General features: G+C 46.9%; 4 protein-coding genes and 3 long non-coding RNA genes across 13 annotated transcripts; 3 read left to right on the top strand and 4 right to left on the bottom strand.

Annotated features, from left to right (window-relative positions):
- Positions 1–7,224: 7,224 nt before the first annotated feature.
- LOC101977114 (olfactory receptor 10H2) lies at positions 7,225–8,334 on the bottom strand. Its single transcript, XM_005333048.3, has one exon. The coding sequence runs from the start codon at positions 8,332–8,334 to the stop codon at positions 7,384–7,386; it is 951 nt and encodes a 316-aa protein (XP_005333105.2). The 3' UTR covers positions 7,225–7,383.
- A 21,991-nt stretch (positions 8,335–30,325) lies between these two features.
- On the bottom strand, positions 30,326–43,423 carry LOC101975902 (cytochrome P450 4F3). 3 transcript variants are annotated; one of them, XM_078037710.1, is made up of 13 exons: positions 43,282–43,423; positions 42,721–42,919; positions 40,298–40,442; positions 37,539–37,592; positions 37,321–37,448; positions 35,436–35,557; positions 34,381–34,651; positions 33,232–33,298; positions 32,906–33,035; positions 31,352–31,485; positions 31,203–31,267; positions 30,975–31,057; positions 30,326–30,589 (listed from the first exon to the last, which is right to left on the bottom strand). In XM_078037710.1, exons 2-13 carry the CDS (start codon positions 42,916–42,918, stop codon positions 30,415–30,417), a joined length of 1,572 nt encoding a protein of 523 aa, XP_077893836.1. In that variant the 5' UTR covers position 42,919; positions 43,282–43,423; the 3' UTR covers positions 30,326–30,414. The 3 variants fall into 3 exon arrangements, with proteins under 3 accessions (XP_077893836.1, XP_077893837.1, XP_077893838.1); XM_078037711.1 differs by lacking the exon at positions 40,298–40,442 and adding an exon at positions 38,649–38,793; XM_078037712.1 differs by lacking the exons at positions 40,298–40,442; positions 43,282–43,423 and having other exon boundaries at positions 42,721–42,913.
- A 55-nt stretch (positions 43,424–43,478) lies between these two features.
- On the top strand, positions 43,479–46,142 carry LOC144374974 (uncharacterized). The gene is made up of 2 exons (XR_013434194.1): positions 43,479–43,967; positions 45,038–46,142. It is a non-coding gene; the product is annotated as an uncharacterized LOC144374974 (long non-coding RNA).
- Positions 46,143–56,676: 10,534 nt separating this feature from the next.
- Positions 56,677–64,028, top strand: LOC144374973 (uncharacterized). Its single transcript, XR_013434193.1, has 2 exons — positions 56,677–56,730; positions 63,549–64,028. It is a non-coding gene; the product is annotated as an uncharacterized LOC144374973 (long non-coding RNA).
- A 1,657-nt stretch (positions 64,029–65,685) lies between these two features.
- Positions 65,686–82,800, bottom strand: LOC120891600 (cytochrome P450 4F3-like). 5 transcript variants are annotated; one of them, XM_078037708.1, is made up of 14 exons: positions 82,673–82,800; positions 82,027–82,225; positions 78,089–78,233; positions 76,696–76,749; positions 76,478–76,605; positions 74,751–74,872; positions 73,797–74,067; positions 73,429–73,495; positions 73,142–73,271; positions 67,103–67,236; positions 66,939–67,003; positions 66,701–66,783; positions 66,044–66,346; positions 65,686–65,943 (listed from the first exon to the last, which is right to left on the bottom strand). In XM_078037708.1, exons 2-13 carry the CDS (start codon positions 82,222–82,224, stop codon positions 66,169–66,171), a joined length of 1,575 nt encoding a protein of 524 aa, XP_077893834.1. In that variant the 5' UTR covers position 82,225; positions 82,673–82,800; the 3' UTR covers positions 65,686–65,943; positions 66,044–66,168. The 5 variants fall into 5 exon arrangements, with proteins under 5 accessions (XP_077893834.1, XP_077893829.1, XP_077893830.1 ...); XM_078037703.1 differs by having other exon boundaries at positions 82,599–82,754; XM_078037704.1 differs by having other exon boundaries at positions 66,110–66,346; positions 82,599–82,754.
- Positions 82,801–85,207: 2,407 nt separating this feature from the next.
- On the top strand, positions 85,208–93,954 carry LOC144374972 (uncharacterized). Its single transcript, XR_013434192.1, has 2 exons — positions 85,208–85,894; positions 93,141–93,954. It is a non-coding gene; the product is annotated as an uncharacterized LOC144374972 (long non-coding RNA).
- Cyp4f22 (cytochrome P450 family 4 subfamily F member 22) lies at positions 86,292–107,376 on the bottom strand. The gene is made up of 12 exons (XM_005333049.4): positions 107,147–107,376; positions 102,137–102,281; positions 96,902–96,955; positions 96,651–96,778; positions 96,357–96,481; positions 95,147–95,414; positions 92,860–92,926; positions 92,601–92,730; positions 90,904–91,037; positions 89,924–89,988; positions 89,645–89,727; positions 86,292–89,152 (listed from the first exon to the last, which is right to left on the bottom strand). Exons 1-12 carry the CDS (start codon positions 107,366–107,368, stop codon positions 88,975–88,977), a joined length of 1,599 nt encoding a protein of 532 aa, XP_005333106.1. The 5' UTR covers positions 107,369–107,376; the 3' UTR covers positions 86,292–88,974.
- Between the last annotated feature and the right edge of the window lie 319 nt (positions 107,377–107,695).

Genomic DNA, 107,695 nt, shown 5'->3' with positions numbered 1-107,695 from the left:
TCAGGCTAGATGTGTTGCTTAGTGTGCTTGCCTTCCATGTGCAAAGTCCTGGGCCTCACGTCTAGCACTGTGAAAGAGAAAAGGTTTGAGGAGGGGCAGAAGAAGAGAGAATCATCTGCCTCTAGTGATCCTGTATCATTTTCCTCTTAATATTTTTGTCCCAAGTTTAACCAAGAATAACTAAAATCTTGGAAAGCAAAAGTGCTCTAAAAGAGGATTACTATATTGTATCTTCCTTCATTCCAGGTCCCAGGTTCATCTCTGGAGAAATGAGACTGCTTTTGTGTGTTAATAAAATACACACAGCTCAAGGACGGAGGCTAGTCAGCTCACCAGGAAAGTCCATGGAGTGGAACTTCCTAGCTGTTTAACTTAGTTGTTTTTAATTGACAAAGAAAGTTGGAAATTGGAGCCTACTCTCTAGACTCTAAGGATGGAGCTAATCCCCAGTGACATATGATTTAATCAATCATGCCTACAGAATGAAATTTGCATAAAACTCCTAAATGCTGGGACGTGGAGACCCTCACCTCTGTGTTGGTGAACACATAGAGATGCTGGAAAATTTGACACCCCCAAATAGAACTTAGAAGTTCCACATATCCCCTTCTCCCATACTTGCCCTACGCACCTCTCTCATTTAGCTATTCCTGGGTCGTATCTTTTATTATGCATTGATAATAGTAACGGAAGTGTTTTTTGGGGTCCTATGGATCATTCTAGCAAATTATAAGCACAAAGTGAGGAAGAGATTGTGGGAACCTGACTTTGTAGCCAAGATGGACAGAAGTGCGGGTTCTCTGAGCACCCAATTTTTCTGACACATTTCTCAAGAGTGCCCCACTTTTGGGACTGAGCTCTTAAACCTGTGGTTCGTTGAATAAGGACTGTAGAGAATGTGGGGTCTGAGTTTACAGATGATTCTCCACGAGTGAGCATTGGCTAGGAGAAGCTACCAAGTGACATCTTTATGGAACGGCGACCCTGCAGGGCAGCAAGGTAGAGAAGCCTTCATAGTGAGCATTACTTCAACTAGTGTTTGCCTGGAAGGCTCGATTTACAGATACATGTACCTATACTGATTCATAGGTAGTAGCTATCCATCCAGCAGATGACTTGGAAGGAGCCAGATTTTAGGACTGATAACAAAGAGCTATTGCACTAAGAATGTGAAAACAATTTGCTCCCAGTGAAGGATCACTGCAGAAGTGCTCTCAATAATCAAGTGGCAATAGACCCCTTATCTGGTTATCAGTAGGTCTCATCTCAGTGTAAGGGTAAAAAAAAAAAAAGATTAAGTTTTCCCTGTTGTCTAAGAGAAAGGAACATTACCCCCCTCTGCTTTTTCTTAGAACTTATATCTGTAAATTCTTCCTCTGTCCTTCAATATATACATGAATCTTTTAACAAGCTAATAAGCCTCTTGCCAGCATTAGAACTCAGGAATGTTTTTCTTAAGACTCTGGGAGCCACTTGTTTGAAATGTAAACATTCAAAGAAGATAGGGCCCTATCTTCCACGAGAGGTTAGCTTAAGTGCTTTCTTTGTCTTAACTATAACTGTTGCTTGTTGTGGAGAGTCAGTGTTTAAAGGCAACTAACCAAAACAGATGGCCACCCTAATTACCAGGTAAATTTAGGATGAAAGAATGTTAAACAATTCATGCTCTCAAGTCCTTTCCCATGAAGACAAGTTCTGGTCTGTCTTGAGAACATGTAGTAATGGATTATATCTGCCGATTTTATTTAAAAGACAGAGTATCTTTTTGTCTTTTCCCTGCTGAGCCACACAGGGATGACATCAGGAATGGAGCACAAGATGGGTGATCCCTCACCAAGGCTGGTCTGGATGCTGCCATTGCCAAATGCTTGACCAACTAATTAGACCAGTGCCGATCCCGGAATACAACAACCTTGGTGCAAGGTTGATTGTTTGGATGCCTACTACCATAGAAGGGGCTTGGAATTTAAATGTGTCCTGAATATGGATTGATCTTTCCTACCAACCAAGAATCATGTTAGTTAGCTTTCCAGGACTATGACCAAATAGCTGAGATGAACAATTTCTAAGGAGGAAAGCTTTATTTTGGCTCACAGTTTCAGAAGTTTCTGTCCATGGACTGTTGGTGGCATAGTACATCATGGCAGGAGAGCAAAAAAGAGGAGACCTGTTTATTTCATGATGGTCAGGTAGAAGAAAGAAAGAGAGAGGAGGAAGGAAGGAAAGAAGGAAGGAGAGAAGGGAGGGAGGGAGGGAGGAAGAAGCTGGAATCTCAAAATCCCCTTAAAGGCACCCCTACCCCAGTGACCTAACTTCCTTCCACTGTGCGTCACCACCCAAAGGTGCCACATTTCCCAATAGAGCCATTGCCTGGGGAACAAACCATCAAAACATGAACCTTTGGGGGACATTTAAGATTCAAATTATACCATATTATATCAATTAGTTATAGTCTTTTAAGAGTTCTGTACCCCTGAGATTCTATACATAGTCTTTTAAGAGTTTTATACCCCTGAGATTCACTTACTTCACCATGTACTCTATCCAGAAAACAGTGAAATGGCACCTGCAAAATTCAATATGACTTATTTTTCTAGCTCTATGGTGAGTTAGATATGTGGGTCATGCCTCCCACTGTGAAAAGCTATAAAGAATAAGAAAATATAAAACTCATGTTCTTGTAAATATTGACGACTTGGGAAGAAAATAAAATGTTCTCAGGCTAGAATTTGGATAGAGACAGGAGCTCAGGAGTTAAACTGAGTCAGCTTTAACCAGGAATGAGCTGATGCAAATGAGCCTACATTTCAGTTTCCAAGGTCTGTAGAGTACAGGAAATGAACAAACCCTGATACAGACAGATTGGAAAGTGTCGGTAGAGATCTTCCTCCTCATAAAGCAAGGAATCATCAATGCAAGAGCACTAGGAGCAAGGAATTCTGCTATAAGGGGAATTCAAAGAAAAATGATGATCAAGTTTCTGCACTGAGTTGAGGGAAGAATTACTTCTAGAGAGAATTTGGAACTATAAATGCAGGTTTCCAGAAGGAAATAATGGTTTCTTGAGCACCCAAAAATCTGAAAGTAATTTAAGTTATCTCAGATTCATCCTGTCCTTCAGGGAGACTGGCTGAAGCACAAACAAATCTCTCGGAGAAATCCATCTTTAAATCAGATCTCAAATATCATAATGAACAGGGAAAAGTTTAAAACTCTTCTCTAACACAAGGTGCCCACTTTTATTCAACATAGTACTCAAAGTCCTAGCTAGAGCAATTGTACAAAAGAAACAAAGTCACCCAAATAGAAAAGGAGGTAATCAATTTTCCCTAATTGTAGACAACATGATGTTATGTATAGAAAAACCTAAAATCTCCACCCAAAAGTCAGATCTGTTCAATAAATTCAGGAAAGTTGCAGGATACAAAATGAATATGCAAAAATCAGTAGCCTTTTTGTATGCCAATAGTAAATTATTTGAAAAGAAGTTTTAAAATCTTTATTTGCAATAGCTAATGAAAAAGTACCTAGAACTAGTAGCCACGCATGCAAAATATCTCTATAATGAAAACCATAGAACACTGATGAAAGAAATTGAAGAGGACACAAAAAACAGAAAAATATTCTCTGTGTTTATGGATTCAAAGAATTAATATTGTTAAATTGTCCATACTGTCCAAAGAAATATACAGACTCAATGCATTTTCTATCAAAGTGCCAATGACATTCTTCACAGAAATAGAAAAACATTCCTAAAATTCATACAGAATTAAAAAAAAATTCTCAAATAACTAAAGCAATCCTGAATACAAAGAAGAAAAGTGGAAGAATTACAATACCAGATTTTAAAATATACTACAAAGTTATGGAAACCAAAAAAAGCATGTTACTGACATAAAAAAAAACTTCATTGATAACCCAGAAATAAGTCCACATATTTATAGCCAACTTATTTTTGCAAAGGTGCCAAACTAGGGAAAAGACAGTCTCTTCGATAAATGGTGCTGGGGAAATTGATATCCATAAGCATAATAATTAAACCAGATTGCTCACCATATACATAAATCAACACATGGATTAGAGACTTAATGTAAGATCAGAAACTATGAAACTCTAGAAGAAAACATAGGGGACTACTTCTGGACATTGGCTTGGGCAAAGATTTTTTAAAAATAAGACCTCAAAAGGCAATAAAAGCAAGGAGGTAAATGGCATTATCTACACATCAAAGATATAATCAACAGAGTAAAGACAATCTTCAGAAAGGAAGGAATATTTGAAAACTGTTCATCCATCAAGGGATTAATATCTAGAAAAACTTAAGGAACTCAAACAACTTAAGAAAAAGTTTTGATCAATTCCCAAACTACAGATAATAGGAGCAATTAGTTCCAAAGTTCTAAAGTCTACAATAATATCTTATACGTTTCAACATAACTAGAGGAGAATTTGAAGATTTCCAACAAATAGAAATGATGGTATTTGAAGAGACGAAGTGCTTTTACCATGATTTGTCCATGTCTAATCTGTTTATGTCTGAACATAAATTTAAATTTCCACAGGATTTTTATGTACATTTGTTGTAGGGACAAACGAGACAAGGCACTGAGGACAGCAAGAAACAGTTTTATTTGGCTGCAGCCAGGTTCAGAGGGCACAGCTTTTGCTGTAATCAATCAATCCCCTGAACCCCGAGTTCAGGGAGTTTCAGAGTTTTATACTCAGCATGTAAGGGGAGGGGCTCAGAAGTTCACAGTCTGCAGAAGTTCACAGAAAAGCAGCTTTTTCTTTCACTGTTCTAGGCAAGTTAACCCTTCAAGGACAACACCCGAGAAGGGGAGAGCCTCTTCTCCCCTTTCTTTCCTCCCCCTGCCAGCTGTTACCATGGAGCCCATTTGTAACTTATCTTAAAAATGTAGACATCTCTGTGAAGCCCAGCTCAGGGTCAGAGGCCTTGTTTGCACATTTCTTCAAAGTATTATACTGGATACCTTTGTGAAAAACTATTAAGGGGGTGTCCAGCACCTGGAGTGCTGGTATCTTCCTGGCCAGTGGCCAAGTAAAACAGGGCGACATGAAAATAGGAAGTTTATCTACATTGGACTCTTTTGCTGACAGTCCTAAAATCAGCCATGGTGAAGAGGGCTTTTCTGTGGAGAAAGGGGATGCCACTTCACATTCAGTCCAGAATCACATGCAAAACAATGTCAATTTAAAAGTTTTAAAAAAGAAAATCTCTGTCTTTCCTCTACCACCTACTCCTCATAGCCAATGCTCAAAGCAGAAACAAATCTTTCTTATGACTCAATCTCTTTCAAAGTCAGTAAGCAATTATATATGCCAAGCTGTTTCATCTGGCACAATTATCTTTCTTTTCCTTCATAGGTCTTTAGCAATAAAGAGATGGTTTATGAAAAAACTAGACATAGTATACTGCTCCATATACAATATGTATTCAGAGAGTGGCTTTTTTGACATTTGTCATACAGCAGCAGGGATAACAACCTAATATTCAGCAATAAAGTTTTGTTTCCTATTTCAATATGAATAATGTATAGTCTGAGTATATGTGTGTGATGATTTCCACATTCTTTGAAAAATTATATAATCATAGGCATGCATCACAGATGGCAGTTTACAGACATAGTCAGTTTCAAGGAGATTGAGACAATATTGAGTATTGCTAAAATTAAGATTAGCCCCCAACCCCATATCAAATACAAAATCTACCTCAAAATGGATCAAAGATCTCTGGGTAAGAGGTAAAACTATAAAAATCCTATTAGATGACTTTAGGTGTTCATGACGTTAGATTAAGCAATGGTTTCTTATATATGGCACCAAAAGCACAGACAACCAAAAAAAAAAATTGACCAGTTGATATTATCAAAATCAAAATCCTTTGGGCTGAAAAAAAAAACCCAAAACAAAAGAAAAAAGACAACCCACAGAATGTGATCAAATATTTGAAAATCAGATACATCTGATAACAGACTTATTAACTAGAAAATACAAACATTCTTATAATTCAACAGAAAGAAAAAATCCTATTAAAGATGGTTAAGTAGAAAAAGAAAAATATTCCCTTAAAAAGATATAGAAATGGTGCAAAAGCACATGATAAGATGCACAACATCCTTATTCATTAGGGAAATGCTAATCAAAATTACAGTGAGATACTGCTTCACACCTGATAAGATGGCTGATGAAAAAGAGAGATAACCAACAAGAAATGGCAGGATTGTAAAGAAATTGGAACCCTAGGGCATTGCTAGTGGTAATGTGAAATGGTGCAGACTTTGGGATGTAGTCTAGCAGTTTCTAAGTTAAACATAGAGATGCCATTTGGTCCAGTATTTCTACCCCTAAGTATATATTCAAGAAAAGTGAAACCATATATTCAAAAAAAAAAAAAACCTTATACATAATCATGTGTAGAAGCATTATTAAAAAGAGCAAAAAAATAGAAATGCTGAAATATCCATCAATGATGAATGGATAAACAGAGTGTATTATATCCGAACAATGGAAGATCATTTGATTAAAGGGAATGAAGACTGACACATGCTACAACATGGGAGAACTTCGGAAATATTATGCTCGGTAAAATAATCCAGTTGAAAAGACCGATTTCATTTATGAGTCAATTCATTGTAAATATCTGGGATGAACAAACTGAAAGTAGATTCGTGGCTGCCTGGGGCTGAGGGAAAAGGGGTTAGGAGAAATGGGGAGTGACTGCTAATGATGTGAGTTTCTTTTTTGAGTGGTGATGAATATTTTCTAAAATCATTTGTGGTACAGATTGCCTAATTCCAAATGTACTAAAACCATTGAAATATGCACTTTAGGACTGGGGATGTGGCTCAAGCGGTAGTGCGCTCGCCTGGCATGCGTGCGGCCCGGGTTCGATCCTCAGCATCACCTACCAACAAAGATGTTGTGTCCGCTGAGAACTAAAGAATAATTTTTTTTAAAAAAGAAAGAAATATGCACTTTAATGGATAAACTGTATGGAATTTGAATGATATCCTGATAAATCTTTCACGTCTCAATAAAAGCAAAACTAATATAAGAACTCATAAAGATGAAGAAAAGTTTTAAATATTTATTGAGCAACACCTATGTGATATACACAATTCTTTACAGCAGTCTTAAAAAGTACATATATATTATTATTGTTGTGTGTGTGTGTGTGTGTGTGTGTGTGTATGTGTGTGTGTGTGGTGCTGGGGTTGAACCCAGGGCCTTGTGCATGTGAGGCAAGCACTCTACCAACTGAGCTACATCCCCAGCCCCAAGGTACGTCTTATTAACTCCATTTATAGATAAGGGCATGATCCTCTTTGTACTGAATTCTCCCAACACTTCCACACTGGCTACTCAGGTGCTTGAGGAATAAAATTTCCTGAGGAAGGTCTTCTTCATGGCGTTCTTCAGCTCCTTGTTCCTTAAGCTAAAGATGATGGGGCTGAGAAAGGGTGTGAGGACCGTGTAGGTGGTGGCCATGAGGGTGTCGCCTTCCTGAGAGTGGGGGCCCTTGGGCTTGAGGTAGATGACAGAGGCAAAGCCGTAGTGCACGATGACCACAATAAGGTGGGAGGCACAGGTGGAGAAGGCCTTGTGCCGCCCCTCTGCAGATGGTATCCTCAGGATGGCAGCCACGATGAAGGCGTAGGAGAGGAGGATGAGGAGGAAGCAGCCCAGCAGGGCCGTGATGCACACCAGGCCCACACCAAGGGCAGTAGTTGGTACGTTATTCCCACAGGCCAGCTTCAACAGGGGTGGCACGTGGCATAAGAAATGCTGGATCTCATTGGGTCCACAGAAAGTGAGGTGGAAAATAGATGTTGTCACCACCAGCCCCACCGCCAAGCCACCAGCCCAGGACCAGGCCACCAGGCAGGCACAACCACGGGGGCTCATGAGCACGTTGTAGCGCAGCGGGTGGCAGATGGCCACGTAGCGGTCATAGCCCATGACGGTGAGCAGCAAGGAGTGGGTGAAGCCAAATGTGAAGGAGAAGAACATCTGGCTGGCACAGGCGACAAAGGCGATGGAGCGGTGGGCGGACAGCAGGTCAGCCAGCATGCGGGGGATGATGGCCAAGGTGTAGAGGATCTCGGAGATGGAGAGGGCGCACAGGAAGAGGTACATGGGGGTGTGGAGGCTGCGCTCGCCCCAGATGGTGGCCATGATGAGCAGGTTGCCCAGCAGCGTGAAGAGGTACATGAGCAGGAAGAGCAGGAAGAAGACAGGCAGAAGCTGCTGCGGGAAGGTGGAGAAGCCGATGAGGATGAACTCAGACGCCCAGGTGTAGTTTAGCCCCGGCATTGTGGTTGCACCTGGGGGAGGGGAGAGGGAAGAAAAACCCGTGGATAGGAGCACAGGGTCTCTAACGGGTCCTACCTGGGGAGAATTCCTGAAGAGGGTAATTCACCCATGCAAGCCAGTTAGTCATCATTTTTTAAATGTGTTGAGGCTTAAGTACGATTATACATCTTGCCAGGGGCAGTGGGGCACACCTGTAATCCCAGCAGCTCCGGAGGCTGAGACAGGAGGATCTTGAGTTCAAAGCCAGCCTCAGCAATTTAGCGAGGCCCTAAGCAACTCAGTGAGACTCTGTCTCTAAATCAAATACAAAATAGAGCTGGGGATGTGGCACAGTGGTCAAGTGCCCCTGAGTTCAATCTCCCGTACTGTCCTCGCAAAAAAAGATCATACATACATTGCTTGTACAGGTCCTAGTAAGGATTCAACACATAAGAACTGCTACTGATAATAATCATTATACTATTATTACTATGTTAGCCTCGTACACTCCTATCCCACCATGCATTTCTTTGTTCCAGTTTCTCTACCCTTCCCCCCATCATTATGAGTACAAATCCCACAAGGGTTAAGACAAAGTCACTCTCTAATTGCCACCATTAGTTGGAAGTCATCTCTTCCCTGTGTCACAGAAAGGATGTAGGGTCTGTTTAATTCTCGACACCACTGCGTACTAGCTGTGAGACTTGGGACAGGTTGCTTCCCCTCTCTGAGACTCATTGCTCACCTGGAAAATGAACCAGTAGTCTTTATCTCAGAGCCATTACTTAAATTGATGCTTAAATGAGTTGATGCACATGAAGCATTTAGCTGTCATCACTGTCGTTTGGTCTAACTTGTGAGTTGCCCAAAAGGATGGCATCACCACGGAGTCATGTTGTCTGGCCCCAGCGGAGCCCTCTATCTCCAGGCACTTGCCAATATTATTCTCTGAGTCTCCGCCCCTCTCCTTAACCCCTAATTCCTGAACTTCCCATCCTCAGCCTCCTGCTTAGTGCAGAAACAAAACAAGGCTCAGTGATGGGTTCTCTTAAGATAGGTGGGTTCTCAGGAAGAGAGGAAAAAGAAACGCTTGGTGGATGGAGACTCCCATCAATGAGCATGACTAGCTTGTCCTTCTAGTTAGATGAACAAAATCTCCAGCATATCCTTATAACAGGTCAACTAGAATAAAAACACAGTCAATTTAAATGTCAACAGATTTAAAGACGTACACAATGTGCCCACAATTGATTTATGGATAGATTGCTTAACCAAAAAAAAAAAACATTCTGAACCCCAAATATCAAATGATTATCATGGGATTTGATCTTCAAAGAAACTTGCCTGAGTATCTGCATGTTGCTTCCCAGAAAATCAGAGACCTCAATCTTCTGTATCACTCATCTTCTCTGAGAAGAAAGGGGCACCCACACTCTGCCTTTGGGGTATGTACATTTTACTGTCTTTAAACAATAAATCTTTGCTTGTACCTTGCTTTTGATGTATCCTGGGATTCTTTTCAGCTAAGGAAGTCAAGAACAAGCCCAGGCTGAATTGAGGTCCCACTGCTCACCCCTCAAGGGGTGGGGGGGCTCCTTGGACCCTGTTCAATGGCACTCCATCTCCTTCCCTGAGCAGCAACAAGTAATATCTGTTCTCAGTGAGGGAAGTTCTCCATCCCTGCACCTACTCTAACAGGATCCCTTCTCTCTGCTATGGCTCCTCTCCTTCTCTCTTTTCTCCAGGCTGCAAACAGACTTGATGCAAAATACAAAATTTATTTTTAAAATGCAAAATGGATCGACACGTGGATAGACAAAAAGCAATCCACTCATACAATGGAATATCATGCAGCACTATGAAGGAGTGGAGCATGATCTGTGCTACAATGTGGAGGACCCTTGAAAATATGATAATAAGGGAAAGAAATCAGACACAAAAATTCCACGGAGTAATGTGACTCTATTTATTTGAGATGTCCAGAATAGATAAATCAGCAGGGAAAGAAAGCAGATTTGTGATTGGCAGGGAATGAGGGCAGGGTAGAATAGGGAGTGACTGACAGTGGGTATGAGTTGTGAAAGTGCCTTGGAACTAAATAGAGGGGGGTTGTCCAATACTGTGGATGTACTAACTGCCAAAGAATTGTAGGCTTCGTATGAGTGAGTGTGTATCTGTGTGTGTGTGTGGCACTGGGGATTGGACCCAGGCCACTGAGCTACAGAATCTTGCAAAGTTACCTGGGCTGACTTTCACTGAGGCAGAATCCTGCAAAGTTACCTGGGCTGACCTCCATCCTCCTGCCTCAATCTCACAAGTCACTGAGATTACAGGTGTCCCAAGTCACTGAGATTATAGGTGTGTGCCACCCTATTCAGCTGAATTTTTACATTTAAAAATGCTTAGTAATTAATTTTATGTTCAATGATTTTCACCTGAATTTTTAAAATGAACTACATACTGCAACAAGATGAACCCTGAAAACATACTCACTGAAAGAATCCAGACAAAAAGGATCTGATTCTTAATATGAAAAGTCCAGAACAGACAAGTTCATAGAGACAGAGAGAGTCCACATTACCAGAGCCTGGTCCATGGGGAAGGAGAAGTGGGGGCTACTGGTATCTTCTGGGGTGATGAAAATATTTTAGAACTAGAGAGAGGTGATGATTGCACATTGCGAATGTTTTAGATGCCACTGAATTTGTGCACTTGGAAATGGTGAATTCTATGTTGTGTGAATTTTACATCAAAATATTTAAAAGCAAAATGGGCCTCCCTCAGCCCTCCTCTACTTCTGACTCTCCTCTGTGTTCACTGTCCAGCCTGTCCACAGCAAGGAAGAAGGGTCTCAAGGTGCTGCCCGCAAGTCCAGGGCTAAGGGACGGGTACCCACTGCTCTAACTGGGCTTAGCCTTCCTTCTCCTGCTCAGGGCAGCCTGAGCCTCAACCTGGCGCGTTTGAGAGCAGTGCGGGAGGCTCCGCTGGAAAGCTCTCCCTGGGTGGGCAGCCTCCTGTCTCTGCAGATTGGGTCACGGTGCCAGAGATCTCATACCCACCTCTCTACATACCTGCCTCCAACTTCCCACTATCACTTGAGCAGGTGCTGTAGGCTCCGTTACTTAAACCAAACATGCACAAAGTGTGTGCGAGCCCACAAGCTGTGTTCAGACCCGAGTTTTTACACAGATGTCTAGATCCCGCCCGTGGAGGTGGATGCACAATTGCAGAGTCCATACGCCTGCACCCTGGGGTGGAACACTAATATGCACACTCACAGTATGGCACAGCAGAAGCATGCGGGCGATGGGCGAGCGCCGGTCGGTGTCCCTCACTCGCAAATTTCGCCCTACGACCTGCGTGGACAAGTGCACAGTGATCGTGGGCGCAGGACTCTGGGATGAGGACCCTCCCCGCCGGGCCCTGCTCGCCTGGAGCCTCCTTCGTCTGCCTTTAGGTCCAAGATCCTCCTCCCACCCCAACACTCCGTTCACCCTCAGCCCTTTCCCGGATCCCTCGCTTCAGTCACCTCCCCCAGAAGACAGCCTGGGAGGTGGGGGACACCAGGCTGCCCGCGCCCCGCACTGCAAGCCTGGAAAGGGGACTGGGCGGGGCGAGAAGCTGTGTCCTCGCTTTATCCCTGTGGTCTCTAGCGCCGCCTTCCAAAAGAATCTTAGGGGATCCCAGGACGGGATGCCCCCGCCCCCCCCCCCACCGCCCCCGGGGCGGACCTGAGGACCCAGGAGACGGGCGGGCGGGACCTCAGACTTCCCTGGGACTGGTTCACGGCTGCACACGCGGTCCTCTGTGCTCAGCTCTGAGTCTGGTTTTCCTGAGGCCCCAGATGGGACTGTTAGGCCAAAGGATGGGAGTGACAAAGTGCCCAAGTCGGGACAGGATTGAAATAGGTCCTGGGGCAGAGAAGGAATTTTAAAATGAGGCCTGGACCTGCCCCTTGTCCTCCAACCCCGGGATTCCTTCCCTCCCTGGGAAGGACTAGAGTGTGCAAACCCTCTCCCGCAGGAGGCCCAAACTTCCAAACGGCTTCCTTTGACTTTCCCTGGCTCCATGGTTCTGGATCAGGAACCAGGCAAGGGCCCGCCTCGGTCAGGAAGTCCAGGGTTGGACTACTCATAAAGGTGGCAGGGACTTGGCTGAGCCAGGCCTGTGGGAAGCACCAGTGGCCAGAGCAGGACTCTCAGGTGCCGTGCAGTGCAGGGCAGGACTGGAGAGGAGAGGAGGACACAGCGCCAGGCCTGATCCTGTAACCGGGAAGCTTGGGTGGGATTTCTTTGGCTTCCGGGCTTGTCTGGTTCTTGGACCAAAACGGAGCTCAAGTGTTCAGCGCACTGACTGAGCCTGCTGGTTGCTGTGTAAGGGGATGTGGACACTTCTAACCTGGAAGGCAGCATGGGACCTGCATTTGATTGTTAGTTTTGTCATAGGAAATAACCACAAACTACTGTAAAACAATTGAATTCATCCCTGTTCTGGGGCCCAAAATCCCAAACCAAGGTGCTGGCTTCTCTCTGGGGTCTCGGAGAAGGAATGACTCCCAGGCTTGTCCCCTGGCTTCTGTCAGCAACCTTTGGCAGCTTCTTGCTCTGTGGACAGATGGCTCAACATCTGTCTCTGTGTTCATACTGCATTCCTCCCTGTCTCTTGTCCCCTTATGGGCCCACCCTCAACCCAGGAGAGTTTCATCTCAAGATCTCTACTAAGAACATCCACAAAGCCTGCATTTACAAAGGAGGTCATATTCTGAGGTTCCAGATGGACATGAGTTTCCTGGAGGACCCTACACAGCCCACCAGAGCCCCCTTCCTAGTCTCCTTGCTTCATCTCTCACCCCAGGAAACCGCTGAGCAAACCAGAATACAATCTTCCTCTGCTTAGAACCCGTCATGGCTCCCGCATGCCCAGACACTTCACTGCAGTCCACAAGTTACCGTCTGCTCCTTCTTAACCTCTCTGTTTTTCTCTCTAGACTCTCTTCTCCAGTTCCAGCAACCCCCAACTTTTAACCTCTAGTCTAAAATGAGTCTAGAGCATTTTTAAGTCCTTGTATGGGCCAGGCTTTCTCTCACTTCGACCCCTGTGCCTCCGCTGTTCCCTGCTCCCAAGTGCCTCTGTCGACTGGTCTCAGGTTGCATGTCACGTCCTCCAGGAAGTCTTCCAAGATTGCCCCACTCTGCCTGGGTCAGTTGCCCCTCTGCCTCCTAGTACCCTTAGAAGTCCCCTGTCTCACAGTGTTGTCATTGCCTGGTTATGAGTCCCTAGCTCCCACTCAACTGTTGCATGCTGGTATCTGGGAGAGCATCTTCCTGGGTCCATTTTGAGTTTCCGATCCCTGGAATGGTCTCTGTGTATAGGAAATATTCAGTAAGAATATAATGTGGGCATGATGCTGTGAGAGCCCATGGGTCAGGAGGATGAACGGGGAGGTGGCCCTTGTGCCGAATTTTATTTTATTTTTTAAATTTGGAGACAGGATCTGCTAAGTTGCTTGGGACCCCACTTAGTTGCTGAGGCTGGCCTTGAACTTGCTATCCTCCTGTCTCAGCCTCCTGTGTCACTGGGATTACAGGCGTGCACCACTACGCCTCCTTGTGCTGAATTTTAAAGAATGAACAAGAGGTACTGAGCATCCAGTACCAGGGAGGGTGTCCCAGGCATGCAACAGAAAAAACAGTAGAACTGGCATGAACAAAAGCATAGAGAAGCACCCAGAATGGACTTGGGTAGGCTGGGGAGTCAGCTGGGGCCAGTCCGTGAAGGGCTGATAGGCAGCTTACAATAATCACTCAGGGACTGTGAAGGGGAGGACAGATGATGATGAGTTGGGAGTAAAAGACAGGAAGGGTCTGGAGACTGCCACCTCGGGAGGGCAATGCCAGCAGGAGCTGAGGACCCAGCAAACAGTTTTCTCTCAGTTCCATCCTCCCAGGAGAGCAGAATACTCAGAATTTGCAGGAATTAGACTGGGTCCCCAGATATTCTTTCCTAAGCCAGGAAAGGACATCAGAGGGACAATCAGCCAAGAGATGGAGCCAGGACATAGGAAAAGGAACACAGTGCACAACTGCACTGGGTTTGATTCAGTGGATGAACAGTATGTTTAAGTCATCTCACTCTCTGCACGTGCATCAGCCCCTACTGTGCACAGGACCTGTGTCCAGGATAAAGACAGAAGGTGGATCAGACCCCATCTGTCGCTCAAGAAAAACCCCACCTCCTTCCCTTCACTGCACTCTACCCTTGATTTAGGGAGAGAAAAGCCCTCTTTGTTTAATCTGATGCCAAATAGGAGAAATCTGGCAGATGTTCTTTAATGGTTTTGGTAATTTAATTGTGAATGGATTCTTTTTATGTATCCTCTTACCTGCAGGGGCTCCAGAGAAGGAAAGGGGGCGATGACTACCCCAGGACTCTGACATCTTTATTACCGTTATCTTGCAGTATCTGGACAACGTATGATTAATAGCCCTTCCTTGTCAAGAGGTAGAACTGAGTCCTAATCATCTTTCATCTCATAGCCCAAGCTCCATAAGTATTTATAGAATAAATTTCCACCAGATCACTGGAATGTGGACTCAGTCTGAAGCACCCTTCCATGCCTAGGTCAATGTCTTGCTCAAATGGTCTCCTCTTTCTGAGATCAGCATCGACTTGGCAATAAACAGAAGCAGGAAACCTCATGCTTGATCTGGTCCTTGATGGTGGGGAGAAGACAGGGTGGCCCCACTAGCTGCTTCCTGTGGCAGAGATGACTCCCCTGGAACCTCAAGCCTGTGCATGAGACATCTCCCACCCAGAGGAGGCCCAGCCCCAGCTGTCACCCATTCAACAGACGTGTCTGGAACATCTGGGCACGTCCCTGAGCCGGGAGCTGGAGCCCCACATTGGCCAGGGCAGACACGGAACCTGCTCTTGTGGACTTTATAGTGGAGGGAGAAGGTGAAGGGGGAGTAACTGAATTCCACACAAGAGAGTGGGAGGAGGAACGCAGTGACACAAACGCTGGACAACCTCTCCCTCAGAGAGAAGGGCAGGCTGGTGGGGAAGGGCTTCATGGAGGAGGTAGCATTTCAGCGGACACATTCTTCTCCAGGGCTGGAGGGAGAAGAAAGGCTGGGCCAGGTAGAGGGGAGCGCATGTGCATAGGACCTGATAGGAAGATGATTACCCACCCAAGGAAAAAGAAAAGATGACAGACAGGATGCGCGGGAAGTGAGGAGCAGGGAGGAGCTCAAGATGCCGGAAAGGACAAACAGGGGTTCCAATACAAAGGACCTTCCCCGTAATCCTGATAGTCCACACAGATGACATTCACCTACATGGAGGATACTGCTTATGAAACACGCGACTGTATGTGGGTTCAGTGATGTCAACCACACCTCAAAAATGCATTTCAGATAAATTGGAGCACAGTTGCCCACAATTTAGAGGGATTTTGCAACCCACAGACTCCCCGTAGGTTGTAATGACAGAGTCATTTGCTTGTTTACTCAGCAAGTGTGTACTGAGCACCTCCACAGTGCCAGGCAGTGGGAACTCCCAGCTCAGCAGGCCCAGAGGGGTCCTACCCTCAAGGGCTACCCATCTAGAAGGCAAAGAGGGTACCTGTAGCCCTACCTAAAGTAAGTGAAGCTTGAAGCTATAAAGGAAGAGTTCTTGTGTGGATTGCGTGATAATGCTCAGCACCAAGAACTCACAAGTTTGTCCTGAGTTGATTTGAGCCTGATCTCATAGACTTACAAATCTTTCTGACTTCCTGTTGATAAACTCCATCTGATTTTCACTGATATGACTTACTGTCTTCATGGTTTTCAGAGACTGGCTGAAATACTAATTGCTTTGGTGATAAATGTTTACCAAAAGGCAATGCTTGGCTCTCCTGTTTGTTATTGTCTTAGCATGATTCCTGCCCTATGTATGCCATGTCCAGTCACCTGCCACCTGCCACTGTAGGTTTCTGGACTGCTCTGATGCTGAGTGCCCTTAACTGTCCCCATCCCTCCTGGAGAGAACAAGGACTTTGGGTTGCTCCCCCCCATCTTTGTCCTCTTTCAGCAGGAAGCAGCTTGATGTCACCCCCCATTTTCCCACAGAAGTGGAATATAAAAATTGACAGTGGGGAAATGTGACCGTGTCCCCTTTGTGCTTTGAATGTGGCTCTTGCTGCTCTGCCACTGCAACTTATTTGTAAAACGGACATGTTTCTTTCTTTTCCTCTCTCCTGTCTCCTCCTTATTCTCTCCCCACCCCTGATCTCGGGGGAAACAGGATTACTTTTGTTCCCCTTCCTAGGCAGCTACCTGTCCCTGAGTACATACCCACCACAGGAATGAAGTCATCCAGACTTTGGGGATGGTACCAGAAGGTCTCAGAAACGACTATCTCCCCAATTAACAAGTGAGTTCCAACTCCAACCGAGATCCCATGGAATGTGGCCTTTGAAACACCTCTTTAAAAGCCCCCTGTTCCTGCTGATGGGCAGAATCACAACCTCTCGGACAGTAGTATCCTCTGTTTCTCCTTAACTAATAAAGCAATAAACCTTCTTTTTTCCTTTTTCTCAAAAAAAAATAGTATGTGTTAGAGAAGTAATTTATACAACAGGGTGAGCATTTTGATGGGGGAGGTAACAGAGGATGTAGAAGCTTTGGTGGCCCCCCAGCCCTGGAGGCCACTTCCCTCTGTGCTGTTAGCATGGGGCCACACAGCTTTGCATGCTGAGGGGTTAAAGTTTGTTCTGTGGCATTGGGTTGTTTGAAGCTCTGGGACTTTTGTGTCTTGAGGGAAAAGAGGGCCACCGCTAATTTTTATCTACATGTCTTGTTAATCGGAAAACCATCTGGGGACGCTCCCTCCACGGTGGACTGCTAATGTCGCCACATTAGCTCTGAGCTGCTTCAAAACTTTTCTGCCTGCAGCTCTGTGTATGATAATTAGGGGATTTTTAATTTACACAAGTAAAGGGAGATGTGAATTGCATGTCAACTTTTAATAAGTCCCCAGGTGTCACTTAATATCCCATGGCGTGTTCACTGTCAAAACTTGGAATTGGTTTCTGGGGATTGATAAGGTCCCAGCTGGGTGAGTTGTGAGGTGGATGTTCCACTGGGCTTTTTAATGTAAGGCAAGGCGCTAACCTTGTTCATCTCTCATGTGCCCTCAAGGAAGGATGCCCAGGGGCTTGGACCAATGGGCACTGAGAGCTGAACATGGGAGGGTCAGAAAACTTCTACTAATTGCCTGGTACGCCTGGTATGACACCATGGCATCACTTCAATAGAATTCTCTGGTGACGTTTTTGTTTTCTGGAAGAGACCAGCTGGTTACCAATGTGAACTATTTCTCCTCTCCTTACAGGCAGATTAATAGGCATGCGGAAACTTGTATAGTAGAGTGGATGGGTTGGTGTCTTGAGGCACTGAATCCCACTGGAGAGACGCAGGCTAAAATCCTGTGACTTTGGTGAAGTACCTTTACCTCTCCAGGCCTCCTACTGCAAAAAGGGAGTCTAATAATAATAGTCCCTGCCTCACCATGTGGTGCAGGTGAACTTGCAGGCACTTAGGAAATACTCCATGAATGCCAGGTAGTATTATCTCAGTCCTGGAGGGTGTTTGCCAACCAGCAGCTTCTTTTACCATCCTCCATGCATGCCTTTCATTGAACCTCATGGAGCGGTTTCTATGCTTCCTGCTCTGGGAATTCAAGCACAGAGCGAGCAGGATGAGGTTCCCTGTCCTCCTAGTGTGAAGCGAACTATAGGGAGAAAATAGTCCACAAGCATATGAGTAAGTGAACAGAAGAGTTACACTTATGTATCAGTGTGTGTTGTGGTTGGATATGGTTTGTCCCCACAAAGGTCCATGTCTCCGGTGAGGCAGTATTAAGAGATGGTGGGACCTTTAACAGGTGAGAACTAGTGGAAGGTGGTTAGGTCAATGGGGGCATAGCTCTCAGAAGGGATTAATGCTGGTTTCACAGACTGAGTTATTCCTCAGGAGACAAAGTTGTAGAAGAGCAAGCCTGGACCTCGAATCCCTCTCAGTCCTTGTTTCTCGCCATGTGATCACTCCTTCTTGCGTGTTCTGCTATGATGTCATCCAAAAAGTTATGATGCAGCCAAGGGGCCACCCAAACAGATGGGGCCACCTAATCTTCCAACCCCCCAAACTTTAAGTTGAATAAACCTTCATTCTCTACAAGAATTCAACTTATAGTTTGCTTATTTTGTTACAAGAAAACTAAGCTGGGCGCGGTGGTGCACGCCTGTAACCCCAGCGGCTTGGAAGGCTGAGACAGGAGGATCACGAGTTCAAAGCCAGCCTCAGCAACTTATTGAGGCACTAAGCCCCCAGTGAGACCCTGTCTCTAAATAAAATACAAAATAGGCTGGGGATGTGGCTCAGGGGTTGAGAACCCCTGAGTTCAATTCCTAATGCCCCCCCCCCCAAAAAGACCACATTTTAAAGGAAATAAAAACAGTGTTGTGATTTTAAAATCAGGAAAACAATATTGGAAATGGTGGGCACAAAAGGCTTCTCTGAGAAAGTGACAATGTAGAACTAAAGAAAGAGGGAGCCATAACCCCAGTTGCTCAAGAGTCAGAGGCAGGAGGATTGTAGATTTCTTGCCGAGTGTTTGCAAGTCCCAGGTACTTTCCCACAGCTCAGCATCAGTAATTATCAACCTTTGTTTGCTTTTTTGTTTGCAGTACTGAGGATTGAACCTAGGGCCTCACACATGCCAGGCAAGTGCTCCTTCACTAAGCTACACCCCCAGCCCCATTTAGTCTATTTCGTTTCATTTATAACCTCTTCCCGCTATTTGCTTTTATAATCAATGGCGCTCTTTAACTCTACCTGTAATGGCCTAGGTACTTTACCTGTATATCTATAACATAGAATATCTTCTTTTAAGTTTATAACCCCATTTCAAGCACTATGTAACTTACCCTATATTTACTTAAGGAGATATACTGAATTTTGTAAGACTTTCTGTTTTTAGATTTTTTATACATTATATATATATATAATATATTTATAATGTATATATATTTTATACATTATATATATATATATATATTACTTATTTATTTTATGTGGTGCTAAGGATCAAACCCATTTTCTTTATCCATTCATCTCTTGACAGGCATCTCGGTTGGTTCCTTAACTTGCTATTGCTTTAAACATTGATGTGTCTATATCTCTAGGGTATGCTGACTTTAGGTCTTTTGGATAAATACCAAGGAACAGAGTAATTGGTTCATATGTCAGATGGATTGCTAACTTTTTGATTTCCATCCTGCTTTCTGATTTCCAAGATACCCAGGGTTCTCCAATAGGTCTTCCAGAACCTGTATGACAGAGTAAATCGGGCCTCCTAAGCATTGGAGAGGAAGCCTTGTGATGGATCTCAAGAGTAAAGGGTTCCAGCCATAATCGTTTGAAATCCCAAGTCTGATTGTCCCAACAATCCTTCCATAGCTGAGGTGTTTTTGATTCTCTCTTGGTCTCTTCAAACATTTTTTTTGTGTGTGTCTTGTAGAACATCTTATAATTTTTTTATGATAGCCAAAAATGTCATACTGGGTAAAAGGAACTGCTTCAAACAAGCTGTTAGTCATTGGTGGTGAGCAGGACTGTTCCACGGCCCCATGACTAGATCTCATGTGATCCCAGTGAGAGATCCCGTTCCTCTGGAGTCCGACAAACACATGTGTTATTCAGTTTCTCCAACCCTCCCCCTGCTCACTCTCTCTCTCTCTTTCTAAAATACATACATGCACGCGCGCGCGCACACACACACACACACACACACACACACACCCCACATGGAACAGGATGGCTAAAACTGACTAGAGTTGGGTATTTTCATTCTCCCAGGTCATTAAGTTCTGATAAAACCCCAGTTGCTAGATAAAAATAAGAAAGGAAAAGAAGGGAATCCCCTGAAAATAGAAGGGACATCAGTAGAATAGACCAGGGGGATTGAGGGGAAGCGGGAGGGAGGGGAAAAGGGAGGAATGGGGGAATAAAACTGACCCAGCCCTACGACATACATGAGTATACCACAGTGAAGCTCGCCTTCATGTATATCTATAATGCACTAATTTTTTTAAAAAAATTATGAATAAATAGAAGAAAGACTGGGAGAATAGCCAGAGAAGAGAGGAGAGGAGAGGAAGGGGAAGTACTGGGGTTGCGATGGAGCAAATTAAATTCCATGCTTCTATAATTGGGTCAAAATGAGCCCCAATATTATGTAAAACGATCATGCACTAATTTTTTTTTTCAAAACCCAGCAGGTTAGGCTGCAGTTGAGCAGTTCCCGGAGCTCAGACTTGTAGGAAGAGCAGGATGCACGGGCATCCCTCTAAATGGCTCCTCTTCCCCCCCTCAGCCAGAAGCACACCCTTCCCATTTACAGTCCTGTGACAACCTGGTACACAAAAGAGGTGGCTGATAACTGGATCTGCCAGAATTTTAACTCTGCTCCTGTCCACACCGAGCTTCCAGCATTCTCCAATTACAGTGGACATGTCCTGCCCTTGGCCCTGGCATTTAAGAGTTTGTCACCCAGGGGACTTTCATCCCAGTAAATGGCGACTTTCTTGATTTGCCTGTTTATCTTTTCGAGAGTGGAGGCAGCAATATGTCCCGTGACCTGTGACCTCTTACAAATCTAAAATGTTTGCCTTTTCAGCTTATTCACATTTTTATTTATTGTTAGGCTCGTACCCACTCTTACCTTCTTTCATGCCAGACCAGAAACTGCAAGTCCAGAATCAATTCATTTTGTTATTATTAGTTAGTTAATATTGCATTAAATTAATTACTATTACTATTAATTAACCACCCTGCCCAAAGTTAGTAAAGTCTTAAAACGTCATGATACCCAGTGAGTACTCAAATATTGTTGTTTCCTCAAACACAACATTTCTCATCAAAATCCAAACAAGAACCAAACATTAATTCAGTTGTTTCATAGGACAATTTTACTCTGTAATAGTCACACACACACAATCTTGTTTATACCATTTATTTTCTGAACAAACTGTGTTATTTTTATCCTGTGAGAAGTTCTCTAAGTCATATGTGCTTGCTGTCTTACCCCAGTATCATTTTATGTGTCTCTGCAGAATTTAAGAAGAAAAGACAGGCACAGGAGGACTGGTGCTGAGGGAGACTTCTTTCCTGGAGAGAAGCTGGGGGTGGTTAATGAGATTGCACCCCAGGATAAACTGAGGATAGAGGGGAAAGCAGCTCAGCAGATCTGTGGCTTCTTACAGATCCAATGTCGGGTGAAAAGTTCAATGCCATAATAACTGGATCAGTGACCAGATGTTTCATGTATGCCAGTAATGGAGATCAGAAAGTGCTTCATTCCAGTTGCTGTGAAAATACATCCAAGTATCAGTCAAGTCCTGTGATCACAGAGCACAGCTCAGGCACAATAAGCCTTTCCCACTGACTTCTCCCTGCCAGGATCCCAGGTGAAGTTCTTCTCCCACCTCCTGGGGCACTGGTGACATCCAAGGGAAGAAAACCTTCATGGTGTAGATTATACGAAAGCTTCTTCATCTTGGAACTATTGATATTTGCTGCACATCAGACCACATAAACCACATCCCTATCTCTACCCAGTAGAGGCAAATACCTGTCATATGCAGGTATGACAACCAAGATATTTTGCATACAATACAATACATCCATGAAGGTCAAACACTTTCACTTGAGTACCCCAGTTTTCTAACAATCACCTACTGAAAACTCTTGCATGTATGTGATGCAAATGAATGAGTGAACAGATACCTCAGGAACTCTGGGGCCAGAGTTTCAGGAAATCATTTCTTTGCATGATTGACATTTTATAAGAACACAATTTGTCATATGAGAGCCCCTACTCTATTTCCTAAATGTTTTAGAAATGTTTAGAATGTGTGTGTGTGTGTGTGTGTGTGTGTGTGTGTGTGTGTGTAAGTTCATTGAACACCCGAAGCATATAAATCCCTGTAGGAGTTACTGGAAACAGATGAGCTGAACGCACTGGGAACTGCCTGGAGCTAAGGGTTCTGAACCCCCAAAGAGACTCACTTGAAGGTGGAGACTGAGCCATCTTTGTTAGACCAGGCAGCAAGAAAAGACCACTGATTCCAATTAAAATCAAATTAAAGCAAGCTTATCATTTCCACCGGCCGGGCTGCCCCTCCCTCCCAAAACCACGGGAACAAAACAGCCCACAGCTTTCTTGCAGCCCAGCTTTATAGCCCAGAAAGTCACATAAAGGGGCGGGGGTTACAGATAATAAAACTCTGACAAGCATAGCACAAAGGCTAGTTTACATTTTTGCTGGCCCTGACATCAGAATTTATGAAGGTCATTAGAGCCTCAGAGAGGGTTGTTATCTGGCCAGGGAAGGCCAAGATTTGTGAGGCGTCACTAAAGTTTCAGAGAGGGTTGCTATCTGGTCAGAGAGCCAGGCATGGGTGAGTTCAAGGCACGGGCAGGCATTCCAAGCAGGTTCAGAATTTGCAGTAATTTATAGTAAAACTGAAATTATCTTTTCCTGGCTTTGTGGAGAGATGGCTCCCAATTTTAAGAGATAATCAGGTTGGGTCTATCACTGGCACATTGCAAAAAAGCACATTGCCTTTGCGTATGTCCATTCCCTGGCTAGACTACCCAAAGATAGGATACGGAAATAGGGAGTGGATCAAAGTGGAAACTAACCTCGCCTGTGAGTCGGGTTGCATAAAACGCTCCTCACGCTGTCATCTGCTGCAGAAGCTACCTCTGTGAACCATGCTAAAAAGAACAATCTCCTTCCCCCAGCTCTCTTCCCACAACCCACCCCTGCCTCTGGCTTCCTTACCATTCCTGGCCTGCAGAGCCTCCACTTGCCGGAACATTCCTCCCCACATGGCGTCTCTTTTGTGTCCACCATTGGCCAGTCTCTGTGAGACGAACAGACCCAGGTTAAAGGTGATCGTACTGGAGGGGTAAAGGAGTGGCAGGTGGGAGGGCAGCACTCCGTTTCACTCATCACTCACATTTGGTGTCTAGTTGCTTCAGCTCATCTCTCACCTGGTTTAGAAAGAGCAAGACTGGATGGGAGAGGAAAGAAAGGATGTGCTCTAGAGCTTTAGGTGACTCGTCCCTTCATTTCCCACCACTAACCTCCTGCGGGCGAGGCTCAGGAAGACCATTTTCTTCTACGATGCTCATGCTCAGGATTGGAGGAGTGGCTGAGTGGGAAACTGCTTGCCTAGAGTGCACAAGGCCCCACGTTTGACAGCAACAACAATAAAACAAAACACACGCTCCCAGAGAAACAGTCCAGCCATGCCTTCCTACTCCACCTCCACCGCAGCTCCTGGGGCCCCTGTCCACACACTACAGACTCAGGGCCTGTTTCTTTCCCATCGCCCATTACTAATGGCCTGGTCACCTCACCTCTGACCAGGTCCACCCCAAGGATAATGACCAACAGAAGCAGGGTCAGGACCATTGCCAGGCAGACAAGCTTCCAAGGCTCATCCTGGAGCAGTGGGGATCCTGCTTTGCCGTGGGGCATGGGGCAGGGCTCAGCGTATGCATGCTCAGTCAGTGCTGGGAGGTCAAGGCCTCCAAACCATGGAAGGAGCAGGAATCAGTTATACATTCAGAAAAGTGCTGGGATAGTCTGGATGGACAAAATGACTCCTACCCAAGCCCCTTGACTCATCTGGTTCCCCGGGAGTGCAAATGGGTTTTTCTTCCATTGGCATAAAGTCCTGTTCAGCCTCCAACCCACAGTACCTCCCTTCAGCCATGGCTGCAGCTCACTCTCCTCTGCTGGGCTCACAGCCCTCGGGGTTATTACTGGAGACACACCCATCCTGGAGGACTTCATCCTCTCTGGGTGAGTCTGAATCACTCATTGCTAGAGTGATTAGACAGAGTGATCATGAGATTATGGGGATCCTGAGTTTCCCCCTCCTTCTTGATAGTCAATCATTAAAGGGTACACTGGACATCTGGATGGACAAATGACTCCTGCCTAAGCCCCTTGATTCATCTGGCTCCCTGGGCGTGCACGTAGGTTTTTCTTCCATTGGCATAAGGTCCTGTTCAGCCTCAATCCACAGTGCCTCCCTTCAGCCACGGCTGCAGCTCACTCTCCTCTGCTGCGCTCACAGCCCTTGGGTGTTGTCTGGAGACACACCCGTCCTGTGATAGGGAATGTCCACTATCAGATGTTTCCTCCCTGGCTCTGCAAGGCCCCAGGATCTCTAGATACGTTATCACAGTTCACGTCTTGGGGAGATGACACATTGTCTAGGGGAGGCCTTTTTGCTCCAAGTTTCTGCCGCACATTCCATTGCCCTCCACACTGGTACATTTGTAGCTTCCCTAGAGTAAGTTTGGAGATCGCTGATGCCTTTTCCCTTTAGGTTTCCTGTTACATTGGTTCGTAAAGAGCTTGTACATGTGAGAGAGGAAGCGGCTGTAACAAGTTAGGAGCCACTTCTACAATTTTTTTTTTCTCAGAAGATGTGGCCAAAGTCATTTGGATCCATTTCTTTACCATTTCAAAAATTAATATAGAGGGCTGAGGTTGGGGCTCAGTGGTAGATCTCTTGCTCAGCATGTGCCAGGCCCTGGATTCCATCCCCAGCTCTCAAGAAAACTGTAGGATACCAAGTAACCTGTAGAAGTGAGCTCAGGGGCATGAAGAACCTCTTGAGGATCACACCCCTTGTCAGGAAAATTTCATGTTTTGTATCATTTTTCAGTTTCTTTCCTTTCTGGCTGTAATCCTGTCTTTTTCTCATCTGCTTTTTAGCATTTTGACTAGGATGGGCCAAAGGCTCTGTGTGCACGATTATGTCCCCATCCATTGGAGATTATGCCTTGTGTTAACCCAGGGAAATTTGTAACTGATGAGATCTCCAGAAATGTGGTGGCTCCATCTTGAGGCCCTTTAATCACCACCTGGGTCACCTCCTGCAGCTAGGAGAAACCACCCAAGAGACCATGTGTCTGGTCGTCTCAGGATCCTGGCCATAATTTCCTTCTGTGGTTGTCACAGGTGAGGACTTCAGGATTTCGGCTCATAGCAGAGCAAGAGAGACGGTCTCCTGACACTGGTAGGATGCTAAGAAGATACCAAATTTCCCTCTGCACCATGACTACCACCTCCACTCAATAGCTAGGAGACTCATGTGGCTGGTCCTAGCTAGAGTCATGGGGCAGTACAGTGGTGTGTGCCCTCCCCTGAATCTCCTATACCACCCAAGGGGAAGGCTTCACCTGCTGGCAGGTCCATCCATGTCATGATCAGGGGACAGTCCAGAGCAGGATCAACCAGCCATAGTTTTGGAGACAGGAGAAAGACACCCCGGTGTCTGCAGTTACTGAGCTCACTGAAGACCTACTATGTGCCTAGGAACATTGGGCAGCGTAGAGCAGGTATGCTGGTTGGCACCGCATTTGCTTACACAGTCACTGACCTTGATTAATTCCTTTAGGTATATTAAGTCCCCCCTCCACTTAATGAATGGGGAATAAGGCTGAAGAATATTTAAGTGACTTGCCCAAATTCATGTGGCTGGTGGAGGCAGGGAGCCTGGGTTTGTGTTATGTGCCATTAACCACTCTATGAAACTTTTTGTCTGTAAATTCACCACTTTTGCCATTTTCAAGTGCAGAATTCAATGGCACTGGCACACGCACAATATCATGCAAACTTCACCACCATCTAGTTCCAGGATATTTTCATCATCCCAGGAGGAAAATCTGACCAGTTAGCAGTCACATCTCATTCCTACCTCTGCACCAGCCCCAGCAACCACTCATCAGCTCTCTTTCCCTTTAGATTGGCCTCTTCCAAATATTTCAAATAAGTAAATCATGTCACATGTGACCATTGGTGTCTGACTTCTTGCACACAGTATAATGTGTTCAAGATTCATCCGTGTTGTAACATATGTCATACTTCATTCCTCTTTGTGGCTGAGAGTATTCCATTGCATAGATACACAATGTCTGCTCATTCATTGACTAATGGGTATTTGTGTTGTTTTCACCTTTTGAGATTGTGAAGGGGGCAGCTATGAACATTTATGCACAAGTACCTGTTCCTACACATGTTTTAAATTCTGCCCAGTTTAAACCTAGAAATAGGATTGCTGGGTCATGTGGTAATTCTGTTTCCCACTTGATGAACCTCCAAACTTTTTTCCACAGAAGCTGCACCATTTTGCATTTCTGTCGGGAATGTAGGAGGGTTCCAGTTTCTCCACATCCTCATAAGGCTTGTTACTTTCCCCGTCTTAGATTCTAGCCATCCTTGTGGGGAGTAAAGTGGCATTTTAAGGTTTCCATTAGCATCTCCCTAATGACTAATGATGTGGAGGACCTTTTCATGGGCTTCATGGCCAGTACAGAGCATCTTTAACAGAAGCTTACATGTAAATGTAATACCTTTAGACATAAAGATTAATTTTCACATGTAAAACATTTCTTATAATTTAAAATTGGGATTATGGATGACAGCATATTACCAGTGATTATTGAGATATGTGGGTATTGTAGAATTTTATTTTTTACATTTTCTTCTATGGATACATATCATTTTGTAATAAGAAAATAACTTGCAAGATAAATAAAGAGAAAAATAGGGCTGGGGATGTGGCTCAAGCGATAGCGCGCTTGCCTGGCATGCCTGCGGCCCGGGTTAGATCCTCAGCACCACATACCAACAACCAAAGATGTTGTGTCCGCCGAGAACTAAAAAATAAATATTAAAAAAAAAGAGAAAAATAAAGGTGACTTTCCTTTAATACTGCATTTATTTATTTATGTATTTTGGTCTCACTTGGCCATCGATGTTCCTCTCTAATTTTACAGCCAGTAGTCCTCCCATCCTCCCAGTCTGTGGCCTCCTGTGTTTAGCGGGAGACACCTACAGGCAGAGAGGAGCCAGGGCTGGGGAAGCTACTGTCCGTGGTGCTGAAGTGGACACCCCCTTACCCCCACCCTCAGCCCCCACCATTCTACCCATAACCTCACTCCTTTGTCTTCTCACTGTATTCAAAACCCCTGCAACTTCCACTACCTGCAACATCTAAGGGAGAAGGGATTTCTGGTTGTGCATCTTCAAATTTTAAGTTCTCATTGGAGCCAGTAGCAGACCAGATCAAAGTTTCTCAGACATAATTGTGGATATTTAGAAACTACTGAATGTTCCAGTGGTTTCCTCCAACATCAGGTTGCCATGTTTTCCAAAACTCAAACATCTCTTTGGGGTTAGGAAGTTACCTCAGGGGTAGAGCACTTCCCTAGCATGTGCAAAGTCTTGGGTTCTATCCCAAGTACCATAAAGAAATAAATATAGAAATGTAAACATATTTCTTTTATGATTTTTAAAACATTTAAGCTTTAAAGTCATGATGCAAAAATAAAGAAAGGAAAAAAATTGGACTCGATGTACTGCAAATGCTTGGAAGATATTGGCTCAGTTATATTGTACATGCAGACTTGTAAATCTTCAAAAGAGAACAAAAGGGAGTACGATTAAGTAGTAAAGGAAGGAAGCCTTAGTGAGATAAATGATTTCCCCCAAGCCAAACAGCTAGTAAGTAGCAGACTAGGATTCTATTCTTGATAGGACAACCCCAAGAGGAAAGAAATTATCTTAGTCCGTCTGGGATGCCATAGCAAAGTAAATATCTTAGGCTGGAGAATTCATAAACAGTAAAAATGACTAGTCACAGTTCTGGAGGCTGGAAAGAACAAGGTGCTAACAGTTTTGGTGTTTGGAGAAGGCCTGCTCATCATAGATGGAACTTCTGTGTGTTTCCTTGCATGTTGGAAGGGTAAAGAAATCTCCCACTGAGCTCATTCAAAAGAGAGAACTATACCCATTCATAAAGGATTATGACATAATCACCTTCCAAAATTCCCACCTCTTCATGCCACAACACTGGACTTCAACTTATGAATCTGGGGTGGGGGGAGTACAGATCACAAACAATCAGACCCGAGCATGGACTCAGGGTCATCTGCCCAGATTGACTCTAGCTATCTATCCCTTGTTCCTGAAAGCAGACCTTGTCCTCATGGTCTGAGATGGGGCTCCAGTTACATCATCGATATTGCAAGCAGCAGGAAGGATGAAGGTGGAAGATGGGGACAGACTGTCCTAGTTTTCTGTTAGCGAAAGCTACCAGAATTATCACAAAACCTTTGACTTTTCCATACGTGACAGGACAGTCACTTAATCAAACCAGCTTCAAGAAAAGGGTTCAAATATAATCTATATATTCCAGAATGCCATGCATCTTAGCAAAACATTGATGATTCTAAGAGGGCAAAGATGGATATCAGGATAAACAATCCACAGTCCCTGACCGGTCCACCCCAGACACTACCAAAATATCCACTGTACACTCGCCTTCCTAAACACAGGAACACAATCATAAAATCTCCAAAGGCTACAAACACAAAGTTCATCTGTCCTCTCCACTTTGCTCTCTTTTGCAGAACTTTCCCACAGATAATCTTTTGATGATAAAAACCCATATAATAAACATGTTGAGCCAGCTCTGGGTCACTGTTCTCAACTAGAGGTCAGTGTCTCACCTGATCCCAGCTTTCTCTCTTAATGTTTGTGTGTCTTTATCAATACCCCATGGCCCCTTGCTGGTTTCTGGAGTTTGGCCATGCAGGTCACGGCAAATGATCATCCCAATATTTCCCAAAATTGGTTAATCACAAGATCATGCCAACTTAAAATCTCACTGTAAGCTAGCTGCTTCCATTAATTGCAGACCAAGTTTGGATTAAGTTCCCCACTGCTTTAAAACAACTTTTAAAGCTGGATGCTTTTCCAGTTCCATAGGTGAATAAGTGATGTGAAAAGACAGAAAGGAATCGCAAAACTGGCTGGGGTTTAGTTCACACGAAATGGCTTTCCTAACATGCATGAGACCCAGGGTTCCATTTCCAGCAAGGGGGAAAAAAAAGCAGGCATTATTCTGATGAAAGCAGAAAGTTATAAATGAAATGAACATGAAGTAGACTTTTGTTCTCAAGTCAGGAAAATGGGAAGCTCATGAGGAGATGAAAAGAATCAAAACCCACGAGTGAAACAAGAGGGGTTGAAATCTCCAAGATCCTCTTCACAGAAGTGGGACCTCAGGGGACGTCTCTAGGTAGGGAGTAAACTGAATTGAAGGAGACCTCACGTATGATTGCAGAGTGAATTAAACTGCCATAATGACCTTGGATACCACAGGCTTTGATCTTCCTTTCACATAATCTACAGAACGCTGCTCTCTTCACATTGTGCAAGTATTCAAACACGACAGCCACTATCAAGGTAAAGATAACCAGCCAATAAAAAGTGCCCCAATAAAAAGTTTTTGAAAAATCAGCAAAAATAACAGGCAATAAAAATACAGTGACTCCAATGATCAGACACAATATAAAACAACCGTGCTTAGCCATGCTGAGCTCGGAGCTCGGGCCCATGCCTGGTGCCCGGCTTTCCAGAGGATGAAGCAAGATTTGCGCTGGAGCCCAGGAGTTAGACATTGCTCTACATAGATTCTGTCTCTAAAAGTAAGAAAAGCAGAAGATGGTGGGAAGGAGCAGGAGCAAAGAAAACACAACTGAGTTTGCTATTTTTAATAAACCTAGTAATTTAGTAGCCACTGCAACAGTGAAAAAAATCCCATGATGAGAAAATGCAGGCTACATTAGGAGAGGCGAACAGAGGTAAGGATGGTAAATATTTAGTGTTCTGAGCGTTTGTGACTCAGAGGCTCAACCCTGCCCTTACTGTAGGTCCACCTTCTGCTCCAACACCTCCCAAGACTCCCACCATGTGCTCAGGGGCTGTGAGGCCAGCCAGAGCCAGCGAGGGTCGGGCCTCGCCTCCCGCACCTAGGCCACCACTTTGGTTGCCCGACGTCCCCCGCGCCCGCTGCTGACGCTCGGTGAGACTCAAACGCAGGTGAAACCGTTTTATTGCAGGTATCTGCACAGGTAGCTTGGGGGATCTGCACGGAGGGGTCCCCGGACCCGCCTCGGTGGGTCACTACGCGCCGGCGCTCAGCGGCTCCACGCGCAGCCAGAGCCCGCCCTCGGCGCGCAGGATCAGCTCGGGCTTCCTGCGCGGCTCGGTGTCGTCTGGCAGGACGCGGAAGCGCAGCAGCGTCAGCGCCAGCACCACCTTCATCTCGCTCATGGCGAACGTCTGCCCGATGCAGTTCCTGCGGGCGGGGTGGGGACTTTTACTGCGCCAGGGACCCCCTTCCGACCCTGAACAGCCTGAAGGGCAGCAGGGGGGCTGACGTGTCTGGACCGCTGTGGGTGTCCCTGTCCCCAGAGCCTGTCCCAACACCCCCCCCACACACACACAACTCAGCCTAGAAGCTGGGGTGGGAAGGCTCTGAGCACACGGTGGACCCCATTTTGGACCGACCGCTTTGGGGACACACCCAACAGCCACTCTCCTAACCTCGACACACAAACTACAAGAGCGACAGGAAAGACACCAGCAACTGACCATCCGCAACTTCCCCCCTTTCTGCACTACCATCCCCAGAGTCCCGATGCCATCACCCCACCCCCATCTCAGACTCCCGCTTTCCTTACCTAGGTCCCGCGGAGAAAGGAATAAAAGCTAGAGGTGACCTGTCCTTGGCGTTTTCTGGGTCAAAGCGGAAGGGGTCATAGACCTGGAGGGGAGGTCCACCAAGACACAGTTGCTGGGTGGGGTCTGCCAGCACACCCAGGGAGAGACAGAGGTGCGTGTGGTGGGGTCAAAACGCCACTCCACCCCTGCAGTGGGCAAGAATGGGAAGAGGGAAAGGCAGGCAGTACCTCAGGGTTCGGCCACACAGTTGGGTTGTGATGAGTCCCGAAAATACTGATGAGGCAGGTGACTCCTGTGGGAGAGAAGGGACAAGGTCCAACTGCCTGATGGAGCCCTTTTCCTGCACAGGAGCCTCCGCCCCCTGCCTTGTGGGTACCTTTGGGGATGACCCGGCCGTCGGGGAGCACAACGTCCTGGGTGCAGCAGCGGGAGATGACTGTAACTGGGGGGTGCAACCGCAGACTCTCCTTGATGCACATGGTCAGGAAGGGCAACTGGGCCAGGTCGTCCCTAAAACCACCACCACCCCCAAATTATCCAGAGAGCAAAACAGAGTTTGCCGGCCTCTGGGTGAAAACTTTTCTCCTTCTCATAAAATAAGCCCCAGATGGATCAAGTATTTGAGAATTGGAAAAGCAATTAGGAAAGGACTGGAGAAGCTGTAACTAGGTATCTTTAGAAGTTTTTCTTCAAACACAGCATCCAAAAAAAAAAAAAAACACTTTAAAGAAGTCAACAGTTTGCATGAAAATAAGTGTTCTTGATACTATAGAAAAGAATAAAAATACAAACAAGTAAAAGACAAAATACACACATTTAATTGTGTATGGGGGGTATCAATTTTGTTTTATTATTATTATTATTGTTGTTGTTGTTGTTGTTTTGTTTCAAGACAAGGTCTGGACCCCAAACCTTGATCCTCCACCTCAGCCTCCCCCGTAGCTGGGATTACAGGTGTGCACTAGTAAACCCAGCTCACTGTACCCACTACAGCTCTTCTTCATCTCCCTCTGTCTCTCAGTCCCCCCTTCTCTCTTTCTCTGTACTCTCTTTCTCTCTCTTCCTTTCCACCGTCTTCCTTTTCCATCTGAGCCTTTCCTCTTCACACACAAACCTTCACCTCTCTTCTCCCCTCCCCCTTCTGTTTTACTCCTCCTCCCTCTGCACCGCCCATTTTGGTAAAGACTTGCTTCTTGACCTAGAGCACTCTTCCTCAGATGAAAAAGAAAATTCTTCTGCTAATCATTGGGGGGCTCAGTTAAAACCATTATTTTACCTCTAGCCTTGTTTCTCTTCCTCTCAACCCCATTCCTACCCTTGTATGCTTGTTACAGTCATGGTGGGATCATTTGCCCACCAATCTGAGAGCTCGTGGAAGGAGATCCGGGGACTGTTTCCTTCTCAGGTCTCTAGAGCACAGAGCAGGGCTGAGCACAGAATGGGGGATGGGAAGACAGTGTGGGCCTGTTTTCTGAATGAAGGCTGCACCCATGAAGCATGCAGGTGCTCTGGGTACAATAGATGACTTTTACTTCCAGGTATCTCCTATGAATCCTTGGATTGGACAGGAAGTTAAGAATTAGGTACAAGAGAAGAACAAACTTTTAGGAGATGAAGATCCTTAAAAAAAAAGTGCTATTTGAAAGAAAACAGAGGAAGTGCAGGGGAAGTCTATTTCCTGACCATGGCTGACAGTCCTGTTCTACCCTCACAGATTGTCACAGTGTCACTGAATCTCCCATAAGTTCAGATCATTTGTCCCCAAATCCTGCAAATGCACCCTTGCTAGTCAGGTTTGGTACTAGGCCCTGCCTCTGAATTGGGTCCTATTCCCACAAAGCAATAATGAAATCACAAGCATCTTACCCTTCCCCATCTGGGAGCAGGGCCCATGAGAGGGGCTCAGGGTGGGCCCTGAGGACTCACTCACCACTCAATCTCTTTAGGATCACGGTCCTTCAGCAGGTCTTGCACCTCCTTCCGGCAGCGCTCCTGGTATTCCGGGTGCTTTGCCAGGTTGTACAGGGCCCAGGAGAGACCACTGGCCGTGGTGTCATGGCCTGAGGGGCAGTCAGGCAGCCTTGGGCCTCTGGGCTGCTTCAGCACCAGAGGGTGGACAGCGCCCAAGCATTGAGGTCCCAGGAAGGATAGGAAAGAGGAGAATGGACAGAATGCAGTGATCCAGGGTCCACCCAGCCCATCGCTGGGGTGGAGAGACCCTCCACCCCCTCTGTAGTCCTGCACGGGGGCCCTCACCCTCAAACATGAAGGTGTCAGCTTCTGCTCTTATATCCTCATCTGACAACTCTTTTCCATCTTCATCCTGGAGAGAAGACAGGACATCCCACACCCCAAATTACACCAGGTCTGCAGGATCTTCAGTGTGACTGACTCAATTTCAACAGATCTGACTTTCAGGGGCTGGGGCTGGGGCTCAGCGGTACAGTGCTAGCCTAGCACATGTGTAGGCGCTGGGTTCAATCCTCAGCACCACATGAAAATAAATAAATAAAATAAAGGTATTGTGTTTGACTACAACTAAAATACTTTAAAAAAAAAAAAGATCTGTCTTCCATCCAGAAACCCAAGCCACATGCACCCCTAGACCTCTCTGTTGGTCACCATCACCTGAATCCCCACCACACAGTCATCCTGCTGGGGTTCCTTGCCTCCTAGTTTGTCCCTAGCAGGAGGAATAAATGATCCATGAATATTTTCATATTCTGTATAATTTCTGTATAATAAGGAGTTTCTGAGAAAAGGTTACTTACTGGAACTTGGGTTAGAGGATTATTAAATGGCAATTTACCTTGGACATTAAGCATTATTCCAAATACATTTGCTCATACTCTCAAGTGAGAATCTTACCTTATGTCCCCAGAGGGATTTGGTTCTCAGGCCAATAGACTTTACCTTTCCACTGAAGATAACTTGTTTATTCTCCAGAACAAAGTTTGGTTCCCCTCCCTCTCCCCCTGCCAGAAGAGCAATTGTGCCACCTGTCCTATATAAGCTTCAAAACTCAAGATTTGAAGCTTCAAAACAGATTAAAATCTTGCATCACCTGGGGAAGGAAGAGTTGGGAATTGGGAACCATTGCTACAATCCTACTCAGGTTGCCTTTACTGTAATAACTGGATTTTGTATGTCACTTAGTCACTTATGGAATTGATCAAAGTGCTTGGTGCATTTGTCAACATAGGTATAGACACAGATATAAATGTAATATACAAACTTCTTAACTTGCAAACAGATTAAATTATCAGGCCCTTCACAGTTTCAGACTATGGAGTCCCCTGCTGGCGCATCCAAGAGTTATCTCTAAGATCTATTTAGCTCTGGCTTGCTCCTCCCTTCTCAGATACCTCCTAAGGCTTCTTAGTGTCCTCCTGTTGAGAAGCTCACCTTGGTCAGCAGGAGCACATCAATGAAGTCCAAAGTTTTGGACTCAGCCTTGGCCTTGAGGAAGTCACTAATACCGTGATCAGGGAGGGTGCGGCGCCGCTCCTGGATGACAGCATCTGTGAAGTCATGCACCAGGCGGCAGGCCTTACGGAAGCGCTGCCCACTGGGGCTGAGAAGGTACAGGAAGTCCATGTGCATGAGGAGTTGCTCGTTCCTTTTGACCACGAGGGCACTGAGCTCCAAAATGGCAGCAATATATTCACTGGGCTTCCTGCAGGATGAGGACATAAAAGGAGGCAACAGCTCCACATATCTGATGCCCAAGGAGGACTTCTCACCAGCGGCTGGGAGCTACCTCCCATGAGGAAAGTGAGTATCCAGAAACACATGGCCTCTCAGATACACAGTGGATATAGGCCATCAGGTTGACTTTCCTTTGTCTCTTCTCTCTCTGCAACCCATCTCTGTGACCCACCTCCATGCCCAAGCAACCCAGAGCACAGGCTGGACATCAAGCTCCTCTCCTTTGTTTAGTATCCAGTCCTGTCCTCTTTCCTGCCTGATACTGTCCACAGCTCACACATCATTCTCTTCTAACTGGTCCTAGAAGCAGCCCCTGCCCTAGCTTCCTTGCATCCCATGTCAACTCCAGGTACTGTCTGCATGAGAAGTCCCACAGAGTTCAGCTCTGATCATGCCCATCATGAGCTCAAACACCTTCATTGGTTCCCTGAAAACCTCCTGATAAAATTCACACTCCTTTGCCTGACTTTCAATCTCCTTAAGATCAACCCACTCCTGCCACTTGATCCTCTTCCACGGAGTCTCCTTCTTGCCTGTTGTACACACTCTGCTCATCTGAGCCCCCTTACCTTTACTCAAACAATTCCACTTACTTGGAGGAACTAATTTCTCTCTCCCCTTCCCTGTCCTTCAGTGCCAGGTCTGACCCACAGCCTCCTGGAAGCCTCCTCTGGCCCCTACACATAGCCCCCCCCCCCACGGACTCACTTGAGTCCCTGGCCTAGGTTCCAAGACCTTAGGAAAGGACTCACTCTTGACAATTGCTGTCGAAGCTGAAGACGCATTTCTGCAGACTGTCCAAGGTCATGAGGCTGATGTGCTCAAACATGTCCAGACGGGCGCTGCCCTCTGAGATCAGTTGCCGCCACTTGGCCTGGCCAGGAAAAAGAACAGGGCTGGGGCTTGGCCTTGGCTCCCAGAGCCCCTGCCCAACTACTCCTACCAGGATGGACTCCCCAGAGCCAGCTCATGGTCTTCGGTCTAAGGCACCCAAACCCAGGGAGGATCACGTTCAGTAGGAGCAGAAGCTGTTCCTACTGAGAAATGAATGCCCAAGGCTGGCAATCAGTCCACGTCCCAGCTCTGCCTCTGTGCACCTTTAATCACTTGTTTGCTTCTCCTAAGTTCCACATGTCAAATCTTCAGCAACAGTTAACCTGATCTGCTTCAAAGGCTGATTATAGGAGATTAAAAACCCTGCTTCACCATTCATGCTCACTTACTAGCTAGGTGATCCTGAGCAAACTCCCTAATTTCTTTCACACACTCAGAATGATTATTTGTCATGGGCAAAATAACCTGTGCTATTCATAGTTGTGGAAAATAAATTGGACAATATGTATTAAGCAATTGGCAAGTGGTATAATTTCTGGTATACATCAAGTCTTCAGGGTTAGCTTTCCTTGTCTTCATAGAGATATATTGATTTTAAAAATATTTTTTAAAAATCTCTTATATTGGGAGAAGGAATCATGCATAGGTCCTGAATGCAAGGTTCCTAGCCTGGACCATTTCTCAAAGGTAAGTTTGTAGAAAATAACCCCAAAGGAAGATGGAATGACTCCTCTGGGTGAGATTCAGGCTAGTTTCTGTTTGCTATTAAAGCAGATTCCCTAAATCTAGTGTAATGGGATATACCAATGAGCAGGCACCTAAGGAAGCCAGCCTTGTCACCACCATGGGATTCGGTGGCTTGCAGCAAAGATTAAAGCAACAAGAAGCACAGGTTGCTTGGTGAGTCATGAGTAATCAACTACCCTTTGCCACTGATCCAGGAATCTCATGTCTTCTGGAAGAATCCAAGCTAACTTATTAACTTACAAGTAAGAAAAATCCTAAGCACTTCACAGAAACCTCACCTCCAACATTACTCTATTTCCCAAGTCCACATCTTTTGCAGTGGGATGTTTCAGCAAGAAAAGAAGGAGAATCTATTTTACTCCCCATCTGATTATGTGATAGAATTCTGACTTTGGCCAATACAATGTGACTAAAATGAGGTCATAAGCTCAATGAAGCCTATACTTCAAGAGACACTGCAGCCTCCTCTCACACCCATGGAACCCTATCTCTGCCTTGGATCCCCAGATTATCTTCTGAAGGGACAGAATCACGCAGAAGAGTACAGTTGTCCGAGATGAGGACATTCTACATCAGTCAACCCCCAAACATGTGAGGGAATCTTCCCAGGGTCATCAGAGTTGCCTGCCTGACCCTCAGCTGATCATACACCTTGAGTGATTCCATCCGCATCCGGAAGAACCAGCCTACTGACCTATACCCTTGTTAGCAACTCTAAACCTCATTGATTTTCAACCAATGGGTTCAGAAATGACTTGTTACACAACAACAAATCCTTCAGCACTGTGGCTTTGCAGACCTTCTGTGAGAGAAGCTTGGAAACTAACCCCTTCTGAGCACCTACCATGCACCAGGGACATAACTCCACTATATTACTTAGGACAACTTTTAAGTACAGATTTTTATTCCCATTTTACTAATGTGGAAACCGAGGCACAGAGAGAAAGACCAATCGGTCTCAAAGTGGTTCATCAGAGCCAGATCTGTAGACCGGCTCTGTCTGTGACCCTTCTCCCACCCAGGTTCAACTTTGGACACTAGGTTCAAGAGACTCACATGCATGACATTCGTACTGTCATTGAAAATCTTCATATAGGGCTTCAGGATGTTGAAATGGAAGGCAGGTGTCAGCAGGCGACGATGGTGGTTCCATTTGTCACCAGAACTCAGCAAGAGCCCATCCCCTGGTAGGGCAGCCATGGGCAGTGGGCAAGGGTACCACCTCACCCTGGCACCCAGGGTTCCCCTAAGTCCTGTCATCTGCAGTTACTTACCCAGCCAGGGCTTCAGGAAGCTGTAGAAGATCACATCCTTCAGTGCAACCGCAGCTGACGTGAACAAGAACAATTAGGGCCATGGAGAGGGGTAACAGGGGGGGGGGCTGTGGGAGGAGGTGGAGGCTCCCAGGCAGGGCTTGCACTTCCCCCCTCTAAGACCAGCATAGCAGGAAGGATTCCAGGGGAGAGGAAATAGGGAAGAGGGAGGAGGCTAGAGGGGACCAGGCCAGGCTGCAGCAGCAGAGCCACAAAATAGCTACACACGGCACAAGACAGACCAGCACACCTGGGCGTGAGTCCTACAAGCTCCAACATGTTCTACAACATTCTAGCACAGCACAACACTCCACAGAGCTTATAGGAAACCCTGTCCACCCAGCACCATTTGACATCTCCTGACATAGACCCGAGACATGTGACAGGGACATTTGTTATGTCCTGACATGGGCAAAACATACATGACCTGCCAAGACATGATACAACATCCTCTGACATGAACCAGAGAAGGTCTAACGTGACATCTATGCCCCACAGACAGACTGCAGACAAGATTGAAATACGGTCCTATTCCTATCCCAGATATGGCCCAGATGTGACCCAACTGAGTCTGAGACCTGACCTGGATAATAAGACTTGTTTTAGACAACACTCAAATTAGGTCTCAGTCTCTTCTCCAAGGGACTCTGGGACCCAGACTCCAGACAAACCACACACATGGCCCAGATGAGGCCAGCAGAAAGAAAAAGATAATCCACAACAGAAACACAGACAAAACCACCCGGACTCTGACATGCCCCAAATGTCCTTGGCCACAACAGAGCCCCAGGCAGGACCATCACCAATGTAACCAGGCATACATTAGCCAGCTGTAACCAGGATCCGGGAGTAAATGTACATTGGCAAGTTGTGACCATTCAGCAGATGCCACACAGACATGCTCCAGACATGAGCAGACATGACCAGAGGTCAGACAGGTGGGGGTCCAGGTGAGACAGAGGCAGGAGCATCGCTGCCGCAGCCCCTCCAGCTTGCACTAGGGTCCCCGAACAGCTTGAGGCAGCACAGAGACCTTGGCAGCAGGCCAGCTGGGGTCATGCCAGTGTCTACCTGGAGCAAAGAGCACCGGCTTGATGCAGGTGGGGTGGAAGATGCGGACCACTGGGTTCCAGGGCCCCACCCACCAGCAGCACACATCCCCAAAGGTGCTCGCCAGACTCTGCGTGTACAGCAGACCTTCTTCTGAGCCCTGGATCTGGAGAACAAACAGAACCGGATGCACACTCCCCTGGGCTACCAGAGAAGGACCTACAGCACTAGACCAGGTCAGGGAGTGCAGGGAATTCCACTCAGCGGGTCATCATCCTCCATGCTGAGCCCTGCCTGGGCTCTCTGCCCGCATCCTCTGCACACAACAGTCTGGATCCCTCAGCTACAGTCACAGAAATACTCCTTCCCCTCTTGCATCCCAAACACTACACACCTGGGTCATCTTCCGTTCAGTTTCCCAGGTAGGCACTGAGGCTCTGAATGAGGAAGTCACATACACGCTCACGGCCCTCCAGATAGTGAGTCACATGCCTGTGACCAGAGTCTGAATCCATATCCTGAGTGCTTAACCGCTAACCGGCTTTGTGCTCCCCCAAACAATCACACTGGGGGTCCCATGCCTGCCAAGACTTGGGCAATCAGAGTTGCAGTGATTAAATGGGAAATCTGCCCTCCGATTCAGGCCAGGACAATTGAAGTCAATAATGGGTCATTGATGGGAATGCTGGGGGAATGAAGAGCTCTTTCATGGAAGTGAACTTTGGGGGCTCTTCATTCAAGCCCTGCCTTGAACGGAAAGTGGTGCCAAGAGAGCAGACAGATCTCTCTGGACATTATTTGAGAGCTGGATCTAACTGTGCCTGAAGATCAGCCTCCCTGGACTTTACCCTAAACAGATTCCCTCTCTGACTTAGAGCACACCGTAGTGAGTCTCCACCATGCACAACTGAAAGAGACTTCAGCAGCCAGAGAGTCAGGGACCTGCCCCGATCACCAAGCACTTTGGTATCAGAGCTACTGCTCTTTCCCCTGCTCAACTTGGTCTGGCCAAGAATGGGAAGGGCAGGGGGCAGGGGGAATGAACCAGGCTGGGGTGGGGTCTCCTAAGAAAGACTCCTAGGGCCTGGAGCAGCAGGGCAGGGAAAATGCAGGGGACCAGCCACAAGAAGGAATCCACCCACCAGAGTTGGGTATCGTGGAAATAGCAGCCACGCTCCTCCTCCAGCCACAAGCCCTCCTCGTGGCTCTGGGTCTGCAGAAGGGCAAGGCTGGGGCCAGGAGTGGCAGAGGGGCTTGGGCGCATCCCCTGCCCTGCTCTGGTAGCTCCTCCTCCAGGAGGGCTCCAGCTGCCCTGGCAGAGACCCTGCTGTCCACCAGCTGCCACAATCTGTCTCCCTCCAGCCCATACAAAATGTTGGGGTTATTGGTCCAGATCCATTTCCTTGAACTAGGGGATCCCTCCAGGAAAGAGCCCTGGATTAAGGCCTCTTGGGACTCTGGAGGCACTGAGAACACTAGGGTGGAGGGGTGGCCACAGTGGAAGAAAAAGACAGTGAGATGGGGTCTGCGGAGCCCATGAAAGAGAGAGGAAGAGGCGGAGAGGAAGAGGGAAGAGGGGGCTGGGGCGAGGCAGGGGCCCACGGAGGCCTGCAGGTGGAGGGCACTCAGATGTGACATAGCGCCCACCACCAAGAGCTCTGCATGGGTACCTGAGGCACTGAGGACAGATCGGACGATGTTGGGGTGGCACAGAGTGACGATGGGAATGATGGGGCCCAGCCATGTCATAAAGCCCTGAGGATAGGTGCCCACCAGCTTCGACACTTCCTTCAAGCCCTGCTCTGTGGGTTGGATCTGAAAACAAGGCAGCGGTGGTCACCTCCTGACGCGGTTGATGTCAAGTGTCAGCTTGTCAGATGTCCCCTGAAACATGATTTCTGGGTGTGTCTGTTGGGTCATTTCCAGGAGAGAGTGGTGTCTGCGTTGGTAGACTGAAGACGCACCCTCCCCAGTGTGGTCCACTGAGGGTCCAGAGAGGACGTGCAGGCAGAGAAAGGACAGGTCCAATCTCTCTTTGGAGCTGAGAACTCTTTCCTGCCCCTGGACATCAGAACTTCAGTTCTCAAACCTTTGGACTCGGAACTTAATACCAGCAATCTCCACCCAAGGTTTTTATGCCCTTAGGCTCAGACTGAACTAATGACACCACAAGATTCCCTGGTTCTCCAGCATTGATGGTGTACAGTGAGACTTCTTGGACTCCATAATATATGAACCAGTTCCCCTAATAATTCCCTCTTCTCTCTCTCTCTCTCTCTCTCTCTCTCTCTGTCTCTCTCTCTCTCTCTCTCTCTCTCTATATATATATATATATATATATATACACACATATGTGTGTGTGTCTGTATGTACACCACACACGCATACGTACATACACACATATCTTACATACATATGTACACAGATATATGTCTTTGTTTAGGTTTGCATAATGTCTCTATATGTGTGTGTACGTATATATATGCATGTCTGTATGTGTAGTACAATCATGTGTATAGTAGTCCCTTAAGATTGCAGTTGTAGCTGTTGGGTGTGGTAGTTTACACCTGTAAACCCAGTGACTCAGGAGGCTGGATTAGGAGAATCTTGTGTTCAAGTTCAGCTTCAGGAACTTAGTGAGGCCCTAAGCAACTGAGCAAGACCCTGTCTCTAAATAAAATATAAAAAGGGGGCTGGGGATATGGCTCAGTGGTTAAGCACCCCTGGGTTCAATCCTTGGTACAAAAAAAAAAAAAAATTACAGTGTAGCTGAAGAATTTGAAGAATGGCTATGACCCAGCACTTTGACTGATTTTTTTCTGTGTTTGAATACTTTTAGATACATAAATACTTAGTATTGTGCTCCACTTGCCTACAGCTTTCAGAAAGGCAACAGGCTGCCCTGGCATAAACCTAGGAACAACAGGCGACACCACGTAACCTAGGTGTGTGCACGGCTGCACCGTCTAGGTATGTGAGGCCACCCCCTGGTGTAGGCAGAGGACAAAATCGCCTGGTGACGAATTACTCAGTAGGGTTCCCATGATTAAGTGATGAAGGACTTTGTATGTGTGCATGTGTGTGTGTGTGTGTGTGTGTGTGTCCGTGCCCCTTCGTTCTCTTTCTCTGGAGAACCCTGACTAATAAACCATCCCAAGAGCCACAATAGGGGCTTCCTACGGCCTCTGCAGGTGGTTTGCCTTCTGCAGTGAACACATGTCCCCATTTTGTAAGGATGGAGGGAATCTCTGCTGCTCCTGTCCCATCCCTCTCAAGACCCTATCCGAGTCCCAACAGTGCATCCCAGGGCAGACAGAGAAGTCAGGTGACCTCCATCTCTCCATCAGGACTCTCCCACCCATGAGCACCTGCTGCCACCCACATGCTGGCAGACCGTCCTGTGCCTGCTCTCACTAAACCTGTGCCCTTTACCAGGGAAGCGGCCAGAGCACAGCTACCCAATGTGGAGGGCAGATCTAAGGTCAAGGTTTAGAGTAAAGGGTGGGGTCGAGGAAGGCTTCTGAAAAGGGAAGTGGCGGCCAACTTCAATCTGGGTTGGGCAACAGGGCCCACGGGTTCATCTTAGGGGAGAAGAGAGATAAGAGGAAGGCGCCCCAGGAGGGAGAAGGGGGAGGCAACCCAGACCCATCTCCTGGCTGAGCTGGTCCACGGGAAGCGATTGCTCATTTCCGTGAACATCCCGAAGCCCATAGACGGGCAGACAGAAAGAAATGGTTCAGGTAGGAGCAGACCCTGGTCAGCACCCTGTGGAGGACTCAAGTCCAGCAGCAGAGAATACAGGAACACCAGGGGGTCCTCACTCCACGTAGCCCACCCTGGGAGCCCCTCAGGGATGCACCAACGTGGCAAAGACAGGCCAGAAATGAATCCCAAAGCAGACTAGGCCACGGGAACAAGGAGGTTAAGAGGGGCTTGGCCCATCTCGGGGTGAACACACCCCAGAGCACCTGCCTTCCTTGTCCTCTGCTGTCCGAGACCTTAGCCCACCCGACCCAGCTCCCCGAGCCCCATTCCTGACCCCTCAGCAGCCCATACACCCCAACAGCCCAACCCAGCCTGCTGCCACACTCACCATGCCCACGTGACCCAAGAGCCAATTCCGTTTGGGGGGCTGCGGGAAACATTGGAGGCGACGAGAGTTTTCATAAAAGGCATAGATCCAGGTCAGGCTGCGGGCCAGGAGCCAGGAGGCCCCCACCAGCAGCAGGAGGATCCAAGGAGAGGCTTCCGTGGGCCCCAGTCCCAGCCAGGACAGGCCCAGCTGTGGCATTCTGCAGGGAAGATGGGACAGAGGGTGAGCTGCGGAGGGTCACTGGACGGGGACAGTGTTGTGAAAAGGGCAGGGAGGGCTCAGAGAGGGGAGCAAGACCGAGGGCAACCCACGGAAAGCATCAGGGAGAGCAGAGACGAAGATGGAGGAGGAAGAGGAGAAATTGGAGATGGGAGGAGAACAATGAAGAGAGACTGATTGGAGTCCAGACCTTCCTGAGTCATAGACAAGTTTCCGGGGACTGTTACCCGGAAACCACCAGTTTCCCAGGCTGGCTGCCTCCCTGGAGCTGCCCCAGCCCTGGGCAACATCCTTCCCATATCAGGTAAAGAGCCTCCAGTCCCACCAAATCTAGTCTGGCACCTTCTGTCAGGAGCAGCTTGTCCCCAACAGGCTCTTCTCCTCTCCTCTGGGACTTCTCTGTCCCTGGTTGATGACCTGGAGGAATCTGCGGGAGGCTGAGCTGGGCTGGCCTGGACCAGCCAATCCCAGCAGGCCTGTCTGGGCAGGCAGCCAAGAGTGGGGGTGGAGCCAACTAGGTGCAAAGGGGAACCCTTCCGTAGTCACGGGCACGGGCACGGGCACTACGTCCTCAGGACTTGGCATCTCCTACCTGGGGTAGAAAACATGTTGCGGGGGTGAGAAAAGGTGCCTGAGTGATAAAGTTTACAGCCCCCTCTGCTCTTTCAAAGCCAGGGTGCAGTAGGGAGAAGGATGGATTTATGAGTTCAGGAGAGCAGGGCCAGGCCAGGCCTCCCCCCAGAAGATCTCCAGACCTCCTCTCCAAGCATGGACTGCGGGAACATCACCCACCTTTGCTCAGTGAAAAATGAGGAGGCTCAGAGATGGAGACCTGTGGTGACCAGCTGCATAGCCTGGCAAAAGTTCAAGTCCTGCTTCCAGCCAGCCCAAGGCCTGGAGTGAGACATGACTTCTAGGAGCAGCAACAAAGAATCCAGCCCTGCCGGGTATTACCTGGATCAGATTCCAGGGATAAGGAAACCAGCTGAAAGAGCTCACCTGGGGCTGGGCTCATTTGGAGCAGGAAGGTGAGAGAAGAGAAGGGCTAAGAGGGGACCTCAGGAAATGAGGCCCAGGCCAGGGGGGGCAGAGCCAGGAGACCCTGGGTGAAGACCCTGTCCTACCTCGTCCTGCCTCTCATTGTGGGTAGTGCTAGCCCTCCTGGGCTCCGTCTTTAAAGCATGGCTAATGTGTGCATATTCTACACACAGGGTGTCCCATTTGTGCCGCATGCTCAGCTGCATCCAATGGCCAAGGTTTCCTGCTAACCTCTCTTCAGTATCTAAGAACCCAGACCCTGAAGCCCAATCCCTCTGCCAGGCTGATTCACCTCCATTAATTGAGAACAATGCCCTTTTATTAATTGGGACATTTATACATGGTGGAAGCTCAGACCCTATGGTGGCCCCAGAAGAGAAACACCTTGAGACACTTGAATCGCCACCTGTCCCCTCCTCCTGCACTCAGGTCTGGGGCTCCCCTCCTGGGCCTCTGTGTCCTGTCCAGGATTGCCCTGCAGGGTGGTCTCAGGTGGTGGGGGGCTTCAGGGATTGAGCTTCTCGGAAGGAATGTGGGAGAGAGAGATGATCTCCTGACACTGGCAGGATGTTAGGGAGACCCCCAAACCTCCCTTTGTACCCCCACTCAGTGGCTGTCTGCTCCTAGAGCCCCCAGTTTGGTAGTGTGTGCCCTCTCCAGAGTCCCCTACACCACCCAAGGGAAAGACTTCACCTGTCGGCAGGTCCATCTGTGTCAAGGCCAGGGGACAGTCCAGCTAGATCCACAGCCCTAGTCCTGGAGACAGGATAAAGATGCCCCATGACTGCAGTTGATGACGCACTGTGTGCCTGGGAGTATCAGGCAGCCTAGAGCAGGCTGCTGGCCACCGCCACCTTTGCCTGCACGTCACAGGCCTTGATTGAGTCCTTTAGGTATAGTAAGCGCTCCCCCACTTTATGAATGGGAATCAGGCTGAAAGAAATTTAGATGACTCACCCAAAGTCACACTGCTGGTGGAGTCAGGGGGCCTGGCTTCGTACTGTGTGCCACTAACCACTAGACCGCACTGCTTTTTGTCTGTGCCCCACACTCCCAACAGAAACAGCCAGCAGGTGCAGCACAGCAGACTCCAGGCATGCAGGTTCAGGCCCTGGGCCGACAAACTGACCGGTGAAAACTCCGGAGCAACCTGGAGGTAGCTCCTGCGCCCTGTACTTCCACAAGGATCCATAGCTGTGAGTCCCAGAGTTATCAGTTGACTCAATTCTCGTTCAGACATATGGGCCCACAGAAGGCACTTCCTGAGGATAACCCCAAGCCGCCTGTGGAGAAATCCACACATACACAACGGCAGTACACTCCACAAAGGGGCTTACAGAGGAGCATGCCACAGATGCCAGCCACCAACCAGTGTGTCCAGACACAAGGCTCTGACCTCAGACCTGTGCACTCCAGAGGGCAACGACCCTGTGCTCTCCTCCCCTCGGCTACCAAACACCACATCAAACAGACTGCAACGCCTCTGCCTTAGACTGCCGCACCATGCACTCCCCAAAATGTACACAGAGAGCCCACACTGGGTTGGACAGAACTGAAAACGCGGAGCTTTTCTTCAGGAGGGTGCACGAGACTCTACCCCTAACGGGGAATAGCCAGGCTGCTAAGTCACAGACAATCAGAGACCATCTCCTCTGACCCAGCAGAAAGCTAATAGGCACCCAGACACAGTGAAGGTCAGAGACAGCCTCCTAGGATCGTGTTGGAGGTGAGCAGGGGTGATCACTACCTCCACGCCCAGGGAACCCGAGGTACAGCTGAAGGCTGGTGGACAGCTTCTAAAGGTCCCCGTCCTAATGAAATCCGAATCAGGAAGTCTCCATAAGAAATGTCTCCACCTTGGATTATTCTAAATAGCTCTTCATTTTTTTTTTTTTATACCAGGGATTGAACCCAATGGTACTGAGCACTGAGCCACATCCTCAACCTTTTCTATGTTTTTTATTTAGAGACAGAGTTTTGCTGAGTTGCTTAGGGCAACTAAGAAGCAAGTGGCTGAGGTTATCTTTGAACTTGTGACCCTCCTGCCTTGGTCTCCCTAGTAGCTGGGAATACAGGCATGCACCACTGTGCCCGACTCTAATGTCAATTTTAATTTTACATGTTACTTTTCATTTTGCATCAGTAAATGTTCCTTTATTATTCAATATTGCACCCTGGTTTGGCTGAGTCTCAGGCCCTAGAAAGAGGTTGTGGGGTTCTGGCACTTGAAAGAAAAAGCCAGGTGCAGCTGGGATAAGAGACCTACTTTATTTGGAGGTGGCAGCAGCGCTTCCTCTTACCCCCAAGTCTCTCCATAAGTCTTTTTTATATGCAGGCCAACCAAAGAAGGCACAGTGCCAACAGGTCACACAGTGAGCCCATGCTCACAAACAGATGTTTATGACTTTGAGTACATATGCCGAATCATTTTATGACCTTGATGACATACTAAAAATATAGCTCACCAGAAGTCTCAGTGAGGGATCCTAACTATAGCCATCTTGGACCTTCCTTACAACCCTCAACCCATTAGATTCTATTTCTCCTGTTGTTTTAAAGCATTAACCAGAGTCACTCTCTTTATCTTCGTTTTCCTAGCTCAGGTGTATACCTGCCCCTCTTAGTCTCTCTTTCCTTCTTGCATTACCTACTCCTGCCTTAAATCCCCTCATTTTTTCTTCTTGCCTTGGTTTGTATTATTCTTTTCTTTTTATTTTTAAAAAATATTTTTTTAGTTATAGGTGGAGACAATATCTCTTTCATTTTGATGTGGTGCTGAGGATCGAACCTAGTGCCTCATGAATGCTAGACGAGTGCTCTACCTCTGAGCCACAACCCCAGCCCTCTTTTTCTTTTTTTACTTGCTCAATTTTTCTCTCCTCCCATTTTCAGCCCCTGTAATAATAATAATTTTATGATCTTTAATAACTATTTCAAGCAGTACTGCAATTTTATATCCAGATTAGGGGAACTGTGGAATACATTTTCAACCAGTTTTCTCCCTAAGGTTTATTGGTACATGACTTTGCTCTGAGTGATTGGTTAATAGGGCTTAGTATCTTCTCTCCAAGTGGCACTGATTCTGGGGACAGCAGAGGGTACACACTGAGTGGGAGTATCGATACCTGCATATTCACCCAACCTGGGGAACTGAAAAGAAAGAAGCTCACTAAATCGTCCCTTGCATTAGACTAGAAGAATAATCATCCCAGCAGATGGGTAGACATACAAAAAATATTAAAAAAACTACCTGCAAAAGCCCACCACACTTGAACACCTGATCCATTGACATAATAGTGGAGGAAATGTTGGAGGAAAAATTTAGAGAGTTCCTGGTTCAATGAGCTAAAAGAAGATGGAAGGAATAAACTTAGAGAGAAAATACAGGAAGAGAAAGATCATTTCAATAAAGAGGGATTCTGAAAAAGAACCAAACAAAAATCCTGGAAATGACTCAATAAATGAAATTTTTAAAACAGTTGAAATTATCATCAATAGATTAGAGCACAAAGAATAAGAATTCTTAGACCTTGAAGACAAAGTATATAGTCTTTATTTTTTTTAAGAGAGAGTGAGAGAGAGGGGGGACAGAGAGAGAGAGAGAATTTTAATATTTATTTATTTTTCTTAGCTCTCGGCGGACACAACATCTTCGTTTGTATGTGGTGCTGAGGATCGAACCCAGGCCGCATGCACGCTACCACTTGAGCCACATCCCCAGCCCCAGTATATAGTCTTTAAAAGAAAGCTGACAATAAAGGAAAGATGTTAAGAGACCATGCATGTCCAAAAGTTTTAAAAAATTGCAGTAACATTAAGAGACCAAATCTAAGAATCACTGGTGTCAACAAAGGCACCAAAATCCAAACTAAAGGAATGCACAATCTTTTCAATGACATATTATCAGAAAATTTCCAAGTCTTAGTAATGAAGTAGAAATCTAAAATACAAGGTGCAAACAGGCAAGATGTAAAAGACACAGTGTAATGAAAATGCCTAATACACAGAATAAGAATAGAATTTTAAAAGCCATGAGAGAAAACTAGGAGATCATATTTAGAGGAAGGTCAATTAAGATTTCAACTGATTCTTAGCAAGAAGAGTGAAGCAGGAGGCATCATAATACCAGACCTTAAACTATACTACAGAAGGACATGGTGTTGTCACCAAAATGGACATGTAGACCAGTGGTACAGAATAGAAGACACAGAGATAAACCCACATAAATACAGTTGTCTTATACTAGACAAAGGTGCCAAAAACATATAATGGAGAAAATATAGCCTCTTCAACAAATGGTGCTGGGAGAACTGGAAATCCATAAGCAGCAAAATGAAAATAAACCCCTATCTGTCCCTATGCACAGAATTCAACTCAAAGTGTATCAAGGACCTAGGAATTAGTCCAGAGATCCTGCACCTAAAAGAGGAAAAAGTAAACCCAAATCTTCATCATATTGGATTAGGCCCTGACTTTCTTAACAAGACTCCTAAAGCACAAGAAAAAAAATCAAGAATTAATAAATGGGATGGTCTCAAACTAAAAAGCTTCTTCTCAGCAAAAGAAACAATCAATGAGGTGAACAGAGAGCCTATATTTCTGGGAGCAGATTTTTGCCACACACATGTCAGATAGAGCACTAATCTCTAGGATATATAAAGAATTCAAAAAACTTAACACCAAAAAACAACTCAATCAACAAATGGGCTAAGAAGCTGAACAGACACTTCTCAGGAGGAGATATACATTCGATCAACAAATATATGAAAAAAATGTTCAACATCTCTGATAATTAGAAAAAGGCAAATCAAAACTACCCTAAGATTTCAGCGCACGGCAGTCAGAATGGCAGTGATCAAGAATACAGACAACAATAAATGTTGGTGAGGATGTGGGGGGAAGGGCACTCTCATACACTGCTGGGGGGACTGCAAATTGGGGCAACCACTCTGAAAAGCCTCAGAAAACTTGAAATGGAGCCACCATTTGACCCAGCTATCCCACTCCTTGGTCTACATCCAAAGGACTTAAAATCAGCACACTATAGTAACACAGCCACATAAATGTTCATAGCAGCTCAATTCACAATAGCTAAACTGTGGAAGCAACCTAGAGGCCCTTCAATAGATGAATGGATAAATACACAATGGACTATTACTCACAATTAAAAGAGAATAAAACTATGGCACTTGCAGATAAATTGATGGAGTGGAGCATATCATGCTAAGAGAAGTAAGCCAATCCCCAAAAAACTAAAGGCCAAATGTTCTCTCTGATAAGTGGATGTTGAACCATAACAGAAACGAGGGAGACATGGGAAAAAGGGAGGAACTTTGATTGGGCAAAGGGGAGGGAGGGCAGGGAGGTAGCATGGGGCAGGAAAGATGGTGGAATGAAATGGACATCATTACCCTAGGTACGTGTTTGACTGCACATATGGTGTGACACCACATCATGTACAACCATAGATATGTAAAGTTGTGTTATAATTGTGTACAATGAATCAAAATGCATTCTGATATCATATATACCTAATTAAAATCAATCAATCAATTTTTATTTTTATTTTATTTTATTTTTTTATCAATCAATTTTTTAAAAAAGATTTCAACTGATTTCTCAGTTTTAACCCTAAAAGTCATAAGAGCTTGAGATAATATACACCAAGCCCTGAAAGAAAACAGATGCCAACCAAGATTACAATATCTTGGACAAGCAAAGCTGTCCTTCAGAATTAAAAATAAAAGCCTTTCATGATAAGCAGAAACTACAAGAATTCATAACCACTAAGCTTGTACTACAAAAAATAAAATATTTATGCAGAAGAAATGAAAATTAAAAGTCAGAGCCTGCAGAGGGGTGAATCTCACTAGAAGAACAGTCAAAGGTGAATAAATTCTGAATTATCATTAGAAATAAACTGAAATGGCAAGAAATAAAAATCATCTCTCTATAATAACCCTAAATGTAAGTGGTCTAAACTCTGCAATCAAAAGACATAGATTGGGGCTCGAGTTGTAGCTCAGTGGTTGAACACTTGCTTCGCATGCGTGAGGTACTGGGTTGGATCTTCAGCACCACATACAAAAATAAATAAATAAAATAAAGATTTAAAAAAAGACATAGATTGGCAGAATGGATTAAAAAATAAGAGCCAACAAAATGTTGCTTATAAGAGTCTCATCTCACAGTCAAAGACATTCATGGGCTGCAAGTGAATTAATGGGAAGAGATATACCATGCAAATTAAGACCAAAAGCAAGCAGGACTAGCTATCAAAGTAGATTTCAAGTCAAAATTAATCAAAAGAAACAAAGAAGGTAATTTAATACTGGTTAAGGAAATCATTGAACAACAAGATATAATTTTTGGAATGTTTTTGCCCCAAATATCAGTGCACCTATGTACATAAAACAAACTTTTCTCAATATAAAGAATCCAAGTGAACACAATACAATATTTCTGGGTGATTTCAACAAACCTCTGTTACCACTACACAGGCCATCCAGACAGACTCTTCAGAACTAAAAAATATTATTATTCAAATGGACCTAACAGATACATATAGAATATTTTATTTGCCAACAACTGAATTCACTTCCTTCTCAGTGGCACATGGAACTTTCTTTGAAATAGATCATATTTTCGGGCACAAGGTGGTCTTAGGAAATACGAAAAAGAGAGATAATTTCTTGCACCTATCAGATCACAATGGAATGACATTAGAAATGACAAGTTTTTTTTTAAAAAAAGAAACAATGTTTAACACCTGGAGATTAATAATACACTTTTGCATGAGAAATGGATCATAGACAAAATTGGAGAGAGATTAAAAAATTCTTGGAAACAAATGAAAATATAGATATAACATATCAAAATCTCTGGTACAGTATGAAGGCAGTTCTAACATCAGAAAAATAAAGATATCAAATAAATAATCTAATGTTACACCTCAAGGCCCTATAAAAAGAAGAAAGTTCTAGTTCCAAAGTTAGTGGAAGACAGGAAATAATAAAGATCAGAGTGAAATTAATGAAATTGAAAATAAAACAATTCAAAAGTTTCATTCAACAAAGAGTTAATTCTTTCAAAATAAAACTAAGATTGCTAAACCCTTAGTCAAACTAACCAAAAGAGAGAAAAAGAGAAGTTCCAAATCAACAAAATGAGAGATGAAAGGGGAGAAGTACCACAAACACTTCAGAAATCCAGAGGATCATTTTGAAAATTTATATTCCAATAAAATGGAATATCTAGCATATATTGATAAATTTTGAGACACATGATATGCTCAAATTGAACCATGAGGTTATGGAAAACCAACATCAAGCAAGGAATTTCAGGCAGAAATTAAAAGTCTTCCAACAAAGAAAAACCCAGGACCAAATGAATTTTTAGTCACGTTCTACCAGATCTTTAAAGAACAACTAACACCAGTCCTTTTCAATCTACTCTGTGAAATAGAAGGGGAGGGAACACTCCAAAATGCATTCTATAAAACCAGTATCATCGTGATACCAAAACCAGACAAAGACATATTAAGGAAAGAAATCTTCAGACCAATATCCCCGATGAACATAGATGCAAAAATTCTCCATAAAATATTGACAAACCACATAAAAAAGTACTTTAGGAAGATAGTATATCATTATCAAGTGAGTTTCCTTCCAGTAATGCAAGGTTGTTGAACATACAAAAATCAATAAGTGTAATGCACCACCTAAATAGAGTTAAGGACAAGAATCAGATGATCGTCTAAATAAATGGAGAAGAAGCATTAGATAAAATCCAGCACCTATTCATGTTAAAAATGTTGGAGAAACTAGGGTTAGAGGGAACTTACCTCACATTGCAAAGACTGTATGTGAAAAACCCAAGATCAACGTCATGCTGAATGGAGAAAAAAACCAAAAACATTTCCTCTGAAATCAAGAACAAGATAAGGATGTCTACTTTCACCACTTCTATTCAAACATAGTTCTTGAAACTAGAGCAATCAGGCAAGAAAAGGAAATTAAAAGGACACAAACAGAAAAAGAAATCAAAATTCTCTTTTTTTTTTTGCTGATGTCATGATCCTATATCTACAAGACCCAAAACACTCCCCCCAAAGACTTCTAGAGCTGATAAATTCAGCAAAGAAGCAGGATGCAATACCAACGTGCATAAATCAATCACTTGCTTAATCTCCAATAATATCTGCTGAGAAGGAAATCTATCCCATTTATGCTAACCTCAAAATATACTTGGAAATTAATCTAATTTTGCTAAGTGGCTGAGGCAAGACAGCATTTTTAACAAATGGTTCTGGGAAAACTGGTTGTTTCTATGTAGAAGAATGAGACTAGATTCTTGCCCTGCACAAAAGTCAACTCAAAAATGGGTCAGAAACCTAGGAATTAGACCAGAAACTGTGCAACTCATAGAAGAAAATGTAGGGTCAGTGCTCCAACATGAAGTCACAGGCAATGAGTTTTTCAGTAGGAATCCTAAAGCTTGGAAGAAAATGCTAAGAGTTAATAAATGGGATGACATCAAGTTAAACAACTTTTGCACTGAAGAGGAAACAGTAATATGAAAGAGAACCCACAGGATGAGAGAAAATCTTGGGTAGCTACCCCTCTGATAGAAGATTAATATGTAGATTATATAAAGAACTCAAAAAGCATGAAGAAGCCAAATAATTCAATTAGTAGATGGGCAAATGAACTAAACACACACTCCTCAAAAGAAGGAATTACAAATGGCCAAAAAATATATGAAAAACCTTCAACATATTTAGTGGAAGGAAAATATAAATCAAAACTACACTGAGGTTTCCTCTCATTCCAGTTAGAAAGTCAGCCTTCAAGAACACAAAAAATAATAATAATAAATGCTGGAGATGATATGGAGAAAAAAGGACATTTTTACACTGCTGATGGGATTGTAAATGAGTATAACCACTATGGAAATCAGTACAAAGTTTCATCAAAATACTAGACATGAAACCACCACGTGACCAGCTACACCACTCCTTTGCATACCCATGTTTATAGCAGCACAATTCACAATAGCCCAACTATGGTCCAGCCCAAATGTCCACTGGTAGATGAATGGATAAAGAAATGTGGCATATAAGCAAAATGGAGTTTTATTCAGCCATAAAGAAGAATGAGATTATGATTTTTTTTTCAGGAAAATGGATGAAACTTGAGATGATGTTAAGCAAAACAAGCCAAAATCAGAAGGTCAAGGGTTGTCTCTCATATGTGGAAAGAAACATGGAGGAGTCTCCTGAACACTGAAGGGAGATCAGTCAAGTGAAGGAGAGAGACCATGGGGGTTAGGAGGGAGAGGGAAAGGGGAAATACTGGGGAAAGATGGACAAATTGTATTGTCATATTCATGTATGTACAAATATGCAAAATAATTTGTCAAAATTATGTACAATTACGATGCACCGATAAAAAATATGGGGAAAAAAATAGAAGCAACCATTGAGCAGAAACCTGAATGCCACGGAGAAGGGGTCTGTGTATCAGGGCCACGTCAGGAGTGGAAGAGCCGAGCACCAGCTGGGACAAACAAATGGCCTAAAAAAAAAACGTAGCCATTCTTGCTTCCTTCCTCAGCCCTGCTGAGACAGAGATGTGGGGCAAGTTCCCCCAAGGGTCTGTGGGGAGCGGAACCAGCCGTGCCCAGGTGGTGAGGAAATCTGGCCCCATGTTCAAGCGGAAGCAGTTGTTGCTGTGTCTTACTCACCAAAACAAAGTTCATGAAAGACTCCACGGGCCCCTGCAGACTCATCCAGGACAGGTCCATGAGTGGGGCCCGTGAGTGTCTTGGCAGAGGGGCCAGGAGAGCAAATGAGCCAGTTTGAGGGTTTTTTTTTTAATATATTTTTATTTGTAGTTGGACACAAGACCTTTATTTATTTGTTTTTCTGTGGTGCTGAGGATGGAACCCAGAGCCTCACATGTGCTACGCAGGCGCTCTACCACTGAGCCCCAGCCCCAGCCCTGGTTTGGGGGGGTTTTAAAGGAGCAAATAAACTTCAGACAGAGAAGGATCCACAGGACTCAGGGTGGTCAATTCCACCCTCTCCTGGATGAGTGCCAGCTCTAGAGCTGGCCGGACTCACTCCAGCCCTAGAACGGGGGAACTCCTGCTGGTCCACAGGCCGACCAAGAGCAGGGAAAGAAGTTTCTTTCATCCAAAACCAAAGGAGGGGACTACCGTGGAGTCTGCAGGGGAGAGACAGAAGTTTGTTCCTCATCAGGGGATCTGCTTAGCCAGCAGGCAGGGGGACCCACCCAAGGCAGAGGCGCTGAGTGACCTCTGCAGGGCCACTGTGTAGGTGACAGGCTTCAACAGACAGGAGCTGCTGTCCACCTGCCTGGAGACGGGGTGTTGTCAGTGGGGACATCTGCAGGTGGGCAGAGGCGCGGGGGTGTGATAGTCTGGGTCTGCCTCTTGCCTCCAAATCTCATGTTGGGGTCTCACCCCATTTGGGGGATATCACAGGATAGAAACCTAATACTACTACAGTGTTTAGAAGTAGGTCTTTTCAGAGGTGACTAGGTTTAGATAAGGTCACCAGGATGAAGGCTCCATAGTTGAATCCTAATACTTTGTAAGAAAAGGCAGAGAGCCCAGAGGATTTATCTATCTATCTATCTATCTATCTATCTATCTATCTATCATAGATATCTATCTAGATATCTATCTAGATATCTATCTAGATATCTATCGGAGCTGGGGATTGAACCCAGGGCCTTATGCATGCAAGGCAGGCATTCTACCAACTAAGCTATATCCCCAGCCCCCAGAGGATTGATAACATATGCACACATGTACTGTTTCTTGACATGGGATACATGTGTAGCACAGGGACTCTGCTAGCAAGAAGGCCATCACCAGATGTACTCCCTTGACCTTGGACCAGAACTGAGTATCAAAATAAACCTCTTTTCTTTATAACTTAGCCAGTCTCTGATATAACACTGTTAGTAACAGAAAATGGACTAAGATGGAGAATGACATCACCCTCTGCCCTCCGCTTTCCAACCAGCTACCCTTTTGGCCAGTCACTCCCACTGACTCCAGGAATGACTGTCCCCGAGGGGTTAACTGATGCTGCCCCCAGGTTGCTATGCTGTACCTCATGGTTTCCTTTGACCCTGCCCACACCCTTGTGCAGGGCCCCTCCTTAATCCACCTTGTTTAGCCCACTTGAGGTCCCTGCCAGGGCCTGACGGCTACTTCACCCAAAGGTAAGGGACTCCTCAAGAGACCAGCTATGTGGGTGTAGAAGCTTGTATGTTCACAGAAACACTGAAAAGTCACACCCAGCTGTTGGGATGGGAAGGAGGAGTGGAAAGATTGAATGTGCCTTGCAAACACCGGGACTTACCAATTATTTCCTTTTCTTATATGAAGCCTTTTAAATTATAAGTACTTATTCATATAATTATAAACTGTGTTTTTGCCTGTCCTGCAGCAGCACCCCTCACAGTGTCTTGTGAGGAGCCAGAGAGCATCGTGGTTAAGAACAAGGTGTCAAGGGACCAACAGCTTTGTCCACACCAGGACCAGCTGTGTGACTTGGAGCATGTCTCTGTACTATTCCATGACTCTGTTTTTCCTCCTTAAATCTAGGGATAATGACAAGGTGTTGTAAACATTAAATAAGTTAAAACAAGTGTAAAGAGTCAACAACAATGCCCCCCGATAAGCGATCGGCACCAAGCTGGTTGCCATTATTACTGTTCTGATAGAAGATGGGCACCAGCTACAATCCTGGGGTCCCTCCAGCACCCAAAACAGAAAATTGATGGCTATAAAAATCCCCCATTCATCTCTGTTTTCAGGATTTTAGGAAAGCAGTGAGCACCTAGCTTGGGGTCAGAAAGCCCAGGTCAAAGTTGGCCTATGCCACTTACCAGTTGTGTGGCCTTGTGCAAGTGACTTCCTGTCTCTGAGCCTCTCGTTCTTCCTGGTTAAAAAGAGCATAAGAATAGGTCTAAGAGGGTTGCAGGAGTCAGTCAATATAGGTCTTATTTGGGGTTCCCCAGAAGCAGGTCCTGACACAAAGGTTCAAATGCAAATACTTTATTCAGAGGTGACCTCAAGACAGGAATTCAACTGCGCGTTGTCTCTTTGGGCAGTGATCCCGGGAGGTGGGATGGAAAGGGAAGGGAGCATTTCCACTGTGGATGGCAGGGCACAGTCCTGCTGGGAAGCTCCAGGAGGCAGACAGCCCCTGAGTGACCCCCCAGAGTGAGGGAGCGGAGCCCTTTACCCACCATATCCACCCACCAGTACTCAGGGTGCTTCAAGGGCAGTGCATCTCCAGAATGTCCTGCCTGCTCTTCAAGGGTCAGGCCTGGGGACAGGCAGGGCTCTGTCAGCAGTTTCCAGCCATGATCACAGCCTGGTGTGAACAGACACCGTTGCTCACACACTCACCTATGTACACACACTCAAACACCAACAGTGTGTAAACACATAGAGGCACACAAACATGCACACCCCACATGTGCACATTAATTGTGTGCACCCTCACATACACTCATGTGCACACCAATGCATGTTTTTGCACAGTTGCACAAATACACAGCCACACATGCACTTGCACACAGTCACAGGCACACATGGTCTCACATTCTCACACACTTAGAGCACGTTGTCCCCAAATGGCCCAGCAGAGGGAGCCTCCTCACGTTCAGAGGAGGAAGAGGCCTAAGCAGCCCGTGACAAGACCAGGCCTGGGTGAGTTTGGGGGATTACAGGGGCAGGTGTGCCAGAGTCTCAGAGACCCACTTACCACCCTTCATCACTCCATTCACTGACCTGCGTGGTCCTTGGTGGAACCTCCAAGACTCCTGTTGGGCTGGGAAAGGAAATTCTTTTTTTTTTTTTTTTGTACTGGGGATTAAACCGGGGACACTTTACTAACAAGAGACATCCAGCCTTTTTTATATTTTATTTTGAGACAGGGTCTCACCAAGTTGCTTAGGGCCTCACTAAGTTGCTGAGGCTGGCCTTGAACCTACGGTCCTCCCTTCTCAGCCTCCCCAGCTGCTGAGATTACAGGCAGAAAAAGAGACATTTAAATGCCAAATGTAGATGACACTTTGAAGGAGTTGGCTACATTGTGAAGCAGAAAAATAGAGTATTGGCTGTTGGGAAAGTGAGGACCAGGGAAGGAGTGTGTGGAGTGTGTGTGTGTGTGTGTGTGTGTGTGTGTGTGTGTGTGAGAGAGAGAGAGAGAGAGAGAGAGAGAGAGAGAGAGAGATTGATTTTGAGGAACTGCCGTTACTTCAACTCTAATAAGAAAGATATCTGGTCAAAATACAAAAATCAATTCTGTTTCTATTTCTATATTCCAGGGGTCAAACCACTAAGGTCTGTGGACAAAATCTTTGGCCCCTTTTTGTGTAGCCTATGAGCTAAGAATAGTTTTTAAATTTTAAATGGGTTAGAAGAGAAAGAGGAGGGGTAGAAAGAGGAGAAGCCGGATGGGGACATGTAAGGCCTAAAATATTTACTATGTGGTCCTTTAAAGAAAAGAAGTTAGCCAAGTCCTGCCATGAATAACAAATGGAATACAAATAGTTTAAACTATCATTTTTTAAAAACACCAGAAAAAGTGTACTAACACAGGTGTAAATCTAACAAAAACCCACAGGATATTTATGGTGAAAACTTTGATACAGTGATGAAAGAAATCCAAAAAGATCCAAATAAATGGAGAGAAGAATAACGTTTGTGGATGGGAAGGATCAATACTGTTAAGATGTTACTGAGCAAGGTGGGGCATGTAATCCAAGCATCCGGGAGACTGAGGCAGGATGGCAAGTTAGAGACCAGCCTGGGAAACCTAGCAAGACTCTGGCTCAGAATAAAAATAAAAAGGGCTGGGGGTGTAGCTCAGTGATAGAGTGTCCCTGGGTTAAATCCCCAGTACTGCAAAATAATATAAAAATTAATAAAATTAAAGGGATAGGGATGTAGCTCATTAGTACAGTGACTTTGGGTTCAATCCCCACTACCAATATATACATACATATGTGTGTGTGTGAATAATATATATATTATATATATGTGCTATATATAATATTTATAGTATGCATATACATTCTTTTTTAATATTTCTTTTTTTTAGTTGTAGTTGGACACAATTCCTTTATTTTATTTTTTGTGGTGCTGAGGATTGAATCCAGGGCCTCGCACGTGCTAGGCGAGCGCTCTACCACTGAGCCCCAGCCCCAATCCCACATATGTATTCTTAAGAAGTTAATTGTCCTCAGTGTAACTGACAGATTTCTTAAAATATTAAATCCCAGCAGGGCTCTCTATAGAAACAGACAAGCTGGTTATGAAATTTACATGAAATGCAAAAGGCACATAGTAGCCAAAAATTATTTAAAAATAAAATTGTAGTTGAAGTATTGTCTTTGCTCTTTTCAAGATATTCTATAAAACTGCAGTAATCATGAGTCTGGCCAAAAATTAGACACATAAATTAATGGAACAGAAGAGAAAGTCCAGAAATGCATCCACTGAAAATTAGCCAATTTATTTTAATCACAAACATTAAAGGCCACTTTAGGCAAAAAGAATAAATTTTTCAACACATGGTACTGGAGCTATCCACATATCCATAAACAATGAGACAAATCAAATCATTCCTCAGTTTATACAAACCTTAATTATATAAAATATAACATAGCATTAAATACAAAATCTCAAACTACAGAAACTAATAGAAGAAAATATCAGAGTAAAACTTTGTGATCTTGGCTTAGGCAAGGATTCTTAAGTATAATGGCAAAAGCATAATTCATAAAAAGAAAAAAGTTGATAAATTATACTTTATAAAATTTTAAAACTCCATGAATAAAGAATGATTCTGAGAAGACAATCCACAGCCAGGAAGAAGAGGATGAATAAATTATTCCTCAGCAAAGGACTTTTGTATTAATGCAAATATACAAAGAGCTCTCAAAATCCAATAATAAAATTAGGTGTGGTGGCTCATGCTTATAATCCCAGTGACTCAGGAGGATGAGGCAGGAGAATCACAAGTTCAAAGCTAGCCTCAGCAATTTAGTGAAGCTGGAAGCAAATTTAGAGGCCTTGTCTCAAAAATTAAAAATAAAAAGGACTGGGGATGTGGCTTAGTGGTTAAGTGCCTCTGGGTTCAATCCCCAGTGCAACCCCCTCCCCCCAAATGCCAATAATGAGAAAGCAAACAAAGCATTTGAATAGACACTCTACCAAATAAATAGGTGCATGAAAAGATGTTAAACACCATTAGTCATTAAGAAATGCAAATTACAATCTCAGTGATATTCCACTGCACACCCATAGAATGGTTCAAAAAAACTGACTCCACCAAGTGCTGCTGAATCCATGCAGCAGTCAGACCTCTCATCCATTACTGATGGGAATTCAAATTGGCACCGACACTGTTAAAGCATTGGAAGAAATTCTAATGTGAAACATACACATAGAATATAAAGGAGCCATCCTTCTCCAAGAGCAATGAAAACAAGTTCATATGAAAACCTATACACAATATACATAGCAGCTTTATTGACGATAACCCCACACTGAAAACAACCCTCATGTCCTTCAACTGGTGAACGAAGCTCATTCCATGCCCTGGAAGAGAAATAAAGGCTTGATACATACAACACGTGACTCTCAAATGCAATATGCTGATGAACAACCCAGACTCTAAAGCTGCACACGGTACAAACCCATCTGTACAAACACATGAAGAAAGCAAAACTGTGGGCAGAGAGAATAGATCAGTGGGTGATTTTTTTTGCTACCAAAGGTGACTCTGGTAGCTGTGATTACATAGCTCTGGGCACTGTCAAAACTCAGAACTGTATGCCGGTAGTGCAACTTGTACATCTGAACATTTTAGTAATTTTAGTGCAATTTTAAGACGAAACAAAGGGTGACTGTATTCATATATTATACTGGTTTTCTAAGTACACAATGGGAGAATATGCCAGAAAGTGTTTATCTAAAAGTGAAGCAAATCTGCACAGCAAAAGAAACAATTTAGAGCATGAAGAAAGAGCCTAAAGAATGGGAAAAGATATTTGCCACTTGCTCCTCAGGACATTAATATCCAGAATATATACAAATTTTTTAAAAAAAATTAACATCAGAAAAACAAACAACCCAATTAATAAATGGGCAAAAGAACTAAACAGACACTTCTCAAAAGAAGAATAAAGGAAAAAAAGTTCAACATCTCTAGCAATTAGGGAAATGCACATCAAAGCTATATTGAGATTTCACTCCAGTCAGAATGACAAGTATCAAGAATACAAGTAATAATAAGTATTGGTGAGGATGAGGGGAAAAGGTGCTCTCATACATTGTTGCAAATTAGTGCAACCACTCTGTAAAGCTTCTGTAAAGCAGTATGGAGATTCCTCAAAAAACCAGGAATGGTTTTCTGCACATCTCTTGGCACCTCTAGTGGCTCTGCTCAGATTTACTCTCCAGTCTAGGCTGCAAGCCCGGCTTTGGGGACCTCAGACCCCTGAAGTCTGAATTTGCGGTTGCTCCGTTCTCTTCCTGGTTTCTCGTGAGGACTGCCACGCTTTTCTCCCTCACTTCATCCTCTGCTCTGTTGTTGTAGGGACAAACGAGGCAAGGCACCAAAGATGGCAGGAAACAGTTTTATTTGGCTGCAGCCAGGTTCAGAGGGCACAGCTTTTGCTGTCATCAATCAATCCCCTGAACCCCGAGTTCAGGGAGTTTCAGAGTTTTGTACCCAGCATGTAAGGGGAAGGGCCCAGAAGTTCACAGTCTGCAGAAGTTCACAGAAAAGCAGTTTTTCTGTCACTGTTCTGGGCAAGTTAACTCTTCAAGGACAACACCTGAGAAGGGAGAGCTTCTTCTCCCCTTTCTTTCCTCCCCCTGCCAGCTGTTACCATGGAGCCCATTTGTAACTTATCTTAAAAATGTAGACATCTCTGTGAAGCCCAGCTCAGGGCCAGAGGCCTTGTTTGCACATTTCTACAAAGTACTGTTGGGAGTCCCCCCAGCTCCAAAGACTAACTTCCCCATCCCCCAAGAAGAGCCGACCAATGGTGAGCCCTGCTGGCTCACATGATCCTTACCCACCAATCAGACTAGCCCTGCTGGCTCACATGATCCTTACCCTCCAATCAAAAAGCACCCCATGCCAACTGTCAAACCACCCCTGGCTCTATAAATATGCAGAGCTCTTCCTCAATAAAGGGGCATTTGCTCAGATGACGAGCCTTGTTCATTCTTTCAATTACTATACTGGATATGTTTGTGTAAAACTAGTAAGGGGGTGTCCAGCACCTGGAATGCTGGTATCTTCTTGGCCAGTGGCCAAGTAAACAGGGCGACACGAAAATAGCAAGTTTATCTACATTGGACTCTTTTGAAGAGACTTTTTTGCTGACAGTCCTAAAATCAGCCATGGTGAAGAGGGCTTTTCTGTGGAGAGAGGGGACCACTTCAGTGGGAGTCTGGGAAATCTGATTCCACCTTCCAGATCTCAAGCACATTCTCTTTTTCCCTGAATTTGCCCCTAGACGCAGGTTTCTTATCTCCATCTCCGGGGAGGTTTTCATGAGCTTCTTTTAAGGACACAGTGTACACCAAGAAAATAAGAAGCAGAAGGTCACCGGGACAGTGAAGACATTTAGCAAAGAAATTTAAGAGGGAAAAAAATATAAAGTTAGTTTAGTGATAAATTTTTAGTATAATTTTTGATACCAGTATAAAAGTAAATTCTGTAAATAATGATATGGGTGTGTTTATGGGAAGAAAGAATTTTGGGGCTCTGGTTTGTCTTTAGAACCCTGCAAGGAGTCCACAAGGGGCATTGCTGGCCAGTTCCTGAGTGGTAACAATTTATGTCTGGAGCAAGTGGGCAAAGCATATTTCCTCCATATTGCAGAATAAAGCCCTGCTTCCTGAACAAACAAACAAACAAGCCCCAACTAGGAATGGAACCACCATAGGACCCAGCTATCTCACTCCTCAGTATATATCCAAAAGATTTAAAATTGGCATGTTACAGGGATGCAGCCACATCAATGTTCACTTTTTTCCTTTTATAATACTTTTTCAGAATTTATTAGGTGTTCTTTTTATTTAATTGATTTTATTATTTTTTAAAATACGCAACACACATCAATGTTCCTAGCAGCACAACTCACAATAGCCAAGATATAGAACCAATCGAGGTGCCCTTCAACAGATGAATGGATAGAGAGAAAGTGGTATAACACACAATAGAGTATCATTCGGCCATGAAGAATATGAAATTATGGCATTTGCCAATAAGTGGATGGGACTGGAGACCACTGTGTTAAGTGAAATGAGCCAGACCCAGAAAGTCAGAGGCCATTTTTTTTTTCTGATTATGTGAAAGCAAGTCCAAAACGAGGGGAAGAAAAAGGAAAAGAAAAGTGGGGGCAGGGGGAATCCATCAAAATAGAAGAAAGATCAGGGGAACAGAGGAGGGCATTGAGAGGGAGGGAGGAGGGATGGGATAAGGGAAACAGTGTGGGGTGAATCCGACCTAACTTTCCCAGGTACATATATGAATATACCATAGTGAATCTCACCACTGTGTATAGCCACAAAATCCTAATTTTTTTAAAGTTGTAAGTTAATAGCAGAAGATCAGTAGAGAGAAGGGAACAGCAGAAGGAGGAGTGGAAAGACAGGGCAAGCACTGCAGACTGAATCAGAGAAAATTCTATTCCATGCTTTAGTAATTATGTCCAAATGAATATTAACATGATATATAACTAAAAAGAATCAATAAAAAAGAAATGAAAATGAGCATACTTGAAGTGATGAATAAATAAATAAACTGGCAGGCAATTTTTAAAAAATATATACATAAGTGAAGCGACAGACAGATGAAGAACCAATATTTCACACTGTGCATTTTATTTTTTACAAGAGTGAATGTTTCCTGTCAAAAGCATTACATTGAGGGACGAGGTTGTGGCTCAGCGGTAGAGCCCTCACCTAGCATATGTGAGGCCCTGGGTTCGATCCTCAGCACCTCATAAAAATAAAGATGTGTCCACCGAAAACTAAAAAGTAAATATTTAAAAATTCTCTCTCTCTCTCTCTCTCTCTCTCTCTCTCTCAAAAATAAATAAATAAATAAATAAACAAATAAATAAATAAAATAAAGGTATTGTGTCCAATTACAACTAAAAAATAAATGAAAAGGGCTGGGGATGTGGCTCAAGCGGTAGCGCGCTCGCCTGGCATGCATGCGGCCCGGGTTCGATCCTCAGCACCACATACCAACAAAGATGTTGTGTCCGCCAAGAACTAAAAAAATAAATATTAAAAAAAATTCTCTCTCTCTCTCTCTCACACTCTCTCTCTCCCTCTCTCTTAAAAATTAATTAATTAATTAATTTAAAAAAGCTATTACATTGAAAATTTGAAGCTCCACCTGTCAGAGTCTCACCTACTAATTCTGGAATGGTTTCATGGGCATCTAATATGCCTGGAGCTGAGACCCACTTTGAAAATGTCTTCACTTGTAGGTTGAGGTGTGATCTCTGCAGGAACCTGACCAAATTCACCTCGATGCACACTGAATGACCTTGAGCAAGTGAGTTGTTCTCTATCGTCCATAAGAATGAAGTGAAGGTGAAATTGGTGTTCAGCTGGGGGAGCTGCAGCGTCATCTTGTCCCGCCCCCCAACAGTGTCTACTTCTGTGAACAGGAACAAAACTTCAGTGTCGGTGGAGTTACCAGGCCACAGTTATTCCGTGGAAGATGTCCAACCACACCCATATCTTACATGAAAATATTCTCACCTATTTCTATAAAAAATAAATATTTAGCCCAAAAGCTAATGGATGAAGAGTAACTGGACTTTTAATTGACAGTGATATCTGAAGCCATTTTGTTCTGACGTGTAAATGTAATGTGAGACTTAAATATCATTTTCACGTGTGAAACATTTCAGATAGTTAGAAACTTGAAGTATGTGTGAGAGAATATAAGCAGTGATTATTAAGACATGTGTGGATTGTAGGTGATTTTATTCCTTCCATTTCCTTATAGGTCTTTCCCCTATGGATAGGCATTGTTCTGGAATATGAAAAGCACTTGAATGGAGACTGCTACAGGCAAAGAAAAACAACTGTGATTTTCCACTTACACTATGTATTTTTTCACCTCATTTTTCAGTGTCAGTTGTTTTTTTACAGCCTGTAATCCTCCCAGGTCCTGGAGTTGTGGCCTCCTGAAAAGCACTCAGTCTTTGCACTGTGTCCTGATGAAGACCCCTACAGTCACAGAGGAGCCAGTCCTGAGGCAGCCTGTCTCTGGTGCTGAAGGGGAGGCCCCGTCGGGCCCCTCACCCCCAACTCTGCTCTACCGTCACTATTCAAGCCCAGGGCCACTTCCATGTACTCCCTGAAACATCTAGATGAAATGGAAGTCCTGGTCGTGCCTCTCTAAAATATATATATATATATGTTTATCTATATTTATTTTATTTATAGATATATTTTTATTTATATATTTATATATAAATGTATTATATATTATATAAATATATTTATATCTATGTATAAATATCATATATTTATATATAATATTTAAAAAATATATTTATATATATTTTTCCAGTTCTAAGCTTCAGGCCCTTGTCAGACCAACTTGCAGTTTCTCAGATTTAAAACATAGATATTTAGAAACTTGCCAGTCATGGTGGCACATGCCTGTAATTCCTAGCAGCTTGGAAGGCTGAGGCAGGAAGATCACCAGTTCAAAGCCAAACTCAGCAACTTAGCAAGGTCCTAAGCAACTCAGGGAGACCCTGTATCTAAATAAAACATTAAGAAGGGCTGAAGATGTGGTTCAGTGGCTAAGCACCCCTGAGTTCAAACTCCAGCACACACACACACACACAAAAAGCTGACTGAATATTCCAATGGTTTTCTCCAACTGATGCTAGCCACACTTTTCAAAACTCAAACTCCTCTTTTGGGCTGAGGATATGGCTCGGTGTGACTTTAAAACATTTCAAAACCTAAAATGTAATGCCAAAAAGAAGAAAGAAAGAAGAAAACTAATTTTCATGGACTATGTGGATGCTTAAGAGATGTGGATGTGGATGCTTGGTTCAGTTGTGTTGTGCATGTAAACTTGTTCAATCTCCAGAATATACTAGTGGGGGTGGGGTACTATTAGGTGGTAAAGGAACTGGGGCTTCGAGAGCTAAACAATAAAATATGAAGCTCTGTTTTAATGATCTTGTGATGAAAGGGAAAAAAATCAAAGACAAGGGGCAATACAAGAAGGAGAATTTTTAAGAAGGTTTCTTCTCACATAAGAACCTTAATGATCTACATCTCCCAGGGAGAGAGCAAATTGAAGCCAAGAAGCCACACAAGTGTTTGGTCAGCTTGTGTTTAAATGGACTCAGTGACCTTGGGCACCACAAGCCTGGAACTTGGTTTAATGTAATCCTCAAGCACAAGGGCTCCAAGGACACCTCTACAGGAAACTGCCTTTTTCAAATTCTACAAATATTCTTCCAAATCTGTTAGCAAACACCCAGGCGAAGATAAGCAGAAACACAAAAATCAGGGCCCCCCATGAGTGAAAATCAGCAAAAATGACAGGCAATGTAATAGTTGCACAGATACCACAATGATCAGACACACTGTAAAACAACCAGGCTTGTTAGGTTTAATAAACATAGGCATTTAGTAACCATAGAAACAGTAAAAATCCTGAGGTGAGAAAAGATTGGGTGTATTAAGAAGATCAGAATAAAGGTCAGGGTGGCAGAAATGTTAGTGCTATTAATTGCCTGCATTACAGAGTCTCAACACGGCCTTCAATCCTGGCTCCTGCTCAAACACCTCCCACGGTTGCCTTTGGTCCACACGATGAAATCCATATTTGAGCAACGGGAGAACCTGCCATCAGCGCGGGGCGCTGTGGTCAGCCAGAGACGCTGTCACCGTCTTGGGCTCAAAGACCTCAGCCTCGCCTCCCCCCACCCGCGCGCCCCGTCACCTCTGTCCCCCCAGCGCCCCCTGCTGGCGCTCGGTAAAGTTCAAGCACAGGCGATCACCATCTTACTCCTGGGAATCTGCAAAGGTGGGTGGGCGGGTGTTGTGTCCCAGGACAGCTCTCTGAGGTCACTCCGCACCCGCGCTCAGCGGCTCCAGACGAAGCCAGAGCCCGCCCTCGGCGCGCAGGATCAGCTCGGGCTTCCTGCGCGGCTCGGTGTCGTCGGGCAGGACGCGGAAGCGCAGCAGCGTCAGCGCCAGCCCCACCTTCATCTCGTTCATGGCGAACGTCTGCCCGATGCAGTTCCTGCGGGCGGGGTGGAGACTCTCACTGTGTCAGGATCCCCATCTGGGCTGCATCCCACCGCTACGAGCTGGGGACCTCCCACCCACCCACCCAGATCAAGCTGAGGGGCAGCGAGGGGCGCTCTGACGCGCCTGGACCTCTGTGGGCGTCCCCATGTCCCGGGGCCTGGCCCAGACTCCTGCCCCAGCTCGCACCAGCAGCAGGGAGGGGACTCTGCCACTCACACCCCTTTCCTGGGATCCCGTTCCAAACCTCGAGCCCGTGACGCACGCGCCCCACAATCAGGCATGGGGCGTTCGGACCAGGCCCCTCTGCACACCCTCCCCATCCCGTCTCCATGCCCGCTGCCCTCACCTGGGCCCCGCCGAGAAGGGAATAAAAGCCAGAGGTGACCTCTTCTGGGGGTTTTCTGGGTCGAAGCGCGAGGGGTCATAGACCTGGGGACAGGGCAAGAGAGGGCTGCTGGGAGGGGTCTCTGGGCAGGCACACCAGCCACCCCGGGGGAAGGTGCAGTAGAGGGACAGAGGCTGGTGTCCCAGGTCAGGTCCGCGCCCCATCACCAGGCCCCAGGAATGGGGAGGGGGAGCAGCACCTCAGGGTCTGGCCAGACCGACGGATTGTGATGGATCCCAAAGATGCTGATGGCACAGACGTTCCCTGTAGGGAAAGAGGGGACAATCAGGATGAAGTCCGTGCTGCCCCAAGAGACCACCACTGTGCCCAGGAGCCTCCTCCTCCCCCTGCTGTTGTGGGCACCTTTGGGGATGACACGGCCGTCGGGGAGGGCAACGTCCTGGATACAGCAGCGGGAGATGATTGTGACTGGGGGGTGCAACCGCAGACTCTCCTTGATGCACATGGTCAGGAAGGGCAACTGGGCCAGGTCGTCCCTAAGGAACCGCCCCCAAACAATTATCCAAGGAGCAAACAGAAAAACTCCCCCATCCTTACTGCCGCCCCATGAAACCCTCTTGCCACCGCCCTCTGCCCCTCTGTCCTACAGCAACATGAATCCCAGACGGATCAAAGGTTTAAACATTAGAAAATCAAAATTACAAAAATACTAGAAGAAAACTTGAACTGGTGTTTTTAGAAATATTTCTCAGCAAAATACACCTTTCAAAAGTGTACTCTTAAAAGTATTGATATATTTGAAAGAAAGCATTATTAAAATGATGGAACAAAAGCAGAAACAAATATCCTTAAAAGGTTAATAAGGTTATCTGAATGTATAAGATCCACCCACATGCTAGGGAGGCATGACCTATTAACATAAAGGTGTGAATTCTTTCTAAATCAGTATATATTCAATGTGGTCCAATAAAAATCTAGTTGGATTTTTAAACCAGACAATATTTATTTATTTATTTATTTATTTATTTATTTATTTATTTATTTTTGGTGCAGGAGATCAAACCCAAGGCTTTGCACATTAGAGGCAAGCACTGTTGCAACTAAGCTAGATCCCCAGCCCAATGATTTTATTCTAATTGGAAGGGTTAAAGTTCATCAGGGGCTGGGTCAATATAAAAATAAAAGTATCATAGAAGAGGAGCCTAATCTACCCATTATTAAGACCTATTACAAAGGTATAATAATTAAGGTATTTTTTTTAAGAGAGAGTGATAGAGGAGAGAGAGAGAGAGAGAGAGAGAGAATTTTTAATATTTATTTCTTAGTTCTCCGCGGACACAACATCTTTGTTGGTATGTGGTGCTGAGGATCGAACCCGGGCCGCACGCATGCCAAGCGAGCGCGCTACCGCTTGAGCCACATCCCCAGCCCTAATTAAGGTATTTTTAAAAAAATATATAGTACTGCAACAAGAACAGGAAAATAGATCCATAAAACAAAGCAGAGAGCTTGGAGTCAGACACATCAACTTTAGCATTGGTAAAGAGGTTCCACACATTCTTGGAAAATGGATATATGGTCTGGTGGAGGTGTTCAGACAACTGACAATATGGAAACAAAAAGAACTAAATCCTCCTCTACTCCACATGCAGGGTGGAGCCTCCCCCCATAACTAAAAGATAAAACTGTAAATTTAATAGCATATCCATCATTTCCAACATTTGTCATATCTTTGTCAAAATTCTCTCTTTCAGCTATTTTGAAATGTATAATACACTATTGTGCAGAACATCAGAACTATTCCTCCCCCATAACTGTAACTTCGTACCCATGTACAAACTCTCCCCATCTGCCCACCCTTTCCCAGCCTGAGTAAAGAAAAAAAAAAACTACAAAGAAGATAACAGACATTTTTGTGACCTAGCAATAAGGAATTCTTAAAATCTCAAAAATACAAACCATAAAACCAAAATTAAAAAGGATAAATACAAACAAAAATGAAGAATTACTATATAATAAAAGATACCATGGACAAAATTCACATTCTGATGAGAGGTTCAGAGATATATGTAGATCTAGAACAATATCTTGAATATACAAGGAGTTCCTGCAAATCAACAAACAAAATGACAGGTGACCCAGAAAAAAAATAAACAAAAAGATATAATCTAGGAATTCCCAGAGATCAACCACAAGAGATTTAAGAAGAGGTGCACAGAGTCACTGGTTATCAGAAAAATGGAAGGTATTAACGATGAGATGTTACTTCATATCTGTTTGAGGTAGGAATCAACAATGTGAGGAGTGCTGAGGATTGGCTGAGGTGTGTGGAGGGGTTGGCGGATCTCATGCACTGATTGTGGGGATGTGGGCAGGGGCTGCCATTCTGGAGGGCAACTGCCAGTATGTGGTCAAGGAAAAATGGTATGTGTTTACAACCCTTCCAACTGGCTCCCAAGTATAGGTTTCAGAGAGGTCTTCAGACAAGTGGATGAAGAGTCACATACAAAGATGTTCGCTGCAGGGACAGGATGGAAGCAGCCTGAGTGTCCAGCACTAGGGGACTAAAGAGGAAAGCACCACATGACAGTTAAACACAATAATCTACATGGACTTAGAACCATGGAAGGCTAATAAAATCCCAGGGCTGCATCTCTGGAAAAGGTGAAAACCAGTATCAGAGCTGTGACCCAACAGCATATTTGCAAAGTTTATAATATACCCACTTCAACAACAAATTTTACAAAATAAAAGCATCAGTTTCTCTAGAATCACATTAGGAAAGACTAGACTTGGGATAAATGGGAGAAAATAAGTATTGCACGGTAAAATGATGACATCTAGTCAGGAATTTGGAGAGAGTGGTTAATTCAACTCCTGGAAACTGAGGAGTTTAATTTGAAAAAAAATTAATTATTTAAAAATTTCAAGGTTATTTTTTCAGACTAGCCAATCGGATTATAGCTATCATGTGGAAAAATAAGAAGTCAAGAAAAAAATGTAAAAGCAAAATAAGTAGATGAGACAAACTTTATCGAATATGAAGTGTTCTTTAAAGTAATGATAATAAAGATTCTTGGAGCTTATTATCACTAAGTAAATACATGGCACAGAGTAGAGTCCAGAAATAAACTCAAATACATATAAATGAAGTTGGCTTATTGTGAAGCAACTGTTTAAAATCCTAAGATAAGTTCATTACATTCTGTTGGGACAATTAGCTATTTGGGAAAAAATAGATTCTTACCTAATTTAAGGAGTTTCAAGACACAGTGTTGAGTGTAAAAACAAGGGCATATTTATATACATCTATATAATCAGTGTCAAGAAAAAGATCTGGAAGGACATGTGACAAATTTCTGGCTCTAGGGACCTCTCAGGAGACAAGAGACAGGATCAGGTGTGGGGAAGAGGCTAACAAGATCATCTGCATCCATGAATGAAATTGGAGAGCATTATGTTAAGTAAAATAAGCCAAACACACAAAGACAAGTACTGTCTCACTTAGAAGTAGAACCGAGAGCAATTGAACTCCTAGGAGCAAAGACTAGCATGTTGTTATCAGAGGCTGTGAGGTGGGAGGATGGGGAAGTGATAGTCCAAAGGTCCAATGTCTCAGCTAGATAGGGGAAAGAAGGTTGTTGTTTGTGATACTCGGGATTGAAACCGAGGGTGCTCTACCACTGAACTACATCCCATCCTTTTTATTTTTTGAGACAGAGTCTTGCTAAGTTTCCCAGGCTGGTCTCAAACTATGATTCTCCTGACTCAGCTTCCAAATTGCTGAGATTACAGGCATGTGCCACAACTCCCAGCAAGCTTCATTATTTAAAGATCAATTGAACCGATGAGCTGGGGATGTGGCTCAAACGGTGGCACACTCGCCTGGCATGCAGGCGGCCGGGTTTGATCCTCAGCACCACATACAAAGATGTGTCCGCCAATAACTAAAAAATAAATATTAGAAATTCATTCTCTCTCTCTCTCTCAAAAAAAAAAAATGATCAATTGAACCGAATAGTAAATGTGGCTAATGATTGAGTGCTATACATTCCAAAATTGCTGAGAGTAAGTTTTCAAATATTCTCATTATAAAAGAATGTTAAGTAGTTGAGGTGATGGGTATGTTAATTAGTTTCATATAATCATTCTACATTATATTAAAAAACATAACATCTCTTTCTACCCCATATATATATATATATATACATATATATATATATATTTCAAAACTTTTAAATTTTAAAAAAATTAAAGAGAGGGGCTGAGATTGTGGCTCAGCGGTAGAGTGCTCGCCTAGCACGAGCAGGACCCAGGTTCTATCCTCAGTACCACATAAAAATAAAGGCATTGTGTTGTGTTCATCTACACCTAAAAAATAAATATTAAAAAAAAGAGAAACGTAATTTATAACGTTTCAGTGTTTCAATTTCTGAAAAGGAAAAAAAATGTGTTCCCATCATTGTCTTGACAATTCAAAGTTATCTTTCAAATTTTGAGTTTAAAAAAAAAAAAAAGAAAAGACCTTGAAGCGCTATTGCTTCAATGTGGGAGCTGAGGGCTCTGTATCTCCTCCCAGCTGAACAGAAATGGAGGGAAGGAAAGAATGAGCAAGAGGAGAGAATGTGAACAGACCCAACATTGTCTGGAAAGACACAGGCAATCATCAAAAGCAGGAAGGGGTCAAATGATGGCCTAAACAATACAAAAGGGTTATAATGGATTGTTTGAACTTTTACCAAGGGCATAATTATTTGAAGGTGAAGGAATCACAAAAACATCATCAGTACTGAGCAAAGATTTAAAGTTGAGGACACTTTTCAAAATGTCTGACCAGTCCAATACCTCTTCCCCATCCCTGGACCCCCGGGGCCCCACCTCATCCCCTCCAATTTGCCCTCATAATCACAGAGAAATGTTTCTTAATGCTCAGATCTGATCTTGCCCTCCCTTACTCAAATATCTGCCATGGCTCCTCACTGCCCTCTGTGTTAGTCATGAATCTTCCTTTAAGTAAGAACTTGCTGTCCATCTGCAAGAAATGCACTTATCTGTCAGCCTCCAGCTACGGGGTCTTCAGGCTCTACCACACAGCATCCAAGCCACAGCTTTCCCAGACAGCATCCAAGCCACAGCTTTCCCAGACAGCACCTAGCCAATAACTGACCATGCTGATCCACAAGCACATGAGCATCTGTGCCCAATGTCTGGCTCCCCTAACAGCAGCATCCCTGCCCACTTTAATTTTTCTTCTAATATGGGATTCCAAAGGACTCAAACTGACACATTTTTGATTAAAGTCCAAACATGATTTTCAAAGCATTGCAAGCAGGGCATCTGATACCACCCCCAGGAGTCTCTCTGTTCTTGTGCTTCACAGAGATTCAGCCACTGCGTCCCCTGAACCCTAAACATGCCAGGCTTCTCGTACAAATTCCCAACCTAGCGTCTGCACAACCGTCGCCCTTGACCAGCTCTTCTGATCCCCACATCCAATATGGAAAATCTGTATTCACTGTCTCATTACCAGTCTGGCCTCCATTGTTTCTGCCCCAGCTTTGTCCAGGTAGGATTGAAATGAAAAAGGAAAGATGAGCATGTAAGCATGTACCCAGAGTGCCAGCAGCTCTGGAGTCTGAGATGCTGGGATCGTTTGAGCCCAGAAGTTTGAGCCTGGACAACATAGCAAGACCCCGTTGCAGATAAGTAAATATGAAAGTAGATTCTAAAAATGGGACCGGACACATAGTTGGGAGATGGCAGGGCTGAAAATATGGATGTGTTTACCAAATGAAGAGTTGAATGAGTTTGCCCACTGAGATCTTTGTGAACTCTTGGAATAGCCTGCAAGTTTTTTAAAAGAATAAAAATTAAAGCCAGACATGGTGGCATACACCTATAATCCCAGCGGCTAGGGAAGCTGAGGCAGGAGGATCATGAATTCAAAGCCAGCCTCAGCAACAGTGAGGCGCTAAGCAACTCAGTGAGACCCTGCCTCTAAATAAAAAGTACAAAATAGGGCTGGGGATGTGGCTCGGTGGTTGAGTGCCCCTGAGTTCAATCCCCGGTACCAAAATAATAATAATAATAATAATAATAATAATAATAGGGAGTAAATGTCTTAGGGAAATGCAAGTTTAGACAGAAGTGCAAAGCAGAGGAGGACGGTTCATTTACTGAATCCATGCTGGGTGGCATCTGCTCGACTTATATTGTCACTAATTCTCCAAGTAACTCTATGGGGTAGAGATGGCCTCCAGTTTACAGGTAAGAAAAGAGATTCAGAAAAGGGAATTGATTTTGCTAAATGATGCCTAGCAAGTTCAAAAAGTGATACATGTGGAGTCCCAGATAACTCCCAGCAAAAACATCTTCCTGTTCCCCACCTGGGGAGCAGGGCCCATGAGAGGGGCTCAGGGCGGGCCCTGAGGACTCACTCACCACTCAATCTCTTTAGGATCACGGTCCCTCAGCAGGTCTTGCACCTCCTTCCGGCAGCGCTCCTGGTATTCCGGGTGCCTTGCCATGTTGAACAGGGCCCAGGAGAGACCACTGGCCGTGGTGTCATGGCCTGAGGGGCAGTCAGGCAGCCTTGGGCCTCTGGGCTGCTTCAGCACCAGAGGGTGGACAGCGCCCAAGCATTGAGGTCCTGGGAAGGGTGGGGAAAGGGGAGGAGGGACAGAATGCCATGACCCCACCCCCTCTGTACGGCCACATTGGTCCCTCACCTCCAAACATAAAGGTGTCAGCCTCCGCTCGTATGTCCTCATCTGACAACTTCTTCCCATTTTCATCCTGGACACAGGGCAAGACCCTCAAATCAGACCAAGTCTGACAGCACCTGGGTCTAAGCAGGGTCCGTCTCTTGTCATCTGCAGAGCCTGACCTAGTTCTTCCCCCTGTGTTTCCTGCCTCTGTGCTCCTCAGAGGCAGCCTTCTACAGCGTGACCTCCAGCACTTATCTCTGACTGGTCTCTCCTTTCCTCAAGCACCTTCCATGGCTCCCCACCACCGTCTCAATCCCATTCAACTTCTGTCTAATATTTACCATCACGGTCCACGCTACCTCTTGAATTCAAGTCTCAGGGAAGCCCACCTTGGACAGCAGGAGCAAATCAATAAAGTCCACAGTCTTAGACTTGGCCTTGGCCTCGAGGAAGTCATCAACATCCTGGGCAGCCAGAGTGCAGCGCCGCTCCTGGATGACCGCATCTGTGAAGTCGTGCACCAGGTCGCACGCCCTGCGGAAGCGGCGCCCATCAGGAGTGAGGTAGTACAGGAAGTCCCAGTACAGGAAGATCTGGTGGTGCCGTTTGGTTACGAGGGCACTGAGCTCCAGGATGGCGGCAATATATTCACTGGGCTGCCTGCAGGGCCAGGACAGAGGGGAAGCAGCTCCTTAGCACACAGGGAGCACCTCCCAGCCAGGGTCCCAGGGCCACAAACCATCCAGAAAGGCATGCTGCCAAGCGCACTCCTCTGCGCCACTCTCTCTGAGCTGGCTCGAATCCCAGGTGTCCAGGGCAGAGCATGGGCCTGATGCTTATCTCCTCGCTCTCTCACTCAACATCTGCTCCTGCCCATTCTTCCTTGGTTTCTCCTAAATCTGCCCCATTTTCTCCACCAAGACCTCCTCCTCTCTAGGTTTCCTTGCACCCTGTGTCTATGCGACAGTCAGTCTTCCAGGGAATCAAACATCCAAGTTCAGTCGACCATGACTCTCCCCTGCTCCCACACCTTCCATGGCTCCCTGGGAGCCCCAGGATAAAGTTCACACCCCTTTGCCTGGCTGCTCAGTGTCCTCAAGATCTAACCACTCCTTCCCTCCAACCTCATTTCCAAGCGGTATCCTCACTACTCTTGCACATGCTCTGCTGTGAGCCCACTTGCCATTACTCACACAAGTCTGCTACCTGGAAAGACTACCATCTCTTCCGCTCCCTGTCCTTCAGTGCCCAGTTCTGACCCACCCCTTCCAGAAGCTTCCACTGATTCCTCTGGTCAGTCCTTCCTCCTCCACCAATTTCCCAGGCCTTGGGCAAGAACTCACTCCTGACAATTGCTGTCGAAGCTGAAGACGCATTTCTGCAGACTGTCCAAGGTCATGAGGCTGATGTGCTCAAACATGTCCAGACGGGTGCTGCCCTCTGAGATCAGTCGTTGCCACTTGGCCTGGCCAGAGAAGGGAACAGGGCTGGGGCTTGGCCTTGGCTCCCAGAGCCCTTGCTCAACTACTGCTATCAGGATGGACTCCCCAGAACCAGCCTTCTGGTCCTGTGCCTGAGGCTCCCAAACCCAGAAGGGACCAGGTTTGGTGGGAGCAGAAACTGTTTCTAGTAGGAGCTGAAGACTCAGGTGGGAATCAGGAGACCTGAGCTCAAGTCCAGCTCTGCCTCCCATGCTCCATGCACCTGGGCAACTCACTGCCCTCCCCCAGGTCAGTAACCTGCCAAATCTTCAGCAACATTTAGATAAGTTTACCTGGTTCGATGTCACATAAACCAGGCTAGAATGCCTGCTCACTTACTGCTGGGTAAACTTAGACAAAGCTCCTTAATCTCTCTGACCTTTTTTGGTTTCATCATTCAGTGTGGCAATCATAATCCTCTCTACCTCAGAGGGTTGTGAAAATCACGTTAGCACAGGGTTTCTGGATATAGTCAGTGCGGGGTAAGTGTGGGCTAGCGTTATCATCTTCATTAGCATAATGAAGGATTCGGAAATGTCGCAAAATTTTTTTATTTATTTATTTTTAGTACCAGAGATTGAGCCCAGGCATGCTTAAACAGTGAGTCACACCCTCAGTCCTTTTTTTTTTTTTTTTTTTTTTTGAGACAGGGTCACACTAAGTTCCTTACAGCCTCACTAAGTTGCTGGCTTTGAACTCATGATCCTCCTCCCTCAGCCTCCTGAGTTGCTGGGATTACAGATGTGCACTACCGCACCCAGCTTTCCCTAAAATTTCTGAACACGGCCCTTCCCTGCTTAAGACACACTACTGTCCAACAAAGCTCAGTCTTAGCCTTTGAGACTTTGTAGCTTCTTCCATTAGGAGGTAGAGACTTTTTTTTTCCATCTCTTGAACCTAAGCTGGATTTGAGACTTGCTTTGGCCCATAGAGTATGTTCAAAGCCAGCCTCAGCAACTTAGTGAGGCCCTAAAACAACTTAGCAAGACCATGTCTCAAGGGGCTGGGGCTGTGGCTCCGTGGCTGAGCACTCCTGGGTTCAATCTCCAGCACACACACAAAAAATCATGTGCTAGTTCTAAAACTAAGCATAGAGAGGGACTGAATGTTTCTTCTCTCTCTCTCTTTCTCTCTCTCTCTCTCTCTCTCTCTCTCTCTCTCTCTCTCTCTCTCTCTCTCTCTTTCTCAACCCGGTCTCTGCCATGCTAGCAAGCCCAGGCTTGGTAGATAAGAAACAAATGGAAGAGTCCCATTGGACCACTAAAGCCAATGAGTTTTAAAATAGTAGACTGTGCAGGAAGAACTACTGTATACAGCATTACTGTGTTGAGTTTCTAGGGCTTCTGTGAGGGACACTAGAAATAATGCCTTATAAGCACCCACTGTGTGCCAGGATCATAGCTCTGTGACAGCATCTTGACCTCATCTTAAGTAGAGGTTATTACTCCCAATTTACAGGTGAGGAAACCAAGACTAGGAGAGAAAAAGCAATAGCCCCAAATCTACCAGCAGAAACAGGTCTGCAGACCACCAGATCTGTTGGAAGCCACTGCCCCTTTCTAGCTGGGCCCTGGGTTCAAGGAACTCACATGCATGATGTCCACACTCTGGTTGAAAATCTTCATGTAGGGCTTCAGGATGTTGAAGTGGAAGGCAGGTGTCAGCAGGCGCCGGCGGTGGCTCCACTTGTCACCGGCACTCAGCAAGAGCCCATCCCCTGGTAGAGCAGCCATGGGCAGTAGGCAAGGCAACACCATCCCCTGGCCCCCCAGGTTGTCCCCAATCCCTTTCACCTGCAGTTACTCACCCAGCCAGGGTCTCAGGTAGCCATAGAAAGCCATTTCCTTGGGTACGACCATAGCTGGCAAAAGTGAGCATCATCAGGGCCCATGGAGTGAGGGAGGGTGGAGATTCCCAGCCAAGGGTCTGCACTTCCCTCCTCTGAGCCCAGAACAGCAGGAAGAGAGCCAAGAGCATAGGAATCAGGAAAGAGTGAGGATCTAGGGGCACCAGACCAGGCTGCAGAAGCAGAGGTTCAGCACCCTCCAGCAGGCCTGGACGGAACGCCTCCGTGATCTCTCTCACTCAAGAATGGCCAGGCATTCTACAACACACCTTTCCAGGGACTAGAACACCTGTCTCAGCACTTTCTGACATCTCCTGACATGCTGGGGACATATGTCATGGATACAACATGTGTTACCATGACCCAGCACGACACAACATACGTGATCTGCCCTGACATGATACAACATGGTCTGAAACAGGGTCTAAGACAGTCTGACATGAACCAAATGTGACCTACATATGATCCCCAGACAAGATTTAAATGTGGTCCCATTAACATTCCAGATGTGACACAGGGATGACCCAGACTGTCCCAGCACTAAGTGTTAGGGCTCCTAGAAAGACCAGAGGATCCACCTCCCTGGTCAGAGGCTGAGCTTAAGAACCCTTCCATCAGAGGCAGCTGAGACATACCAGCGTGCACAGAACTAAGGAGGAGGCCTTGGTGTGCTGGGTGAACTTGAGACGTCATAGCACCTCCCTGAGCCCCAGTTTCCTTATCTAGGAACTGCCTGTCTTACAGCTAGTCGATAAACGTCTTCCGTTTCAGCTGCTGGACCCTTTCCCATGGAACCAGCACCTCACACCTTCCCCAGCCTTAATCCAAGGAGCTGAGAGGTGGTTCCACCATCCAGAGCTGAGCTAGGCCTCCACCATCAAGTCACAGTGACTAAGTGAAGCCTGGGTTCTTCACTCAAATGAGGCAAATTTAAGAGAATCCTGGAACTACAGGGAATTTTCCCCAGGACTTGAGATCCTAGGACTCCTCTTTAGCAGCATAAGAGTGAAGCCATCCCAGGAGGAAGCAGAACTGAGATGAAGACTCTTGCTGGTACTGTTTGAAGAACTGAGCCCAGCTCATCTGAAGACATTCTCCTGCCCTTTACTGTGAATAGATCCCCTTTCTTTGCTTAGACCGCCCCGAGTTGAGTTTCCATCACTCACAACTGAAAAAGACCTGAGCCCCAGAGAGAGCCAAGACCCTGTCCAGAGTCACTTGGCGGTTATAGGCAGAGCCGTGGTCTTTGTTGGATATTGCCCCTTCCCCGGCTCAGCCTGGCCTATCCAGAGGTGGGAAGGGTTGGGAACAGGAACAGGGAAAAGAGGCCGGGGGTCAGGACGGGGAGAGATACCTGGGGCCTGGAGCAGGGGAGCAGCGAACTTAGGGTGGACAAGCCGCAGGACGGGGTAGAGGGGCCCGACCCACCAGAGGTGGACATCACGGAAGCAGTGGCCCAGCTCCTCCACCAGCCGCATGCCTTCTTCATTGTTCTGTGCCTGGGGAAGGAGAAGGCTGAGGCCAGTCCTGCCAGGGGACTTGGATTCCACCACAGCCCCACCTCTCACCCCTTCCACCTCAATTGTTCATGTCTGTCTCTGTTTCTGTATCTCTATCCATGTGTCTCTGAACCCTCCCTCTCTTTTTCTAGACAGGTATACAGATGATGAATGAATGGATGGACGGTTGATGGATGATGGATAGATAGATAGAGTGATATATTGTGAATAGATGATAGATAGGTATGATAAATGGTGAAGGCGTTCCTACACCCGCTGTCTGACAGGGTCACAGCATGGGGGATGCTGCGGCAGGGCCACACCATCTGGAAACTGGAACCATTAGGAATGTTAAGTGTTTTGTTTATGGTCCTCATGATATGGATAACAGGGCATACGTCAATCAATAATAAAAGTACAGTCCGTATTGCCTGAGATTGCAGGAAAAGTCCCAGAATGAGATGAAGGATACAATTGAGACATGAGGTGCATTTCAGTGTCTCTCAGGATACACACAATGGTGTTATTCCTCAAGCCTAAACAGCAGAAATATTTATCCCACGGTTAACAATTTACACTATCCCCCCATCAACCCCATCTGAAAGCCACAACCTTACAACAGCCCAGCTACAGAAAAACAATTGCTGTGCCCACAGTACGAGGACCACCGTGTAGCTTATGGTACCCCTCGAGGACAAGAGGCTGATAAAAATACATTCCCCAACCAATAGACCCTCCTTTGCCTTATGCAGAAACTTATGATGGAAATGGAAAACACATAGTTAATATAAACGACAAGTGGGTTGAAGTGTAAATCCTGCCCTTTAGTTAAAGATTACAAAGACATAAGAATTGGTGTGCTTTGATCAAGGATCAAGGAAGTTCTTTAAGAAAGCGGTTGAATAAGTCATATGAAAAAAGGGAATTACCTTGGAAAATAAAATAGAATAATGTAAAATTAACATGGTGTAGAGGCACTTTAGAGTAGTAGGCTTTTAAATAATAGACTTTCACTACTTTAAGTGTGTTTTACTGGGATTTTAGTTTAGAAGTAAGAAAGCTTACCAATAATCATAAGTATGCTTTAAAGTTAAAGGTTAATGAAATAATTATAGGTATGCTTTAAAGTTAGAAGTGGATAATAGGTCATGTAGTCTAGTTGCGTCCCCTAGCACCTAGTGATTGACGTGAAAACGTAAAAGCTTAATCATGATTGTCTGAGGTTACAGAAGAATATTTTGAACAATGTACTCAATATCTTAGGTAATCAGTATATGTCCGAAAGATTGTAATTCTTGAAAATTATGTAAATCAAAAAAGTTTTGGGCTTTGAAGCTATCCATTAACTACCTGAGAAAACACCTGTAAAAAGGTATAAAGATAAAGGTCCCTCCAGGGGCAGAGAGATGTCTTCTGGAGGTTGCTCTATCTACTCTTCTTCTTTTGTCGATGCCACTTCTCCTTCAGGACCACCCTGGGCCCTCTCTCCACCACCCACTCCCCCGCCGGGGCTGGACCTCAGCAATAAAAGAGATACCAAGATGGATACATAGATTAGTGATCGATGTGATGCATTGTAGACAGATAGGGATACAGAGATGAACATACAGATGATTGACAGTTGGAGAAGTGATAAATTAAATATAGATAAGATAGATACATAGAGGATTGCTAGATAATGACACATTATAGACAGGTAAGATGAATAGATAATATATTGAATAGATTAAAGATAAATAAGTAGCTAACAGAGGTAGAGATTAAATAGATAGATACTTGTGTCTGCATTTGTTTCTTTACTCCAGTTTATCTGTCCTTCTGTGTGTTTTTCCATCTTTTCTCCTCTTTCTGTCTCGGTTCTGCCTCCCTGCCCCCTCCATGTATATGTGCGTCTCTGTCTCTATGTCTCTGATTATTCTTATCTCAACTCTCCTTATCTCTCTCTCTCTCTCTGTCCTCCCCACCAACACCTTACGATTCACCCCCATTCATTGTGGACTCATAGCTATTTCACTCCATCCAACTTTCTCCCTTGTCCCCAAACCCCAGCACAGCCTCTTGCTACTAGCTCTGGTTCCTCCCCAGCTTGGCAGAAAACAAGTTTAGAAGCGGTTCTAATTTAGTCCCCAGCTCAGGAGAGATGTGAACTTGGAACTCACTTCAGGAGGGAACTGATGGTCAACTTAGGAGCTGGACCCCTGGCCAAGGAGGTGGCTTCAGGAGAGAGAGAGGAGGAGGAGAATTTGAGATCCCAGAGAATCCCATATGAAAAGCCTGGGGAAACAGCTGGAGGGAGATAGAGGGGCCACAGGGAGCTCAGGGGACACCAGGGGAAGGTGTCATCCAGGAACCAAGAGAAGAGGAGGTCCCTGGGCATGGGACAGTTAGCATAGCAGAGAACTTGTGGGAGATGGATGGGATGGGGCTGGAGATGGCCATGGGATTTAGGGAAACTGGAGGTCCTGAGGGTGGTAGGGGTGGGGACCAGATGAGGAGTGAGCAGGGAAAAGGAGGCCATGGACAAAGGTGAGCCTTCGTCCTTGAGGCTGATCAAGGAGATGGGAGGTTTGGTACAGAGTGAATCTCATTAGAGGTGAGTGGATAGGGATCTACATGGAACCTAACTGTCCAGTTCTGTGACCTTCTCCAGCATCATTGTGGAGAAGACATCAGAGAACATGGTTGGCTGAGTTTATCCAAAGCAATTTTTTTTTCCAAATATCCCAAACAGCAAGAGACTTCAGCTTGTAAGTCATGTTAGGAACTGAGCTAGAGGTGGTCGAGGAAGGAGGATTGGAAAGAAGTTGTTGGACTAGGATGCAGAGGAGATGTAAGTTCTGAGGGTGATGAGAGGAGGTGAACAAGAAAGCTGGAAGGAGAGTGGTAGTGAGAGGCGGCCACACATCATCAGTGGCACTGGAGGTGATGCTCCAGCAAGTAACAGCAAAGCCAAGGTATGATTCTGGAAATAGCCGATGCACACAGCACAAAGCAAAGGCCTCTGGGAATGAGGCCCAGGATGGTGAGTGAGGAGCCCCATCCCAGCAGGCGTAGCCACCATGGCAGAGGCCACAGTAATTCTTTCTGGAAAAGAAAGTGGCTGGGTGCTGCTCAGTGACAGAGGATTCACGGATTCACGGAGCGGAGCATGTGTGCAGCCCTGGAAAGAAAGGAAGGAAGGGAGAGAGGGGTGAGAGAGGGGGAAAGTGGCCAACTTGGGTCCATTGATACATCTTGGGGGTGGAGGGCAGGATAAGAAAAGAGAAGTTCCTGAGAAGTTGGAGTGGGAAGAGAAACCGCTGGCCCAGCTGTGTCCCTGTGGGGATGTGGGTGGGCGGGGAGGTGGGTCACAGATCATTCATGCAGAGAACTGGCAGCCCTGAGGCCAACAGAGATGGGCCAGGCAGGAAGTAGACCCTGGATAAAGCCCCACGGAGGCCACAAATCCAAGGGTGGAGACTGTGGACTGGCCGGACTGAAGACTGACCAGCTCTGTGCAGTCTTCCCCGGGAGCCCCCCAAGCAGGACAGGATGCACTAATGGGAGGAAGGCAATAACCCATGTCACCCAAAGCAGTGGGGTAGGGAAGGGAGAGAGAGAGAAAGGGCTCAGGGCAGGAGGGGGACAGAGAAGAGGGAAGGCATCCGGTGGGGCAGAGGAAAAAGAGGTTACCCACAGTCTCCCTCACTTCTCCGAGTCCACTCCCGGGCCCCAACTCTCTGAACCCACTCCCCCCTCTCAGAAAGTCCGCCCACTCTGGTGGTCCAGACGCATCAGAGTATGCCACACTCACCAGGCCTAGGTGACCCCAAAACCAGTTCCGTCTGGGGGGCTGTGGGAAGCATCGGAGGCGGTAGCAGTTGTCATAGAAAGTGTAGATCTTGGTCAGGATGCGGGCCAGCAACCAGGAGGCCCCGGCCAACAGCAGGAGTTGCCAAGGAGAGGCTGCCCAGGGCCCCAGTCCCAGCCAGGACAGGCTCAGCTGCGGCATCCTGCAGGGAAGATGGGACAGAGGGTGAGCTACGGAGGCCCTGGAAAGGGACAAGAAAGTCCAGGGACACTGGACAGGGGTGGAGACTTTGAGACTGGGGGTAGGACTGAGAGAGGGAAGACCCAGGGTAATCCAGAGAAGAGGCAGTGAGAAAGGAGAAGAGAGGGAGGGAGAGCCAAGGGGGGGGGGGAGAGAGAGAGAGAGAGAGAGAGTCTGTTCAAAGCCCAGAAGGGCTCAGCCTGAATCATGGAGAAGTGGCCAGGGACTCGGTTACCCAGACACCAGGCCCACACGCTCCCTGGAGCCTCCCCAGCCTTGGGTGTCACCGTCCCCATTCCGGGCCAAGGCCTCCCTCTCCCACCCCTGCCTGGCACCTTCTATTAGGAGTAGCCTGTCCCCACAATCTCCTGTCCCCTCCTCTGGGACCTCTTTGTCCCTGGCTCCCGACCTGTAGGAGGCTGCAGGAAGCTGGCCTGGGCAGGGCTGAGCCAGCCAATCCCCACAGGCTTGACTGCCTCCTCCCTGCCTGGGAAGGCAGCCAGCACACGGGGGAGGAGCCAGCTGGGTGCAGGGGAAGCCACCTCAGGGTCACAGGCATGGGTGGATCCTCAGGATTTCGAGCCTTCTGCCTGATTTAGGGGCAAAGGTAACTCTGGGCCCCCAGGTTGATAGCAGCCTCTGCCTCTCGAAGCCCAAGGGATGGCAGGCAAAAGCCATGAGCTTGAGAGTTTGGGTGGCCCGAAACCAGGGCCAGGTTCCTGGCTCCTTGAGCTCCTCTTCAAGAATAGATGGGGAGGGCCTCCTGCGCCATCTCCCAGGGCAGAAGGAGGAGGCTCAGAGATGGAGACCTGTGCTCACCAGAGGCACAGCCTGGCTAGAGTACAAGTCCTGCCTCTAGCCAGCCCAGGACTTTGATTGAGACATGACTTCAAGGAGCAGGAACAAAGAATCCAATTTATCTGGGTCAGATTCTGGAGATAAAGAGCGGAGCTGGAAAAGCACATCTGTAGGCTCAGCTTTGGAGGTCAGAGGACAGAGGGACATGTAAGGCTCAGAGGGACCATGAGTAAAAGGGGTCCAGGCTGCCCTGGTGGAGTCCTCGTTCTGTCATGAGAAATGCTACTCCTCTCTGGGCTCTGTTTTACCATCTGGGATATGGGATGTTGGGTTTTGTTTGAGGTCTCCCTGAGTTGCCCAGGCTGACCTCCAACTTGCAATCCTCCTGCCTCAGCCTCCTGAGTAACAGCTTGTTCCACTGCATGCACAGCAGGATGTTGGCCTTAAAGAAGGTAGTCCTGTCCAGAAACTGTCCGGAATTCCCCTTTATGGTAGTCTTGGCTCCTCTGAGACCTCCCCTTAGTCAGGCTCCAAATGAGAGTGAGTTTGGAGGGTGGAGCTGTTGAGGGAGAGAGAGAACGATGATCAAGATTCCCCCAGCAATTGACCAAATGTTGGGGAGATACCTACACTTGCCCTCCTGCTCCCCATGTGCCCTCTAGCCCTTGCTGACCCAGCTTCAGGTCCTGAAGGACTCAGAGCCCTTTGCAACTTGGGGTGTGCTGCCCCCAGATTCTCCCTTCTCTGTGGAGGAATATCCATCCACCTGGTGGTAGGTCCCTCCAGAGAAGAGCCAGGTGGAGGGGAAAGCAGCAGAGTTGAGCAGCTAGGTCTGGGGAGGCGCAGGAGGGAAGGAGAGAAAACAGAAGTCACTTCCTTCAGCCACACAGTTAAGTAGTGAGGCAGGTCAGCTAAGCAGTTAGTTGAAAGTGAGTCCTGGCACGAAGGAGGTGCTCATTAAGTATTTAGGAACAAAGAACTCCCGCAGTCGGGAGGTCTAAGAACCCGCCACCCACACTGTGACTGTTAGGACAGCAGTATCAGCTTTACCAGTTGCACTTTGGAAATGCAGAATCCCAAGGTCTAACCCAGACCCTCAAATGGGTGCAAATTCTTTGTCATTGTCCCCAATGGAAGGTTGAGCTAATTTCCTTTCCCTTGAGTCTGGACTGGGCTGGGGCTCCTGAACCAATAGATAGCTGTGGAGGTGATGACATGTCGCTTATGTTGTGGGGAATTAGAGTAAAACTTGCTAGAGAGTGACTGCTGGCTGAGGGGCTGGTTGGAACTCAGTGATCAGGAAGGACCCCCAGGAGGTGGCCTTTGAGCAGAAACCTGAATGAAATGGGCCAGGGGTGAGGCAGAGCATCATGGCAGGGGGCTCATGGCAGAGCTCACTTCTTGGTGACCAGGAAGCAGAGAAAGAGGAAAGGGCTGGGTTGCAATGTCCCCTTCAAAGGCACCCCCCCCACCCCACAATGACCTAAATTCTTTCTGCTGGGCCCCACCTCCTACAGGCTCCACCATCTCCCAATAGGGTCATCAGCTGAGGACCAAGCCTTCAAATATGGCTTTAGGGGACATTTAAGATCTAAACCATGACAGGTAAGTAGATAGATAGACAGACAGATGGATAATAGGTCCTACTCGTTTTGAGTCTAATTCCATTCTCCTTGAATCCTACTTGGACATAACTGAGAACCCCAGTCAATTGCAAGCCACTAGAGTGATCCATCTTCAAAGTGCCTCTTTTTTTTTTTTTTTTTGGTGGGGGTGGGGAGGTACCAAGGATTGAACTCAAGGGCACTCAACCACTGAACCACATCCCCAGACCTATTTTGTATTTTATTTAGAAATAAGATCTCACTGAGTTGCTTAGTGCCTCCCTTTTGCAGAGTCTGGCTTTGAATTCGTGATCCTCCTGCCTCAGTCTCCCAAGCTGCTGGGCCAAGTGGCTCTTTCAGCCTCAGACCAGTTGCCCCAGCTGGTACTCTGGAGAAAGTATCAGTTGAGAAAGCTGTCCCTGCTCACCCTGACCAAATTGTACATTTCAGCATTACCAACAGATTTCTACACTTACAACTTTTTAAAATATATATATATCAAAACCAGGTAAGAAAGAAACAGGAGAAATGATTAAAATGCCTACAGCATTCCCTGGCACATGTTCAGCACCAAGCAATAAGGACACAGACAACAGCTCTGTACTTTGGATTTTTCTGGAACATGCATCAGGGACTTGGCTGGCTGTGAACATTTCTTGTTCATTCCTGTGACAAGGAGGAGATGCTCTGGAGAAGGGGGGGGCAAGTGAGAGACTTGGGGTGAGACAGCTCAAAGTCAAAGCTGAACTCTGCCACTTGCCAGCTGTGTGACCTTCGTGTAATGGTTAATTTGACTTGTCGATTTGATTGGATTAAGAGATGCCAAGGATTAAGAGGATTATGGGTGGATTGATGAGGAAATGATTGGCATGTGGAATAGCCAACTGAAATGGAGACCCTCCCTAAGCCTGAGAAGCACCGACCAATAGGATGATGGCTTGATGGAATAAAAATTGGAAGAACAAAAAAGCAGCAGCAGGTGCAAGCTCGGTTCTTCTTGAAGGGGTTCTTGGTTGCTACTGTAATCGTCTGAGTATGTTGGATTCTCACTTCTTCACTCTTCCAAAGCGGACTCTGGCTGATTCTCCAGAAGGCTTAGACCTCAGTCTAGGGTAGCACCATTGATTCCTTTTATTCTGGGGCTTCAGCCTCCTGGACTGTGCAGCTACTGGTCCTTCCAGCTCTCCAGCCTGCAGATGGCCATTGTGGACTATCCAGCTTCTGGTTGCGTAAGTCCCCTTTTTGTAATTACACTTCCTGCTTCTCTAGAGAACCCTGACTAATACACTTGGGCAAGTGACTTACCCTATCTGAGCCTCATATTCCTTGTCCATGAAGAGGCAACAAGAATAGCCCAAGGGACCCAGGCACCCACATGTAACCCAGCTACTTGGGAAGCTGAGGCAGGAGAACTGCAAGGTCTAGGCCAACCTCAGCAATTTAGTGATATCCTAATTCAAAAAAAATTTTTTTAAAAAAGGTCTGGGGATGTTGCTCAGTGGTAGAGCACCCCTGGGTTTAATTCCCAGCACCAAAAATAAAGAATAGGCCTGAGGGGGCAGGAGGAGCCCAGGCAACATGTGTGTCTTATTTTGGATTCCCCAGAAGCAGACTCTGACAGAAGGGTTCAAGTGCAAATACTTTATTCAGAGGTGACCTCAAGACAAGAATTCAACTGCAAGTTGTCTCTGTGGGAGATGATCCCAAGAAACACAAAGTGGGGTGGAAAGAGAAGGAAGCAGTTAAAGGGACCTTAATATAGGACGTTTCCACTATGGGTGACAGGGCTCAGTCCTGCTGGGGAGCTCCAGGAGGTAGACAGTACCTGAGTGACCTCACCCAAAGCAAGGGAGCTGGGATCTTTATCCACCCTTATCCATCCACCAGTATTCAGCACAGTGTGTCTCCAGAATGTTCTGCCTGCACTGCAAGGGTCAGGACTGGGCACAGGCAGGGCTCTCTCAGCGGCTTCCAGCCATGATAAGAGCCTGGTGTGGACACAGTTGTTCAGTGGGTAGTTCTCTCACCTCTGCTCTCAACACACACCCACATGCACACACACTGGCACACACACAAATACACCTAGATACACACATACATGCATTTTCATACACACATACATACATATGCACACACAGTCGTCTAAATGCATACACAGTCACGCGGCACACAGTGCACATGCAAACGTTGAATTAGTAGAGAATTAATTCCTTGGAGCCTGTTGTTTTGGAACTGGCCAGCAGAGGGAGCTTCGTTCCCGCTTAAAAGAAGAAGGAGAGTCCGCAGCAGCCAGTAAGGAGACCCAGCCTGGTTGTATTATTAGAATTACACAAGCAGGTGTAGCCAAGTCCCCGGGACTCAGTGGTTCCACATCTTTCCTCCTCCCTCCCAATGAAGTTGATTTCCCCTCGCAGCTCTTAGTGGGTGTTCATTACAGGTACAATGATCCTGTAAGATCCACATGACAAGGGAAAACTGAGTTCAGAGAGAGGCAGTCATGTGCTCATGGCCTCTGCCAAGAAGGGGCAGAGCAGGAAGTATTGGCTCTCAAGACCAAAGTATCTTGCTGGCAAGATGACAGGGTTGCTTCAAAGGAGGCCAAGGGATGTTTGGCAGACGTCGCAAGCTTGAAAATCCTCCATCAGAACAGGGTTGTGGGAGCCGCAGCAGCAGCAAGGGCCAAATAGCTCCAGCAGGAACAGGGCAGGGTGCAGGGACCACACACTGCCATTCAATCCCAGAGTACCCCAGAAAGGGGGTTCCGGGCCACGACCCCAGAACTTGCTGTCAGCAGGACACCTCAGGCCACTGCCTCCAGCATCGACAGCCTGGCCCCTGTTGACACCAGCTTCTAAGCAGAAAGACTGGAGGCCTAAGCAGGGACCAGGACTCTGAGGGATGGGGCAGAAAAGGACTCAGGATCCCGGCTGAGGCCCCAACATAAGGTACTTTTAGGACTTTGAGTGAGTTGCTTCCCTCTGGGGTATCAGTTTTCACCTCTGTTAAGTGAAACAATAAAGTGATCTCAGCAATCAGTATGAGGATTAAATGAGAACATAGGAAGAGCACACAGGATCATGCGATCCATTTCAGTCTCACCACTGCTAACTTTGGAGACATGCTTCCTTAATGCCTCCTCCATGCATCTCTCTCTCTCTCTCTCTCTCTCTCACACACACACACACACACACACACACACACACACACACAAATTCCACCCAGCCTTGGTTCTTTAGAGACTGAGACTTCCAAAACATGCAACTCCCAAACATGAATCTCCCAAGTTCAAGAACCATCTAGCCAACCACCTGTTTGACATCGCCAACTCCTCCCAGCCAAAACTGATATCCTGAGCTCATACTCAAAGAAACAACTTACTCCACTCGCGTTCCCTCATGTCAGTTGGTGGCAGTTCCCTGTATCCAGGGGCTCAAGTCCAAACCTGGACCACCCCCCCACCCACACTGCTTCTCCCAAACTCTACATTCTATTAACAAAATTAATGAGTGTACAAACTGTCCCCCCAAAAGCTGAGTTTACATCCTAGGACAAATGACTTCCCAGCCTCCTACCCTTCACACAGCTTCCCTCAGTTGCTTCCCAACTGCCCAGAGCCCCTCCTTCCCATCCTGGGCTCCAGGTGTAAGGGTCTGGCAGGCTAGGGGAGGAGGAGGTGTTTGCAAACCTTTCTTTTTATTATTCAAAAATTAGAACCCTCAGCAAAAGGCCTTTGAGTAAAGAGGTAGGAAGGGGCTTGTAAGCATCTGGGCTTACAATAAACAAAAGAAAACAGCCCGATTTCTGGGATGACTCCTGAACAGACCGCCCAAATGAGATGGGGGTGGGGTCTAAGAAAGTGATGTCCAGGTTCAGGGTCTGACCCCAGGTTCCAACTTCCAAGTCCTCAATTTAGAAGCCAGCCTGGGGAGGCGGGCCTTAGGTCCTCAGAAGGCTCAGTGGGCGGGGCCTGGGAACGTTGATCCGCAGGGGCGTGGCCTGAGAAACTCAATCCATCATACTCCGGGGGCTGGGCCTGAGCCCGAGGGGGCGGGGCCGAAGCTGGTCCCTCTAGCAGGAGGGCAGGTACGGGAACTCAAGGGGCGGGACCTGGACCTCAAGGGGCGGGATCAGACCCTCGTGGGTGGAGCCCTGCCTTGAGGGGCATGGCCAGCACCAACTGGTTGGTCAAAGGCGGAGCCTGATCCTCCAGTCACAGAGCCAAGACTTCGAGGGGCGTGGTCTATGACCTCAGGACCTGGGGCGGGGCCTGATTCCTCAGGGGCGGGGCCTGGGCCTCTGCCCGCGGGACTCAGGCCCGCGGAGGCAGCGGCTCCACGTTGAGCCAGATGCCATTCTCCGTGCGCAAGATGAGCTCGGGCTTCCTCCGCACTTTCCGCGTTCGGTCCACGCTCAGGCGGAAGCGTAGCAGCGTCAACGCCACCGCCACGCGCATCTCTGCCATGGCGAAGCTCTGTCCGATGCAGTTCCTGGAGAAAGGGGGGCATGGGCTCAGGCGCCGCCGCTGTTTGTGCGGGGGGGGGGGGTCCCTGGGCCTCACATGACTCATCTCTAAAATAGGGAGAGCATCTTAGGCTAAATGAGGGTTAATGAGACCCCAAGAATTGCTGAATAAATGTGACTTTGGGGTCGAGTGTTAGAATCCTGGTGCAGCCTCGTTACTAGCTTTGTGTTCCCCATAAATGACCTCAGAGCTTCAACTCCTGCATCTGTAAAGTGGAGACAGTGGCAGCCTAGAGCTGTTGGAAATGTGAGCCCAGAACTCAGGTTCTGGTACACAGTAGGTATGCCCAGCCCCAGGAACGCTGTTGCAGAGTCTGATTTGGGAGTCTCTTGCTTCACTGGGGGTGCAGAGAGGACCTGGGTTGGTGAAAGGGACACCTCGGTGGGGCGTGGCCTGTGCTTCTGATGGGCACACACTTGAACTTCCATTGGCTCTGTATCTTCCCCATGTGGCTTACCTGGGTCCTGCAGAAAAGGGCACAAAGGCCAGCGGAGAGCGCTGCTGGGGATTGTCTGGGTCAAAGCGGTAAGGGTTGTACACCTAGACAGGAACAGACTAGGGTGAGTCTGGGAGCTGGCCCAGCCTTTCTAGCCTGGCCCCCTGGCTCAACCTCTGGGGGCCAGAGGCACTTCAGGACCTCCTCTTCCATTCAACCCCACACTCACTACAGTCCAGCCACACCTGCCTCCTGATGCAGGTGTGCAAGGCTTAGGGCCAGGTTAGGGCAGGAGCTCACCTTAGAGTCAGGCCACACGGTAGGGTTGTGGTGGGTTCCATAGATGCTGACCAAACAGATGATTCCTGTGGCGACAGGTGGGATCAGTGAGGCCAAAGGGAAACAGGGCCTCCTCGGGAAACATCCCCCTTCCCAGCTCTACTTGGAGCCATGGTGTTCTCTGAGCCATCTGCTACCACTTCCTGTCCATCCTTCCCTGAAAAACCCTGCTGCCCTATCCACCACAACCCCGCCTCTCCCTAAGAAGCCACCATTGTCTTTCTGGTTGACGCACTGGCCACACACGGCACACACGGAGCTTTCTCTCAAATACAGCGTCATTCCTCCTCAGCTCAGCCTCCTCCCTTGGCTCCTCACTGCCCTCAGAATGACGTTCAAGTGCCTGCACCTGCCGTTCAAGATTCTACAGTCTGCACCCTGAGGCTCTGCTCCATGAGCACACAAGTTCTTTCATTTCCAGCCTCCAAGACTGTCCTTCCTCCTCCAAGAAGCACTCCTGATATACCTCCCTAGGTGGAGACATCCCTCCACATTTGGGCTTCGCTGGCCTCCTCTCTCCCTTTAGCCCATCCCTGAGCCCATGTGGCTGGGAATGTGTGTGCCCTGCCGTTGCTCTCTGCAGACTGGGAGAGATCCTCAAGGCCTGGGCCTGGGGATGAGGCATCTTTAGATGCCCAGCATCAACCAGGAAAGGTCTCCAGGTGACGGCTGGTGACTGAATGAAACACCTTCCCCTACTTGCACCCTTCTAGGGCCAACCCTGCCACACCAGCTCTTTTCTTTCCAACAGGACTCACCCACCTGTATCTCCCCCATTCACAACTAGGCTTCCCCCTGGCACCCCTGAAACCCGGAGGGGACACAGCTGCCACATCCACAGGGACAATGCACCTGGGGCAGGAATGGCCAGGCCCCTATGGGCAACAAAGTAGCCACATAATGGGACAGTGCACCAACATGGAGGGGCACACAGTGGGCACCTTTGGGAATGACACGCCCATCTGGAAGCTTGATGTCCTCTGTGCAGCGACGGGAGACAAGGGTCACAGGTGGGAACTGACGCAGGCTCTCCTTGATGCACATAGTGGTGAATGGCAGCTGGGTCAGGTCATCCCTGGAGAGAATGAGAGAATGGAACTGTGACTCTCCCAAACACACACACACACACACACACACACACACACACACACACACACGAGCAGCTGGGCAGGAAAACAATTCAGGGAGTCAAAGCTGCCCAACTTCTGCTATTTGCAGTTGTCCCACTAACACTTAGGATGCAAAGTATCTGACCACCAACCAATCAGAAAAGTAACCAATAAAAACAGCAAGCCAGGTGTAGTGGCACACACCTGTAATCACAGCAACTTGGGAGATGGCGGCAGGAGGATTGTAAGTTTGAGGCAAGCCTCAGCAACCGAGTGAGACCTTGTCTCAAAATATAAACAGGAAAGGGTTGGTATGTAGCTCAGTGGTAGAGTACCCCTGAGACTGGGTTCACCAGTCTCTCTCTCTCTCTCTCTCTCTCTCTCTCTCTCTCTCTCTCACACACACACACACACACACACACACACACACACAAATAGCAAGCACTGGGGCTGGTTTCTGGGGGTCCCTACTGGGCCCAGCATTAATGCTTCAATGATGGGTTACGTGGTGGTCAGGGGCCACTCAGGGAGGTACCAGCATAATTAGAGAGGCTCAGGGCAACAGCAATTGATTTGCTTGTATGGATCCATTTAAGTAAGTACGTATGTATGTGTGTATGTACAGAGACAGGGTCTCACTGTGTTACCCAGGCTGACCTGAACTCCTGGATTCAAGTGATCCTCCTACCTCAGCCTCCCAGCAGCTGGGACTATAGGCATGCACTACTGTACCCAACTATTTCATAATTTTAAAATCCTAGATGAAAGGAATAACAAAACCATGTGTACCAAAGGTTACTGCATAATCCAAATAGAGGGCTTTAGGTTAAACTGTGTCCATGAAAGAAAAAAAAAAAAAGACATGTTGAAGTCCCAGCCCCTAGCGCCTCCAAATGTAACTTATTTGGAAAGCAGTTTGTGTGAGGGTTAATGCTTCTGGACTTGGCACTGAGAAGAATATGCCCCAGGATAGCCACTGATCCGGTGAGAATGAGGAGACCTACGGAACAGACCTGAACCAACTCTCTAACCCCAGAAGCCACAAGAGTGATGTACTGATGAGCAATAATTAAATGCTTGCTGGGGCTGTGGTTATAACTCAGTGGGTAGAGTATGTGCCTAGCATGTGTCAGGCACTGGGTTCAATCCTTAGTGCCACATAAAAATAAATAAATAAAAGTATTCTGTCTATCCACACCAAAAAAAATTTAAATACAATAACATTTTTTAAATTTAATAAATAAATGCTTCCTGAAAATCACTGCGTGTGAGGGATGTTCATTCTGCAGCATTGTTGCAAAAATTGCTGACTAAGACTATTGCAGCCTGAGGCAGACATAGGCATCATTATCATCCCCATGTTATAGCTGAAGAAATTGGGATTCAGGAAGCTCAAGTGACTTGTCTAAGGTCACACAATCAATCAGTAGTGGAGGAGAGAGTCACACTCAAGGCTCTGGCCTCAGCATGCCCCTTCAGCTGCCTGACCTCACCTGCCGCCCCCCCCCCCCAACACACACAAAACTGACCACTCCAGTTCCTCCAGCTCCCGGCCTTTCATGACTTCCTGGATCTCTTCCCGGCACTTCTCCTGGTATTCTGGGTACTTTGCCAAGTTGAACAGCACCCAAGAGAGCCCACTGGATGTTGTGTCGTGACCTGCAGGCAGATGAGGAGTTTGAATGGAGGCTGCCATCTCCAGGCAGACAATAGTGTTCACTTCAGTGTCCCCTAAAGGGACAATCGTGGCCTTTCCCACCCTCCTTCAGTTCCACTCCACATCCTCACCCTCAAACATGAAGGTGTCTGCCTCAGCTCGGATGTCCTCATCTGACAGTTCCTTTCCATCTTCATCCTGGAATGGGTAGAACCGGATGCTCAGGCCCCTGCATCCCACCCTCTGCCTCCTAGAGGCTCCTCCAGCTTTAGATCTGTCCCTTCTCTCTTAAGTGAAGTTGTGAGGAGAAATAATCTAGATGGAAGGAGATATGCTACTTGTATAAGAAAGATGGAGAGAAAGTGAAAGATGGAGAAGGAAGTTCATACAGCTGTGCACTATTTAATGATAGGAACCCAGAATGAAGTGCATTGTGAGTCAATTTCATGATGGTGCAAACATCGGAGTGCACTTATGCAAACGAAGATGGCTATGATGTCACTGGAGGATAAAATCTATGGAAACACCATCACACGTGTGGTCCATCACCAACCAAACATCATCATGAAGCACGTGGCTGACTTATTGAGGAGCTACTAACATGATGTATTCCAAAGGCTGCCCCACAATAACTCTGTCTTCAGGTCTTAGAATCACCATGGTTTTACTGAGGAAACTGATGTTCAGAGAAAAGAGTGATATGATTCAGGTTAAATATCCACTCAGTGGTAGAGACAGGGGTGGAATCCAGGACTCTCTGGATCCAGAACCCAAATGCTGCTCAGAAATTCTATAGAAGGGCTGGGGATATAGCTCAGTGGCAGAGTGCTTGCTTAGCATGCATGAGACCCCAAGTTCCATCTCTGCAAAAAAAAAAAAAAATCCACAGTGACCCTACATCTTCTGTCACATGTCTACAAGGTCATGTATTTCGTCTTTGTAAAGGTTTTGGACTGAATTGTGCCCTGTCCCCTAGAATTTGTAAGTCCTAACTCCTAGCATCTCAGAATGTGACCACAATTGGAGGGAGGGTCTTTGTGAAGGTGAGCAAGTGAAAATGAGGTCATAAAGGTGGCCTTAATCCAATGTGGCTGGTGTTCTTATAAGAAAAGATTAGAGGCTGGGGCTGGGGCTCCGTGGTGGAGCCTAGCACAGGTGAGGCACTGGGTTCAATCCTCAACACCACATAAAAAGTAAATAAATAAAGTTATAAAAAACATACTAAAGAGGCTGTGGCTGTGGCTCATCTGTAGAGCACTCGTCTAACATGTGTGAGGCCCGAGGTTTGATCCTCAGCACCACATAAATAAAATAAAGGTATTGTGTCCACCTACAACTAAAATTTTTTTAAAATATATTTTTAAAAAAAAGAAAAGAAAAGATTAAGACAGACACACGCAGGGGGGAGATGATATGCAGACACAAGAAAGTGGCCATCCCCAAGCCAAAGAAAGATGCCTGCAGTAGACCATTCCCTCACGGCCCCTAAGAAAACTCAACCTTGCAGGCACGCTAGGTTTCTAGCTTCCAGAACTGTAAGAGAACACATTTCTGTTGCTCAAGCCACCTCCTCTGAGGCAGAGGCATCCCTTGGTATCCACAGAGCACTAGTTCTGGGACATCCCCCCATGGATACCAAAATCCATGGATGCTCAAGTCCCTTATATGAAATGGCATGGGGCTGAGGGTGTGGCTCAGTGGCAGAACACTTGCCTAGTATGCAGAAGGCCCTGGGTTCAATTCCCAGATCATCAAAAAAGTAATTAAATTAAATTAGAAATCAAATAAATTATATGGCATAGTATTTACACGTAACCTACGCAAAACCTCCCATACTTACACTTTAGGTGACTTAGAATTCCTAATACAATGTATACAGCTATTGTACTATGATAGTGAATAATGACAAGAAAAAAGGCCTGTACATACTCAATACAGATGCAGTTCTTTTCAAATGTTATCAACCTGAGGTTGGTTGACTCTGCCCATGTGGAACTTGTGGATATGGAGGGAGGACCCACCATCCACATTCTTTACAAGCACATAATGAACCTTCCACAGGACAGCCCACCTCAAAGGTGCCCCCCCACCCTGTAATCCCAGCTACCCAGGAGGCTGAGGCAGGAGGATGGCAAGTTCGAGGCCAGCCTGGACAACTTAGCAAGACCCTGTCTCAAAATAACGTCAAATAATAGGATGTTGCTCAGAGGTAAGTGCAACAAAACAAAACCCAGTACCACAAAACCAAACCTCAGTTCGTTTCAAAGGACCGAAATGTGTGTCACAGCAGCCGGAGCAGACACGCAGTGGGTCTCACTCACATGCCCACATCTGACTCCATCCTAGAGTTTGGGCATTTGTCATTTTACACACTCGGTGCGGTTCCGGGGAAGTCCCGGCTCCAGGGCCCGGCCTCACCCTGGCCAGCAGCAGCACATCGATGAAGTCCAAGGTCTTGCCCTGCTTGGCCTTCAGCCAGGCCTCGGCCCCCTGGCGGCGCAGCGCGCGCCTCCGCTCCTGGATGACTTCGGTGGTGAAGCGGTGCACGGTGTCGCAGGCCTGGCGGAAGCGCCGCCCGTCGGCTGTGCGGTAGTAGATGAAGTCGAGGTGGTGATGCAGGCGGTACTGGCGCCTGACGACCAGCGCGCTCAGCTCAATGATGGCCGATATGTAATCGCTCATCTTCCTGCCGGGGAGAAGACCGTGAGCCGAGGACCAGGCCAGTCCCCGCCAGCCAGGGGCACAGCTTGGCTGGGTCAGGCCTCCTCTCTCCAGCCAGCGATGACAAGGGAGGCCCCATATCACCTGTATTTTCTGTAGATTTTGTATGCGTGTCTGTGTGTGTGTGTGTGTGTGTGTGTGTGTGTGTGTGTGCGTGTTAGTTTTTGCACTACTGGGGATAGAACCCAGGGCCTGGGGCATGCTAGGCAATCTCGGTCACTGAGCCCAGGGGGCTGGGGAGCCCCCATGATGAATCTCTGGTGAATTAATGAATGAACTAACAAACCAGGGTAATGGCTATTTCATTAGGTCATTCAACAGATAGTCATTGAGCACCTCCCCTGTGCCAGGGCACTGTGACATCATTTTATCCTGCCAGCACCTCCCCAAGATTCAGATATTATCATCTTTGTTTTACAAATAAGAAAAGGAGGGACACTTTCCAAGGACTCCACGTTCTTTGCGGAGGAATGAGGGAACGGAGCATCACCTGATCCCCTATTACGTGCCAAAAGCCACTGACAACCATGTAATTAAGACAGTTACACCATGACCATGGGGCGAAATTATAATGTCTCTTTTTTGGGGGGAAGGGAATTGAGGCTCAGAGAGGTGGTATCATTTAAAAAAAAAAAATAGGTGTAGAAGGACAGAGCACCTTTGTTTTGTTCATTTTTATGTGGTGCTGAGGATCAAACTCAGGGCCTCACACGTGCCAGGCGAGGGCTTTCCCCTGCCTAGACTCCAGCCCCGGTGATGTCATTTTTTTTTTGGAACCAAACAGCCATCTGTCCAACAGTGGCAGATGCCAGCAGCCTGGGTTGCCCAAGAGCTGGGAGTTCCCTTTCTCCTCCCACTACCTCTCCCTGGGCAGCTGGCTCTGTCCCCCGAGGGAGGTCACACTCACTCCTGGCAGTCGCTGTTGTAACTGAACACGCATTTCTGAAGACTGTCCAGGGTCATGAGGCTGATGTGCTCAAACATGTCAAAGGAGGCCACGGAGCCTTCTGCCAGAGTCCTCCGCCATTTAGCCTGGAAGAGAGACAGGGCATGGGGACCTCAGACAGCACGCCACGGGTCATCACTCACCACACACCCGGGGTACAGCTCAAGGACTTGAGGTCTCCCGACAGCACGTGGCTCGCCCTGGAGCTGGGCTGGAGCAGTTGCCACCCCCTTCCTCTGTCGCCTGGAGACTCACGTGCATGATGTTGGTGCACTGGTTGAAGATCTTCATGTAGGGCTTCAGGATGTCGAAGTGGAAGGCAGGCGTCAGCAGGCGGCGGTGACGGCTCCACTTGTCGCCTTTGCTGAGCAGAAGCCCGTCCCCTGGGCCCAGGAGACTGAGGTCAAGGGGCTTCCCCTGCTCCTCTGACCCCCTCCAAGGAACCCCTTGCCCTGCCCTCTCCTCCCTGAAACCCCAGCGCCCCCCCCTACCGGCTCGGCACTCACCTAGCCAAGGTTTCAGGAAGCTATAGAAAAGGTCGTCCTTGGGAGCAATGGCAGCTGTGCAGAGACAGGAGGCAAAGATGATTCAAGACAGAGTTCTGACCCTGACCTCTGCTTATGAATTCCTAGGGCCGCCTCTCCCACCTCTCACCTCACCCCTCCAGTCTACCCTTCACATCCAAACCAGAAAGATCCCTGTAACACACCGATCTGAACACGAAACCCCTGTTCATGTTACCTCCCACGATTCCCCATTGCCCTTATGAAAGAGTTCAAGCTCAGCCTAGTGCTGAAAGGCCCTGCCCCATGTGGCCTCCACATGCTTCTCACACATCAGATCATCCCCTTCTCATTGCACGCTGACATTCACCTCCAATGGAGTCACCCTCTAACCCTCCCCGCTCTTTCCTGCCAGCTCGGGCCATCCGGAATTATATCTCCTGGGTTTCCCACCTCCAGTCACACCCTCCCTGTCTGTCCATCACGCTGGCCCCGGGGGAATCTTACCTGACTATCAGATCTGACCAGGTCCCTCCCAGTTCACACACCCATCAACCCTCAAGTACCAGCAGCTCAGCCCATTTCCAAAGCCCTGGATGATCTGCCCTTGTGCAGACCTCTCTCAACACAGACACCTTTAGCTGCATGTGGTGGTGCACGCCTGCGATCCCAGGGACTGGGGAGGCTGAGGCAGGAGGATTGCAAGTTCAAGGTCCACCTCAACAACTTAAGGAGGCCCTGAGCAACTTAGAGACCCTGTCTCAAAAACTTTTAAAACTGGTGGTGGGGGGGTGTCACCCAGCCCCCTCCTGCTCAATATCACAGAACTTTTCCCAGCTCTTCAAAAAGGCCATGTGCCTGCTCCACTCCAAGTCTTTCCATGAGCTGCCACCTCATCCCCAAACACTCCGTCCTTATCCTCTGGTCTCAGATTGGGTGCTGCATTCTCTCTCTACAATCCCACTGGATGGTAAATGTTCAGTTCTAAGCCCTTCATGGGAAGAGACCATTTGGATCACTAACATTTGGTGCTGAAGAAATTTTTATTCAATGAAGAAATGAGCCCATCAATCAAAGAATGGGTGAATAAAAGAAAAATGGATTGGTGGAAGGATGTATGGGTGGTGTGTGGATGGACGCATGGATAGCGACATCGCCCTTCTGTACAATGAAAAGATTTTGGGACTGAATGGAGAGTGGCCGAAAAAGGAAAGACCTGAGATGCAAATGCAGTCACTGAAGACTGGAATGACTCAGCTCCCGCCCCACACACGCGCCCTGCAGTTGGCCAATTGGTACACACAGTCATCGGTCACCTCATCCTCCCGTTTGACACACCCCTTCAGCTGCCGTTCCATGCCCAACCCACGATGTGTGACGCTGGGGACCCAAGGAGGGCTCAGCTCCACGCCCTGCCTGGAGGAGCTCTGCGGTGGTGTGGGAAAAAGGAAGCCGAGGCACACCGTGCAATTATCAAGAGGACAGAAAGTGTGGCTAAGGGTGCTAAGGGTGGCACAGAGAAAAGGGCTGATAGAAGTCAGAGCAGGCTTCCCGGAGAGGCGGTGTTGGAGAGGAAGGTGGGAGTCCGGTTACGCCTCTCCTCCCTGGACTTTGAACTCCAGGTTAGGTGCCCGGTGGGGTTTGATTTGACACTCAGATCTGATCAATGGCTGCCCTGCTCAAAAACCTCCCATGGCTCCCTATTGATCAAGGGCAAGTCATTTGCTTTTCAATCCAGCTGTTGCTTAACTCTCAATCTCATTTCCTACTTCCCACGCACACCAGCTGCACTCCAGCCAACCCAGTGACCTGAATGTTCCTGGTATTTTCCATAGCTGTACCTTGGGAATGTCAGGTGCCTCTAGTTGGCAAAGTCCTAGGCATCCTTCAAGGCCTGGTTTCACTGAAGCCTCCTCCAGGAAGCCTTCACCAATCCCTCTCCCCAGCGGAACCCTTGTTCTCCTGTCCTCAGATCCCTCTCCACTCCAACTCTATCCCCCAGGCCAAAAGAGTCTGCATCTGGGTCGTCTCCTCCCATCAGATTCCCTCTCCAGCAGAGTGGAGCCCTTAATGCCTCACTCAGGAGAAAAGCCCCCCACGTGGTGCCCAAGACTACAGATCACCGTGGTTGAGAGCTTGAGTTGGGTTCAAATCCCAGCCCTGCTACTCACTAACTGTCCAGGCTTGGATCTGTTACCACTCTGCCCCTTCCATCCCCTCATCTGCAGAAGGAGGAAACAGAACAATCTTGCCTCATGGCATCCTGTGACACTCAGCAAGCCAGTGTGTCCTGGCACCTGGTAGATGCTCATTAAATATGTGTGCGCGTAAATGAATAATTGACCCGCTGCTGGCTCTTTGGTTACTGCAATTATAATTATTGCTTATTGGCATCAAAAACTTGCGAGGTGGCTATCCAGGTCCCCTATTAGTGACAAATGAATGCACAGCTGGTGTGGAAGATCGCAAGGGCCTTCCTTAGAAAGTCAAATACACAGCTGAGGGGGTGGCTGGGTGGTACTGTATGTGCTTAGCCTGTGTGAGGCCTTGGGTTCCAAAAAAAAAAAAAAAGGTCAACTATAGAATTACAAAAGACCGACCATTCCACTCCTAGGTATCCCAAGAGAAACGAAAACACACAGGCTGGAGCTCGGGGTAGACAGCTTGCCTGGCATGTGGGAGGCCCTGGGTTTAATCCCCATCACAGGAAGAAAGAAAAGGGATGGGGGGAGGAAAGGAAAGAAAGAAAAGAGATGGAGGAAGGAAGAAGAGGGAATGCAGCCATACCAAGACCTGAGAGCAGAGACCCAGTGTGTGACTCCTTCTATATGACATTATAGACCAGATTAACGCAGGGACAGGAAGCAGGTGGGAGGTACCAGGAAACAGGCAGGGGGATGGATTACGGGGTGAGGAACATCTTCTGACACTAGGGAGACCTGTGGTTGCACAACTCTGTGACCACATCAGATGCCACGGACTGTTCACTTTAAAATGGTTGATGGTGCGTCATGTGAATTTCACCCCAATTAAAAAAAAAAAATGAGTGCATCCCAACAAGCTGTGCTGACGGGCTTCTAGATCATGACTTGCCCTCTGTAAAGCTTTCCACCTACTTTTGCCCATGAATAGTCCCTATTCCACGTGCCCAGAAGACTAGGAGGTGAAAGTTCCAAGAGGCGCCATCCCGGCCTTCCTTGGGGCCCAGGGACTGTGTAGGCTCAACCCCAGAGCAGCATCCCCCACCCCAGAGGAGGACCAAGGCTGTGAGCTGGAGGCAGGCCAGCTCAATCCCAGCAGGAAGGCCAGAGGGACGGGAGCGCCTAGGCCAGGAGGCCCCCTCCATGCTGACAGCCTCACCCTCTCCTGTCGGGAGACCCCCATCTACTCCTCCGTTGCAGGAGGCAGTGGAGATCCTGCCTGTCCTGAAGGAGAGGAGAAGAGGGGAGGGAAAGGGGCCTGGGTGTCTATGAAGTGCGGGGACCATGCTGGGGCTCTACTTGGGGACTTAACTACCACTCAGAAGGTGCTCAGGACACTGATGTTCTAAGGAGTCAGATGAAGAAGGAAGAGGAGGAGGAGACGGAGGCAAAGGAGACAGAGGAGAGGCAGGGGGAGAGAGAGAAAGGGGGGAAGGAGGAAGGAAGTGGAGAGAGAAGAAGGAAAAGTACACTAAAAAGATAGACAGCCTGCCCAGTGGCATGGGTCTGCCATTCCAGCTACTTAGGAGGCTGAGGCAGGAGGATCTCAAGTTCAAGGCCAAACTGGAGAATGTAGCGAGAGCCTGTCTCCAAATAAAATGAAAAGACTGAGAACAAAACGTCCCGAGGAGAGAGCTATGAGTCTCTAGAGTTGGGTGCTGAGGGATGAGAGAGATGAGGAACAGCTGGAGTCCCAGAGCTTGGGACAGGCGTGGACAGCAGCAAGGTGTGGTTTAGTGGTAGAGCAGTTGACCAGCATGTAAGAGGCATGGGGTGCGTTCCATCCCCAGCACTACAAAAAATAAAATAAAATATACTAAAGAGAAAAAGCCCTTATTCACGTCTTCCCGTGTTACATATCATGCTGTGCTTTTGCGACACTGGGGGTGGAACCCAGGACCTCGTCGTGCTAGGTGAGCACTCCGCCACTGAGCTACACCCCGGTCCTCACATTAGTCAGTCTTAGTAACAGCCCCCCTTTGACAGATCAGAAACAGGCTCTGAGAGGCTTGCAAAACCACTAGCATCACACAGCAAATATGGGCAGAAGCCAGGATTTGGACCCAGCCCTTTGCGGCTTTGATTCAGGCTTCTGGCCACAAATGGGTGCCCAGGGCTTGGAAGAAAGAACCACTTCTCCCAGGGTCTAGGTTCCCCTGAAGTTCAGTGGGGATCATCCTTCCTTCCCAGATGCAATAAGCGGGGACCACGGGGCTGCGGAGGACACAGCTGGGGAAGGAAAGGCGGGCAGCCCTGCCCCTTTCACCACCCCTGGGAGGCAGCTTGGACGGCAATCTCCAGATGTGGGTTGGTAGAGGCCCAAACTGGGGCCAGAGACCCCCAAATTCTTGGGGATCTTTCCTTCACATCTCTCCATGCTCCAATGCCCCCTGATGCCCAGATCCAGGCGAGACTACGTCCCACCATGAGGCAGAAGAGCTGGACGTGGCCTCACCCAGCCCCCGTGGATCAAGACTGAGAACAAAACGTCCCGAGGAGAGAGCTCTGAGTCTCTGGAGTTGGGTGCTGAGGGATGAGAGAGAGGAGGGACAGCTGGAGTCCCAGAGCTTGGGACAGGCGTGGACCGCGGCAAGGAGACGCCAGTCTTCCACGTCTCCCTTCTTGCTAGTCAAGGCCAGCCCAGGTGGTGAAAGCAGGCTGAAGGATGGGCCACCAAGAAGCCAGTCATGGTGGGAGTGTCACAACTCAAACGATGGGTGTGTCCCGGGCTGGGATTGAGCAACGCCTGCTGAACAAAACCTGAAGAGAACAACTTCCTATCCAAACCTGCTTGGTTCTGACTTCCAGGGAGGTGGACAGCCTCTTAAAGTTACTGGGACTCTAGGCACTGTCACACTTCTGTCCCCGATGTTCCATAAACCATATTGCCATTGCTGCCTTGATGAACTCCTATTCATTCCTTAAAGCCCTATTCAAGTGCCCCTTCCTCGGGAGAGACCACCTGCCTAGAAGCCCAGAGAGAATACAGGAGATGAGGGCTCAGTCAGCACTTACCCAAGGGGCCCAGCCTGCCTACCTGAGGCGCCCACCAGGGGCTTGATGTAATCAGGGTGCACCAGAACCAAGAGCGGCAGGACGGGGCCGATCCACACCAGGACCACATGGTGCATGCTGTCCAACACCTTCTTCTCGTCCTGAAGGCCCGTCTCGTTTGGAAGGTACTGCGGTAGGTGAAAGAGGGGAGTGAGGACATGCTCAGCCTCAGCCTCCTCCAGTCCTGCCCTCCTGCCACCTCCCTCACCTCAAAAATGAGCCCAGAAGTGCTAAATGACGGTGGTGGTGGCTGCACCTGGCTGAGCCTCCACCTCCTCCTCTGAAAAATGGAGAACACCAAGTCTCCCTCTGAGGGCAGCCCAGAGGGTCAGAGAAAGAAGTGAGAGCCACCATGGGGCCCCACACACGGCTGGCTCAGGAAATAAAAATAAGCCCCACGCGGCGGCAACACAGGCCTGCAGTACCGACAGCTTGGGAGGCTGAGGCAGGAGGATCCCTTGAGCCTAGGAGTTCAGAGGCCACCTGGGCAACATAGTGAGACCCCATCACAAAAACAGAAAGGAAAATAGTCATTGTAAACACATTAATGGTAAGTGTTGGCTTTTTTCAAATATTTGCTATATTATTAAAAATTACCACTAGGACCCTTGCACTGGGCACATGTCTGGATCCCAGCCACTTGGGAGGCTGAGGCAGGAGGATCTCAAGTTCAGTTCCAGCCTGGGCAACTTAGCAAGACCCTGTCTCAAAAAAGAAAAAAGGAGCTGGGGCTGTAGCTCAGTGACAGAGCGCTTGCCTAGCACGTGTGAGGTGCTGGGTTAGATACTTAGCATCACATAAAGACACACAAATGAAATGAAGGATGCTGTCCATCTACAACTGCAAAAAAAAATTGAAAAAGAAAAAGGGCTGGGGCTGCAGCTCGGTGGTAAAGCATCCCAGGTTCAATTCTAGTACATACGTGCATTTGTATATATTTATGTAGACATTCACATTGTATTTGTATATGTATCCATAGATACATATGTATATATTTATTTATAGAAAAGTTTACTTATTAGAAGTTCAAAGCCAGGGGCAGTGATGCACCCGCCTGTATTTCCAGTGGCTCAGGAGGCTGAGGCAGGAGGATCGCAGGTTCAAAGCCAGCCTCAGCAACCTAGCGAGGCTCTAAGCAACTTAGTGAGACCCTGTTTTGAAACTTAAAAAAGGGCTGGGGATGTGGCTTAGTGGTTAAGCACCTTTGGGTTCAATCCTTGGTACCAAAAAAAAAAAAAAAAAAAAGTTCACTTACACAGCAGTGCAAATACACTAACACTAACCCTATCAATAAAACTAGGATTAACCCCACTTCATGTTTTTAATTGGAGTTTTTCCCACATCTTTATGGGTGCAGTATAGTTGTACATAGTGACAGGATTTGTTGTCACGTATTTGCACATGCACACCACATACACTATCACAATATAATTAGGCCTACTTTTTTTTTTTTTTTTTTGGTACCGGGGATTGAACTCAGGGGCACTTGACCACTGAGCCACATCCCCAGCCCAATTTGGTATTTTATTTAGAGTTTTGAAGACCAGAGGTGACACTAGGTATCCCACTGTCTCAGGCCTTAATTGTGTGCAAAGCTGCACCGTCAGCGACCCACCACTAATAATAACCACAGCCACTGCCACCGATCCCCCAGGCGGCTGGGGGGACTTGACAAACCCAGCTGTGAAAGCCCTCGCCCACCTCCACTGCCCACGGGGGAGGAGCAGGAGCCGACGCTGCACAGATGCCCCCTTCGCCCCCTTCGCCCCCCCACTTAGCCCCTTCACAGCTCGGACACCCTCTGCATTTATGAGGTTCAGCCTCAACTGTCAAACTACACGTGCGCACACGCTGCGCTGCTGAGTGATGCCTGCTCCACGTGGACCTCTGCACGGTTTATTCTTTTTTCCACTTGACCTTGTTCAGAAAGGTCAAAGGGCTCGTCTGGGGTTCCAAGTGAGTGGGCAACTGTCCTGGTGGGGCTCCCTCGCAAGCTGGTGCTGGAACAAGGGTCCTGGGGACGCAGCTCACGTGGGAGGTGACCCTCCCAAACATGGGGAGACATGGGGAAGTGAGACCGGAGGGGACCGAGGGACGGGGACGGCAGCCAGCGCAGGGGAGCTGTCAAGCCACCCAAGGGGGAGGGCGCTGGAGTGGGTCTCCACGGCGTCCATCAGTCCTTGGCTGCGGGCTGCTCCTGCGGGCACTAACTCCCAAAGGCCCTAGAATGCAGGGGCCAGCCCAAGTATGGACCATTGCACTCAGAGACATGGGCAGGTGTTGGCTTGTCCGTCACGGTGGCAAAGTCGGGGTCTAGAGAAGGTGGACAGCCCCGCTCTATACATTCTGGGAGGCAGCCCTTGAGGATCCGGTCAGATGGACCTGAGTTCAAATTCATCTTTAGCAGCTGTGTGGCCGTGGGCAAGTCAACTCAACCTCTCTGGGCTCACATCTATAAAAGTGAATCCATAAAACAGGGCAGATCCATCCCTGTTTTATAGACTGAGAGATCCAGGAGGGCTGGGCTGGGGCGGTGGCTCACGGGTAGAGAGTTTGCCTAGCATGTGAGGCACTGCGTTTGATCCTCAGCACCATGTAAGAAAATAATAAAATGAAATAAAGGGACCGTGTCCATCTACAACTAAAAAGTATATTTAAAAAAAAAAAGAAACAGGGGGGCTGGGACTCAGCAGTAATGCACTTGTCTGGCTCATGCGAGGCACTGGGTTCGATTCTCAGCACTGCATATAAACAAATAAAATGAAGGTCTATCAACAATTAAAATTTTTTTTTTTTTTTTTTTTTTTTTCAGAGTAGAAATTCGAAATTTATTAAAGGACAGAAGAAAGGACTTCTCCCAGAGGAAGAAGGGGACCCAGAAGGTGGAATCCCAAAATTTTTTTTTTAAATAAAAGGAAAGAAATAGGGAAAGGCTCTGATTCTAACAACCTAACCCAGTACCTGGCCAGTGATTGGTCCCAACGATTATTAAAGGAACAAATTAATCTCTTTGGTTCCAGCATCTCCTTCTCTACCAGGTTCAGCCCTCTGCCCATCGGCACCCAAGGCAAACCGGGCCTCACCCAGTCCTCATGGGCCTCATGGGCTCAGGACTCAGCTGCAAAGCCAGCCCTGGCCAACTGCCCAGGGCCCCAAAGGCTAGTCACCACTGGCTTTTGGACCACCATTGAAGCCAGAAAGGGCTTCCAGGAGCAAGGACATTGGACATGGGGTGTGAAGACCTAGGAGAAGTTTATCTAGCAGAGAACAGAGGGCATCATTCAGCAAAGGCTGTTGGAAGCTGGAGCCTTGGTACAGAAACAGGAAGCCAATCCTCAGGACTGGGGAGGATGGTGAAGCAGGTGAGAGGGTGTGGTCAGAGTTCTCCTAAGGGCACTGGGGAGCCATGGAGGGTATGTGAGCAGGAGAGGGTCGTGGTTTGATTCAAGAATCCCTCTGGAGGACTGGGGGCATGGGTCAGTGTAAAGCTCTTGCCTAAAAACTGTACAAGGCCCTGGGTTCAGTGCCCAGCACTGCAAAAGGCAAAAACAAAGAATACCTCTGGGGTCAGGATGGGAGACAAATTAGAGGACTGAGATGGAAAGCAGCTATACCGTGGCCCAGCTGGGGAGGATGGACAGGGCTGGGGCTGGGGGAAGGAAGGAGACTTAGGCACACACAGGCAAAACCTGATGGTTCCCAGGGGGGAAGAAGGGCTGGGAACCTCCTCCCTCCTAAGCCTTCCATCTGAGATAATTCTCACCATTAAACAAAATGTTCTTTGAGCTACTAAGTGCAAATATGTATCCCAGTCCTTCTTCCCAGACAGTCAATCCAAGCAGTGCCTAAAATTACTTCTAGAGTCCTTCGATGCTTCCGGTTTCTGCAGGACCCAGCAGCTGAGCAGACAATTCTGCCACAAGGCGCTTGCTAAAAGCCCAGATGAGTGTCAAGGGCACAAGCACAACCTGAGGAATCCAAACAACGACCATGAGGCTACCAAGAACTGTTAGAGCCCCCTGGAGCAAGGGGGGAAACTGAGGCATGGAGCAGTTAAATTGCCTGCTCCACAGAACCAGTACATGGTAGAAATGGGCCTCCAACCCAGGGCTCCAAAATCCACAATGATGACCATTGCTTATGCAAAGTCCACTCAAAGCCCAGCTTGATGCCTGGACCAGGGGTCTCCAGAGACTGTTCCTGAATTTCACTGAGGCCTAGAAGTGGGGTCCAGGGGTCCAAGCAGCTGGGTCCTGGGACCCACAAACCTCCCTGCTCTCAGGATCTGGGTTTCTCTCCTGACTTCTGTAGGCTTTTTGGAAAAACCCTGCCTGTCTCATCCATAGCAGGGACAGTGAAGCCAAGCAGCCTGAGTTTGAACCCTGGCTCTGTCACATGCTTACTGGGTACCTCTTTGTACCTTAGTATTCTTAGGTACAAAATAATAATAGAGTCCTGAGACCTAACTTCTAGGATTGTCAAGAGGGCTGAAGGAGTTAATATTTGCCTAGAATAATACTCGGAATATGTTCATGAAATAAAAATTGAAACACAAGGAATGGTAAAAGGCTAGAATGGTGACCTGGGATCAGAGCACTTGAGGGAGAGAGTGAAGCCACATTGGGATGTAGACAGAGGAAACAACAAAATCCATAGGCGCCTCCTTCCCCACTCCTGCTCCCACCCCTGCATCCCCCACTTTACAAGGAAGGGTACCTAGTGCTACAGCAGTAGCTACAGAATTATAGAAAGAACTCGTCAGCTCTGCCTCATCCCAACTGTGTGACCTCGGGTCACCAGGGGTGGCCCTGCAGGCGTCAAGGCTTGAAGGCATCCAGATGAGGCTAAATGCTTGCCGCCTCTGAGCTCCAGTGGATGCACTCATAAGGGCAATGGGGAGCCATGGAGGGTATGTGACCAGAGCCCTGGAAGCCAGCAGAGCCACCACCTGGCTGAATCCCCGGGCGTGCCCAGCTCTGCCGGCCGTACTCACCATACCCAGGTGGCCCAGCAGCCAGTTGCGCCGCGGCGGCTGGGGGAAGCAGCGCAGCCGGCGGCAGGTGACGTAGAAGCCCCAGCAGAGGCGCCAGAGCTGCAGCAGCAGGCGGAAGAGGAAGAAGAGGCCGGAGAGCAGGAGCGCGGAGACGGCGTACACGCGGAACGCGGTCCTCTCCAGCCCCAGGAGCTGCAGGAGTTGGTCGGTGATGGGCAGCATCTAGGGGTGGAGAGTCGGAGCTGGTGGGGCCACGCCCCTGCTACACCAGGCCACCCACCAGATGGCCAAGGGGTCAAGCGAGGTGTGCTCAAGTCCTGACACCAAGACCCCTCTGCATCCCCAGCCACGACACCCCCAGCAGTCTCCAAATGGCACTCAGCCCCATCCGGATGCCTTCAAGCCTTGACGCCTGCAGGGTCACCCCTGGTGACCTCTGCCCCATAGAGCTCTCTGCCCCTGTCCGTCTGATCAGAATCCTGGAAGGAGCGGCCTTAACCATGGCGGATGCACATTGGTGGATAAATACCCCGGCTCCTCTGTCCCGGC

The sequence above is a fragment of the Ictidomys tridecemlineatus genome, chromosome 2 (genome assembly GCF_052094955.1).
Source record: "Ictidomys tridecemlineatus isolate mIctTri1 chromosome 2, mIctTri1.hap1, whole genome shotgun sequence".
Lineage (NCBI taxonomy): Eukaryota > Metazoa > Chordata > Mammalia > Rodentia > Sciuridae > Ictidomys > Ictidomys tridecemlineatus.
This window is presented reverse-complemented; position numbering and strand designations above follow the sequence as displayed.

Coding starts and splice junctions, on each gene's coding strand:
- LOC101975902 (XM_078037710.1), bottom strand. CDS start 42,918: ATGCCACAGCTGGGCCTGTCCTGGCTGGGACTGGGGCCCACGGAAGCC. Junction 37,593..40,297: donor ATCTGTCCTCAGTGCCTCAG/GTACCCATGCAG, acceptor TGTTCACGTCAG/CTGCGGTTGCACTGAAGGAT. Junction 31,268..31,351: donor CGGCCGGGTCATCCCCAAAG/GTACCCACAAGG, acceptor TCTCTCCCACAG/GAGTCACCTGCCTCATCAGT.
- LOC101977114 (XM_005333048.3), bottom strand. CDS start 8,334: ATGCCGGGGCTAAACTACACCTGGGCGTCTGAGTTCATCCTCATCGGC.
- LOC120891600 (XM_078037708.1), bottom strand. CDS start 82,224: ATGCCGCAGCTGAGCCTGTCCTGGCTGGGACTGGGGCCCTGGGCAGCC. Junction 76,750..78,088: donor TCCCCTGCTCCAGGCCCCAG/GTATCTCTCCCC, acceptor CACTTTTGCCAG/CTATGGTCGTACCCAAGGAA. Junction 73,496..73,796: donor ATTTGCTCCTGCTGTCCAAG/GTGGGCTTCCCT, acceptor CCCTGTGTCCAG/GATGAAAATGGGAAGAAGTT.
- Cyp4f22 (XM_005333049.4), bottom strand. CDS start 107,368: ATGCTGCCCATCACCGACCAACTCCTGCAGCTCCTGGGGCTGGAGAGG. Junction 95,415..96,356: donor TACAACAGCGACTGCCAGGA/GTGAGTGTGACC, acceptor TCTCCCCGGCAG/GAAGATGAGCGATTACATAT. Junction 91,038..92,600: donor GAGCTGGAGGAACTGGAGTG/GTCAGTTTTGTG, acceptor CATTCTCTCCAG/GGATGACCTGACCCAGCTGC.